This window comes from Adiantum capillus-veneris, chromosome 26, assembly GCF_014529385.1.
Source record: "Adiantum capillus-veneris isolate H3 chromosome 26, ASM1452938v2, whole genome shotgun sequence".
Taxonomy (NCBI): Eukaryota; Viridiplantae; Streptophyta; class Polypodiopsida; order Polypodiales; family Pteridaceae; genus Adiantum; species Adiantum capillus-veneris.
In genome coordinates this window covers 116,306,719-116,450,897 of record NC_140956.1, presented here as the reverse complement: position 1 = coordinate 116,450,897, position 144,179 = coordinate 116,306,719, and the positions used below count along the sequence as shown (strand labels likewise).

The 144,179-nt window shown below is 42.1% G+C and overlaps 1 protein-coding gene across 6 annotated transcripts; it reads left to right on the top strand.

Annotated features, from left to right (window-relative positions):
* The first annotated feature begins 38,276 nt into the window (after nucleotides 1-38,276).
* On the top strand, nucleotides 38,277-89,316 carry LOC147424040 (chaperone protein dnaJ GFA2, mitochondrial-like). 6 transcript variants are annotated; one of them, XR_015186554.1, is made up of 20 exons: nucleotides 38,277-38,384; nucleotides 38,712-38,899; nucleotides 84,144-84,207; nucleotides 84,303-84,386; nucleotides 84,476-84,561; nucleotides 84,664-84,747; nucleotides 84,827-84,865; nucleotides 85,056-85,166; nucleotides 86,601-86,651; nucleotides 86,728-86,809; nucleotides 86,890-86,954; nucleotides 87,033-87,107; nucleotides 87,225-87,297; nucleotides 87,375-87,466; nucleotides 87,570-87,641; nucleotides 87,720-87,776; nucleotides 87,886-87,934; nucleotides 88,510-88,573; nucleotides 88,656-88,803; nucleotides 88,897-89,316. XR_015186554.1 is itself a non-coding variant. In XM_086501223.1 (20 exons), the coding sequence occupies exons 2-19, from the start codon at nucleotides 38,798-38,800 to the stop codon at nucleotides 88,744-88,746; spliced, it is 1,341 nt and encodes a 446-aa protein (XP_086357349.1). In that variant the 5' UTR covers nucleotides 38,277-38,384; nucleotides 38,712-38,797; the 3' UTR covers nucleotides 88,747-88,770; nucleotides 88,867-89,316. The 6 variants fall into 6 exon arrangements, 5 of the variants coding, with proteins under 5 accessions (XP_086357349.1, XP_086357348.1, XP_086357347.1 ...); XM_086501223.1 differs by having other exon boundaries at nucleotides 88,656-88,770; nucleotides 88,867-89,316; XM_086501222.1 differs by having other exon boundaries at nucleotides 88,656-88,770; nucleotides 88,856-89,316.
* The last annotated feature ends 54,863 nt before the right edge of the window (nucleotides 89,317-144,179 follow it).

The window sequence follows — 144,179 nt, the reverse complement described above, 5'->3', positions numbered from 1 at the left end:
GAAGGGCATTGCTCTTTTTTCTTCCACTTCCATGTCGTGTATTTTTAAAATACACTGCTTTTGCTTGATAGTGTGAGCGCTCCATCCCTTAGCTGCTCCAAATGCCTAATGAACCATAAGTGTCGAGGAAAAAGCACTATGTGCAAAAAGAATGTGCTGAAAAAAATCAAACTTTAGTTTCGCATACATATGTATTTTGATTGAAAATATCAAATGTGCAACACACCATGTAATGTGTTATGTGTGTCTCCCCCCAATCATCCACCATTTGTGTTGTAAAACTATTGATTACAAACTTTAGGGTGGATCTCTCATCATCGGTTAGCTTTGCCTTTTTGAGAAGACGAAAAATATCATCAGTAGACTGCCACACACGAGCACGCTTAATTCCTAGGGTTGCTTCATTACCTTTGTAGGTGGTAATGTCACACACCTTTTTCCACAACTGAAACTCATTGGGACTTTGGGAGTCTGAATAGTTTAAAGGAAATGTCTAGCTTTACTACCACCCATACAAACTTTATTAGGGTGATCTTGTGTAATTCCAGACGCCTTCTTGTCTTTTGTAGCTCAACTGCACCCACATGTAGACCAATGCTCGATAGAATAGATTTTATTTCTTGTATACACTCTTCTCTTCTTTCTGCAGGCTCCATATTCCAAGCGTAATTAATATGGAGCATAACCAACTCGTCAAGAATTCGTAGACGGGCATGAAGGGTGCACACATGCACATTTTCAGTGGTATTGAAAGAATAGGATCCTAATTTGGATCATCCATGTTTCGATTAGGAGGTACTTGCTGGTCACAACTGAGGATACCTTGAAACCATTGTTGTAGTGCTTTACCCACTGCTTGTGTAGTGGGTACACCTTTTGCAGAGTTGACTGTAACTTTGCCTCCCTTACCCTTACCACCTTTCAACTTGCTGGCCTTTGCACCCTTGCCATCAGTTCCCATTGAGACTTTACTGTGGCAGCAATAAATGCATGGAAAGAGGGTCATTGCACCTTGCTTGCACCCTAACATACACTTGAGTGTTTTCAAGTCTCCTGCCAAATGCCACTCGACTTGAAACGTTCCCAGACCTGAAACATGCAATCTCTATCCTTCTTGCTGTTGTCAAATGACATCAACGATTGCTGTGTGATTGAAATACCATTTGAGAGTCTCATGTGTCTCATGTGGGAGATGAAAAGCTACCAGTCACCAAATATTTTTCTCTGACTGAACACCTAAACAAGTGTTTCCCTTCTCATAGGCATTTAGCTCCACATCAACACCCACTAAGGCTCTGCTCATCAACGTAACACTTATCCTTTCGAGCCGTTGACCTTTAACAACTTGGCACTCATCAAGTTTCATAACAAATATCACTTTCCCATCACACTCTTCTTGTGCCAACCCATAAAATCTTATCATTGACTCTTGGAGCTTCAACAAGTCAACATACACATTGTTGAACTCGTTGTAGCGGAATACTTTGTTGTCATCTAATGGCATGTCATCCTTCACATAGTGAAATCCACCCAACAAGCTTGCAACATCATTATTGGCGCACTTTTTTGCAACGCCGACATTGTAAGGCGTTGATAGAAACCGAAACAAACCTTTTGTCCGATGACTGAGTGTGATACTTTTATACAAAGCTTCATAGGCCTTGAAACTTATTCCTGCGTTGTCACACACCTCCATCATCTCTTGAGGCGACACAATGTCCTTTAGCTCACTGAAATACTTCTGCAGCAAAACATTAGCAGTGGCAGCATTGGATGGATCATCTAGTAGCTCAAGCAACTCCTTTGGCTTGATGATATGCTATAGTAGAACACGTCCGGTTGTTTGAGATCTGTATCAATTCCCATCATCATTCGAGCCAAGTTTCTGCATATTGAATTACCATGACACAAACCTATAGAACATATAGGAAATCAGAATCTTGCATCAGTATTCTTACCGAGTTTGACGGACACGTATCTTTCAAGCTCCACCACTTGAGGATAGCAAGGACATCGCTTGTCTCTTGCGCTTATGAATGTGGTAGCCGAGGGGAATGTGTGTGAAATGATCGATTCGTCGACGCATATTGCGTGAAGTATGTTGTAGTTGAACATAATTGTCTAGTCGACGCTCCTGCTCTTTTTTTTGTTGCTGTACTTTTTCATTGAGATTCGCCATCTCATCGTTAAGTTGCTTCATCTTCTTGTTGGCTTCCTCTCTAACTTGCTATGGATCTTTCGCAAACTTCTCTTGTAGTGATGAATAGGCAGCCGAGAGATGTTTACTTGCTTCCCTTTCATTGACAAAAGTTGAATACAATCTCCAGCAGTAGCCAAACAGTCCGCCTCTTCCATCTCCAATAAAACGCAGAAGCTCACTGACATTATGAAAGGGTAGTGGTGCATTAGTCGTTGGATCACCTGGATAAATGTGGCCATCAACACCTAAGTTGATTGCCTTACACCCAATGCTTCTAGCTGATCTGCAACATTGGGATTCGATGTGCCAAGTCGCACAGTAGCATACTCTTGCTCCAAATCAGTGTTTAATCGATATCGTTTTGGCCTATTAGTAATGTCTTACAATGGAGGGAGATTGAATGACATGTTTGTTAGCTAATCAAGAAAAATAGTGAGAGAATGTGTAATGGTGACTGCTGCAAGTAGGAAAATATGGCTATGGAGGGAAAAAGTGGAAGGTACTCATAGATAGTAGAGAAGGATTATGTTGTGGAGGGAAGAAAGAGAGGGAGTGTAGCTCAATCTCTTTTGAATTCAAAATATTGATCATGAGGGATTTATAGAGAGAAATGCAGCTGCACACAGAGGTAATGGAGTCCTCCATTGCTCTCACCTGAAGCTAGAATGGGAGGAGAGAGAGCCACAGAGAGAGAGAGAGAGAGAGAGAGAGAGAGAGAAAGACATAAAGGAAGAGAGTGAGAGAGGGAGTAGATCTGCAGCCTTGGAGGATCTGCACTTTCTGTCAGATGTAGGCAGCATAGAATGTCCTCTTCATGATTAGGAGGTGGAAGTGACAAGAGAGAAAAGGGGGGTAAAGAGAAAGATTTGGCTCACGTTTTAGAGAGAGAATATGCAAAATCTGCTTTTTGGGAAGGGGGGGGCTTAAAGTGCTTCTTTTAATGAGAACTAAGTGAGAGAGAGTGTTTTATATGTTAGAGAGAGAGGAGAGAGATGGGGAAAGACATTTTAAAATTCAGTTACCCACCTCTCTTTTGTGTTAAAGTAGCCTATTTTCAAAATACAAAGTATACAAATGGTATTTTTAAAAATCTCAGCATAGGCCTTTTTGCCCTCTCTTTTAGGCTTGGTCAAACTTGACTTAAGCTTTAAGCATTTCCTTAAACTACCAAATAAAGAGGCCCTCCTATACCCCATTCCCTTCCTAATGAGTGTAACAAGAGTGTAACCACATTATTCTCTACAATCGTCGCACTGATACACGTCTCAATTGCCAAAAGTATATGGAACCTGTAACCAAAGACTACCTATAAACTGTATGCAATAGACTCAAGATCAAAATATTCGTTGATAAAAAAACCGTGCATAGCATAAGTCTACATGTAGCCACTGCGAGCATACACAAGTCTCACTCTTACGAGAGTGGATACAAGTACACCAATCCATTTCCAAAAACAACAATATGCGCGTTAATGTGGGAGAAAAGTTGACAACAACAAGCAAGAATCACCGTCTTAATCCAATGACTGTAAATGCATCAAAAGAGTGTATGGCAATCATGCAAAAACTATGGCTAGAAATCTAGAGAAAATCAGAGAGAGTCTCCCCTACAAATTGAGCAAAATATCAACGCAAATCTCAACCATAAACCGCATCCAAGATGCCAAAGTGGGAGTAAACCTCGACCACTATAGTCTCCAAAAGAGGACTACCATAAACCATAACACTACTCAATGCCAATGAGTCCACAATGTGACATACAATGGCAATCCACAACATACATCAATGAAGTGTTTACACATAAACAAGCATCAAAAAAGTTGCAATTTGAAAAACTGATCAATGCAAAAATCAATGCTCTCAAGAGAGCTCAGTGGCACTCAAAAGCGCTCACCAAAATACATGTACCATTAGGGCCATGCACCATAACCATATGTATATCCATCCACAAAGACCATGAATTAAAGAACACAATCGATGCCACAGTGTCCTATGAAAACCTGTGAGAGAAGATCTAGATGTGTGCTAATGCTAGCAACTTTGCCTTGGGTAGAAATGAATATTTGTCAGCCAAATCTAATGGCTTCTTCTTTATCCAAATCTACCAAAAGCCTAAAACCTCAAGCTCTGTACAAGCTGAGTTTCATTTCAACTTCAAAATTTATGCACTCAACTTTAAGCACCTACCGTGCTTCCAAAAGTGCATCAAACTCGCACACTACGCAAAAAAAAGAACTTGAAATTTCTTGCATACAATCAATCTAAGCTAAATATCAGCAAAACAGTGACAAAATGTACAAAAATTGTATTTTTGCAAAGTTGTAGACCACATCAAAGCGGAGGGGAACCATGGGCAAATTTTTTAGATATGTATTCTACAAGGAGAAAAATGGTATGGAAAATAGTGCTACTACACACACAGCTTTCAGGGCAACACCTTGACCTACACACAATCTTCCACACTCTCTTCTGAGCTTTCACAAGAGCATACATCACTCTCAAGTGAGATCTCCCATTGTGTTTTTACAAAGCTTCCAAGATTTCTTGATCTCTCCCATCTCCAAGAGTGAGCAAGCTACTACCTCAAATCTCTTGATACTGCCATGCTCTTCGCATCGCCATGCACTTTGATACTAGTTGAAGAGTGCATGAATGCGGAGAGACGGAGAGAGAGAGAGAGAGAGAGAGAGAGAGAGAATTGGATGTGGACGGAGCAACTCACCATAATATGTGTGAGAGAGCCCCTTATTCTTCTATATAGTAAATAATAAGGTGTGTACAAGTGATGGGCGATCGGACGCCTTTGGCATTTTCGACGGAGGTAAGAGGCCACCACCTTTACCCCAACAACAAAACCATAGCCAAAAGCCACAAACATTATACACGCACAAGAGCAGTGAAAATTTAACCACAACCATCTACTATATAGACCAAGCATGAACTAATCACCATAATCAAGAACCAACAAGAACCAAAAGCCATGAACCTAAACCACGCACCATGCACACTATCCATACAGAAAACCAAAATTTACCCGTGCATGTTCTTGAGTCGTTTCTCACCGTACACGCACAAGAGTAGTGAAATTTTAACCGCAACCATCTACTGTATAAATCAAGATGCATGCTCTCATGAGCCATTGCTCATCAAAGCTACAAAACCATAGCCAACAGCCACCAACCACCATACATGTACAAGAAGAATGGAAATTTAACCACAACCATTTACTATACAAACCAAGCATGAACTAATCACCATAATCAAGAATCAATAATCATCAAAGTACAAAATCATAGCCAAAAGTCGCCCACCACCATACACGCACAAAGAGCAATGAAAATTTAACCACAACCATTTACTATATAAACTAAGCATGAACTAGTCACCATAATCAAGAACCAATAAGAAGCAAGAGCCATCAACCTAAATCACATACCATGCACATCAACCATACAACAAACCAAAATTTATATGTTCATGTTCTTGATTGTTCACCATACACGCACAAGAGTAGTGAACATTTAACCACAACCATTCACTTTATAAATCAAGATGCATGTTCATGAGATTTTGCTCATCAAAGCTACAAAAACCATAGCCCATAGCCACCAACCATTATACACGTACAATAGCAATGAAAATTTAACCACAATCATCTACTATACAAACCAAGCATGAACTAATCACCATAATCAAGAACCAAGAGCCATTAATCTAAATCACGCACCATGCACACCATCCATACAAAAAACCAATATTTATTTGTGTATGTTCTTGAGTCATTGCTCACCATACATGCACAAGAGCAATGAAAATTTACCTGCAACCATCTACTATATAAACCAAGCTACAAACCAGTACCAAGCATGAACCATAACCATAGCCAAAAGTCATCAATCACCATACACACACAAGAGCAATGAAAATTTAACCACAACCATCAACCAAACATGAAATAATCACCATGATCATGAATGGAAATTCATAAACCATAACCATAACTAAGACCATAAGCCAATCTACACATAATAAGAGCCCTGTAGTATCGACCGTCTTCGTCTCCATAGAGGGTACCAATTTTCCGTTTTCCATCTTGTGCTTTGTACAGAAAAATACTTGGAAGATATGCGTAGAGTTCTGTAAGTTGATCCTTGTACAACATTTCTATCTCATTGTCGATGTATTTTCCGTGCCTCATGTAAATCGATCCCAGACAGTCTTCCATGAAATCTAGATGTGGGTGTAGTACATTCTTTGTTGTTTCAACTTCCACATATTGAGATGTCCGAGTTTCTTCTATATCTTTCTTTGTCTTGATGTACAAATTCCGATTGACATCCTCATAGCATGGCAATCCTTTGTACTGGCCAATCAGATAGATCCAAATTTGCTCTCTTGTAATTTCTGTGGATGTACTTGAAGCTTCTTCCTGACTGGTCCGATTCCTTTGAGACGCCATTTCTTTCTTCTTGACTCCCTTGTTGTATCTGTTCGATGATAGCTCTAATTGCTTGCCTCAATGCTAATAAAAATTATTAGCATCCTTGTGTCGGTTTTTTTCGCTTGAGGTCCTTCAGCTTTTGTGGATGTCTTAATCTCTGAGTTTTCTGAATTGGGCTTTGCTTGCGCTGCTTGAGCTTCTTAGCTCCCTTGCTTGCCAAGACTGATACTGACTTGTCTGGCTGCTTGCTTTGCCTAGAGCTTTTTAGCAGGCCTTGATCTATTGGAAGCACTGTGATAAGTTATGCAACTTACCACTATACTGCAACGACTGCTCCCTTTGTAGCGATTCTTGAGTCGAGCTAACTTGTGTTCACTTTAGCACACAATCTGCAAAATTCTCTTTAGATGGCAAACTTTTTCACAATGAATGCAAAAATTCTTGATGTACCTTTGACGACCACACTTGTTCCATGGGCTTGGAAGTGACTTTCAAGTTCGCTTTTAGCTGAACTAAACTTAAGCTAGCACACGAGAATTATGCACAAGTCGCAATGATTTGCTAGCAAAAATCTTGTGTTAAAGTTCTCCAAAACTTGCGACTGTTGTTGCAAAATCAAGAGTCCATGTGTATGGTCTTACTGCTACCAGATTTGTGTATGGACGCTCAAATTTTACACTAGGTCGTAGTTAACTTTTACACCTTTCCGCGGGTGACCAATGGTTTTCCCAAAAGATAATTTCAATCTGCTAACTTAGTAGTCTTCAAAAATCGTGACCGTTTTCTCACAATTCTTTCGAACTGTCGGTTTTAGACACCCCTGACTTCCGGATGCATTTCGAGGCCTTAAACGATGTTTTTTTCAAAGTTGAACTAAATGATTGCCGTTGGCATGCATTTAGACTAAATGATTGCCGTTGGCTTGCATTTAGTTCAAGTTCTGCTCTAAGATCTGTAGTGTCACTCTCAAGCTACGTTTTGATATAAAAAAATTTCCAATCCGATACCGTTTGTGAAAGCTATGGCCAAAACAGCGAATTGCAGTTTAGAATGGTCAAAATGAATTTAAATTCAATTTTGAAAGAAGATTTAGGATCTCTGTGACACTATGAACACTCTTGTATGGTCAAAATTACAATTGGACCCTAAAACTGGCCTGGAGACATCCTGTGCGTAGGATGTCTATATGCTCAGAATTTAACAAAACTTGGTCCAGAGACTCCCCTTAAGTCCAGCAACACAATGGTATGCTCAGAATTTCATTTGGACCTAAAAATGGCCTTGAGACATCCTACGCGTAGGATGTCTTTTTGCTCAGAATGACTTGAAATTTTCACCCCAGCTTCTCCTTGATGTGCTGATCACAGTGGTGTGCTCATAGGTTGGTTTAGAGTCCTAAATCAAGCTGGAGACATCCTACGCGTAGGATGTCTAACTGCTCAGATTTTGTCCAAACTTGATCCCAAGATTCTCCTAGTGCTTAGTAACCCAATGGTATGCTCATAATTGAATTTGGATGCCAATAGGTCAAGATTTGGGCTACATAAGCTTCTAGTGCACTCTAAGAATAGGATGTCTGACAATTCTTGTCTTTGCTTGGTAAATAGGCCAAACAAGGTCCAAATTCACTTTTGAAAAAAGTTCTGGAATCCTTGAGACACTTAGAACCTCCCTATATGGCCAAAGTAGAATTTTGACCACTTTATGACCCTGGAGACATCCTACACGTAGGATGTCTTTTTGCTATGTTTCAGCTCAAACTTGCACTATAGCTTCCCCTTGATGTGCTAAACTCACAACTATTTTTACTTTTTTATTCTGACAGCTATAGGTTGGTCAAATGATCAAGAATCTGTTCCAAAAGCCTGATGTCTATTCTGATGAATTCCCAAGTCAAAACAACTCCAAATTGGACCAAATTTGCCTAGGAGGCTTATCTAAGCCTATATGACAGCATGGTATGGTCACAGTAGAATTTTGGTCTCAAAATCATGCAAGAGACATCCTACGCGTAGGATGTCTTTTTGCTCAGAATGAACCCAAACTTGGACCAAAGATTCCTCTAGTCTTCAGCAACCCACTGGTATGCTCGGATTTGAGTTTGGATGTCAAAAGACCCCAAAACTAGCTATTCTTGCCTTTTTCAGTAAAAAATGCTAAAGTCTGTTCAATCTTCACTTTCACTGACCCAAATGAGATGAAATTTATCACATGCACTCAATACAATATTTAGAACATGCATATGGAGTCATCCTATGGTTTGGTCTCAAAATTAGGCCTTGGACACAATTTGGGTAGGATGTCTGGCAATTCTTGTCTTTTGGCTTAAATCTGTCAAAATTTGGTCAAATTTCCACTTTCCAGGTGAAAATAGGGTAGAACCTACCTTCTAAACACAATGGTAACCTCAGATTTTCAAAAAAAGTGCCCAGATCACCCTGTGGACATCCTACGCATAGGATGTCTACTGCTGATTTTTTCAGACCGAAGTGTCCCTGATGCTTCCTTATGCTCTCAGCAAGTACAAGTATGCTTCACAATTGCAAAAACATGCAAAAATCACTCAATTTAAGCCTTTTCTGAAATTTTAAGTTTTCTGCCTCCGCCTTTTGGCTTTTGGTTAACAAAAATAGGGAAAAACACCCAAGTCAATATGTTACTAGGGTAAAACCTACTCTCTGAACCCACTGGTAACCTCAGTTTTCCCAAATTCCCTGCCAAAAGTACCTTGGAGACATCCTACGCGTAGGATGTCTACTGTCTTAAAATGCAAATTTTTTTCTGGCAGTAGTATTCCCTATGCTCTGTAGAGCTCTCAGCAATAATCACAAAAACTTTTGGACTTCAAATCAGCTTTCAAACACAATTTACCGTCTTTACTACTTAACGTTTTCCACTCCTCTGATGAGCCTAACAGCAAATAAGACATGCATAAAGTACTCTAGATCAGCAATCAAGATATTCTACTTACCCTACTTCTACTCATCAATGTGAGATGGTGATTTTGATGTCTTGGTTGCTTCCTGGCCCACACGGACTCTCAAGTCAACCTACCACCACATCTACCACTCCAACTCCTACTCTCTACACCCTAACCTACTACTACCTAATACTACCTAAGATCAAGGATCTAGGCCAGGCACACGCTCTATAGACTCCTCCTAAGACCTAGAGAGTCCACCACCCTCTGATCCTATCTAAATGTAAAATAGTACTCTGGCAAGCCAGAGGGACCTCTATCCTCAAGGACTATTCTCGATCACCTACTTAGGGCCCTCGTCCCCGGCAACGGCACCAATGTTGGACGGATATGCCGTGACGGACGTCAGCATAGCGAGAACTCACCTAACATATAATTGTCAACTGAGGACGGAGCTCGACCCGTAGGCGCGTGGAAGCAAGCAAAGGGTGTCAACCTCTACTCGACCGACTAATGACTACTTCTTACAGAGATATCAAATCTACATGCCATCGGTTCTGTGAATGTGAGAGTCTCCTATGATACTACCGCAAGCCAAAAGCCCATTAGACGTTCTCGAAACTTGAGGGATATCCTATCAACACCAATAGGCCACTCTCCCTAAGGTCCGTGACCAAAAAACCTACCCAATACCCTCCGTGCAGAAAACACGTAGGATGTCTGGCCGGTTTTTGCAGGTCGACGTTTTCAAAAACTAAAGTGCCTAATGTGTAGCTTCTACTCGCTCTGATCGCGTGGATATGCTGAAATGCAAAAACAGACAACATTTACTCACCAAAACTCCAAAAGTAGCTCGTCGGTGAATCTGCCAAAACACAGACGAACGCGCGTGATGTAAGCATCAATGCGTAGCTCTCCTCGTGGGCAACACACTGCTTCTCTCCGTTTGTGATTCCGACCACCGTAGCTTCTGTAGCACACACACACACACTCTCTCACTCTCTCGCAGTCTCCCAACTACACAGAAGATCAGATTATTAGAAGTCCCTTTACAAAGCTTTAGGTTTTGGCTTATATACTAAGCCTTAGAAAACCTAATGTCCGACCAAAATGACCTGATTTGTCCCTAGGCTTCTATAGAGCTTAATTACAACACCATGAGCTGGCTTTGCCCATCCAACAAGCATCTATGGCCTAAATACGATTGCCGACTTAAAATATGAAGTTCCTGTAAACATTACAAAAGTGGTCGTAATGGCTCAAAATGATAATAATGGGATATTCGATGATGTCCATGAGCTTGTATCTTCACATTACAACATCCATCTTCGTCTTCATCACTTCATCGGCATCTTTATTTGGAATCTTTAGAGAATCTTTGAGGAAGCATTGTTGAAAGGTTGACCTGTCAACACTTTTTCTCTCGCTCTCTCTCTCTCTCTCTCTCTCTCTCTCTCTCTCTCTCTCTCTCCCCCCAATACACACACACGTAGAAAAAGAATCAATTTGATCAAGCCCATAGTTTCATTTTGCATAGTGCATGCTCATCTCATCTCTCTCTCTCTCTCTCTCTCTCTCTCTCTCTCTCTCTCTCTCTCTCTCTCCAATACACATATAGTGAAGGAGAGATGTGTCGATCATACCACAATTTCCATTCCACATGCATTGGCATCTCATTGTGAATGTGAAGAGGAAGATTCTCCTACCCTTTTCATGAGTTTTTGTTTTGCTTTACAAGCATGGCTATAAGTCCCTTTGAATCCATTTTCATGGCACTCTATTTACAAACACTGATGCTTTTTGCGAGTGAGACCATTGTTTAGGTTGGGTGTTGACGAGTCTTCCTTTTGCAAATTCAGTATGCTCCTTCCAAATGAGTTTCATGAACAAGATTTCTCCCTTGCCGACACCCTCAACTACGCTTGGCATCCCCTCAATGCAGTCCAATGTTTGCTTCTCCTCTTGAGTCTCTTTTTTGAGGGCGACATTGCCCTAAAGCAATTCTTTTGAAGACGTGTGTCTTCCCTCTTTCTCTTATGACCCTCCCTTTTTGATACCCTCATTTGATTACATGCCACAAGATTCCTTTTTGATGCCATCATTCTAAATCAAGGGCCCAAAAGCCCTCCCCATCCTCCACCCTTGATCCCTTTTACTTTTGGGTGTGTCGTACAGAGAAGAGGCAAGTGTACCCTTTTTCTTCATGTCCATCTGGCGAGCGATGCAACTTGGCACTTCATGATCATTAATGCTACCAGCATATTTTGTGCCAATCAACACCAAGACAAGAGAAGGTGGGCAAGGGTGACCCCTAGGACAAAAGTACATGCAAGGGTAGTGTGACTAGGCAAGCAAGCTCACATTGGCCTTTGTGTCTACCGTGGTTTGTGGTGACAATAATAAGAATATTTTTTTTATGGGTCCATGTTAAGACACAAAAATAGCCTTCTTGTTCATTTGAGGAGGGCTTATTTGGATGGTCTACATAACTCAACGAGAATAACACAATTATGATTGAGAACTTGTTGAGCATTAGATTTTCTTAGAGCCGGTACCTCCTCCAAAAGGACTTTACATTATAATTCTCTCAAAGAGAGCTTTAATTACAATACTATCTTGTGCTCTTGAGGAGATTTCCTTGAACCAAGAAGATGATGAGCTTCATGATTTGATGGTGTAACCCTCCTTCCTAAGACTTGATAATTAAGACTTTCTAAATTAGGATAGACTCTTCTGAAGGTTAAACTCATCCTTGGACTTTTAGAACTTCACCTCCTGTGCAAAACCTTAGCACAGTGCTGTTGGGGTATAAAGCCCAATGTGGTCGCCCAGGTAAGTGGGCGGGCCGCCAGGTATGTACACATATTCTTTTGTAAAAACCTAATAAGAACTCACTATGCTCTACACATTACAGTAAAGCAAGTTCACCATATCGTCGTGATCTTCTTCTCGCACTCTCTCTCGCGTCGCACTTCCGCTCGTACTCCTTCAACTGGTATCAGAGCTCAGATCGAGGCTCGGGGCAGCACTACAGGAGGCTAGAGTCACTAGCTCAGATTGGAGTGAAATTCGACAGGCGAAGACACGGCCCCAAATCCTGTGGGAAAATCCGAAGGACTTGGTGTGCTCAGAATTTCATTTTGAGGTCATCTCGGTTACCATTCGGCTTCGAGAAAGGTCTGCGCAGGCCATTTTCGACTACGTGGTCTCGACGGGTGCAGATCCGACTCTGCAAATTTGGGGTTTTCGGCCTACGACTGCAGGTGGTGAGGATATCGACACTCCCAGAGTGTTGATTTGTGGCTGTCTACACATCGAAGGACGGCTCACAGTTCTTGGAGGCGTGTCACATACGACACGGGCGCATCTACACACAGACTGTAGGCGACATCCACTAGTTCATCAGGTAGCTTGTGTTTGCTGCTTGATATTCCAGATTTCATCCTGACATTGCAGGTACTTCCACATGGGATGTATTGTCAGAGATGATGTATGTCTGTTGAGGGTTTGCTGGTTGTGAGTCACGCAGCAAACAACCGCCGCAGCGGTTACAGCATACAGTGGGAAATTTGTGGATGTATGACTTTGTGGGAAGTCTATGTACTGTCAGATTTACTGCAGCCTTTGTTGAGGGTCGAGTGAGGTTTTATTGAGCTGGGGGATTCTCGAATATTGAGATCCTTTCGGTGATACAGGTCTTGGAGCGATCCCTCGAGCACCCTTAGATAGGCAGCTAGGATGTATTGACTGTGAGTTAGACAGTTGGGATTGCATCTTTGCTTTACTGTCGTTGAGGCATTGTCGCAGTCTATGCTTACAGGACAGTGACAGGACAGTCAGAGACAGTACATGTGCAGGACAGGTTTACCCACAGCTTACAGTGTCAGAGAGACAGTGGTTTTTTGAGCTGTTTTTTAGTCTGTTTTTTAGTACACCAGAGCCATTTTACAAAGGAGACTCTGCCGAAATTTATGCAGAATCTGAAGCTTTCTTGGTTCATTTGACAGGTTGATATTGGTTCAGAGGTCAGTTTACAGGGAAAACTCTGCCGAATTTTTCCCAGGAAAGTAAACTACTGTGAAGCGTAGCTATGGCGTAGCTATGGCTAGATCACAGGACACTGCTCTTTACAATATCAAGAATCTGGATGGAACCAATTTCCCATTGTGGAAGCAACAGATTTGGCACGTGTTGGTACAAAAGAAGCAGATAAAACCTATAAAGCTCAAGGGGATAAAACCAAAAGATATGGACGAAGATGAATGGAGCGAAATGGATGAATTGGCACTTTCTACCATTATGCTGACTTTGGAAGAAAGCGTTTGCTTCAATGTAGCAGACGAGATGTCGGCTTATCAAGCATGGTTAAAGCTGAGTGATCTTTATGAGAAGCAGAGTGCACCTTCATAGGTATACTCGCTTAAGAAGCTTGTTGACTTGAAGATGAAAGAAGGGACACCTATGTCCAATCATCTGAATGAATTCAACACAATCTATAGTCAGTTGTCAGCTCAAGGTGTCAAGTTTGATGAACCTATTAGAGCTATGTTCCTGTTGATCACATTGCCGGAAAGTTGGGACACTTTTCGCACAGCTTTGAGTAATTTTGCACCTCCAGATGGTTTGAACATAGCAGGTGTAGAAGGAAGTCTGCTTACTGAAGAAACCAATAGAAAGACAATGGACAAAGGCAAAGGAACAACCTTAGTTGTCAAGGAAAGGACCAAAGAAAAGTACAAAGGTGGAAAGAGGAATCAGTCTCGTAGCAAGTCCCGCAGTGCTAAAGGCAAGAGTGACATAGAATGCTACCATTGTGGCAAGAAGGGTCACATGAAAAGAGACTGCAGAGAATGGAAAGCAGAAAAAGGCAAAGAGAAAGTTGAAGACCATGGTGAGAAGAACAAGTCCTCGGTGAAGATTCAAGAAATAAATGTGACAAACACTGTTGCAGAGGATGACAGTCTAGTGTCAGGAGACATCTACTTCTTGAAGAATACAATGGACTCAGCTCTTCTTACAGCATCTGATGGAAATGCACTGAGTGACTGGATTATAGACTCAGGGGCATCACTTCATGTGTCTCCAAACAAGGAGTGGTTTACTTCTTATGTGACCACTAAAGATCATGTTCGGCTAGGCAATGGGCAGACATGTGAGATCTTAGGTGTTGGAGATGTTCAATTGAAGTTTCAGAATGGCTCTTCTTTCACGCTGAAGAATGTGAGACATGTTCTCGCAATTACAAAGAGCTTGATCATCACAAGTTTACTTGATGATGCTGGCTACGTCACCACTTTTGGACAGAACATGTGGAAGATATCCAAGGGTTCTATGACAGTAGCACATGGAGTAAAGTCTGGAGGACTTTACATGATTTATGTATCAAATGTCTCTAAAAATGTAATCAATGTAACCGAGCAGCCGAACGTTTCTTTGTGGCATAGCCGGTTAGGACATATGTCCAAGAAGGGAATGGAAATCTTGTCTCGTTCTGGTTATTTGCCTGGCTTTTCATTTAATGATTTTGAATTCTGTGAAAATTGTCTGTATGGTAAGCAAACACAGCAGCCACATAAGCATAGAAGCAGTAGAAGAGATACACAGTTGGAACTTGTTCATAGTGATTTGTGTGGACCTATGCCTAACCTATCTCTAGAGGGAGCTTCTTACTTTATGACATTTATAGATGATTACTCGAGGAAAGTATGGGTTTACTTTCTCAAGCACAAGGATGAAGCGTTTAGTGTTTTCAAAACGTTTGTGACACTTGTGGAGAATCAGAGTGGCAAGAAGCTTAAATGCTTACGCAATGACAATGGTGGAGAGTATGTTTCAAAGGCCTTTCAGGACTTTTGTGAGTCAAAAGGTATAAAACGTGAACTTACTGGCTGAGCCTGAGCCACCTATTGTGCGTAGATCTAGAAGTGTCATGCGACCTCCTGATAGGTTTGTTCCATCTATGAACTATGTCATGTTGACTGATTGCAATGAGCCTTCATGTTACAAGGAAGCAGTGCAAATGAAGGACTCCGAGAATTGGCAATTGGCCATGCAGTCAGAGATGACAGCTCTGCATAAAAACAAGACATGGAAGCTAGTTAAATTACCACAAGGCAAAAAGGCTCTACCTTGTAAATGGGTTTACAGGTATAAGATCACCGCTCATGATAGTCAGCCAAAGTACAAAGCAAGGCTTGTTGCCAAGGGCTTTAAGCAAGAACAAGGCATTGACTTTGATGAAGTCTTCTCTCCGGTGGTCAAGATGACTACATTGTGATGCTTTCTTGCATTGGTTGCCATATTAGATTTGGTGTTTCACCAAATGGATGTCAAGACAGCGTTCTTGCATGGTGATTTAGATGTGGAAATTTACATGCAGCAGCCAGAAGGGTTTGTTGAGAAAGGCAAGGAAGATTGGGTATGCCAGTTGTTAAAGAGTCTTTATGGCTTAAAACAATCACCGAGGGCCTAGTACCATAAATTCCACAAGTTTATGCTTTCTCAAGGCTACAAACGTAGTGAGTTCGATCACTGTCTTTATACAAAGAAGGCTAAGGATGGTAGTTGGCTAATCCTTATTTTGTATGTGGATGACATGTTGATTGCTGGCAAGCACTTGGAAGAAATTTCAGCTTTGAAGTCAAAGATGGCAAAATCGTTTGACATGAAAGACATGGGTGAGGCCAGTCATATACTTGGTATGTGCATTGAGAGAGACAGATCAAAGAAGTTGATTTGGTTATCTCAAACAGAGTATATTGACAAGGTTTTGCAACGTTTCAATATGGAGAAGGGAAAGGCACTGAGTGTTTCATTGCCACCATATGTGAAACTTAGCAAACAAGATTGTCCCGTGTCTGAGGAAGAACAAACTGAAATGGATAAGATTCCATATGCGTCTGCAGTGGGTAGTTTGATGTATGCAATGATTGCTACTCGCCCAGACATTGCATTTGCAGTGGGAGTAGTAAGTCGATACATGTCAAACCCAGGCAAGAAACATTGGAAGGCAGTGAAAGGAATATTGAGATACCTGAAAGCTACAAAGAGTATGCGTATATGCTATGGGAGTCAGGAGCTAAGTGTAAAGGGTTTTACAGACTCAGATTATGCAGGTGACTTAGACAACCGAAGGTCTACGTCAGGGTATGTCTTTACATTGGCTGGTGGAGCAGTATCATGGCGTTCTAGATTACAAGATTGTGTTACTCAGTCTACTACAGAGGCTGAATATGTTGCAACATCAGAGGCATGCAAAGAATCAATTTGGCTTAATCGACTAGTAAGAGATTTGGGAATCAAAGAAGAGATGCCTGTGTTATATTGTGATAGTCAAAGTGCTATACAATTGGCTCGCAATCCAGTTTATCACTCAAAGACAAAGCATGTGGATGTGAAGTATCATTTCATCAGGGAAATGCTCGAGGATAAGCAACTTCAGCTTGTCAAAGTTCACACCACAGAAAATCCTGCTGATCTACTTACAAAAGGACTTCCCTCAGAGAGCTTTGCGCATTTTCGCAAGCAGTTAGGTGTAGGGTAGTACATCACTTCTCTACATCTCTTGTATATTAGCTTGTATAGTAGCTTCTCTCACACTTAAAGTACCACATTGGACTTTAAGTGGGAGGTTGTTGGGGTATAAAGCCCAATGTGGTCGCCCAGGTAAGTGGGCGGGCCGCCAGGTATGTACACATATTCTTTTGTAAAAACCTAATAAGAACTCACTATGCTCTACACATTACAGTAGAGCGAGTTCACCATATCGTCGTGCTCTTCTTCTCGCACTCTCTCTCGCGTCGCACTTCCGCTCGTACTCCTTCAAGTGCTTTGGAGGTACCACGAGCTAGTCTCAAAACCTACTAAATTTACACCAAGTGGTGAATTTTAACTTTACCCTAAATATTTTTAGACTGCATACTTGGAGTCTAATGAGTAATTTTTATTACTTGCAATTAACATAGCTAATTTATATTTTTAGACGCTTATAATTGCTCTAGGTAATCTTCTTTACCTTTGATCAAGTCTTCTCGTGATAATTCATCCATCCTTGGTATGTACCTTTGATCGAGATAACTAACCAACACTTGTCCTTGCTCTTTTATAAACTTTTCTCCTTTGGTCCCAAGTCTTTGACCAAGTTAGGCCTATAAGCACTTTAATCAATTCCTCCTATTCTTTTCGATTTTCCCCATACTTAAGTGGCCAAATTAAGATGGAAAATACTTTTAGAAGGTTAAAAGTTAGTTTTCATGACAGGAAAAACCCTTTACTAGACCATCCTACAAGTGGCTAGCCACCACTATCATTAATTTGGTTTTGGTAACATTAACTGAGGACAACTATATTTCAACCATGGGATTTGCAATGGGATTAATATTTTGAAAAATTGTTTATGGAATTATTTGGTATATTTTATGGACATTGCAATGTTGAATCGAATTGTGGAATATGATTACTTGAATTGGTGTTGTATTAGTAAATTCTTCCATGTTGAATTGAAGTGTGGAATATGATCACTTGAATTGGTGTTGTGTTAGTAGATTAGTGAATGGTGTATTTATAGACATTCCATGCTGAATTGAAGTGTAGAATACGATCACTTGAATTGGTGTTGTGTTAGTAGATCAATGAATGGTACATGCAAGAAAATTATGCAATGATCATTGATGGAATAAAGTTGCCACTATTGGACATTGGGGCGATGCACAATGATTTATAGTTTATTAAATTCATAGTCAAGTTATGGGTATTTTCATTGTTAAAGAGCTCTTTATGAGCGGTGTTTATTTTATGCCCATGTGAGCGGTTGTGATCGTTTTATGAGCATTGCTTCTTTCTATAAGTAATGCATGCAAAAGAAAATTGATTACTCTTGCATATGAGAGATTACAACCATTGCTTGTCTCCCCTCTCTCTCTCTTTCTCTCTCGCTCTCTCTTTCTTGCTATCTAACTACTACCACACTCACATCCCATCATGCTTTATGAAAATCTCTATCAATATCTTGCTATTATTTCATTATTTTATACTCATATTATTAAGAAATCCACCATAGCCTCCACATGCAACAAACAGTAGTTGTTAAGGTTGCCCTATACTCAGCCTGACAAGCAGAAGTGACCACTATATGCCACTTCTTGCTTTAGCCAAGATATGAATGAGCTACCAAGCATGAAACAAAAACCACTACAAGATTGCGTCATGAACATTTGGCTTCACAATGCATATATCAAGAAACCAACATCCTACTAGTAGACTCTAGCATCATAAATAACGAAGTTTCAAATATATCTCCATATAAGTAGCAATAGGCTTGCAATCTTCAAGGTTGAATCTATGCAGATATGTCTCAACGTACTTTATCTCACACAAAAAATACATCCATTAACATAAATAAATTTTATGCCCAAAAAATGATGAAAAACTCCCAAATTTGACATCTCAAAAGAGTCATCTAAATTAGCTTTAAAATCAGCAATATGTCCCTTGTTTATTCTAGTGAGCAACATGTCATCAACATGTTGCTCACATAGAGTGCAATGATCATAAATACATCATCCACATGCTTGGCATACAAAGCACTTTTAGTTGGACTATTTTGAAAACCATGTACAACCAAGTAAGCATGAATCTTTTCAAGCTTCCTTCAATACATACAAAGTCTTCTTAAGCTGACACACCTTGTTTTCTTGCTTGTCTTGAATGAAACCACAAGGTCACATTACATATACTTTCTCATGAAATTCACCATTCCAAAACCTAGTCTTTATGTCCAACTAAAGTACATTCCAACCATTATGAGCTACCGATGCACAAATGCTATGAAGGGTAATCATACAACAAGTGTGAGCAAAAGTCTCATCAAAATCAATGGCCTTCTCTTGTGCATACTCTCTTGCCACAAGTCTAGCCTTATAATGATCAACACTACCATTGTTACCATACTATGGTAGTTTTTGGGGTAAAGGCGAACTGCCTTTGCCGGGGGTCGGACGTCCCAAGTACAGGGGAGTACCATTTTTCTACCTCCCACTTAAAGACAAATGTGCAAATAAGTGGGTCCTACTAGCTAAACTACTAGATTGGACTCTCTCAACCTATGTTTGTTGGCTCACTCAATCAATCTACATGCAACCATATCAACTCTAATAATAGGCGAGCATGTGTATCCATGCATTGCAAATCTCACAAACACCTCTGTATTTCTTCACTACCCAACTGTGGTTCTAAAGCTCAAATGTCTCCAAGCTCTACCACAGTCCCCACACTGCCCACTGATTCTCTGTAGGATCTAATTCAAGGCAAGATTCCAAGCTTGATCTTGGGAGGCCTGCACATGGGGGGAGCTCTCAGCTCTATCTATCTCCTCCAATCTACCTTCTCCTTGCTGGATTGTGGTCAAGCTTGATCATCAAGCTGCCATAGCTGCCGCCATAGCCAAGGAGCTCACTGTGAGACTGCATGTGCATCTAATACCTGTTGAAGAGCCCATGTGTGCATGGTACGGTGCAAGAGAGGGAAGAGGAGAAGAGAGTAATGTGTTCTAAATTAATAAAATGGCTGATCTCTATCCATGCAAGCATAATCATGATGAGGAATGTAGCAACCGGTTACAAAAATGGGTGCTCTTTTTAGTGTCATAATTTTCAGCCATACATAACGTTTGTACTTGTCATCTTTCACAATTGATACAAAATCTTCCAATCCTTTCTTAACCATACATGCTACCCCTCCTTGTCCTCTTCGTTGCTTGAAATTCAAGGTGCTAAACAACTCACAATGTGGTGTGATGTGGAAAGTTGGATCCTCGTCTAACAACCAACAAGGAGAAGTGTCACCTGTAGAAGACATGTAAGCAGGAGGAATGCTAAAGGTAAACGTGACATCACCGTCACTGGCATATGAAGCCACCACTCTATCATTTGTCAAAACCTTATCTACATCACACATAGATCTCCATCGCTACCTTATACGTCTAAAACAACAACGCTTAATGTGCCCTGTGTGACCACAATGCCAAAATCAAATATATCATCAACTACGAGACCACCATCTCACACGAGTCATGATTGTTGACTTTGAATTGTCATACATATCTGCAAACATAAGTGAATTCAAGAAACTATGGTGAGAAATCTTGAGAGAAAACTCGTAGAGTCTCCCCTATAAACTGAGCAAAAAACTCAAGAAACATCTCAACCATAGACCATGCCCAATTGGCAACAAAGTGGGAGATCACTCGACCACTACACAAAATGAAATTCATGATCAAACGAATTAAAAACCGATGCTCACATATGCATAGAACTAGCTCCACAATTAGCTATCTCTAGATATACAATCTGGGACAAATGACTCAATCAAGCGTAAAGTGCACAATCATATATGCATGTAGTGAGAAAACACGCTCAAAATGCATCCCACAAGAAAACTGCCTACTACAAAGATCTTCAAAAAACCTATGACTACTTGTAATCTATAGCCACACAAGCATATGCAACTCTCACTCGTGCAAGGAAGCTGACGAAACCTGTCAAAGTAGGAGTCACGCTCAACCATTAAACCATCAAAGAGTAAAAATACATATACGCAAAAAACATGGCAAGAATCTTAAAAAAATATGACAGTTTTCCCTGAAAATTGAGTAAAAATGCAAAAAATCTCACCAGAACTGCATGAAATCAGACACTGAGTGTCTTATAAATAGATTTAAAAATGGTATACATGCACTTCCAAAAGCGTGGCAAATTGGCTCACTCCTGAACGAGTGGCTCTATGGACAATTGCATGTGTTTGAAAGACCTTGTAAACCTGTGAACCTGCTACCTACGAGCTCTACCTAGCTCAAGTTGTATGCGCATATGCATACAAAGCATAATTTCATAAAATTGTGCTAAAACCACTCTCTGGAATGCCCCACATAGTCATACATGAGCACTACATGTGCCATACAGTCTGCACTGGAAGGAATGTGCAACATGTGAGGAAATCGCCTTGGAACTGGCACACTATCTTGTCGGTCGGAAAGCACGTTGATCAAAAACTAGACGCAAAGTACAATCAACCGCATGTGGTCATAAACGTCGTCCAAGGGCCGAATTTCTCACAGGAAATCCGCTTCAAAATGGTTCGTCGGAGCCGTATGTGTCGTAAGCTAGAAATGGAGAACCGTCGAAGCTGAAACGTTGACCGAGGGAGGGGTTCACCCAATGTGCCTCTTACCCCGGTGGGACACGACAAAGGTGTCCAACCGTCCATCACTTGTAAACACCTTATTCATTCCTGTATAAAAGAATAAGAGGCTCTCTCACACGTTGTGTTGAGTTGCTTCACCCACATATGATACCATTTGTGAGTACGTGTAGTGTGGATGCGTGTATGTGTGGTGCGGTGTGAGAGAGGGAAGAGGAGAAGACGTGTGATGTGTGGGTGGAAATCAGGTAGACATGTTGCCAAGTTTCCCCAGTTGTGTATGCTAATAGCATATTCCAAACTTTGGAAGCTTCTATGCAATATGCCCTAAAGTGAGATTGAATGCAGCCTAAGTGCTGCTAGCTAACATGTGCTCTTGTTGACACACAAATATCAAAGCAAAAGAGAATCAACCTTGTCGAGCTTTCATAAAGAACTGACCTTGTCGAATCGTATGTCTTGTGGAGAATCCTTAGATCGCCCAATATTGAGAGAGATAACTTAGGAATCTTAGCTATCCAGCTTCATCTAGCTGTCAAACTCTTCTTGACTGAAGCAACCTTGGCTTGTCAAGTTGGCATTGTAAAAAAATCCGCAAGATGAATAAGTTACAAACAGTCTACCTTAAACTACACTTACTTACTGACTTGCTGGAATCACCCCGTGATGTGGTAGTTTGTGTTAAATTCAGCTCATAGCTTTGCTTTTAAACATATTTTTTTTGGCATAGTCATACTAGAAAGAGTTAAAAGAAAATTAACCTCACTGATTGTCAACCTTGTTGAGTAGGATACCATACTAGAACCATTAAAATACCTACAATAATTGCATAGACAAAGCGTACCTAAGTTACTGTTGACATGCACCCATTGCCAATCACTCTTGAAAATTGATCAAATCTGGCTTGCCAACAATGGGTTGATCATGACCGCATCGATTTTGAAAAAACTTGCCTAGGAGCCATACCCTAGAAAATTCAAAACTCCAAACTAGAAAGAAAGATGCATGTCGGCTTCGCGAACTGCGATAAATGATCACCCTCACCGAGTATCTTTGCCTTACAAGTCACATGCCATACCTGACTTGCCGTTACTGCCAGGCAACTTTGCCTACATGCATCAACTATGATTAATCAAATGAGAAAAAAGTAAAAGAAGTCACCTTGTTCAAGGTTGAAGAGCGTCATAGAAGCCCGCCTTGGTCTTGTCAGTCTTCCCTATCTTGTAGTCCATATGGCCCAATTCAAGGAAAATTTTCCGTTGAGCAATGATATATGGAGTCATGCCCAACCACTATTTGGAATGCCCCACATAGTCATACATGAGCACTACATGTGCCGCATAGTCTTCACTAAAAGGAATGTGCAACCTGTGAGGAAATTGCCTTGAAATTGGCCCACTATCTTGTCGATTGAAAAGCACGTCGATTGAAAACTAGACACAAAGTGCAATCGACCGCCTGTGGTCATAAACATCGTGCAAGGGCCAAACTGCTCATAGAAAAACTGCTTTCGATTGGTCTATCGGAGCCGTATGTGTCATAAGCTACGAATGGAGAACCATCAAAGCTGAAACACCGATAGGGGGGGGGGGGGGGGGGGGGGGGGGGGGGGGGGGTCACTGAGGGGACTCTATGGAGTTGAGACAATCCGGATGTGGTCTAGAGGAGAGCAAATTCCACTCTTGCTCGATCTATCTCCAAGTAAATTGAAGACCGGTAAATGCAGTGTGCCTCTTACCCCGACGGGACACAACAAAGGCGTCCAACCGCCCATCACTTATACACACCTTAGTCTTTACTAGATAGAAGAATAAGGGGGTCTGTCACACATTGTGTGGATGAAAGGTGGTGGTAATGCGTGTGCTAGTCTCCACCCAATCGTGCTATCTTATAGCCTCCCCCTAGCGTACACACTCTCCGGCCGTGTCGGTGGCCTTGCCCATAGGACCCATGTCCTTACATTACCCCCCCCCTTGGAGAAAAGTGCGGAGACATTCTCCCATGTAGAACCTTCTTCAGGTCTATCTAGCCATTTTACCAACACCTGTCGTCTGACATGGTAAGCTCATGACAATCCAATATCTTTTCGGGCTCATGAGGAATGATTGGCGATGTGATAAGGTCAACCAACACACCTGTGTTGATGACATTATCATTCTGTCTTAGCTGTTTTCGTAAACGGCTACCATGAAAAACTGGATGAACTCGTGACTGCTCTGGAAGAGCTAACTTATAGGCCACTTGACCTATACGTTTGAGAATGGTAAACGGTCCACAATAGCGTGGTGAAAGTTTGGCAACTTTTCCCATCTTCAGACTTTCTGAATGCTCCGAAACTTTGAGGAAAACCTTGTCTCCTTCTTCGAAAGTAGCAAGACAACGATGCTCATCTGCGTACTTCTTATATCGATCTTGATCTTGCTTAACATTTTGTCGAGAAATTCAAAGCATGTCAAAATGGTCTTGGAGAAAATACTTCGCTTGCTATATCTTCTCCTTAACCAAACGGGTGATCGACGTTGAAATCCATACAAAAGCATAAATGGACTAAACCCTGTAGTCACATGCTTTGAACTATTATAAGCAAATTCCAATATAGGTAAGTAGTCTTCCCAATTGGTTTGCTTCTTGCTAACGTACGCTCGTAGCATATCCTCTAGCACTTGGTCAACTCTTTCTGTTTGACCATCCGTTTCTAGATGATCAGCCGTACGTAGATTAAGTTTAGTTTCCAACTTTTGGAACACAGATCTCCAAACGTGATTATCGAACTTTTGATCTCTGTCACTAATGATACTAGCTGGAAGACCGTAGAGTTTATATATATGCTCTACAAATAGCCATGCTAATTTCGGTGTCTTAACCGCAGTCTTAGTGCGAATGAATCGACCCATCTTTGTGAGACGGTCTACAGTTACCCAAATGGCATCATGGCCACGATTTGTAGTAGGTAGTCCTACTACTCTCCCACTTACCTTGTGGAATCTCTAAAGGATGTAAAAGGCCACCTAACTTATTAATTTGGCAATTTTGACAGTTTAGTACGTACTCTTGAACATGATGTAAGCCCGGCCAATAAAATTGCCATCGAACTAAGGCATACGTCTTACGAATACCTGGATGACTAGCACTTGGACTATCATGACACTCAAATAAGATTTGGTGCCTAGTGTTGGAGTCCTTTGGCACACATACTCTACCTTTGTGGAGTAAGTAGCCATCATCAATGGAAAAATCTTCCATCGCTTAAGCTCTTCCTGAGTAGGGGTGGAGCTCTATGTGTTGGAGTTTCTATCTGTGTGTGTAGAGACATGTTGATCTGGTTGTTCAGACATGTGAGTGTGAGGGATCCCTTTTTAAAACTGCACTCCACACTTTAGCATATGATTGATCGTGTGCACACTTGCCACGTAATGACTCCAAAAATCCACTCTTTAGTTCCGTGAAAGCAAGTGAATTAATCTGAGGCATCCAACTTAGTGCATCTGCTACTACATTATATTGCCCCTTGCAATATCGTAGCTTACAATCATAACCTTGAAGGATTTTTGCCCATCTAGCTTTACGGCCCTTCAAGTCTGTTGACTAGTAAACCATTTCATACTCTTATGGTCAAAAACCACTTCAAACTCGGCACCATGTAAATAGTGTCGCCACTTTCGTAAAGCGTGAATTATGGCATAGAGCTCTCACTCATAAACATAATAATTATGTTGAGCTCTATCTAACTTTTTACTTTAAAGGCTATAGGTCTTCCCTCCTGGAGAAGTACCGCACCGATGGATTTATCACTAGCATCAGTCTCTACCACAAACGGCTTAAGTGGGTCGATGATTGCAGTGACTATAGCTACCTTGATCTGTTTGAAACTGCGTTTTTGGGCGTCTTCCCAAGAAAAGGTCTTACCTTTTGCTTTAAGTTGATCCGTCATAGGAACAATGATTTTGGCATAGTCACGGATATACTGTCGATAAAATCCAGCCATGCCTAAAAATATTTGAAGCTCCTCAACCGTGTTGGGATGTGGCCATCGAAGAATGGCAGCGACCTTGTCAGTGTCCATCTTGATGCCAGAATAAGAGATCACATGACCGAGGTAATGTATCTCTGTTTTAAAGAAATCGCACTTGCTTTGCTTAGCATAAGCTTGTAGCTGTTCAAACACATAAGTGTTCTATGTGTTCATCTTCAGTCTTACTGTAAATGAGAATGTCATCAAGGAAAACCACAACAAATTTTCCAAGATAGGGACGTAAGACACTAACCATGAGTGTCATAAATGTAGCTGGAGCACTGGTTAGACCAAAAGGCATAACCAAAAATTCAAAATGCCCGAACCTTGTTCTTAAGGCAGTTTTCGAGATATCTTGCAGTAGGATACGTACCTGGTGGTATCCTAAACAAAGATCTATCTTTGTATAGTATCTTGCTCCGTGGACTTGATCAAACAACTCATCCACTCGAAGCAGAGGATAATTGTTCTTGATGGTTATCGCATTTAATCGAAGCAGAGGATAATTGTTCTTGATGGTTATCGCATTTAATCAAAGCAGAGGATAATTGTTCTTGATGGTTATCGCATTTAATCCGCGATAATCTACGCACATGCGCATAGTACCATCTTTATTTTTTACCAACAAAATTGGTGATGCCCAAGGCGAAGTGCTAGGTCTAATGAAACCATGAGCGAGGTAGTCGGCCAACTGACTCTCAACCTCCTTGGCTTCTTTAGCACTCATACGATAAGGTGGTTTACTCACCGGCGGTTTAGTGCCTGGCAGACATCTATGTCATGCTGCACATCACGTGTAGGGGGTAAACCCAGTGGTAAATTACTTGAGAACACATCACTATACTCCGTAAGTAAGTGAGTCAGTGTTTGCCGTGCAAAAGGAGAAAGTAAACTAGAGTTATGATGGGATGGAGAATCTTGTAATTCCTGTAATGTTTGTTTTACAATAGTTGCACGTTGCTCTATAGAATTAAAATTGAGAGCACTTTGCTCGTTAGATTTGTTAACACTTTGTTTATCAGTAGAATTCATTGCATTTTGCATACCATTACTAGGATTCACCGCACTTTGCTCTTGAGAATTCACAAGACTTAGAGACAAGCAGTAACATAAAAAGACTTCATCTATTAAATCTGCTTTCTGCAAAATAAAAAGCTCGGTTGTACATATAAGAGGTGCATATGGTATATTTTTCTCACCAAGAAAAAGCACATGTTTACCATTAGCCATAAAGGATAAGGAGTTGTGTTCATAACTAGTGTGCAATGTGTTTCCTAAACCATGCAGTCACTCCCGTCGTAAAACTATATTAGCACGGTCCATGTTCATAACTTGGAAGTCAAGGGTCATCGTATGATCTTGAACAATAAGCTCAACCCTTTGAACTACGTGTCCCATACTTCTTTATCATTCTCAGACATCTGCTCCACCACATACTTGTGAGAGCAGGGAGTATGTGTAAGCTTCAATTTCTTGACTAGCTTATAGTTCAAGAAGTTATGAGTTGCACCATCATCCACTAAAATACGAACACGTTGTCCGTTAATAGTGCCATGCATGTGAATCAAATCATGGGGGCCAAAGGTGGGCTGCCACATTGAAGCAGACACACAACACTTGTGCTTTTCTTCCATATGAAGAACCTCTACAACACAATATTTAGGAGATGAATTTAATGTGAGGCGTTGCACTGTGTGCATGGCCTTTTCTTTGCCTTGCAAAAAAGGACAATCTGTCTTGTTATGTTGGTTTGAAAGACATTTAAAACACAAATTGTGTTTCTTTGTGTTTTATATGCTCCACGATTTGCGTTGTATGCAACCTCACCTTGCAAGAATTTGAGCGCTTCACTTATCGTTCGTTGTAAGAACACCTTTGTTGATTCTTCACAAACATCCGTCGTTTTTGTGAAGGCTTTTGTTCACTTTGAAGCTACCTCCTTGAGGAAAAATAATTTTTGGAGGAAAACTTGCCTTCCTCCAAGAAGTGAAAAGGAAGGGTGAAGCTACTTCCTTGAAGTTTGAAGCTTTCCCTTTCCTTCTAGTTTTCCTTTCAACACAAGTAGGCTATCTTTCCTTGTTATACACAACAAGGGTCAATAACTCGATGGTAAAGTGTTGGTCTCTTATCCTCATGGGATGGGTTCAACCCTCCTTCATGCAAGGGCTAAGTAGGCCTTCCTACGAATGCAGCCAACGGCACTAATGAAATCCTTCGGAGTCTCGGTGCCGTCGAGTTGTCGGTCGAGTTTGCCTTGGTCATGCGCTGTGGAGGGCATAGATGGGGCCACTGCGGTCAGCTGTCGTTGTCTGTCCACGTGCTATGCACGGGAAAGCGTTCTTGTCTTCTTTTCGTTGTCTACGGAACGTAAGAGAGAAGCATAGCATTGCACGCACATGCAACCCGCTTTTTGCCTACTCCCAAAAACAGCTCGGATACCATTGAAAGGGCGGTGGTAATGTGTGTGCTAGTCTCCACCCAACCGTGCTATCTTATAGCCTCCCCCTAGCGTACACACTGTCCGGCCATGCCGGTGGCCTTGCCCATAGGACCCATGTCCTTACAGTTGAGTTGCTTCACCTACATATAATATCAGTTGTGAGTGCGCGTAGTGTAGGTGCATGTGTGTGTGATGCGGTGCACGAGAGGAAAGAGGAGAAGACGTGTAATGTGTGGGTGAAAATCGGGCAATTTCGTATGCTAGTAGCACATTCCCAACTTTGGAAGCTTTTACACAATATGTCCTAAAGTGAAGCCTTGCTTCACATAAGTTCATCAAAAAGATAAGACAGATTGCAACATAAGTGCTCATAGCTAACATGTGCTCCTGTTGACACACAAATATCAAAGCAAAAGAGAATCGACCTTGTTAAGCTATCATAAAGAACCGACCTTGTCAAATCTATGTCTTATGGAGAATCCTTAGATCGCCCACTATTGAGAGAGATATGCTTGTCAAGTTGGCATTGTAAAAAATTATGCAAGATAAATAAGTTACAAACAGTATTACCGACTTGTTGGAATCACCGCGTGATGTGGTACTCTGTGTTAAATTCAGCTCATAGCTTTGATTTTCAAAATTTTGTTTTCTGGCATAGTCATACTAGATAGAGTTAAAAGCAGATTAACCTCATTGATTGTCGGCCTTGTTGAGTAGGATACCATACTAGAACCATTAAAATACCTTACAGTAATTGCATAGACAAAGTGTACATGAGTTTCTCAATACTGTTGACATGCACCCATTGCCAATCACTCTTGAAAATTGATGAAAACTGGCTTGCCGACAATGGGTTGATCATGACCGCATCAAGTTTGGAAAACTTGCCTAGAAAATCCAAAACTCCAAACTAGAAAGAAAGATGCATGTCGTCTTTGTGAATTGCAATAAATGATCGGCCTCACCGAATACCTTTGTCTTACAAGTCACACGCCATACTTGACTTGCCTTTACTACTAGGCAACTTTGCCTACATGCATCTGCTATGATTAATCAACAGAGAAAAAAGTACAAGAAGTCACCTTGTTCAAGGTTGAAGAGCGTCATAAAGGCCCGCATTGGTCTTGTGAGTCTTCCCTATCTTTTAGTCCTTATGGCCCGATTCAAGGGAAATTTTCCATTGAGCAATGATATATAGAGTCGTGCCCCCGCAACCATGTCAATTTTTGTAGAAAGCTGATAAAAATGCGGTCCAAGGTTGCTCGTAGCCAAGGCCCTAGATCAAAGATGAAACTGATAAGGTAGTCATTCTCTTAGAGTTCTCTACATGGTCCCGATGTCTGAATCGCAACCTCGAGGATAGTTTCATGACCATAATTATTGTCTTTCCACCATATGTCAAGTAGTTGTTTTGTAAAAAATACAGAAGCTTGACACTACCATCGATCCTTTCCATGGATTGCTAAGTCTGTCAATGTCTTGCATGGCTTTAAAAAATAATCTTGCAGCAGTTTTTCGCTTGCCTTGCATGCTTGGATTGCCAAGTCAGTCAATGTCTTGCACGGCTTTTGAAAATAATCTTACAGCAGCGAGCCTTGGTTTGCAGAACCTTGACCCTGAACCACACAATCCCAAAGGCTTTAACCTTTTTAATTTGTTGCAATTCAGAGCCTGAAAATTTGTTCATGTCGAGACTGCGAAGCTTCAAGGACTTTGCACCGATTGAACTGTTGATGCTTACCAAATCAGAAAAATTTTGCTTCTCTTGGCCGTGGGCTGCAGCCTGTAGTTGGGTAGGTTGCTCAACTTAGGGCGCCCACTTGAGTGTAAAAGAAGAAAAAATGAAAAAAAATCTCATGTAGTGATGGCGGTTTTGTAGTGTCGAGAGAGAAGAAATCGTTCGCGCTGTCCTGCTCAAGGCTCCGCGATTGCCAATATAGAGAAGAAAGCAGTAGAGAGCAAGGGGGTACTTCCCCTTGGAACCGAAACCACCACCATCAGCATTGGTCGCCATGGCACCTCCTTCCATCCAAGAGAACCTTCTTGCAGACTCCACTCCTCGAAGCTCTCCAACTCTCCACAATTGCATGTTTCATGCATTCCTTGGGCTGTAGCCGCTTCCACTCATCTCCTTCCTCCTTCCTGCAGAGAGCAAGAGAGAGAGAGAGAGAGAGATAGATAGTTCTATTATTGTCCTCGGAGGTCAAATATGACCTATGGGACCAAATGAACATGTCACGTGGTGTGAGTGGAGGTCATAAGTGACTCCCGATGCTCAAAAATGGCTGAAATGAGTGTCGCAATAGAGAGTCCACATCGTGGTTGGGACAGGAAGGTATGTAGGGAGAGCTCATGGCTAAATATATGGGGAAAAGAGGACCTAATGTGGTCAAAAGCTGAGCACTCAAGTAGTGTGTGGTACTCACTCTCTCGAACTTGACGAGGGCATAAGGTGCAAAGTCGATGAGACTCCTCGCCAGTGCCCCAACATCCTGTCTTGCAACGTAGAGAATTGTTGGAATTAGGGTTGTAGAGAAACACACACAGCTTGGAGAAGACGAAGGAAGCTCAAGGCACACAATAGAGAGTGTATAACTTAATGTGCAATGGAAAGATGGATAGCCCTAGAGTGATGGGCGTATATACAATGCTCGGTGGAAAAAACCTCCTAAAGAGGGAAAAAATGCCCCGACTGTCCTAGTGTGTTCACACACATCACTACCATATGTATATGGTAACAAATCCCCCCTGGAGTGATGCGGTGAACGAGACCTGGCACGTGAGTAAAGGGAAGTGCCATGCCCTAAGGACATGATCAGTCCACAAAGGGGAGTAAGCCCAAAGCTTTGCGAAAGCTTCAAGCTTCTCACGAGACAATGCCTTTGTGAAAAGATCTGCAAGGTTGTCCTATGTTGGCACATAAGCCAAGCTGATCTCTCCTGTTGAGAGCCTCTCCCTGACATAGTGGTAATGCACTATGCTTTGTGCGAGCATGAAAAATTGGGTTCCTCACAAACTGCCAATGCGCTCTGACTGTCAGTGTAGATAGTGTTGGCAGTGTCCTGTCCAACACCCAAATCAGCCATAAGGCATCTGAGCCATACACACTCAACCGTAGCTGTGAAGACTGCCCTGTACTCAGCCTCACAACTCGAAGTGGCCACAATAGGTTGCTTCTTGCTCAACCATGATATACATGAACTGCCAAGCATGAAACAAAAACCACTTGTTGAGACTCTCGTGTCAAAACAACCAGCCCAATCTGAGTCCGAAAAAGCATGTAAGTCTGGCGGCAATGATCCCCCCTTGGGATAAAACAAGCCAAGATGTAAAGTGCCACTAAGGTAGCGGAAAATCCTCTTGACAGCCTGCCAATGCTTAGACCCTGGGCTATGCATAAATCTGTTGACATGTGAGACTGCAAACTGAATATCCGGCCTCATGTTGCATATATAAATGCGGCAACCAATAGCAGTTTGATAAAGAGTGACATCAGCAGGATCGCCAGCATCATGTAGACTCAACTTCAAACCTGTTTCCATGGGAGTGGCAATAGGTTTGCAATCCTCAAGTCCAAACTTACATAGCAATGTCTCTATGTAACTTTTCTGACACAAGGCAATACCACCATCACATTGCTTAAACTGTATACCCAAGTAATGATGCAACAATCCCAAATCTTTCATCTTGAAAGTAGCATTCAAATCAGCCTTAAATTCAGCAATATGTCTCTTATTTGGTCCAGTGATCAGCAAATCATCAACATAAAGAACCATAATGAGAAGTACATCACCCTCACACTTTACATACAATGTGCTTTCTGTTGGACTGTTACGAAAGCCTTGTTTGACCAAATGAGTGTCAGCTTTCTCATACCAAGCAGGAGGAGATTGCTTCAACCCATACAAAGCCTTGTTACATTTGCACACTTTGTCCTCTTGTCCTTTTATGACAAAACCGCGAGACTGCGTTACATAAACTTCCTCAAATATGTCACCATTCAAGAAAGCAATAACAATGTCTGATTGATGTACATCCCAACCAAATGAGCTGCCAATGCACATAGAAAACGCACAGTAGTCATACGACAAGTGGGAGCAAAAGTCTCTTCATAATCTATGCCTTTTTGTTGTGCATAACCCTTTGCAACAAGTCCAGCCTTATGGCGATCAATCTCACCATCCGGCTTGCGTTTCAACTTGTAAACCCACTTCGTACCAATGGCCTTTTTGCCAGGAGGCAAATCACATAAAGTCCATGTGTCATTTCTATGAGTGCATCATATTCTGATTGCATGGCAGCCATCCAATTTTCTGAATTCTGTGCTTCATAAATACAGAGGCTTCTCAACATCATGTAAGCTAGACACAGCCAAAGCATAACAATCTGATGCATAAGATGCATGGTGAGAGCATGAACGAGTACGACTAGACAAAGGTGCATCCAATTTACTGTCAGGCAAAGTGTGCACCAACCATTTTGGCATACCTCTAGCCTACTCATTCTCAGCCCTTTCCTCATCAAGTACATCATGTACATCTGCATCAGTAATAGGCTGATCTAGAACATTTTCAGAAACCCCCATAGGCTGTACATTTGCCTCATTGGAACTTACATTCATATTTCCACCACTAAAAAGAGGCAATAGAGTGTCATAAATGTCCTGTGAGCTTACATTACTGTCTCTAGTACATGACAGCAAGGGCTGAATAGAATCTTTCACAAACACGACATCCCGAATAGCCCTTGAATCTGCAACAGCATTTGCAAAATTTTGTCCACACTTGTCATACAAAGTGAGCTTATACAGCCCACGGTACAAAAGGCTAGATGCAACAATTTCATCACCAAAACTGAGATCATGAACTGTACATCTGTCATCCACAAATTTGACTACAAGTCCAAGTCTAGCAAGTGCGGATACAGACAAGAGATTCTTCTTGATCCCAGGTACATAAAGTACATCAACAAGTGTGAAAGAACTGCCATTAGCAGCAGTAAGCACAATCTTTCCAACTCCGTGAACTGGATAAGAGGCATTTTTGGCACAAGTGACTGAATTCCCATGAGGGACAAACTCGAGAGAGATAAACAATTCACGATGTAAGGTAATGTGCTTTGTAGCACCACTATCGAAATACCACACATGTGAATCTGCAGCAACTGACAAGCATGTATCATGGACAGTAGGATTGTAAATGCACTCAACGCTAAAAGCCCATTGTGCATCAACATCAGCATTACAGTCTCCTTTCACAGAAGACTCAACAATGGCTGCATTTGTAGTGGAACCAGCATTTGCAGTGGAACCACCCTTTTTCTTCTTAGCCTATTTGGCCTTTAACTTAGGACACGACTTGATCAAGTTATCATTAGCTTTACAATAATGGCAATGCATCTTCTTTTTGCCCTTATCACCAGAATTTCCAGACGAATTGCTGCCAGTAGAAGCATTAGGAACAGAATTTTTTCCACTCGCAGCAGAACCATAAGAATTGGCTGCATTACTGTTACCACCCTTTCTTTGAGAAGCAATAAAAGCCTGTTCAATTGCATGCTGCCTAGTCCTGTTTTTTCTGGAAAGTGACTCTTGCAACAGCAATGTGCATAATGCATCAAACTTGACAACTTCTGGATTTCCTTGGGTCATAAGTCTCCAAGTACTAGCAAAAGTATAGTAAGAATCTGGTAAGGCATCAAGAACAGTCTGCACAAGGGAACTGTCTAAAATGACTTCTCCTTCAGAAATAAGTTGCTCATTGATATCCTTGACACTAGCAAGGAAAGTGTCCATATGATCTTCCTCCTGCATAATCTTCGACTCCAGCTCTTTACGCAGCAAAGCAATTTTAGCCTCATTGCGGCTTGCATAAAGACCTGCTAGAATATCCCAAGCCTGTTTTGCAGATTTTGTTGAACGGATGTGAGAAACAATGGTGCGCTTCACAGACAACGCAATCAATGCATGAGCCTGCGCATCCTTAACATCCCAACGAGCTTGTTCTACCGTAGGCAAAACAACTCTAACAGCAGCAATCCTTGCAGCAAGACATGCAACATCCTCAACATCGCCTACATCCTCAGAACTAGGACATACATCAATGCCCTGCACAATGTTCCAAACGCCCTTTGACACAAGAACATGTTGTATCATATAAGCCCACATAGGGTAGTTGTCCCCATCCAACCTGTCCTCAACAACAAACATCTTGAACACATCTGTGTTGTTGTTGTCAGCCATGGTAAATGCTGCACCTGATGTGAAAACTGTCTGAAAATAGGAGAAATGGAGCGGGAACAACACGTGCTATATAGCCCAAACCGTAGAGGACTATAAGGCACCTGTTATGCACAAAACGGCACTGACAAAAATTATGCACAAAATGATCTGTGCAGTACTGCCTGTAGTGGAAACGGAGGCCGAAATGAGCCCAAATCAAAAATCTGAGCAGACCGAGCTCTACGAGCTCACCCGAAGTAATTGTCGACCTGCAAACGCTCGCCAAAGCTCACTGAAATCGAAGAAAGTGAGCAAGCATGTACTGGAGCAGCTTGCGACTAAGCCCGAGAGGACACAACCTGCTCTGATACCAATTGTTGGAATTAGGGTTGCAGAGAAACACACACAGCTTGGAGAAGACGAAGGAATCTCAAGGCACACAATAGAGAGTGTATAACTTAGTGTGTAATGGAAAGATGGATAGCCCTAGAGTGATGGGCGTATATACAATGTTCGGGGGAGAAAACCTCCTAAAGAGGGAAAAAATGCCCCGGCGGTCCTAGTGTGTTCACACACATCACTACCACATGTATATGGTAACAAGAATGGGAGCTAAGACAAATGGAGGGAATGGTGCGGATTGCATTCAAATGGGAGCTAAGACAAATGGAGGCAATGGTGCAGATTGCACTCAATGGGATGGGCTCAAGGATGTAGGGATGGGTTCAGTTACCGCGTTTAGAGAAGAAGAGAGATTTGTAGTTTGGGGCAATGTGTGTGGTGTAATGGTTGAAGCAAGAACCTCCAGATTTCTCCCAAGCCGTGATACATCTCCTTCTTCCTTCCTGAGAGAGAGAGAGAGAGAGAGAGAGAGAGAGAGAGAGAGAGAGAGAGAGAGAGAGAGAGAGAGTAGATCCATGCCTCCTCTCTGTTGTCTCTCCCCTGAGCTCTGATACCAATAAGAGATTGGAGACTAGCACATACGAATCACCACCCAACTATGCCCTATATAGGCCCTTGGCCATGCTATTAATAGGACCCCCTTTACTGCATGTCTGTCCTGGCCCTTGGCCTTCTCGGTCTTACCTTAGGCCTGACATTGTTGTTTGTGGGCTGGCCCGCCCCGACTTAATTTGGTGATTTCTCACATACATGAACATGAGGCAATATGTCATAATAATCAATATCTAATTCTCCTAAATGATTTTCTCATATTAAACTGATCATTTAATGTGGGGAAGGCCAGGGGAGAAAAAGCTAGAATATTGGTTAAGCTAGTAGACCGGCCACAGTAGGGATCCAAAGGAGGGAAAATAGGGATCCAAAGGGGGGGCCATTTGCAAAAGAGCCATGTGCAACAATGGGCTAAAAAGACCCTAAGGTTCGGCCCATTAAGACTTCCAAAATGCTAAGGTTCCAAAATTCAAAGGTTGTGTCCAAAGGTCAACCCTAGGGAAAATTGGATGCTTTGTGTGTGCCCTAAAAGTCTTTGCACATCCCTACATGGGAGGGGGCGAGCCCTAAAGGTAGGGGATGAGAGAGAAAGCCACACACACACACACAGGCTCCCTTTACACAAAGGGAATGAGGGACACATGTCAGCTCCCTAGGCCAGATGCCCAGAAGGTGTGCCCAATTCCTATTGAAAGACCCTTGAAGTGGACCAATGATAATTAAGCTAGAGTAAATCTAGTTTAATTAGTTTAAAAACATTTAATAAAAGAAACCAATGAGAATTAAGTCTCCTAGAAGACTATTGGGCAGTCTCCCAAGGGGTCCAATGAGCATTCAGGAGCCCAATGGCTTGCCTGATTCCTATTGGCCAGGAGGCAAAGGGGTCCAATGAGAGTTTAGTTTAATTATTTAATTACCTAAAGCTCTCACAAAAGGGGAAAGGGGGACACATGTCAGAAGGCTATCACTTATGCTGCTTAACACCCATTGGCTTGACTTGGGGAGGTCCAATGAGGCAAAAGCCAGACCAATTTAGCAGGAAGGGCTTGCCCAAGAGAGAGAGGGGGCTGATTTTTGCTTGGCATTGACACACACACACTCACATTTGACCATGTGTGAAGAAAGAATACTCTATCTCCTCCCAAGCTTTAATGGAGAGCTCATCACCTACTCCAAGCTTGTGAGATAGAAGCCTACATCAACACTCTCTTGGCATGTGGATGCAAATCCAACCAAGAGCCAAGCTTCAATGCATGCTCATCTTCTCTACCAAGCTAATTACTAAGCTAAGCTATGCTAATATGAGTGATTATGTGAGGAGATGTACATCTTTCTCGTAAGATACTCCTTCTTCCTCTCAATCTACTCTCATACCCTGCTAGCTCTCACCATCTTCGAAGGTGTGTGAGGTCTTGGGTCTGAGAACGGGGATAATTCAAGTTGTGTTTGTTAAGTGTTTTGCTTAGTGCATGAAGTTTCCATCTTCATTGCACTAGCTAGTCTTGAAGGAACACAAAGAATTGTATTGTACAATGTCTCTCTTGGTGGGAGAAACCATAATACAAAGCCTTTTGGAGGGGGGACCGGCTCCATGCAAATCCGGTCCTCAAATGTTGTCAATAGCTTAATTTCTCTCTCTTTTGAAAGTATTGTTGATGCTATCTAACTAGGTGTTATGCTTTTTGTTGCTCTCTCCACCCAAGCACTCTTGTAATTGTCATTAGGAATCTATTCTAATGAAATGCCCACTATGTTCATGCTAATTTCCGCTACACATAAGTTATTAGGCCATTAAATGTTACACAATATGGGTCAAGGGATGCTACCGAGAGACGCATTTGAGGCATGAAAATCCCCCCAGAGACTTCTAAACACTTTGGCATTAAACGCGTGAGGCTCGCAGACCCTCCATGCATCTCTCATTTGAGGTGACGGTGGTCTTGGGGTAGAGTTCCCTTAGAGTCTTAGGCTCAACCTTTTAACACATATTGCTTGTGCTTGATGTGGATTATCACTCTTTCTAAAGATTTATGTGTGGGTCCAATTAATGCACAATGAATTTCTATGTTTGCTTCGCATTGTCGCCATTGCTTGTTCTTGAAAGAAACTGCTTTCCATGCCTTGATGATGATAGAAAGTGCACCTACTATATTCAAAATGACCCACTCCATCTTCACTAAATTCACACTCTCTCTCTCTCTCTCTCTCTCTCTCTCTCTCTCTCTCTCTTCTAGGCCTATTATAGTGTGAGCTCTCTCTCACACTCCAAGCCAAAGATCTACTGCAACACACATGAGAAACTGTACACAATTAAACTGAAACTAAAAGGAGAGATAGAGAAAGAAGAGGGCCGGAAGGAGTCTTGAGCCAAGATACACTAGCCCCAAAGACGACACCCCTTTTGGTATTTCTTTATAGGGAAAATTACCAAAATACCCCTCTAATTTGAGGAAATTCCCAAAATACCCTTGTATCTACTTTGGTTGGATTGTTCAAGATTTTCTAAACGTCATTCGTTTTTGACAATTGAGATCCATTTTTGAGTGCTCAACATGTAATTTGTCACCAGTTACCATTGCAAAACAGGCATTTATGTCTAAAACTAATGAAGCAATTCATCTCCAAAGCCTACATAACCAACTCAAATTGTAGTTTTAGCATCTTGTACGATAGATAATCACTCTTCTTGTAAAGACCTACAAAAAATTTTATTTTTGGAGAAATTTACTCTCACAACCAGAGATATTTTGGGAATTTTGGAAAATTGAAGGGCATTTTGGGAATTTATGACAAAATAGCGGGGGTATTTTGGGAATTGTTGAAATTTGAGGGGTTTTTTGGGAATTTCCTCAAATTAGAGGGTAATTTTCCCTTCTTTATAATTACTTTGCAATGGTCCCCTCCTCTCTCTCTCTCTCTCTCTCTCTCTCTCACACACACATTACGCCGCCGAGAAGTTCAATTAGGAGGTTGCTCTGCGCCCCTCCTTCGTCGTCCTCTGAAGTGAGTAGCTCTACGTCCATCTCTCTCTCTCTCTCTCTCTCTCTCTCTCTCTCTCTCTCTCTCGCCTCCCCCCGCCCCCCTTCCTTCCCCCAGTTACACACAATCACACCCTCACACACTACAGAGTAGCAATGACCACAGTAGCATTGATGCATGCTGTAGTGTACATTGAATCTTTATATAGAGACTTCAAACCGCTATGCAGACACATAGCTTACATATAGCCCAGTGTTGAAAAATAATGTTGGGTCATGTATCTCAACTCGCATGCACACTCGAAATTTTCTGTTTATGCTTTAATTGCTGGTGCTACTGGTTGTCACATAGGGATCGACGTACATTTCAACAGGACCAGTGGAAACACTGCTGAGACAAAAGGAAGACGCCCAGAGTTAATCCATATTATTACGTTCATGGGCAGAGCTGCCCTTTTGCATAAGTACTACTTCCATTTGCACAATCTCCAGAATCTTGGACGAGATCACATTTGTCGACGGCCTTACAGAATCTTCCCTGTATGTATAAATCTTACGGAGCTGTTTTATATTGAAATGTTTGGTGTACTAGTCCATATGTTGTGTGCTATGTCAACGTGTGGCACACAATGCCGGTGATATGGATCAAATCATGTCTTTTGTTTACAATCGCTCAAACTGTTCTTAGTGGGTGTGAGATACACTAATCGGGTGTTTAAAAAATAATGAGCCAGCAATGCTTAAGGCATCTAACGCTAGGTTTTTTGAAGCTGTTGTTGACCTAAGAAGACAAAAAAGGCTTTATAAGTCCCCTTTTTAGAGATGTTGATTGCATAACTTGGCATGATGTTTTTTAGCCAAGGTTGGGCCGACTGGTTTTAGGTAGAGGCTATTGGGAAACATGTATGTGCTCTGATTGGTATCAGGCGGAAGCCAATTGGAAACATCTTTGTGTTCTACTTAGAATTGGGCACTGCATGATGCGGACAAATAGAGTGTACAATATATGATCTACCTCAATCCAGGGACTGACTCAACTCAATCGAAGATTATTGCTACGGCAACTCTTGGTAGGAAGCACCTTAGGGGCTGATTTGATATAGCAAATCACAATCTGACTCGATGTGGGCTTCATATATCCCCACCAAAGGGGGGGAGGGATCTAAAGCTGATTTTCACAGCTGATGTGAGCAGGATTTATGACTGAATGTTGGGTGCAAAAATGCAGAACTGGCGCGGGGATCTGGACTATATTGAAGAGTTATTGTGGGAGCGGATGAAAGTAGCAGTAGGACGCGTCCAATAGCTACAAGAGAGGGCAAGAGGAAGATGTCAAAGTTGACGATTGGAAGTGTAGAGCAATGGGGAGAAGACACGAGAGAGAGAAAGAGAGAGAGAAAGAGATACTGGTGAACCAACCAACCTTGGCAATGGATTGATACAATGTACAATGGGGGCAAGGGGTCACATATATACCCACCTTAGTAAATTGCCCTACCCAGACTTTGACAAATAAGTAAAATAAATACCTAAAAGCCAAAATAAATAATGGGATCACTTTGGGCAGTTCACTTGAGATGCCAAAACTCTTAACACCCTCTCTGTAGCTCATAGCGGGCATAAATAGTGAGACCAAGTCGATGAAGAAGCTACCATGGACACCCTAGAAGCGGCCGACTGTCACAAACGGATGACATGTCAAAGACCTGAAGAAGGGAGCCAACTTGCAGATGTGGGACAAGGGGCCTAAACCCTAAGTGAAGTGGCAGAGCAGCAGGAAATAAAGCGGAATCCACACATACACAGGAAAAGCTGGCGGAGCAATTGATGACGTGGCATTGCGTTGGCATGATGATGTGGCAGGCTGTACGGATTTCCGCGTTTTGCGTTGGCTGATGACGTGGCAGGCTGTACGGATTTTCGTGATTTACGCTTGCAGTTTTTTGGCTATGCTTTTGAACCAGATGCTTTTGAGTTTGAACTCTTTTTACTGTAAACTGCTTTTGGGACCTAGGGCCTTTAAATACGAGGTTAGGGCTCATTCTCTGGCATGCTTCCTGGAGAAGGTGTAGAGTCTGGAGTACCGGCTTGTACTGTGTTGATGCAATATAAAGAAATATCGAAAGAGGCACCAACGTTTGGGGCCAATACTCGCTGGGGTGGAATTCTGCCACTCTGTGTTGCGTGTTGTCTCTCTCTCTCTCTCTCTCTCTCTCTCTCTCTTTCAGTTCAGTTGTTATTGAAGTGTTAAAGGTCTGTTTAGTCTGCTCTTTTCTATTGGCACGTGGTGCCCGTCTTGTGACAGTGGTATCAGAACATCAGGCGTGTGCTTTTCTGAAAGCATACCGGTCCTACAAAAGAGCAGATAGAGCTATTGGAATTTTTTGAGGTATCTTCGCCCTCCAACCTGGACTTATCAGCCACTCCCACCCTTACTTCATCGCGCATCGGGCGCACTCCCGTTTGCACCGCTCGTGTCTACAGGGCATAAGCCAATTAAGATCACTTGAAAGAGAAGGATCCAAATTTGTTTCAAGTCACTGTTTTTCTCAGAAGTAGTGCCATGCAGATGTTGATGTCTACAACTACCAAGCAGCATACTCCAAGTACTTGGCAAGCTTTCAAGAAATTTTTTAAAACCCGAAGTTCCTTCGGAGTGCAACTTCTGGCAGAGTGGGGTATCCTGAAATGCTTGCCATGGAAACCCTAGCAGATTATAACTTGAAATTTCTCGACATCTCTCAGTAGATGTCTCTTCACGAGCAGATGACCTTGGAGGTCCAGTGCGATTGCTATCTTGGGACTACGATCGCCGTCAAAGAAACATTGTTTGTCCAAGAGCTGATGGACCATGTTGTGCTCGGCTACGACCTCATGGAAAGAACCTAACCCTAATTTTTGGTGTATGTTTCTGGATGGAAAGTCAACCGACTTTTCGAGCTCGACTGATGTCGAGATTGTTTTTTTATATTTAAAAAAGTTTGAAATCTGTTTGAGAACTTGTTTGGTGAACCTATTTGGAATTTGTTTGAAATGGATGGTATTTGTTTTGAACCTGTCTTGGTGCCGATTGAATTGTTTGACTCTGATTTTAATACTGGTTTCAATGTTTGGTGATGTTACTCCCGGGTGGAGTAGTGAGAAATTATGTTTGAGAATGCTTGTTCATACTCATGGCTTGGACCCTTGTGGTTATTTGCGGGGGGAGTATTGAATGATTGAAAAGTGCTGTTTTTTTTACTCATGGCCAGCACCCTTGTGGTTATTTACGAGGGGAGTATTGTTGTTGTGACTCCCTGCCCGGACCTGGATGGTTATGCGGGAGGAGTATTAAGAAGTCTAAGTAGTGGTTACTCTCAGCACCTCCAAACGACGCAGGCTGCTGTCTGGGGGGCGTTTGGTTGTAAAAGGCCTCTATATCTCCCGGCCCGGACCTTTTTAGGTTATGCGGGAGGAGTGATGAGGGAGTCGTTGAATATCTCTCGGCTCGGACCTTGTTAGGTTATGCGGGAGGAGTGTACATTGGCGACTTTATGTTTCTATGTCTTGTAACATGCATATGTGAGCATTTGTGTTACATTGTGATGTGCCAATTACTGAATATTCCTAATTGGATGAGATTGCCTGCGTATGTAATTTTAGTGCATCAAGTCACCCGTGGAAGATCAGTACGGTCTGGGCGTGATGGCTAATTTTACTACGCCGGAATATCAAGAGTTCCGATCTGGACAAAAGGAGAAGCTAACTCCTTGATTGAAAGAGCTGAAAGGAGAAGCTAACTCCTTCATCAAAAGAGCCGAAAGGAGAAGCTAACTCCTTAACAAAAAGAGCAAACTGAATGTCCCTCGGAATGACCCTCGATTTTTGTTTTGAGCTAACTTGAGTTGTTTTGCAGATATGCTGTAATCGTGGACGATTACTCTCTTTCAAGAAGGGGAGATGTCACAAACTGATGACGTGTCAAAGACCTGAAGAAGGGAGCCAACTTGTAGATGTGGGCCGAGGGGCCTAAACCCTAAGTGAAGTGGTAGAGCAGCAGGAAACAAAGCGGGATCCACACACACAGAGGAAAAGCTGGCGGAGCAATTAATGATGTGGCAGATTTTCGAAAATTGCGTTGGCATGATGACGTGGCAGGCTGTACGGATTTTCGTGTTTTGCGTTGGTTGATGACGTGGCAGGCTGTACGGATTTGCGTGATTTACGCTGGCAGTTTTTTGGCTTTGCTTTTGAACCAGATGCTTTTGAGTTTGAAGGCTTTTTACTGTAAACTGCTTTTGGGGCCTAGGGCCTTTAAATATGAGGTTAGGGCTCATTCTCTGGCATGCTTCCTGGAGAAGGTGCAGAGTTTGGAGTACCGGCTTGTACTGTGTTGATGCAATATAAAGAAATACCGAAAGGGCCGCCAAGGTTTGGGGCCAATACTCTCTGAGGTGGAATTCCGCCACTCCGTGTCGTGTGTCGTCTCTCTCTCTCTCTCTCTCTTTCAGTTCAGTTGTTATTGAAGTGTTAAAAGTCTGTTCAGTCTGCTCTTTTCTATTGGCACGTGGTGCCCGTCTTGTGACACCAACTACTAGGTACACCTCGGTTTTGCTACCCTCAACTCTTTACCTTAGAAGAATGCCATCTTGAGCATTGGTTGCCATTAGAAAATTGAATTGTAGATACGTCCAAGGATCCCCATTCGTGAACTGTGAACACATCACGTCCAAATACTCTTAGATGATGAACGATGAACTTTGAAACACATCCTGTCCATAATCCAACCAACAACAATGGATTGATGCACTCATCCATAGTGTTTTAGATACGTGTGATTGGTTCCCTGCCAGATGCATGTGCATTGAACTCCGACCCACTGGTTTAAACACGAATAACGTGAACTCTTGTCACGTGACACATCCAACCCTATGTGTTCGTGGACAAGCTACAACATGACCAGGGTTCAGTTCAGTCAAGTCAGTCTAGAATAGGAAGTGATCTGGCACTTTTGTGAGTCTGACCGTGCATGTCCAGACACCTAGATTAGATGCATATCCTCCGGTTGCACACAGGTTGATCATCAGCATTCCCATCAGAATCGATCAGAATCCATCAGGGGAATTTTCTAGTGCGTTAAAGCTATTTTCCCTATTTTTGACATTTTTCACCTATTTATTAAGTGACTTTTGTTGGGAACTAGGTAGCGCAATTTGACTAAGTAAATATGTAAGCAACCTAGCACTAGCACTATCTGGTAGAAGAAGGAGAGCAACAGGCACCCAGTGCAGTAGGCCCTTTGGAGAACCTTCTCAGCAAGAACAACCCCCCCATAGCCTGGCGTTTTCAGCAACAAACTCCAGCGTTTTTCAGCCCCTGCACTTGTCGATTCTGCAGCAGTAATTCAGCCCTTAGATCCAGCAAACCAGCGCTTAGAAGAGCAGTATGATGAGCGTTTTTAGGAACATCAGAGCAGTGTTTTTGACAGCCCTAATCAGCGTTCTCAAACAGACCTAATCAGAATTTCCAAACAGCAGTAAAACAACGTTTTCAGCAGCGCTTAAGAGGGCAGCAGGTGTCGTTTTTCAGCCCCTGCACTTGTCGATTCTGCAGCAGTAATTCAGCCCTTAGATCCAGCAAACCAGCGCTTAGAAGAGCAGTATGATGAGCGTTTTTAGGAACATCAGAGCAGTGTTTTTGACAGCCCTAATCAGCGTTCTCAAACAGACCTAATCAGAATTTCCAAACAGCAGTAAAACAACGTTTTCAGCAGCGCTTAAGAGGGCAGCAGGTGTCGTTTTTGAAGTAGCAGAAACTCAGCAAGAAACAGCAGCAAGAAACAGCAGCAAGATCAGCGTTTTCTTTTAGCACCATGGACAGCAGAAGATAGAGATTCAGATCGTCATTGTCGTCGCCGTCTCCCGGCAAGCAGCATGTTCGTGGAGCTTCAACGTTTGCTCGTAGGCTAGATCACCATTGCCCGACGGACTTTTGAAAATGCATAGCTAAATGATGTAGCTTAGAGAACTCCGTGAAGCCCTCACCTCCAAACGCCACATCGAATTGTTGGATAAAGGCCAAGACTTTGTTTGTAGCACCAAAGGTGTCATCGTAGGTAAGGAAAGAGATGTTCTTTCCTCCCTCTTTGAACTTTTTGAGTTTAGACAACCTTTTCCAAGTGGCATAGGATTTCCTATGGCCTCTTCTTTTGGGTGGTTTGAGAGTTGTACCATCACTTTCTTCAGAAGAGGAAGAGTATGAGGAGGATGTACTTCTCCAACGCGATTTGCAAGCGAAAGAACCCCTCAAGAACCTCAAGAACCCAAGATTCTCACGAATCAAGGACCTCAAGAACCTCAAGACCCTCAAGAACCCAAGTTCCTCGCGAGCTTCAGACCCCAAGATCATAGTGCATGGTTGTCACCCGAAGCGGCATGGATACTTCGCATTCAGGTGATGAGCATGAGAGAGGCGACCAAGGATTTTCCCCACTAGGAGATTTTTCCAACCCTCCCCCGTCGCCATCTATGCCAGACCCTATGGAGGCAATGATGAAGCAAATGATGGCCATGATGGATAGACAGGAAGACAAGCGCCTTGCTTTAGAACGCGAGCGCGACGCAAGAAAAGAAAGAAAAGAACTAAGGAAGGAAGAAGTGGCAGCAAGAAACGCAGCATCGGAGGCCGATCGTGCCGCTCATAGATTGGCTACGGAGATCGAGCGTGAAGCTCGACGAGAGCTACGCACTCAAGAATTGCTTGCCCAAGTTCTCGCCTCGAAGACCGAACCACCCAAAGATCATGGGAGTTCCTCTCGCGGTGCAATCCACGATGCGGATTCGAACAACCCAGTCACTGAAAAAGTGACTTTCAGTAAGTATGATGGTAAGATGGATGCTACGGTGATTCATTCTTGGTTGCATCAATTTAATGCTTATTTTGCGACAACTAAGAAAATAGGAAATAGCAAAGTTTTGACGGCAGCTATGTACCTTGCCGGTGATGCCATAAATTGGTACCATGCATGGCAAGAGGCACAACTAGCCGCGCACCTAGAGGTAGCCGACGATTTCACGCCCCCCTCTTTTAGTTGGGTTGATTTCCAAGACAAGCTCAAGGCGCGGTTTATGCCACCTCAGTACCTTGCACGCTTGAAAGAGGATTGACGTAATCTCAAGCAACATTGTATGCCAGTCATGTCTTTTTCTAACCGTGTTTTGTAGCTAGGCACTCAACTACGCAAGTCGAATGATAAGCGCAAAGAGGCTTTTCTCTTTGGGTTAGACGAATACATCAAGTTTGATGTTGAAGTCTTTGACCCCGCGGATCTCAACAAGGCGGTAGCAATCGCTCTCGCCCAAGAGATGAAGCACAACAAGGGAAAGCCTAAGGAGAACAAGTCTTCTCAAGGGACATCTCAGAATTCTCAGAACACACAGAATGGTAAGAACGGTAAGAACGGTAATTCTTCTAGCCCTTCTTCCTCTAATTCCTTGGAAAAGAACTCTAACAATGAATCTAAGGGTAAAGCTAAAGCACCTGCAAAACCTAAGCTAACCCCTGATAAAAAAGCTTCTCGAGGAATTATAGGAGGATACATCACGACGGAAGAACAAGTGATTTATGCTAAAGAAGGTAGATGTTTTCAATGTTACATTAAGGGTCACATTAAGAAAAACTGTCCTAAGACAGTCTCACCTAAAGAACCAAAGACACCCGCAACTACCACAAACTCTGTCACAACACAACCTGCATCTTCTCATGACTCTGACACACACATTGATGAATCTCTCATGAAGTGTTATGGTCATGTAAAAGGACAGCGTTTTGTCGTATTGTTTGATCCAGACAGTATGCATGATGTGATTAGTCCCCCTCTTGTTGAGAGAGCCCGCCTAGAGGTTAGTCAGAAATCTCCTCTCGAGGTTTTTGGCTTCGCTCCTGGTATGGACTCTCTTATCACGAAGGAGTGCCTTGATGTGATGTTTACCGTTCAACAAGCTTCTTTTCGTAGGAAATTTCTTGTGTCTCCTCTCTCAGGATGTGATATGATTTTAGACATTAAATGGTTTCGTGAACTAGATCCTGACATTAAATTTAGTGCTAACACGATCACTTTACATTCCGATACTGATTCCCTCCTCATCATTCGTGCTGAGGAGGGCTTGCATTCTTTGCCTCTCATCTCGCATGTACAGGTAAAGCGTGAATTATGACGAGGAGCACAAGCGGCATTCATTTATGTTGCTCCAGTTTCCCAAAGCATTCAGGCTCCAGGTAAGTATTCGGAGTTGTTTACAAAATTTAAACATCTCTTTTTGCAGGATGATCTTCCACCTCGTCTCCCACCAGAGCGGCCGGAGGACCACCGCATTGAGCTTATGGAGGGAGCGCAGCCGGTCAGTAAGGCTCCCTATCGTTTGAACAAGTCACAAGAGGAAGAGTTAGAGAGATAACTCACTGAGTTGGTGGCTAGAGGATTCATACGTCCTAGTGTAAGTCCTTTTGCGGCTCCTATTTTGTTCGTTCGCAAGAAGGATGGTTCGTCTCGTTTGTGTGTTGATTACAGGGCATTAAACAAGATGACCGTCAAGAACAAGTTTCCGATGCCTCGCATTGAGTATATCCTCGACAGGCTCAATGGGGCAAAGGTTTTCAACAAGGTCGATCTCAAAAGTGGATACCATCAGGCACGGGTATTCAAAGGCGACATTTTCAAGACTGCCTTTCGCACCGAGCGAGGGCAATGGGAGTATATTGTTATGCCTTTTGGATTGACAGGAGCCGTGGGTACGTTCAATCGTCTCATGGTAGGTCGTTTCGGCGACATGGTAGGTGTATGTGTGTTCATCTTTTTAGATGATATTCTCATTTTTTCTGCATCGTGGGAACAACATGAAAGGGATGTTGAAAGGGTATTAACTCGTTTGGATGAGTGTCAGTTGTACATTGCAGCTAAGAAGTCTGAATTTTTTCTTACTGAAGTCACTTATCTGGGTTATATCATTTCTGCAGAAGGCGTCAAGCAAGACCCCGCGAAGGTGAAACAGGTTCGTAATTGGGATTTGCCCAAAACTGCATATGATGTGCGTTCTTTTCTTGGTTTATGTCAAGCATATAGTTCGCACATAGAGAATTTTGCACGCATTGCTGCACCTATGATTGATGTTTTGAAAGGGGTAAAGACTCGCCGTCAGCGCGTAGACTTGCCCGAGGCAGCCATTGAGGCTTTCGCAGCTCTCAAGGTTGCGGTGACAGAAGCACCGGGTCTTATCCTTGCCTCTTGGGATGATCCCTTTGAAATATGGACGGATGCGAGCAATGTCGCCATAGACGCTGTGCTCCAACAGCATGGTCGCCCAATAGCTTTCCTTAGCCGGAAGCTCAATAGTGCGGAAAAGAATTATTCAGTTTATGATAAAGAACTTTTGTCTATCATTCACTCTCTTAAGCATTGGAAGCATTTTTTGTATGGTAGAGAGTTTACAGTGCGCACGGATCATCAAGCCCTCAAGTGGCTACAGTCTATGCCTAGTGCACAGTGGAGTGATCGCCAAGCGTGGTGGTCACAATTTTTTGAGCAATTTGACGGTTTGATTGAGTATGTGCCTGGAAAAGCTAACCCTGTTGCAGATGCGTTGAGTCGCAAAGGACAGATTTTGGCTTTAGTCAAGAACCACATTTTCTATACAGAGGGAGTCTTTTGACAGCATGAAGAATCAGTACGCAGATTCGGAGTTTGGTAAGTATTGGTTGCAGGCTCTTGCTTCCCAAGGGCCCAACAACTATCTCATTCGTGATGGATTGTTATTTTTTCGTCAGCGTCTATGTGTGTTGCCCTCTTAGGCCAGCCATATTGCATGATGCACATGACTCTCACGGGTGGGCATAGGGGTATGAACACCACATTGGAAAAGATTGAACGATTTTTCTATTGGCCTAAAATGCGAAAAGATGTGTTTAGTTATGTCACACATTGCACTATATGTCAAAAAGTAAAAGCTCCTCGGGGTAAGCAGCAAGGCCTCTTGCTTCCGCTGCCTATTCCCGAGGGACCTTTTCAGGATATCTCTATGGATTTTGTGACTAACTTACCACCAAGTCAGCATTCAAGGAACACTCAATGTTTAACTATTGTTGATCATTTCAGCAAATTTTGCATGTTGATTCCTTGTAAGACCACAGTTACTGCACAAGATGTTGCACGATTGTTCGTAAAGCATTGGTACCCCCTCTGTGGTTTGCCAAAGTCCATTGTTTCAGATAGGGATGTTAAGTTTACGTCTAACTTTTGGCGTGCACTTTTTGAAAATTTTGGCACAAAGTTGAATTTTTCATCTGCTTTTCATCTACAGTCAGATGGTCAAACGGAAATTTATAATCAGTTGGCTTTTGATGCGTTGAAGTCTTATGTTCATGATCAGCAGTTTCAATGGGAGCTCTATCTCCCATTGGTACATGCTATTCTCAATGATTCATTCTCTTCTGCTATTGGTCGAACTCCGTATGAGGCAGCTTTTGGCCGCCGATTCCAGTCACTGACTCGATCGGTCAGTCAAATGCTTGATGCCAATGCTGAAAGTCAGTCATTGGATGAGATTTCTGAGAGTGTGAAGCTTCGGCTAAGCAAGGCTCAGGAATCTTATTCTCGACAGGCTAACAAGTATCGTGAGGAGGTATCGATCAAGGAAGGAGATTGGGTGTATCTACGGATTATGAAACAACGTCTTAAGCAAGTTGGAAAGAAATGTCCTAAGTTATCTTTTCGTATGTATGGTCCATTTCCAACCATCAAAAAGATTAACGAGGTTTCAATGAAAATTAAAATTGCCTAACTCATGGTCAATGCACAACGTTTTCCATGTTTCTTGGTTGAAAGTGTTTCAGGGAACACCTCCAAAGGATGTTTCGGAAGAAGAAGAACCGTCGATCATCGATGAAGTAGAAGTCATGGAGCCGGAGCAAGTCTTGTTGCATCGGTTTCGCCATGGTTCGAAGAAACAAGTACGACAATATTTTTTGAAGTTCAAAGATCGAGGAACCCATGAAGCGGTGTGGGTAGACGAAGAGTTCTTCAAGGATTATCCAGAGTTGTTGGCAGACTACAAGGAAGCCATGTAGCTCGGTACCAGTACCTCACTTTAAAACGAAGGGGATGTCACGTGACACATCCCAACCTTATGTGTCCGTGGACAAGCTACACCATAGCAAGGTTTCCGTCAAGTCCAGTCAAGTTAGATTAGAAGTGATCTTGCACTTTTGTGAGTCTATTCATAGACCGTGCATGCCCAGTCACTCAGTGTAGATGCATATCCTCTGGTTGCACACTGCATAAGCATAAGCATAAGCATTTCCATCAGATTCCATCAGAGTCAGTTTGGGGATTTTTCAAATGACTTTATCCCATTTGTCCCTATTTTTGACATTTTTCACTTATTTATTAAGTGACTTTTGTTGGGTACTCAGTAGGGCAAATTGGGTAAGTTAATATATAAGCAAACCCCAGTTAGCACAAATTGGTAGATGAGCCAAGGAGCACAACAGGCTACCAAGCAACAGGTGTTCCCTCCCTCTCTCAGCAAGACCCTCTCTAACCTTGGCGAGGCCACTTCCCTTCCACCCGCAGCCATCAGCGTTTTGCTTCTTGCATACTTGGTTCTTCCATCCCTAGCACCCATCGCCATCCCTCTCATGCTATTGGTATTTTTCCAACCACTACCAAAGGCAGCGATCCCAGCCTCTCACTAACGCTAGCAAAACAAGTCATCAGCGTTTTTGATTAGCATTGGGACCCTTTCCAAGACCAGAGATTTCAGCATTGTAGGACCCTCTGTGGCAGCATTTTTCAGCCCTAATCTTCTTGCTGTGGTAGCTTTTTCTCAGCCAAAGAGTCTCTCCAAAAACGCAGCCTAAAGGTGCAGGTAATCCAACGTTTTTCTTGCAGTCATTTGCAGCCATAAACACCGCAAGGAACAGTCCATTTACAGCCCCGAAAACAGTCCATTTTCAGCCCGAAACAATCCAAGAAATTTAGCATATAGAAGATTCACAGTTTCAGCCCAAGTCGTCGTCGTCATCGGCATAGTCCCATTGCATCAGTCCATTGCATACGCATTGTACACCTTTGTGCAATCAAGTAGACCACTCTCGCCGACAAGAGTGGGGCCTTCGGAGGAGGGTTTTACAACCTCTCGGTGTCGTATTTCTTCTCTCTCCTTCTCTCAGTCTCATTCACTTGCACGCACAACATCCACTCACTTTGTTCGTGACCACAACACTCTACAAGACGGAAAGCTCTCTCTTTCCCTAAGAACTAAAAGGAACCTTGAGCAATAAAGATCACTAATCTTGAGAAAATACAACATTCATTCCGTTGCACCTTACAACTTCCATCGCAAAGCTCCTTGCTTCCGGGGCAAAAAGGTCACCGAAACTGCCAAAACAGCCCAAAACAGACTGCTTTTAGGTCAAAACAAGTGATTACAGGTTATAACTGCAACATGCAGGTGTACCAGATCACATGTATTGATGTTTTGTGTGAGGATTTGAGTGAAAAGCTGAGTACAAGTAATTTGAATTGCATATTCAGCTGAAAATTCAGATTTTGATTGTTTCGTGTAAAGAAACTATGGTCTGTTGTATGCAAAGTCTTGTGGTTGCTCCTATTTGCTGAAAGTTTCAGCCTATTACATCTATCTTGTTTACAGACTTGTGGTTGAGTTAAGATGGTTGCTACCTCTTCCGCATCTGATACTAAAAGTTTAATGGAAATCAAACGGTTGATGGTCAAGATTTCGACCTTTGGCAAGAAAGCATGCAAGGTATCCTTTTCTTAAAGAATTGTGAAGATGCATTGGAAGAGAATAAGCACAAGGGTTGTCTCACTTAGAGTGGGCCAGGTTGAATAAGAAGGCCATGGCCTACATCAAAATGGCTATCAATGATGACATTTTGACGGACATCAAGCGTTTGGACACTGCTTATGCTATATGGCAAAAGCTAAGGTCTAATTATGAGAACACGCCTGTGAACCAGGTGCATTTGATGCGAAAGTTGATGAATATGCAGCTTGATGACTCGAAGTCAGCTTCTGAGCGCATTTGAGTGCTTTTACAAGTGTGTTTAGTCAGTTGCAGGACAGTGGGCTTCAGCAATTTGATGATATGTTGAAAGCTATTTTCTTGCTTATGACATTGCCAGATACTTGGGAGACATTGGTTGTCTCCTTGAGTAACAGTCCCAACCTCACGTATGACTTTGTGAGAGGGTCTATTCTCAATGAAGAGATTAGACGCAAGTTTAGTGGGGAAGGTGACAGTTCTGCCTACAATGCAAAAGGTAGAAATCAAACGTGTGATGCGGGTAACAGGACTCAAAATAGAAGTAAGAGCAAGACAAAGGATAAGGATGTCACTTGCTATCAATGTGGCAAAAAGGGTCACAAGAAACCCTATTGTTGGAGGTATTTCAAGAAAGAGCAGGATAGGAAGAAGGAAGCGCAAGAGAAGAAGAAGAAAGATGAGAAGAAAGCAGGAAAATCAGCAGGTGATTCCTCTAAGGATGCTGAAAATGCAAACGTATCCTCTAGTGTGGTCATTGAGGAGTTGTTAGACGTTGAGGAAATCTTGGTTGCGGCTTCATGCCCCTCAGATTTGGTGATAGCTAATGCAGAAGACATGCTTATCTCAAAGAAAGATGTCATTGATGCATTGCTAAGTGCTAATGATGGCCTATCCCAATCTTGGATAGTAGATTTTGGTGCTTCTTTCCATGTGACTCCATCTATGGAGTGTTTTGCTACATATGCTGCACGCAATTATGGCAAGGTGTACCTTGATAATAATTTTGCTTGCAATATTGAGGAAATGGGTACCATGCGCTTGGCTCTTAACAATGGTCAAGAGCTTTTATTGAATGATGTCAGGTTTGTACCAAACATTAAGAAAAGTTTGCTATCAGTTGGCCAGTTAGATGCACATGGTTTTACTTTCATCTTTGCTCGGGGTTCATGGAAGTTGCTTAAGGGCTCTATGCTTGTTGCAAAAGTGTCTAAAAGAGGTACTTTGTACTATCTTTGATGCAAAGCTTTGCCTGGCAAATTTCTTGCTGTTGCTGAAGTTGCTTCACATACGGAAGGGTGGCATAAGAAACTTGGCCGTATGAGCTAAAAGGGTAATGATGTGATTTCCTCTTTGAAGAGGGTTGATATAAAAGGCAAAAACTTGGATTTTTGTAATGATTCTTTTTATGGAAAGCAAAATAGATCTTTTTATTACTCTCGTGTCTCTCGCAAAGCTACTACACTTGATCTTATTCACTCCGATGTATGCAGTATGCCTGTTACATCTTTTGGTGTTGCATTGTATTTTGGATCATTTATCAATGATTGTACTAGGAAAGGATGGGTGCATTTGTTGATGTCACATGACACATCCAACCCTATGTGTTCGTGGACACAGCATGACCAGGGCTTAGTTCAGTCAAGTCAGTCTAGAATAGGAAGTGATTTGGCACTTTTGTGAGTCTGTCCGCAGACCGTGCATGACCAGATACGTAGAGTAGATGCATATCCTCCGGTTGCACACAACATGATCATCAGCATTTCCATCAGAATCGATCAGGGAAATTTTCAAGTACATTAAAACCTATTTTTGACATTTTTCACTTATTATTTTTAAGTGACTTTTGTTAGGAACTATGTAGGGCAATTTTGCTAAGATAATATATAAGCAAACCAAAGCTAGCACTTTCTGGCAGAAGAGGCAACAGGAGCATTGCTCAACAGGCAACTTCTCAAGCAAGACCAACCAAGGACCTTGCGTTTTCTCTCATGAGCGAAGCCTGTGTTTTCAGCCTAAACACACCAGCGATTTCAGCCTAACTCCATCAGCGTTTTCAGCCTGGACTCACTGGCGTTTTCAGCAAAGAACTCCAGCGTCATTCAGCCCCTGCCCTTAGCGTTTGCAGCAGCGTTTTCAGCCATGGACAACCAGCAAATTCAGCCTATGATCAGCGTTTTTGTAGCAGTATGAACCAGCATTTTTAAGGGACAGCATTTCAGCGTTTTCATATCCAGCAGGTGCAGCGTTTTTGAACCAGCCAAGACAGCGTTTTTGCACCTGCATCACATAGCGTTTTTGACTAGGAAAGGCAGCGTTTTGCAGTGGCAAGGGCAGCGTTTGCAGCAGTAGAATTCAGCAGACAAGGAGCAGTCTAGAAGATAGCAGATTCAACGGTCGTCACCGTCATCTACAGAGTTAGATCCACCTTGCATCCAAGTCTCACGACTTGCATCCGCATCTTGTACTAGATCGTGCAATCAATAGCATAGACCACTCTCGCCATCGAGAGTGGGGCCCTTGGAGGAGGGTTTTACAACATCCTTGGTGTCGTATTCTCTTCTCACTATCTCTCAGTCTCAGCACCTTCACTCACAGTGTCTATTCACTTTGTTTGTGATCACTTGAACTCTCTCATTAAAGCACTAAAGGCTCTCCCTTCCCTAAGTAAAAGGAACCCTTGAGCACAGTTCGGAGCACTCGTCTTGAGCAAAGTTCAACATTCACTTCCGCTGCACCTTACATTGCTATCAGAGCTTTGGCAGTGTTCTGTATTACTCAAGGAAAGAACCACAAGAACCACAAAATTCTTTTTGCTTGTTGTGGTCGCACGTAACCCAAGACCACTTGGGCGTATCGATTCCTAATTGTGTTTTTGAAGAGTGACAAGAAACCCAAGAAAGAAGGGCTTGTCCAGCCTCCCCTTGTGCCTCTTTTCAGTCATTGAGAATGGACTGTGCACTTAGTAGCTGGCCAATCGACGTGAGGTGGGAAAAAGCAACCTTGGTGTGAGCGCAAGGCCGCCAAGTGGCGCGACTGCAGAAAAGAGCAGAACTCGATTGAAGAGAAGATCCTTCCCTAACACAAATTGCAAGCGAAAGAAGAACCTGTCACAAAGTGATGACGTGGCTATTGACAACAAAAACCCTAAAAATCTTGCAAACCCTAATTTTTGCCAAAAACCCTAATTTTTGAAAACCCTAACACTAACTGTTGGCTGAAACCCTAAGTGGCTGGAAACCCTAAAAGCTGGCGCCAGTGCCACGTGGCAGCAGTGTACGGAGATCCCGGAATTTGCGGAAGCTGGAAAAAAAAGCAAGCGACGTTTTTTTTGGCATGCTTTTGGCTACGCAAGGGAGATTGAGAGAGAGAGAGAGAATTTGCTTTATTTTATTTTTTCTTGCTCTCTTGAGAGAGAGAGAGATTGCTTTTGAACTGAAAGCTTTTGGGCTCTGCTTTTGGGCATCCCTTGTAATCTTTATATTCGCGGTGAGGGCCTCACTTCTGAGAGCATTTGGATGCAGAGTCTGAGAGTGAAACCCTAACCGCTCTTTGTACTTTGACATTGATTTAATACATAAAGAAATACCGAAAGGGGCGCCAATCTTTGGGGCCAATATCTCTAGGCAGGGAACTCTGCCGGGCCGGTGCAAATCTATTGTGATCTGTGAATTGTTTTGAAGTGGTTATTTGGTGCTGTCGCGATTGATTTTTGACTTGGTGTCCAAGTCTGTTACAATGGTATTAGAGCACGGCCGATTTCTCTTCTACGGAAATCCGATCCCCAATTTTTTTTTCTGCGGCACCTATGGCTTCACGCAAGGATCAATCGACTCCCTCTGCATGTGGAGATGCGGACAGGGATCACAACGAAGATTCCGGCAGAGAGTATGGCCCGCCTCGGCCTACTTAGGCGGAGCAAAGAGGAATGAAGCGTCGTCAATTGATCGACGATGCAACAAAGATGACGCTCAGTTTTGCGAAGGATCCGAAATTGGCAAAATATATGAGCGAGACTTCTTTTCAAGAAGTGCATGCGCAGTGGTAGAAAACCACTACACCACCCCTGAAGCCCGCTCTCAAGAAACCTTCTCATCACAAACAGTATTCAGAGAAGGAATTAAGAGGTGGTTGATGCACGGATTGCTCAGCTTTTTGACGTGCAAAAGAAAGCCAAAAAGCACGGCAAAAAGTAGAAGAAAGGCACTAGTTAGTGATTAATGCAAAGAAAAGTGAATTTTTCCTACCAGAGATACACTTTTTGGGACACATTGTCTCAGCAGCAGCAGGAGTGTAAATGGACCCGGCCAAGATAGAGACTATCCGTGATTGGCCCGATTTAAAGAATCTCCATGAAGTTAGAAGCTTCTTGGGACTGTGTTCGTACTACAGGCGGTTCATACGAAAGTTTGCAAAGGTTGCTTCCCCTTTGCATATCTTGACACAAAAAGCAGTCCCTTTCTCGTGGGGATCCACAGAGGTGACTGCCTTTCAAACATTGAAAGAGAAATTGACTACAGGACCAGTTTTGACTTTCTCGGACTTGCAAAAGTCATTTGAAGTATATTGTGATGCTTGTGGTCGTAGTCTGGGTGCGGTCTTGATGCAAGAAGGCCATGTCATTGCTTGTGAGAGCCGATTGTTCTTAAGGCTGGAGATGACAACTCAGATTTATGAGAAAGAGCTTTTGGCGGTTAATTTATGCTCTTACTCAGTGGCGGCATTACCTACTCGGAGCGGATTTTACTGTCGTTACAGACCATTAGAGTTTGCGCTCCTTGTCACAGAAGCAACTCTCGGAAAAGCAGATGCGGTAGGCGAACATCTTGTCACAGTTTCACTTCCAGATTGTCCATGTGCAGGGACAAAAGAATGTGGTGGCAGATGCTTTGTCTCGGAAGCCGTTGGTTCCGGCTATTTCCGCGATACATCATAGGAGGTTTGAGGATATGGTCGATTAATATGCCACATATACAGATTTTGCAGATATTTTCACACGAATACGGGATGGGGAGACAGCAGCAGGATACTCCATTCGGGAAGGCTACTTGATGAGAAAGACTATGTTGTGGGTTACACAGCCGTTGAGGAAAAAGGTTATGACTGAATGCCATTGTCCACCTTTTACGGGTCACCGCGGCATTGCTACCACCATGAAGGGGGTAGAGAGATACTTCTTTTGGCCGAGACTCAAAAAGGATGTGGAAGAGTTTGTGCGCAGTTGCTTAGTATGCCAGAAGGTCAAGTTTGACAGGCATAAGGCACAGGGATTGTTATAGCCTTTATCCATACCCACTCGCCCCTGGGAAAGTATTGCAATGGATTTCATTTTTGATCTCCCGAGAACACAGAGTGGTCACGATGGTATCTGGACTGTTATTGACAGATTTAGCAAACAGGCTCATTTCATTCCAGTGAAGAAAACAGTCAAGCTTGATTACTTAGCGAGACTGTTTGTGGCCCAGATCTTCAGATTACATGGCATGCCGGAGACGATTGTCTCCGACAGAGACCCAGATTTACGAGTTTGTTTTGGAAGGCAATTTGGGAGAACATTGGCACGCGGTTGCAATTCTCGTCATCGTTCCACCGGCAGACTGATGGGCAATCTGAGATTGCAAATTCAGTGGTTCTAGATTTATTGAAGTCTTATATCTCAGATCAGAAGACTCAATGGGAAAAGTACTTACCTTTGGTGGAATTTGCCTACAATAACACGATACACTCTTTGACGGGAAAGGCGCCATTTGAGATTGTTGAAGGTGCTGCGAAGGTTCCACCCTTCCTAAGCACGGAAGATAAGATCCTTGAAGCGGATGAATATACGCGAGATTTGGATACGGCTTTTGCCAAGGTTCGCGAGACTTTGTAGAAGTCTCAAGAATGATAGAAAAAGGCAGCGGATCACCATCGTCGGGATTTGAAATTGAAGGAGGATGATTGGGTGCTCTTACATTTTGAGAAGGCACGTCTAAGAAAGAAAAATGGAAAGGAGAGTCTTTTTCCAAAGCTTAGTATGCGATACTATGGACCTTTCCAGATCACTAAAAAGATAAATGATGTCTCCTTCCGATTGAAACTGCCAGATACTTGGAGGATTCACAATGCATTCCATGTGAGTCTCTTGAAACCTTTTAAGGGTGATGTGCCTGATGATGGGGAGCCTGATGAGCAACCCGAATTGGAAGAAAACAAGGAGATCCTTGTTCCTGAACAGATTTTGGCACATAAGGATACGAAGAATAAAGGTAAAATCCGAAGGCGGTTTTTGGTTAAGTGCAAGAACTATCCTGCATTGGATGCGAAGTGGATGGAGGAGGAGGACCTAGCAAATACTCCTCAGATTGTGAAACTTTACCTCGATGCTTTTGGTTTAGCATAGTCTACTCCAAATGGAACCCAGAATTCAGCTTGGCCGGAGATCTGGCGTAGTGGGATGCACAAGAGGGGAGTCACTCCGCTCCTTTGTCAACAGATGCCTTGATTTAGATACTAGAGTCACTGATGTCTCTTTGAGCTTCAGGGATACTGGAAGCTGACAGTATTCTGCTGTATGACTTTATGAAATGGAATTCCTTATTATGATACTGATTTGTTCTTGACTTCTTTTAAGTGCAGGAATTGATAGACGAAATGACTGCAGCATTTTGGTTTGATTGATCTCGAATAGACATGGTTGCAATAGGGGTTAGTCAATCGGACATCGATGAGGTCCCGATTGGATCTAGATGCAACTGCTAGCTACATTGCCGATAAATCATGATCTAAGATCCGAATGAATGTTGAATGTCATGTGATGTCTCGTGATGTCCTGCGATGTCGTGTGATGTGACTATCGATTCGTACATGTGCTAGATGTGTGTTCCTAGTATGTAGGTACTAACAGTCAGTGTCTGCTAAGACGGTTTATGGATTTTGTCGGTTTTGCAGGCGTAAAATCGCGGTCGATTACGATGCTTTCAAGAGGGGGGTATGTCACAAAGTGATGACGTGGCTATCGAGAGCAAAAACCCTAATTTCTGTCAAAAACCCTAAAAATCATGCAAACCCTAATTTCTACCAAAAACCCTAATTTCTGAAAACCCTAACCCTAACTGCTGGCTAAAACCCTAAGTGGCTGGAAACCCTAAAAGCTGGTGCCAGTGCCACGTGGCAACAGTGTATAGATATCCCAGAATTTGCGGAAGTGGAAAAAAAAGCAAGCGATGTTTTTTGGGCATGCTTTTGGCTACGCAAGGGAGGAGATTAAGAGAGAGAGAATTTGCTTTATTTTATTTTTGCTTGCTCTCTTGTGAGAGAGAGAGACTGCTTTTGAACTGAAAGCTTTTGGGCATCCCTTGTAATCTTTATATTCGCGGTGAGGGTCTCACTTCTCAGAGCATCTGGACGCAGAGTCTGAGAGTGAAACCCTAACCGCTCTTTGTACTTCAACATTGATATAATACATAAAGAAATACCGAAAGGGGTGCCAGTCTTTGGGGCCAATATCTCTAGGCACGGAACTCCGCCGGGCCAATGCAAATCTATTGTGATCTGTGAATTGTTTTGAAGTGGTTATTTGGTGCTGTCGCGATTGATTCTTGACTTGGAGTGTCCAAGTCTGTTATAGAACCTCAAGAACCTCAAGACCCTCAAGAACCTCAAGAACTCAAGACCATAGTAATAGGGAATGGCCATTTTCAGGTCCCCGTTCCCATCCCAATTTCTTGTTCCGAATCCCCGTTACGTGTTTCAAACGTGAGTATTCGAAACAGGGAATGGCATTTCATGCATGTTGCCGTTCCCTGTTCCCCGTTCCGATTTCCTGTTCCTGGTAACTATGCTCAAGACCCCCAAGAACCCAAGAACCCAAGTTCCTTGAGAACTTAAGAACCAAGATCACAGTGTATGGTCATCACCCGAAGCGGAATGGATACTTCGCATGGAGGTGGTGAGCATGGGAGTGGCGAAGAAGAGTTTTTCCCACCAGGAGGTTTTCTTGATCCTCCCCCTTCCCCATCTACACCACGGATTGTACCAAATCCTATGGAGGCTTTGGTAAAGACAATGCTAGACATGATCGCACAACAAGAAGCGAATCGCTTGGCGGCCGAAGAAAGACAGGCAGAGCGTGCGGCACAGAGTGAACGACGCATGCAAGAGTTGGTCCGCCATGTTCTCGCCTTGAAGTCCGAGCCAACCAAAGATATTGGTAGTTCATCAAGTGGCGCAAGCCGAGATTCGGACTCCAACAACCCAGTCACAGAGAAGATCCAGTTCAGTAAGTATGATGGTAAAATGGATGCTACAGTTATTCATTCTTGGTTGCATCAATTTAATGCTTATTTTGTGACAACTAAGAAGACAGGAAATAGCAAGGTTTTGACGACAGCTATGTACCTTGCCGGTGATGCCATTAATTGGTACCACGCATGGCAAGAGGCACAGTTAGCCGCGCACCTAGAGGAAGCCGACGAATTCACGCCCCTTTCCTTCAATTGGGCCGATTTCCAAGACAAGCTCAAGGCACAGTTTATGCCACCTCACTACCTTGCACGATTGAAGGACGATTGACGCGGTCTCAAGCAAAATGGTATGCCAGTTATGACTTTCTCTAATCGTGTTTTGCAGCTCGACACTCAATTACGCAAATCGGATGCGGAGCACAAGGAGGCATTCCTTTATGGATTAAACGAGTATATCAAGTATGATGTCGAGGTGCTCGATCCAATCGATCTCAACAAGGCGGTAGCGATTGCTCTCGTCCAGGAGATGAAGCATAAGGGAAAGCTTAAGGAAAACAAGACTTCCACAAGTACCCCTCAGACTTCTCAAAACCCACGGAACCCTCAGAACGGTAAGAATGGTAAGAACGGTAACTCTTCTAACTAATCTTCCAATAGTCTCTCACAAAAGAATTCTCAAAATGAACCTAAGGGTAAAGCTAGACAATTGTTAAACCTAGCTCACTCCAGATGAAAAGGTAGCACAAGGAATTTTAGGAGGATACATCACGTTGGAAGAGCAAAGCACTTATTCTAAGGAAGGTCGTCGTTTTCATTGTTACATTAAGGGTCACATAAAAAGAACATGTCCTAAGCTTGACTCTAATGAATCTAAAGAATCCACAGAACCCACTTCCTCTGTCAATGCAATAAATGAGAACACGAGTGTGCCCCAAGTTTCTCATGACCCTCCCATTGATGAGTCTCTCATTAAATGTTATGGTCATATGACGGGGCAGCGTTTTGTCATATTGTTTTACCCAGGCAGTATGCATGATGTGATTAGTCCCTCTCTTGTTGAGAGAGCCCGCCTAGAGGTTATTCAGAAATCTCCTCTTGAGGTCTCTGGAGTCTGGCTTTGCTCCCGGTATGGACTCTCTCATCACGAAGGAGTGCCTTGATGTGTTGTTTATAGTTCAACAAGCTGCTTTCCGTAGAAAATTTTTAGTCTCTCCTCTCTTAGGATGTGATATGATTTTGCGCATTCGATGGTTTCGTCAGCATAACCCTCTCATTGATTGGGTACGTTCACTTTCAGTGCCAAAAGTGACTCTCCCATTGTCATTCGTGGAGAGCAAGTTGTTCATTCTTCCTCTCTCATTTTCTAATGTGCAAGCAAAGAATGCAAGGATTCGAGTGACGGAGACTCTCTCAGTCTCGTCTTCTCCCAAGCATGACACACATGATTTGCATGATGATAAGCATGATGATTTGAATGATAATGATGAGCATGATGATTTGCATGATCATTATGTGATTCCTCACGAGCATGATGGTTTGCATGAAGATGATGTGATTGTTCACAAGGATGATGTGTTAGTTGATACTTTCTTTAGTGAAGCTAACCTCATTGTAGAGACGATCAATCATGACGCACCGATCTTGGCTCTCGAGTCGAGGTCCTAAGAACCCCCTCAAGAAGAACCGATCTTGGCTCTCGAGCTTAGGTCCAAAGAACCCTCAGGAAGTATTATGTGTTCAAGTGATTAGTCAGCACGCATTGTACGAGTGTTTCATTCGTGATCGTTTCCTGTATTTTAGTCAGCGTCTTTATGTGATCCCTTTTCCTAGGCATGAAATATTGTACGTTGAGCACGTTTCACTCATGGATGAGTACGGATGTATGCGGATTTCTCAAGAAAAGATGAATTGTTTGCATTCAAGGAAGTCACATTCCATGTCTCTTCCTTGGCATGACACATTCGCAGCAAGAGCACAAGAACGTATGAGCACCTAGCATGGGCATTTCCGTTGTGAATTGCCACAGTTGATTGATTTAGATCAGAAGAGAAAGATTCGATCTCATTGTTTGCGTGTGTGTGGTGAACGGTATGGCACTCCGTCTCTTTGTTCATCTACATTGCATGCAGAGTCTTTAGAAAAGACGAGTTTTTCCAGTCACTTTACATGGAATAGGTATGTTCATGTTTTTGTGTTGGAAGTGGTTTCAGGAATTTTCAGCCTCGGAGATTCTTGAAGAAGGTGGACCTACGTCCATAGACAAAGTTGAAGCATTGAAGGAGCTACAGAAGCCTTTGTCGCTTCCAGCGCGGCCCAAAGAAGCAAGCGTTGTAGACCTTTATGAATTTCAAGTATCGTACGACCCACGCATCAGAGTGGGCCGGCGAAGAGTCCTTCCCAAGATTCCAGACCCTATTGGCGATCTCCCTCGACGCCATACAGTTCGGTACCAGTACCTCACTTAGAAAAGGAGGGGACATCACGTGACACATCCAACCCTCAGTGTCCGTGGACAAGCTACAGCATGACCAGGGTTCAGTTCAGTCAAGTCAGTCTAGAATGGGAACTTTTGTGAGTCTGTTCGCAGACCGTGCATGACCTGACATGTAGAGTAGATGCATATCCTCCGGTTGCACACAGCATGACCATTAGCATTTCCATCAGAATCCATCAGGGGAATTTTCCAATGCATTAGAACCTATTTTCCCTATTTTTGACATTTTTCACTTATTATGTTTAAGTGACTTTTGTTGGGAACTAGGTAGGGCAATTTTGCTAAGATAATATATAAGCAAACCAAAGCTAGCACTTTTTGGCAGAAGAGGCAAGAGGAGCATTGCTCAACAGGCAACTTCTCAAGCAAGACCAACGAAGCACCTGGCGTTTTCTCTCATGAGCGGAGCCGGCGTTTTCAGCCTATTAACAACGTAACCGTGAAATGTTTCAAGGGTGAAACGTTTCACCTTGGAACGCGGCGTTTCACCACGAAACGTTTCAGTCCAAAATTAGAGCACAGTGAAACGTGAGACCGAGACGTCCGTTTAACGACTTTCAAACTAACACTATGGTAACTTCTTGTTAGTGAAACGGCTTGTGTTTCACTTGGTGAGCGAAAAGTTTCAAGGCCCAAAACGTTTCACTAGTTCCGACTTGTCGAAACGCGTTTCATGGTGACGCTGCAGCCTAAACATACCTGCCATTTCAGCCTAACCCAAACCCCATCAGCGTTTTCAGCCTGGACTCACTGGCGTTTTCAGCAAAGAACTCCAGCGCCATTCAGCCCCTGCCCTTAGCGTTTGCAGCAACGATTTCAGGCATGGACGACCAGCAAATTCAGCCTATGATCAACATTTTTGTAGCAGCATGAACCAGCGTTTTTAGGGACAGCATTTCAGTGTTTTCATATCCAGCAGGTGCAGCGTTTTTGAACCAGCCAAGACAGAGTTTTTGCACCTGCATTACATAGCGTTTTTGAGCAGCAAAGGCAGCGTTTTGCAGCTGCAAGGGCGGCGTTTGCAACAATAAAATTCAGCAGACAAGGAGCAGTCCAAAAGATAGTAGATTCAGCCGTCGTCGTCGTTCTCGTCTTCACCGTCGTCTACAGAGTTAGATCCACCTTGCATCCTGGTCTCACGACTTGCATCAGCATCTTGTACCAGATTGTATAATCAATAGCATAGACCACTCTCGCCATCGAGAGTGGGGCCGTTGGAGGAGGATTTTACAATATCCCGGTATCGTATTCTCTTCTCTCTCTATCTCTCAGTCTCATCACCTTCACGCACAGTGTCTATTCACTTTGTTTGTGATCACTTGCACTCTCTCATTAAAGCACGGAAGGCTCTCCCTTCCCTAAGTAAAAGGAACCCTTGAGCACAATTCAGAGCACTCATCTTGAGCAAAGTTCAACATTCACTTCCGCTGCACTTTACAATTGAAAAGTAAGAGTGAGACTTTTAATGCTTTTAAGAAGTTTCATGCTTTTGTCACTACTCAAAAGAGTGCTAAGCTTAAATGTCTCATGTCCGATAATGGAGGAAAATATGTATCTACTAAATTTCAGCGTTTTTGTGATGACAATGGGATCAAAAGGGAGTTGACAGCCCCTTATAATTCGTCTTCTAATGATGTGGCTGAGAGGTACAACCGTACCTTATGTGAGAGAGTGCGTTGCATGTTGTCCACCGCTAATCTTTCCCATAGTTTTGGGGAGAGGCATTAAAAACTGCAGTTGCAATCGCGCTCCTAGTAGTACGCTGAAAAATGACATTCCAGAGGAGGTTTGGTCTAGCAAACTTGCCTCTTATGATCATTTGGGAGTATTTGGCTGCGAAACTTTTGTTCATGTACGCAATGACTTGAGAACAAAGCTTGATATGAAGTCCATTAAGGGGTCTTCCTAGGTTATGGAGAAGAAGGTGAAATGGGCTATAAAGTGTGGTTACCGGTAATTCGCAACTAAGATGTAGTGTTCAATGAGGCAAAATTGCTTAAGAATGCTACAAAATCTGATTTTGACAAGAAAGCAATCAGATTTCAACCTCTCGTGCCACCCATTGATGTTGAATAAGAGCCTCATGATGCATTACCGCAAGCTGAAATTGATAATCAACCGGTTAACCTTAAGCTAGAAGAGGTAGGACATGATATTGATGCTCCTAATGAGGATGGACAGCCACCTGAATCGGTTGAACATGATTTTCAGCAGCATGATAGAGCTGAAAATGAGTTGCCTCATGATATAGAACCGTTGCCTGAGAAAGTAGATCATTGCGTACGCAGGTCAACTCGTTTGAGAAGGCAACCTCAGAGATTTAATTCCTGTTTGCATCATGTAATGTTGTCAGATGAGGGTGAACCTCTTACTTATAAAGAGGCTAAGTCATGTGAGTCAAGCAGTAAGTGGGAACTTGCAATGCAAGAGGAAATGAAATCCTTGTATGCAAGTGATACTTGGGATCTTGTACCATTGCTTAAACGAAGAAAGGCTCTTCCTAACAAATGGGTGTACAAGATTAAGATCGTGGATGAAAAACCCAAGTACAAGGTAAGATTGGTTGCAAAAAAATATGCGCAGAAAGAAGGAATTGCAAGAAATATTTTCTCCTGTTGTAAAGCTTACAATGCTACGTGTGCTTTTTGCTCTCATTGCGGTGCTTGATTTGAAATTGAATCAAATGTATGTAAAGACAGCGTTTTTGCATGGTGATATTGAGAGGACATACACATGAAACAACCTGAGGGTCCTACACGCGAGGAACTAGTGTGCAAACGGAAAAGGGCTCTGTATGGTTTGAGACAATCATCACGGCAGTGGTGTAAGAAGTTTGACACTTTTATGTTGTCTCAAGGCTTTAAACGCATCCATGCAGATCATTGTTTGTATACGAAAAGGGATGAAGATGGTAGTCCCATCATACTTGTTCTCTATGTTGATGGATCTTCTCTTCACCCGAGTTCTACTCCTTTCTGCGGGCGCACCCCTTGGCGGCCTTGCGCTCACACCAAGGTTGCTTTTTCCCACCTCACGTCGATTGGCCGGCCGCTAAGTGCACGCTCCGCTCTCAATGAGTGAAAAGAGACATAAGGGGAGGTTGGACAAGCCCTTCTTTCTTGGGATTCCTGTCACTCTTCAACAAAACACGATTGGCAATCGCCATGCCCAAGTAAACTTGGGTTCGTGCGATCACAACAAGCTAAAAAAAATCTTGTGGTTCTTTCCTTGAGTAATGTAGAACACTTCCAAAGCTCTGATACCAATGTAAGGTGCAGCGGAATGAATGTTGTATTTTCTCAAGATTAGTGATCTTTATTGCTCAAGGTTCCTTTTAGTTCTTAGGGAAAGAGAGAGCTTTCCGTCTTGTAGAGTGCTGTGGTCACGAACAAAGTGAGTGGATGTTGTGCGTGCAAGTGAATGAGACTGAGAGAAGGAGAGAGAAGAGATACGACAACGAGAGGTTGTAAAACCCTCCTCCGAAGGCCCCACTCTCGTCGGCGAGAGTGGTCTACTTGATTGCACAAAGGTGTACAATGCGTATGCAATGGACTGATGCAATGGGACTATGCCGATGACGACGACGACTTGGGCTGAAACTGTGAATCTTCTATATGCTGAATTTCTTGGACTGTTTCGGGCTGAAAATGGACTGTTCCTTGCGGTGTTTATGGCTGCAAATGACTGCAAGAAAAACGCTGGATTACCTGCACCTGTAGGGTGCGTTTTTGGAGAGACTCTTTGGCTGAGAAAACGCTGCCACAGCAGGAAGATTAGGGCTGAAAAACGCTGCCACAGAGGGTCCTACAATGCTGAAATCGCTGGTCTTGGAAAGGGTCCCAATGCTAATAAAAAACGCTGATGACTTGTCCTGCTAGCGTTAGTGAGAGGCTGGGATCGCTGCCTTTGGTAGTGGTTGGAAAAACGCCAATAGCATGAGAGGGATGGCGATGGGTGCTAGGGATGGAAGGACCAAGTATGCAAGAAGCAAAACGCTGATGGCTGCGGGTGGAAGGGAAGTGGCCTCGCCAAGGTTAGAGAGGGTCTTGCTGAGAGAGGGAGGGAACACCTGTTGCTTGGTAGCCTGCTATGCTCCTTGGCTCATCTGCCAATTTGTGCTAACTTGGGTTTGCTTATATATTAACTTACCCAATTTGCCCTACTGAGTACCCAACAAAAGTCACTTAATAAATAAGTGAAAAATGTCAAAAATAGGGACAAATGGGATAAAGTTATTTGAAAAATCCCCAAACTGACTTTGATGGAATCTGATGGAAATGCTTATGCTTATGCAGTGTGCAACCAGAGGATATGCATCTACACTGAGTGACTGGGCATGCACGGTCTACGAATAGACTCACAAAAGTGCGAGATCACTTCTAATCTAACTTGACTCGACTTGACGGAAACCCTGCTATGGTGTAGCTTGTCCACGGACACATAGGGTTGGGATGTGTCACGTGACAGAAGTGAAAACCGTCGTGGGAAAGCAATGTATCTTGCTGTCCAGCAGCCTGTGCAGGTTCTGTTTCGGACATAGTCACATGGGGACGTGACGGGTCTCGGGGACGGGGACGTGGCACAAGGTAAACCCGTGGGGCGGTAGGCGTTCGCTTTCACCCGAAATTCTTTACTTTAGACACACATAGAGACAACGTGCAAAGGAAACTTGTGACTGGAATTAACACTTGAATACACACACGGGTCGGAAGCTAGAATGCCCCGAGCAGACGCCGACAACTTGTAGGCCCCAAAATTGGCGCCCCTCTCGGTATTTCTTTATACTTTTGAGAGGGTAAATTACAAGGTAGAGTCTTGGGAATCCTTTACCTGTATCCTGCTAGATACTACCTGATTTGGCCAAATTTCGGCAGCATAACAGTCCCAAAACTTGCGCGAAATCAATTCCCCTGCTGAATCTCACTTGCACTGGCGTAAATCCTCTGATTGTTGTTTAAAAACAGTAAATTCAGGCTGCTGTATTTACTGGTTTTTGCCCTGTTTCTAGCCCTAAACAGTCCCCGAACCGTTCTTTGCCAGTGACATGGGAGGGAAAGAAAGCACTCCATAGCTCTTAACCTGTGACAAAAACCAAATGAAGCCTCCTCCCAGCTTAAAATTCAGCGCCCATTTTTCTGCATGAGGTAAGTTCGTGAAAAATTGCCACTTGGCGCATTTACAAGCATTTTCCCGTTCGGGTTTGCCGCCTAGAAATCTCCCAACTGAGCCCGCCTAAAAATCTCCCAACTGGTTGCTCAGTTGACCTCGCGGCAGAGTTGTAAAATGCTTCCCTAGTCATACCGGAGGTAATGACGCGAACACATTTCACGGCCCAAAATAGCAGTCCCCTAAATTTTAGGAAATGATTCCGTTTGGCTCCCTATGGTCATCTGAACATCCATCCTCATTGGGACCGCATCCAAAAGTGCAATGTGGCCCAACTATCGGATATTTTCTGCTGTCTGGTAATCCCACCTTGACTTTATGCCTTTATTGAGTTCACTTCCTAGTATCCACCAACTTGCTAAGTGCGACGGGAGGACCTACATGATCTTGCTCTGAGCCTAGACATCCTCTTACTATACGAATTCCAGTGCCGACCACTTCCCGTCTGTGGGTGAAACTACCGTTCACATTGGCGATACAATGTCCGACCGTTTGCTACTTTAAAAAGAGGGTCTCGAAAATAAAACAAAACCCATTGGAAAGAAACCAACAACTAAAGTTAGCAGTTGCCACGTCCCTGTGACATAGTTAACATCTGCCACGTCCTCGTGACATACCCCCCTCTTGAAATCGCAAACGTCCTCGATTGCATACTGTCACAAACGGGAGCGCATAACAATATAAAATATACTCGGATAAATAGAATTTATCACTTAATACTGAAGCCAAAGGATATAGAGAGAAATAAATAGAGAGAGAGAGAGAGTGAGAAGATTGACACAGTACTGGGGACCAGAAGATGGGCTGGTCCCCCCCCTTAAAGAGAATCCTTTATTAGGGAGAATCTTTTTACAAGCACAAGAACCGGAGAAAACCCCTCCGTTCTAAATCTCTGACTCGATGGTCGTTCCTTCCCATAAGGGAAATCCGAGAGACGTTCTCTCAATCCTTTTTCCGTTTGTACTCGGAGTCGAGACTCCACAGACAATTTCCGAATTCCGTTCCCGGAATTCCCAAGCGTAGACCGAAGCCTTCTCGCTTCTCCTTCGCGATGAAGTACCTGCAAACACACACGCAAACACGCGACAACAATTCGTATGGCGAATCCACAATAGATACTTGTCGCTCTTTCACAGGAAAAGCGACTTCCGTGCTATGTAGTCTCGCGATCTCTTGCGTTATCTGGTGGCAGAGTCTTCTCTTACTGACGTTGGTAATCTTCTTTCAGTGAGGGCATGTGGTGCTTTTATAGCTCCTTGGCCACGACACGAATAGCTGCTCGTGTAGAGATCGCGGTCGTGTGTTTTTTTTTTCTTCATTTTTTTTTTTGTTCTACCCGAAATAGGGAGAGAGAATTCGTTGGCTGGTTTTGTTGCTTTATTTTCTAAGTGGCTGCCCACTTATTAAGTGGACGGCCGATATATTTTAAAATTGGTCCGAACCTGCCAAAAAACTCAATAAAACCTTATAAGTTTAAAACAATGCTTTTCACAACACTTCCCAGGTGTCCCTGGATGCAACCACATGCACAAATGCAATGCAGACATAGATTCCTCGTGGGAAAGCATTTGCTCTTCCCGGAAAACTCGTTAAAATTTCCCTCTTTTTAAGAAAAGCTTATGAGAACCCATCTTTATTCTTGTGCTTGTGTCTCTACGCGTATTCCTCTTTCCAGTTCGGATTTCCTCTCGACTATGGATATCCCCTTTCTGATGCACCTATCACCCACCTTGTGACGCATCAGGAATACCCATCACCTAGTCCTTTCCTACCGAACTTACGGTACAATCCCCTTCACGATGCTCTGTCACCCATCCTATGACGCATCAGAGATGTCCGTTCTCGGATGGTCGGATACTTCTTCTCGATGCTCCCTGTCACCCATCCGATGTGACGCATCAGAAGTACCCGTTCTTGGTGGCCTTACAGATATTCCCGTTCACAGTGCCCCCGTCATTACTTGCAATGACGCACTAGGAATACTCTGTACTCGGATGTCTCTAGTGAGAAAACTCACTTAAAATTCCAATAATTCATTTAGAATTATTTTTCCTGTTGTTCCAAGCGAGAAAACGCTCTCACTTATAAATCCAATAATTCATTTAGAATTATTTTTCTGTCAGATAAAGCCAATTTAGCAACACATACCATAAATACACGCCACTGATGATCTTGTGCTATTAACACTCTTTTATCATCGCATGTATCCGCAAGAAAGGTCGTAACACATAGATACAAATGACTTAATGAGACTTTCATACTTTTGTCATTTCCATCTATTACACTGAATTCATATGTACATTTGATGAACTAGCTCTATCATTACCCCTCCTTTGCACACGTTGGGTTGGGGCATACGTAGGTTGTAACCCAAAGGCTTGAAGGTAAAGCTGCAATACATTTGGTGACTTTGACAGTTCATGCTCTTCCATCCACTTTGCATCCATAGGCGGATAGTTCTTGAACTTCACCAAATAGCGTCTTGCAACTTGTCCTTTAACTTTTCTGTCCTTATGTGCCAAAACTTGCTCAGGTACCAGGATCTCATCAAGTTCCTCAACTTCTGGCTGATCCTCGTCTGGCATATCTTCAGGCACATCACCCACGAAGGGTCTTAGAAGACTCACGCGAAACGCATTATGAATCTTCCATGCATCAGGCAATTTCAGCATGTAAGCCACATTGCTGATCTTGTCAAGCACTTGAAAAGGCCCATAGTAACGTATGTTGAGCTTAGGAAACAGCCGTTCCTTGCCCTTCATCTTCTTTAATCTTACCTTTTCGAACCTTAATAGAACCCAATCACTAGGTGATAACAGCAATTCACGACGGTGACGATTAGCAGCCTTTTTTTGTTTTGCTCGAGTCTTCTCCAAGGCAACTTTAATTATCTTGTGCACTTCATCCATGTTCTCAACATATCGATCTGCCTCAAAGATCTTGTCCTTTGTATGCAAAATGGGAGGAACCTTTTTTCCGCCTTCAACAATCTCAAAAGGTGCTTTGCCAGTAGACGAATGCACCGTATTATTGTACGCATACTCAAGCATAGGCAAATACTATTCCCACTTGCCCTTATTATCTGAGACATAACATTTGAGCAGATCTAAGACAGTAGAATTAGCCTCTTCTGACTGTCCATCAGTTTGTGGATGAAACGAAGAAGAGAACTTGAGCATAGTGCCCATGTTCTCAAACAATCCTCTCCAGAACAAACTGGTCATGCGAGGATCACGATCACTGATAATCGATTGTGACATACCATGATACTTAAATGAACAAGCGTGCCATCTGATTAGATTTTATCTTCTTGACAGGGATAAAATGGGCCTACTTGCTGAACCTGCAGATAATGGTCCATATACCATCATTCCCTGTTGGCGTTCTTGGAAGATCAAAGATAAAGTCCATAGCAATGCTTTCCCATGGCTTATCCAGAATCGGTAGTGGTTGTAACAACCCTCTCTCCTCAAGGTAGGCCAATAGAAGAATGTCTCCACCGCTTTAACTGTCGCATCAATACCAGGATGCCCTGCATACGGTGGGACATGACTCTCTTCCATGACCTTATGTCACAGTGGCCTAGTGACACAAAGTCTGCCATGCATCATCATAAAACCATCTTTGAGGAGGTAGTGCTCGTGATGTTGCCCCTCTTGTAACTGTTCAAAGATCCTTGCAAAATCTTCATCAGCAGTATACTGCTCCTTCATGTCATCTAGCTCATGATGATAAGGAATTGACACAGCTGAAATTTGTGGCTTTCTTGATAACGCATCAGCCACAACATTCTTCTTGCCTTCCACATGCATAATCTGAAAGTGGAACATGGAAAGAATGTTTGCCCATCGCATATGCTTTTCGGATAACTTTGACTGTGTCAAGAAGTATCGCAAGGTCTGATGATCTGTTTGGACAACGAAATCAGCACCTAAGAGGTAGTGCTTCCAGCTAGAAAGCGCATGAATCACGGCCAAGAGCTCTTTCTCATAGACTTGCATAGTCTTCTCTGGCCCTTGCAAAATTCGGCTTTCATAAGCTACTACCTGTCCGTCTTGCATTAGCACTGCTCCGATGCTACTGCCACACGCGTCACACTGGACCACAAATGACTTCCTGAGATTTGGCAAAACAATTATTGGATCTGAAGTCAACTTTTCCTTTAAGAGACTAAAAGCTGAAATCTCTTTTTGGGTCCATCTGAAAGTGACCTCTTTCTTTTGCAAAGCGTGAAGAGGCGATGCTATCTCTGCAATATTTTTGATAAACCTTCTGAGTAGGAACACAATCCCAAGAAGCTTCTGACATCGTGCACAGCCTTCAAGTCTGGCCATGTCTTAATAGGCGACCTTTGCGGGATCCATTCTGACGCCATCCTTTGAGACTATGTGGCCAAGAAAGTGGATCTCTTCCAGGAAGAATTCACTTTTCTTAGGATTGACAAGTAGCCTGTGACTGCGCAACTCTTCGAACACAATGGTTAAGTGACGTCTATGCTCCTCTTCATTCTTCGAATAGACTGTCATGTCATCAAAGAACGTCCCAACAAACTGTTGATGCGAGCGGAAAATCCGGTCCATCATTTTGTTGAATGTGGCAGGAGCATTTGTTAGCCCAAACGGCATCACTAGAAACTCATAAAGACCAAATGTCGTTCTAAACGTAGTCTTGTGCACATCCTCTGGCCTTATACGAATTTGATGGTACCCACTCTTAAGGTCTATCCTGCTGAAAATTGCAGCACCCTCTAAACGATTGAGAATATCATCAATTCGAGGAATAGGAAACCTATTCTTGATGGTATTCTTATTCAACGCACGGTAATCAATACACATGCGCCATGAGCCATCCTTCTTCTGCTCTAGGAGCACTGGGGAGCAAAAGGGTGAAGAACTAGGCTGAATCAGCCCCTTCTATAATAACTCCTCAACCTGGCCCATAATCTCTTTCTGCTGCGCCGCGCTAACCCTGTAGGGAGGTCTATTTGGTGGGCTACACCCTGGCACCAAATCTATCCGATGGTCCTCAAGTCTCTCTGGTGGCAATTGCGACGGTAATGAGTCAGAAAAACAGTCACTAAACTTTTGCAAAAATGCTGACCTTTCTTTATCTAACACAGATAAATTTGACTGATCACTATCTGAGACATCACGTGCAAAAATCAAAGTACATAGAAAGATGATTCTTTATTACAAAAGTGATAGCAGAAGCAGATACAGTAGGGACCGACTCTCCTTTAAGCTTTACATCCAAGATGTGAGTTTTGCCCCTATGGTGTACAGTGATCTTTTTGTTGTAGGCATCCAAGACTCCATGCACTCGGAACATCCACAGGATCCCCAACAAGGCGTCACATCCTTCCAGAGGCATGATGTAGAACTCTTCTGTGTCCACATATGACTCGATATGCATACGCAGCTTTCCAATAATGGGAGTAACACACTCTGAGTGGCTAGGACATGCCAACCTTGCCTGTGCTGTGTACCCCATCTCTTCCTCTCTGATGCCCAGCTTCATAGCTAACTCTGGTGAGATAAAGTTGGCTTTGGCACCTGGATCAGAGAAGATGAGTGCCGTCTGATCCCTAATTTTACCCCATGTCCTGCATAACTCACTGGCATCTGTATTGGGCTTGTCACCCACCATGTTTGGCACTAAACCTGCCGTGGGTTTACGCTTCTTGCCTTTCTGGTTTTCTTTATCATCTGAGTCAGCTGGTCTTTTCCTTTGTGGACAATTGGTAGCAAAGTGACCAGGCTGCTCGCATATAAAGCATTTGTTTTCAGCCATTAGGACCTTCTTTTCCTCGAGCGACTTGCACACAAAATGCTTCTTTTTCTGTTTCTTTGCCTGCGCTCGAGAAGTCCCAGCTGAATCCTTGTCTTTGGTGGCCTTTTCCGACCCTCGTGATGCATCAGGAGCCGTTTTGACAAAGGGCTTCTTCGCTGAATTTTTCTTTTGCTGCCCTCCTTTGTTGTTGCTCGGAAATCCATTGTCCTCTCCTTTCAACAAGGCAAGACCAGTGTTCGCAACTTCCATTAACTGATTGAGGGTAGCCACTCTGTTCTTGGTACAGTAATCGCGAAGCCCTTTAGGCAGCCCACAACAATACTTCTCTATCTGCTCTGTCAATGGCACAAATCTGTAGGATGTCACTGAGCGTAACGCTTTAGAAAACCTTCTATTGTACTTCAACAAGCTCTTGCATGAAGCTGAAGTAAAGCTGGTGCCAATCTATCATGACGTCGGCTTCAAATTCATTTGACAGCCAAGCAGATGCAAACATTTGCTTGAAGTAAACCCAAGTGGCGGGTGCGTGTCCTTGCATTAACAATGTCGTCCACCAAGTAAGCGCATTGTCCTTTAAAGTGGCAGCTTTCCTGACCTTCGAGGCCTCTCTAAAATTCCCTCCTGCATAAGCTGTATCAAACTGCTGGAGGAAAGTGAGAGCCTTTGTCTTATCCTCGAAACCACTGAACGTACTGAACTTTACAGCTGCATCACCTTCTTTGTAAGCTTTCGACTTCTCCAGTTCCCCCAAGTTGTCATAAGGAATGGTCTGCAACATGGGCACTGTAGTAGGCATGATCGACACATCTTGGCAATTCACATTCTGCGTCAGAGGTGCAATATCTAGCTGCTGTCCAGAAAAACCAGCCACGCCAAAATGACCTTGTGGCACCCCAAACTGGCTGTGGTTGCTCTGAAAACCTTGCTGCATGCCGATACTTCCATACATAGGGTTTGGCATCATGCCTTGCATACCCCCAAACACTGTTCCTGGCATGTACGACTGACTTCTAGGCGCATAACCAGCCATACTTTGGAACATTGATCCACCCACGAAATACCCAAGATGTACCGTGGGTGGTGGAAAAACTAGGTGGATTGCTGGTATGCAGTTTCCTGTCCATTCAAGACAACATGCGGGCTCTGAAAGGTGACGGGCTGAAGTGGCATAGCCTATGGAACAGGCGCTCTAGCCACCTCTTCAAGCACAGGAGGAACCTGTTTTGGAGCCCCTGACTCCGCAACATGCGAGTGTTCCCTTTCTTGATGAGTCGCATTAAGTACTTGCGCTCTAGCCACCTCTTCAAGCACAGGAGGAACCTGTTTTGGAGCCCCTGACTCCGCAACAAGCTCCGTACACGGTGTAGGTTGCCTATTTTACTGTTGCACCGGTGGCGCTTGCAAGAACTCCATAAACCTTGGATTTTGCACCAAAGACATTCACCGCGGCAACTAACTGAGTCCTGAATGCATCATCCTCAAGTTGCCCAGTCATAAAGCCCTGTACTACTGGAGGGACATTCACATTGATAGAAGGTGCAGACTGACGTGGCCGTGAGCTCTTGCCAATCTCAATAGCCATAGGGATCTCCTGCCTGTCCTTCGAAGAGGAACCCTCTTCCATAATGCCCTTCCCTTTGTCGGCCATAGTGTAATCCCGCGTTCCTGCACTCTGTGTCTTTACCCAAAACAACCGAGGCTCACTCTTTGAGGAAAAAGTGATTGATGTCCCGGCAATGGAACCTTGAAACCGGCCCGTGGGGCGGTAGGCGTTGGCTTTCACCCGGAATTCTTTACTTTAGACACATACACAGAGAACGTGCAAAGGAAACCTGTGACGGGAATTAACACTTGAATACACACACGGCTCGGAAGCTAGAATGCCCCGAGCAGGCGCCGACAACTTGTAGGCCCCAAAATTGGCGCCCCTTTCGGTATTTCTTTATACTTTGAGAGGGTAAATTACAAGGTAGAGTCCTGGGAATCCTTTACCTGTATCCCGCTAGATACTATCTGATTTGGCCAAATTTCGGCAACATAACAGCCCCAAAACTTGCGCGAAATCAATTCCCCTGCTGGATCTCACTTGCACTGGCGTAAACCCTCTGATTCCTGCCCAAAACCAGTAAATTCAGGTCACCGTATTTATTGGTTTTTGCCTTGTTTCCAGCCCTAACAGTCCCCGAAGTGTTCTCTGCCAGTGGGGCACTATTCCCAAAGGTTCCGGCGTCCGTATGGCTGAAAAACAGTCAATTTTCTGCACATACACAGCGCTGAATTTGCACCTGTACGGCGAGGTTATGACCCTCACTAGTGCTTGCTTTGGAGTAGCAGCTAGCTACCCCTGTTCTTGCTCAAAGAGGCTCTTGCCTCAGCATAAAAGCATGAACCCACACAGCTGTACATCAGTCAAATGAAGAGCCCTCTTGTGGGGCATCACATAACTGCACGTAGGGGGGAGAGAGAGTAGTGTGTAGCGTGCAGGGCATCACTCCTAGCACCACACTGAACATGGGAGGGAAAGAAAGCACTCCATAGCTCTTAACCTGTGACAAAAACCAAATGAAGCCTCCTCCCAGCTTAAAATTCAGCGCCCATTTTTCTGCATGAGGCAAGTTCATGAAAAATTACCACTCGGCGCATTTACAAGCATTTTCCCGTTTTGGGTTTGCCGCCTAAAAATCTCCCGACTGGTTGCTCAGTTGACTTCGCGGCAGAGTTGTAAAATGTTCCCCTAGTCATATCGGAGGTAATGACGCGAACACATTTCACGGCCCAAAATAGCAGTTCCCTAAATTTTAGGAAATGATTCCGTTGGGCTCCTTGTGGTCATCTGACCATCTATCCTCATTGGGACAGCATCCAAAAGTGCAATGTGGCCCAACTCTCGGATATTTTCTGCTGGTAATCCCACCTTGACTTTATGCCTTTATTGAGTTAACTTCCTAGTATCCACCAACTTGCTAAGTGCGACGGGGGACCTACATGGTCTTGCTCTGAGCCTAGACATCCTCTTACTAAACGAATTCCAGTGCCGACCACTTCTCGTCTGCGGGTGAAACTACCGTTCACATTGGCCATACAATATCAGACCGTTTGCTACTTCAAAAAGAGGGTCTCAAAAATAAAACAAAACCCATTGGAAAGAAACCAACAACTAAAGTTAGTAGTTGCCACGTCCTCGTGACATAGTTAACAGCTGCCACGTCCTGGTGTGACAGGGACCCCGTTTGATGTGGCCCCAAGTGACATAAAGGATTAAAATAAAATAGGACCCGGAACTGATGACCTCGGAGATTTTTGAAAATTGCGCTAACAGTGCTGACTTCGTAGGCTATACAGATTTTTGCGTTTTGCTTTGACTGTTGACATGGCAGTCGCTGACAGCTTTTTGGCTTTGCTTTTGGACCATAAGTTTTTGAGTTTTGAAGGCTTTTTACTGTAACTGCTTTTTAGGCCAAGGGCCTTTAAATATGAGGTTAGGGCTCATTCCCTGGCATGCTTCCTGGAGAAGGTGCAGAGTCTGGAGTACCGGCTTGTACTGTGTTGATGCAATATAAAGAAATACCGAAAGGGGGCCAGGGTTTGGGGCCAATACTCTTTGGGATGGAATTCAGCCACTCCGTGTTGCGTGTCGTCTCTCTCTCTCTCTCTCCCTCTCTCTCTCTCAGTTCTGTTTTTATTGAAGTGCGAAAAGTCTGTTTATTGTGTTCTTTTCTATTGGCACGTGGTGCCCGTCTTGTGACAGTCCCTACCAAAAAGGGCCACGTCCCGAGGTCCCGTGTTTCTATGGTTTCGGACCCTAGGGCTCTGATACCAATTGAAATTGCAAAGCAGAGGCTACCGAGAGATGTGCAAGGTGGAAGAGTGCAGGTTTGCGCTGGATGGAGCCAGGCGTGAGTGCAGGAAGCCTGTAGCGCTGCAGATCAAAAACACACAGAGAGAGAGAGAGAGAGAGAGAGAGAGAGAGAGAGAGAGAGAGAGAGAGAGAGAGAGAGAGAGAGAGAGAGTACGATTTGGGGAAACCCACATCAATGGTTTTTGTGGCGTCCCACTTTTATTATAAGTGATTTTAAAAAATGTGTCCAGGTTCACATTTGTCTAGGTTCAATGTGAACCTGGACAAAGTATACAAACGTACATAAAGGGGTCATTTAGGGCCTTTAACCCAAGGTTGCATCCGTACGTACATATCGTACCTTTCCGTACGGTACGGTACGGTATGTACAATACGGTTCAGTACGGTCAACGGGCTTTAATTTTGGCGAAAATCCAACATTCAATGGCGGACAAATAACGCGAGCCGGTTTAGGCCTTTTGTGTGGGTTTGAACTTTGGAGAGCAAATTGCCAAAGTTACTTTACCTTACGATTTCCAAAGAGCAAGTTTCTGCAAAGAACTTCATAGATAGTTACACAAAGACTTCTACCTGAAACTTTCCTGCGTAGAAAGGTAAGCTCCACTCTCGTATGCTCCTTCCACTCTTTGTTCCTACGTTGCGCGCACTCCTCGCGAACCCCCTCCCTCTATTCCTCATGTGTTTTTTACTAAAATATGGGTTTTTTACAAATGTACGTACTTGTTACGTACCTGAAGGGTGGTTCAGTACAGTAGTACGTTCCGTACGTATCTAAAACATGCCGTACACTACGTCCCTTTCCACCTTGCTCTAACCGCGGTTCTTTTCTTCTTTTGAGAAGAAGAAGTAGAAGTAGGTTGTTTATGGAGAGACTTCTGCTTGGCATGATAGGTGCTTTGTTCCATCTTCCTGGAGTACCCTTGTCATGTATACCATCAGCTATGCGAGCTGATTCCATAAGCATCTGCAAGTTACCTCGAGGGTAAAGCTTCATAGCCTTTTGCAAGGTTTGATTGCAATCCTGCTTCAAACTTGCACATCTTCTCCGTATCTTCAATCTTCTTGAATGGGCCGACTTTCAAGAGAGCGTCCCAAAACCTATTCACATAGCGTGGAACAATTTCGTTCTCTGAATGTGAGAGTTGATCCCATTCTTTCTTTACTCCTTCCTCATAGTCTGGAGGAAGGAATTGTGCACAGAACTCCTTGAAAGTAGTCCAATCTTGGGGCTTGCGGTTTTCTAGGATCAGGGTCAACCACCAACTACTGGCGGTGCCTTTCAGGTACATGCTGACATGACGAAGCTTGGACCTTTCCTTAAAGTTCCCTTTTGCAAATGCAACTTCAAATTGGCGGATGAAAGCCAAAGCTTTGTCATTATTAGGCCGTCCGTTGTAGGTGTCAAATTTTACATCTTTGTCACTTGACTTCAATGTTTTCTGCTTTTGGTGCTTCTTCTTATGATGCTCCTTCTTTCTATGCTTTAGACTCCTTGTGGACAAGAGTCCTTTCCCTTGACTGCACTTCCTGTTGCGGCGGATCGTCAAGGAACATGTCCTCTCGAGCGACTATATCATCCAGATCCTTAATGAAAAACTACTGAGGAGAATTAGGAGGATCTTGCTCTTGAACCTTTGGATTAAACCTCACATGACGTTCTGGAGGCTTCTTCTGTCTCTCGTGCATGCAGGAGGTTCCAATTAAAGAATCTTTCTTTGGTTCTTGTGTCTTTGGGTTCTGCGAGATTTCTCCCGACCCCATCGGCACTTTCTCCTTCCCTTTCTCAAGGGTATGGAGAATATCTGGACTTCTGGATGGGAGAGAGCTTTTTACAACTCTGCCATCTGTTGTTAAAGGATAGTGAACTCTATCTCACGTCCTTACATTTCTGCAGTCTGCCAAGAGTTGTCAATCCCTTAAGAAAGAGAGAGATGATACCTTGCTCTGATACCAGTGTCACAAAAATATAGAAGCGTAAACTGACTTTTTAATTGCATGTCAAATACTCAAGAGAATTTGAGAGAGAGAGAGAGAGAGAGAGAGAGAGAGAGAGAGAGAGAGAGAGAGAGAGAGAGAGAGAGAGAGCTTGACACTTCATTGGGGACCAAAAGATGGGCTGGTCCCCCCCCCCCCCCCCCCCCCCCATAAAGAGAATATCTTTATTACTAAGGGAGAATCTTTACAAGCACAGGAACGGGGCAAAAGCCAGTCCTCTATTCTTTCTTTGCTCCTTTTCTGATTCTGAGTGAGAGATTGAGAAAACTACTCTCTGACTATGAGAGGATTTTCCCTCTGCTGTGAGATTTTGGGAAGCTCTCATACTTGAGAGTATCTTCCACAGAATTCCACGGAAGCTCTAAAAAATGAGAGTCTACCTTCCGCTAACTGTGTCCCTTTATGCATAATCATTCCTGCAATGGAGAAACATGCAAAATGCACGCACATATGCTCGCTGTAATTTTCTGCACATAACCTTAAAAAATGTTACCTGAGCACGTTCCAATGCCGAAATAGAGACCTTTTTCGCGATGGAATTGCACCAAACTTTGTGTACGCGTAGTGTAGGTAGAGAAGAACTAAATTCTATGAGTACTTGCTGAAATTCACCCTAATAGAGGCGATTAGGGACTAAAAACAGAGAATTTGCAGTAGCTAGGCGTGAGAGAAAGAGAGTTTCCTTCTACTTTTGGCGATGAATCTTCCCCCACAACAGCTTATGATCGAGGGAAACCTTGTTCTTGGTGATGGGAGCTCCAGGACCCCACATACACCACAAGGGCTGATTCTCAAGCTTCAACGGAGAGCTATGGTGCGTAGAGCACGCTCACTTTAGGGTGGGTAGGTGCGCTGCCAATCCTGAAGAGTGGGAGGGGGTCCTCCTATATAGTCAGTCAGAAGAGGGGGCGCAAGAGGATGAGGGAGGGTGAGAGTGAGAGAGTCACTTTGCATTGGTAAGTGCGCCAAGTGGCACACTTAATAACTTGAAAACCATTCAACTTTCACATTTAAACGTTCTTAGGCTAATAATGAAATGTGCAAATTAACTCACAACTCCACACATGGATGCTACTAAGGCAAACGTTAGCTGCTCCACGGCACAATGCCGTACTGGCACTGCTCTGACATTACCTGTTCGCACTTGTCCGGCGATTTGGTCTGGCACAAACAATCAAAATTAGTTTAACTGTCTTATCTTAATGCCTTAAAATAATCAAGGCCTTAGAATTAATGTTCTAAGGACCCCATCTCATTTTTGTGCTCGCACTGACGCGGGTAATTTTCTGAGCGTGAAACTGAGGCTACTATCTACCCCTTATTGAAGACCTGATTTCCCAATCACTAAGGCTTCAGGGTATTTTCTGCTAGGGTCTCCTTGAGGTGCTCCGGCCCAAGTTTGGGCGTACCTGAGCCCTAGAACTGCTAGTTCTATTCTAATGTGCACACAACTAATTAGATAACTATTTCCTCGTAAATAAATTAATTATTTACCAAGTCTGACATTGTTACAGCTGCAGCTTACGGTAGCTTCCTTAGTGCAGATTGTTTAGTCTGGCTTTCCTTGATTTGTAGGAGTTTACGGCATAGATTGCTACATCTAGCCTTCCTAGAGTTTTACACTGCTCATATATATAGGGCCAGGGGGATACACATTTCATTACACATGTGATCATTGTATTAAGGGTCTCTTGCTCTGGTAGTCAGTGGGGGGGCTGATCGCCCCCTTTCCCCATCTCTGGCGTTTGTGTCTACTGTCTCTATCTCGTATCCCCTCTCACGCTTCCGCACACGCGAACTCTCACAAAGATGCCCCCCCCCCCCCCCCCCCCCCCCCCCCCCCCCCCCCTTCCTTGTGGAGATTTTGTATTAATAAAATGATACATTCTTACAAGCACATGAACCGAGGAAAGGACAATCTTTTTGCCATCTTGAAGTTTTAACATTGAACCACTAACTCTAGAATAGATGACCCCTTTGTGATCTTTTGAGAATGCACTTTGATTCCATATATGCCTGTGCATTTTTTGTACTGTTCTTAGAGAACATGGATTCTCTTTTATGCATATTATTCATGAAGACTTCAATTAACTAATTGTTGAAATTCAACTACCTGTGCTCGTTTTAATAGGAGTAAGCCTCTCCTTGAATCTACCCTCTTCTTGAGAAGATTTCTTTCTTGAAGAGGACCTCCAAAAAGCTCATACTAGGGGCTGTAAACTGTTTGGACAGCCAATCTATTTGCCGAAAAAGGCAAAATTCAGCGGTCTTTTGTAACAGACTTGGACACTATCACAAGACGGGCACCTCGTGCCAACGGAAAAGAACAGACTTTTAGCACTTCAATAACGACTGAACTGAAAGAGAGAGAGCACACGTGACACAGAGTGGCAGAATTCCACCCTAGGGAGTATTGCTCATGCTCCATAGCTGCCCTTCTTTCTTCAGCCGCTATGTGTTGAACTTCGCGTGCTTGCTCACGCTTAAGCTCCTTAGCTGCCCTTTGTTCTTCACAGTCTCTATCTATGGCGGCGCGTTGAACCTCTTGTTGTAGCATCATCTCCATCATCGACTTGACCAAAGTCTCCATAGGGCTTGGTGCAATCCTCCTGGTATAGAGACTTATTCTCCTCCAACTCCACTCTCATCACCTTCACGCAAAGTATCCATTCCGCTTCTGGTGATGATCATGCACTGAGTACTTTGGTTCTTGAAGTACTTGGGTACTTGGGTACTTGGGGTTCTTGGTACTTGGTGCGGCTTGCAATCTGCGTTTGAGAAGGCTTTTCTCTTACCCAAGCTCAACTCCTCCTTGTGGGTGCACCCTTGGCGGCCTTGCGCTCACACCAAGGACCAAAACAAAAGAGAGAATGGAAATTGTGAGAGAAAGTGCTCTGTGTGTGTGTGTGTGTGTGCGTGTGTGAGAGAGAGAGAGAGAGAGAGAGAGAGAGAGAGAGAGAGGGGGGGGGGGACGGGGTCCCAAACCCCCCTCTCTATTGCTAGAGAGGTATTTGCTTTAGATTGCACAAAATTTGGTGCAATGGTTCTAAATGCTGAGATGCTTGACGATGACGGTGACGACGACGATGACGGTGACCACGACGAGGCTAATGGGCTGAAATCTGGAAACGCTAGTGATGCTTGAGGGCTGAAAACTGAATCGCTGGTCTTAGGTTGAAATTTGCACTTGCTGTGACGACGGCGACGACGATGGCTGGGCTGTGCAATCAGAAGGTATGTAGCCACTCTAAGTGCGTGGACATGCACGTCCTGCGTAGAGGCTCACAAGGTTGCAAGAACACTTCCGAGGCTGTCCTAAACCCTAGAAGTAGGAGTTACAGCTTGTCCACATGCACATAGGGTTAGATGTGCACGTGACAACCAGAGCTCATGCAGCCTTGGGTAGACTTGAGAGGATGTGTTCGCAGGTTTAGTTTTAGGAACCTCGAACCAAAGTTTGGCTTTTTGATACTTTCGTGACCTCAACTATGATGTATGGGGTGCAGATTTGGGGCCTCTCAGTTGTTTGTCACGACAGAGCTGGCAGCACTAATGGATGGAAAGGGATGGAGAGGCCCTTGGTATCTATGATGTTCGGGATAATTAGAGCCAAGGCCTCAGCACCTCATGAGATTATTAGTAGAGCAGAGGTGATCGAGGCACTTACTAGATAAGTCTCTTTTATACATAGCTTGAGGGACCTTCCCAGAAACAGATATGCCCGGCTTGCTAGTCTTCTTGGCAGTTGGCCTCTCGGGGAGACACGGCCTGCTGGTATGGAAGATGACTTCTTGGTTCCAGATGCATGGTTTTAGCATGGACAGACTGCCTCCCTTTCAGTACTCTTTGGAGGCCCCCTCTCTCAGTGTGACACGGACAAAAATTACTGGACTTATCCTCCAAGACTTAATTCAAATGGACACCAGGAGGACTTGGATAGAGCCTACTCAGGAGTCGGGCACGGAGATGGCTTTTACAGAGAACATTTTCTCCAACTCACGACAGATGGCTTTGTAGTCTAGCCTAGCTATATGGATACACATTTATCATATGGGGTGCGGTGTGCTATTGGCCAAATACGCACATCCTCACACCAGCTTGAGATTGAGACTGACAGATATAAAGGAGTTCTGGCTGAGGCCAGGGTATGTCGCATATGCCATAGGGAGCCACAGACAAATCTACATTACATATGTCATTGCTCCGCATACTATGAGATTTGCGGGCAATTCTATTGCTTATTCAGGGAAAGTTTTGGACCACTTTCCAGAGTTATGGGATACCAGTGTAAGGTGCAGCGGAAGTGAATGTTGAACTTTCATCAAGATGAGTGCTCCGAACTGTGCTCAAGGGTTTCTTTTACTTACGGAAAGGAGAGCCTTCCGTTCCTTTAGTGAGAGAGTGCAAGTGATCACAAACAAAGTGGATAAACACTGTGAATGAAGGTGCATGAGATTGAGAGATAGAGAGAGAAGAATACGACACCAGAATGTTGTCAAACCCTCCTCCGAAGGCCCCATTCTCTATGGCGAGAGCGGTCTACTATTGATTGCACAAATTTCTACGATGCTTTGGACTTGCCGACGATGTCGACGACGATACGAGAACTTATGAAGCTGGGTCAAAACCATGCCTCCATTGTCGAAAGTGGGCTTGAACTGCTCGGATGGTCAAGGGGCTCATCGCGATGACCTTGGACGCCATCTCGGAGGTCTTGAACTCTATCTGATAGTAGCAGTGTCCGAGGAACTGAACATCCAAGATCTTGCCCACCTCTGCGAGAAGGTAGACCTGGAGAAGATCACGCAGCTCTCCTCTGCTGGGTCTAGTGTCGAGAATCTTGCAGATGACAAAAGTCGCCTGCAGGCGTTCCACCTCTGCGGCTAGGCTTGCTTGCTCTGTCGGTGAGAGAGCAAGTCGAATGGTGGGCTCAACGGGGTCGGGCGAGGGGACTTCATCGGAGTCCCTCTGTGGCGGAGCTTGAGCCTCCATCTGTGTGTGCTGCTGTGAAGAAAGGGTGGAGAAGCGTCGACAAACGGAAGACCTCCTGCTGGAATGAGCACGTCGAGGGTGCTGTCAAGGCCCGACAAGCAGGAATGGAGAGGCGAAAGACTAGAGGCAGTGTGCAGGCAGGCGGGGCAGTGGGCAGGGCAGCGGCGTGGGACGGACGGGCAGCGGGCAGGGCGCGCATGGAACGGGAGGGGAGCAGGGGGCGATGGCGAGCAGGGGGCGGGGGGGGGGAGAAAAGCAGCAGCGAGCACCGTCAAAGAGACAAAATACTTCAGCAACACGTCTCCAAACTCTTTCAACTGTATAACCATTCTTTAGCAAGCCATAGTCAGATTCACAGTTTTTTAAGATGTGGGATTTTTTTGACAGCATTTTGGTGTTATGGATTTACTATGTTTTGGGTGGAACGTTTCTCCTGTTTCTTTAGAATGTGAGTTGCGGAGAATCAAGCTATCATGTTCGACAAATATGGGGATTTCCACATTTACAAGGTGTTTTTCACAATTGAATCTTCATATGACTTCTGTTCTGGTCGTCTATGCAACAACTATTGAGGTTTTTTACAATGTCTCGTGATAATTGTCAGGAAGGACATCAATGGAAACACCAAAACTCCAAGACATGCAGACACGCATCAATAACATTTTTTGTCGTGAGTTCCATGCTACAGGTGGTAAAAGCGTGATGCTTATATAGTGGCTTTTTTGTGTGTGCAGACCAGTTCATATGGCCTAATCTTTGGCTGAATGTACTGAAAAGGTATCAATTGCGCTCGGGATTACTATGAAATCCTTGGTCTTAGCAGGGGAGCTACACAATCAGAAATTAAAAAGGCCTATTATGCGGTATTTTCACTTCCTATTTAGACATGTGCATTGTGCAATATGTCATTGGTATCACTATTTTGCTGACATGCTGCATTTGTTTCGATTGAATTGTATGCTCAGTTGGCCAAATTGCATCACCCAGATATGAACAAAGGAGACACGGATTCTGAAAAGAGATTTCAGGAGATACAAAAGGCATATGAGGTACTGAAGTTTTGAAAATGATGCAATAAAAGTTGTAAGGTAAACTCTAATTTTTGTGCTGCATCATTTGATGCTGCAGGTTTTGAAAGATGATGAAAAGAGAGCAATTTATGATCAGGTACATGCTTGTGCTTACGTTTTCTTCCAAGTATTCATAAGTGGAATAGTCCATTCCCTTGTTTCTTTAGTTGACTGGTATTATATTGAATGAAGAAAGAGGAAATTTATGCAGAGTGTAGCGATTTCTACAATGACATAGTAATCCTTGCAAGCCTTCTCAATGGAGTATCTAATTTTTTTTCTTATAGGTTGGACCAGATGCCTATGAACAAGCAGGTTCAGGTGGTGGTGGGGGACCAGGATACGATGATGGTGGCTTTGGCTTCCCATTTTCTGATCTCAATGAGATGTGGGGTCAGGTATGTTGAAAAACTGTGTGTATCTGTCATACGGGAAGTGCACAACTATATCAAAATGCTGAATTTGAAATCGGAGCTTGATAGAGAAAGACACCACAATGGGGACAAAAGATGGGTTGATCCCCCCATAAAGATACTTTTTGATTGATAAGGGGAAACTGCTGTTTTATTGTTTTGCGTGAAACATGTCCTTATATTGGTTATCATTCTGCCAAGTTGGCCACATCAACCCCCTACCATGAGGGAAAACTGTTCTCTGAAATAAGTGACAAAGATTATATTATTGGCTACATCATAGTGGGAGGAGGAAGAGCTACAGAGGTGCTGTGTAATGGTAGTAAACACCATGCTCCTTGGTGAAGAAAGGTGCTGGCCTCCATAGACGAGGGAATGTGTGGTGACATCTCTCAGACCTGTCTGAGATGCTATTATACCGTCCTCTTGAGTGTGTGGATCAGCTCAAGCGAAAAGATTTAACTTTCACTGCTGGTGGCCCAGGTTGACCCTTGAAAATGTGGAAACAACGAGCCCTCCATATTTGCTAGAGACCAAGGCTGCTGTCAGCTCTCATCGAAGATCTTGTTCCATGTTGCTATCAAGGAATCAGGCATGGGGGACTGCTGAGGCCGCCTGCCTGTAGCGTGATAGCCTGACTGTAGTCCTCCTCCTCATAGCCAAGTGCTGGACCAGAGCATTGGGTCCATCACTCAAAGAATTGTGAGCCAGACCTGTTGTGCCTGTGGGCAGTTGCTTAAGCAGTGTGGCTGAATGTCCATCGGATTGCCCACATCCAAGGCAAACGGAGGGATGCCCACTTTAGGCAAGCTAAACGTCACAGCTGCAGCGCTGCTCCCTTGTGAGATCAGTTACCACTGTGGCAGAGTAATCTTGTGAGACTGGTTGAGCAGAGTTGTGTCTGGAAGTCCAGGAGGAAGGCCTTGCTGGGTTGTCACTGGTATGGCTTCTTGTGACTTGTATAGCTGTCAAGATGTGACGGCCAAGTCCTGCAGTGTACTGGATGGAAGAAAGGATCCCAACGATGGTCTGCAGGCGGGTTGGGGTGGGGGTGTGGGGGGGATGTCATGTCGTAGGTACTTATGCATTGTCATGTTTGTAGTGGATAACAGAACTGCGGCCGCATGCCTTAGCCTTGGTCTTAATATTTGTGAGGCCTGTGTAGGGTATCATACTGAGTATGGTATATTCTATTGGTGCTCCAGAAATATGTGCTTATCAGTGGATATTTGTGCAATGTCATGTTTCTCTTTGGACTGAAAGCAGTTCACATGCCTGAGTTATATATTCAACCTTTGTGAGGCCTGCCTAGGTGTCTTACAATAAACAGATGAAAAAAAGTTGTCAAGTGTCTCAGTGTCAAGGTTTTCTATTCTTATTTTTGATGTTTTGCTAAGAATGTTAATGTTATTTTTACAGTTTGCAAAGGGTAATTTCGATTTTGAAACATCAGAAAATGTGGAAGTACCGGTAAGCTTTTATTGCTCTAATTACTGATTTTAACAAGGCAAACAATAATTTTAAGCATATGTATCTACTCCTGCAGTTTCAACTTTCATTTATGGAGTCTGTGAAAGGCTGTACGAAGACAATACAGTTCAATGCGAGCATACGATGCAGTAGTTGCAGTATGTGGTGGAAACTTCAGAGTTTTCACTTGCTGTGTTTTTTTGCCAAAATATTAAAGCTTTGCCTTGTGGATCTGCAGAGGGTATTGGTTTTCCTCCTGGTGCAAAGCCTCAAGTTTGCAAAGCATGCAAGGGTCGTGGTTCGGTGAGTTGTGACAACCGCATTACTTACATTCGAACGAATTTTAATAACAATTTCATTGGATTTGCCTTTGTTTTTCAGACATCTTTCAATAGAGGTTTCCTTTCTATCGAAACAACATGTTCAACATGTGGGGGTGATGGTAGAGTTGTGAAGGTATTATTCAATCTTTTTGTTGTCGAAAGTCCTCCATTGTCTGTAATGAAGGTGTTGCTTATTTATTTCTTGATTTCAACTGAAGACCAGCTTTATCAGCCTCTTTTTCCTGTATAGGAAAACTGTAAACCTTGCAAGGGTGCAGGAACAGTCCCAAAGCTTAAAGAAGTGGAGGTGGATTTCCGCCCCGGTAGGAGCAATATTAAAAGTTACCAGCACTTCCGATCTGGACTTTGTGCAGAAGTTGAGTGTTACCTGTTCTTTCAGGTGTGAAAAATGGTGAGGTTATAAGATTAACTGGTGAAGGTGGAGCTGGCCCCCGTGGACATGCACCAGGGGATCTATTTGTGAAACTAGAGGTAAAATATGGGATGTGTGATAGGCCTCGAGATATCAAAGCATCTTGAAGGGTCATAAATTTTAATGGCTGTGTGCGCGTGCGTGTGGTGCATGTGTGTTCAGGTCCTGCCAGATCCTGTTTTCCGGCGACAAGGATTAGATATCCATGTGGATTCATCAATAAGTTTCACTCAGGTATTACTGTGGTTGGTTACAAGTTTTGTCTGGTGAGAGGTATCCATTTCGTGCTAAAATCAATTGTCTTGTCTCTAGGCTATACTTGGAGGAACTGTTCAAGTTCCTACTTTGACAGGGCATGCAGTGCTGAAGGTGAGTTTCTTCTTTAATGTTTCATGTGACCTTTCTTGGAGACATAGGTCTACCATTTGAACACCTTCATCACATGGAAAATGGCCTGACATTGTATTCTTGATTGTAGGTTCTACCAGGAACACAACCAGGCCAAAAGCTTTGTCTAAGGGGGAAAGGTTTGTGGTTTCTTATGGTAATTTATGAAGATGGTTGTAAGATATATGTTGAGATCATGGACGATTTATACGTCTCCTGCAACGACAATCACGTAAAATATAAGACACTATTCTCTTATATTTTCAATATTTTGTGGCTATGGATCGTATGAGAATATTTCATGTCCATCAGCCCCTCCCAGTCAGAGTGAATTTTGTACCAGGAGTCACAGCTTTAGGTCAAGAGGATCTGTATGTGCGGGCAGGGTTTGCAACTTGCGGTGTAAGACTGGGCTGATGGACTTAAATAATGAGTGATTTGACTTTCATGTAGTTCCTCAAGCACCAACAAATTTGTCATGTTCTCTTTTGTATAGCTATAGAAATGTATAGCTTAACCAGGGTAAACAACAAGTTCTCATATACCCATCAAGGTGAGCTGGCAACAAATAATGTTGCCAATCGGCTTAGTGATGAAACATGTGTTGCTCCTCATTTTCTAGGTCATGGACAGTAGGAATGAGTGTTGTAGAGCTTTCTTTACTTTGATTGTGGAGCAATTAGATTTTGCTATTTATATTATTTCTGGGTTGCAGGAATTAAGCCTCCACATAAAGTTCCAGGTAATCAGGTTGTCAACATTCGCATAGAGATGCCAATGTAAGCACAAATATCTTTTCTGAATAGTATTATGTTCATCCGAAAACAATCTCTTACATACGCATCCATGCATGTGAACCAGGAATCTCACTCGACGGCAACGGCTAATCATTGAAGAGCTTGCGAAAGAGGAGAGTGAAGTTGAAACCCCAGCTGCAGCTGCTACGGGTTAGCCTAGTTTGCGTTGATGGACGGATGTGCGTATGGAGAGAAGGGGTATCTTCTGTATTGTGAGTATTTCTGAGTTCATGTTGCAAAAAGCCCTGATTGTTATCTTTGTAGATACATACCAGGATCATGTAGCTCAATACTGAACAATCTAGGCGGTGACATCAGCCGAGTATCTCTGGCAAATGATTTGGTTTGGAGAGCTGTGCATTGTTCGGAGGATTAAAAATTTGGGGGTTTAGTGTGCCAAGCTAAAGCTTCTTTCAATCCCTTTTGAAAGAGCGCACATTTTTGAGGATGTCAACTGCATTTTTTAGAGTCTTTATATTATACAGGCTTATTACAGTCTTCAGGAGACCGCCGAAGAGACAATTTTCGGCAAGAGTCACTTAGAAAATCCATCTTTTCTTTGCAGCAAGAAGCCATTTTTTGCTCTTAATTTGAATGATATCTAGGTGCCACACGCTATGAAGCAATGAGGAATACCAAAGTTTTTTATATATTGTATTTGACAATCATTGTAAGCCTCCTTTAGTCACACATTATTTTGATTCAGATTCTGGCGTCTTCTTTTATCCTTATGCCTCTTTTTTGGAAAATTCTGTATGCGATCTTAAGCATAAAGCTGAAGGTGTTGCTTGCAATCTTGATAATGACCTCCTTGCTTGAGTAAAGAAACCTGTTGCTGCACGTTTGTGGTTGGCGTAGCTGCTAATTTGCTTGGTGGTATTACCAGAGGCCTCTATTTAGACAAGTTTAAAAGCTTACTTTTGCTTTCATCTTCTCTGGTTGTACTAATTGCCATGCGAAGGTGACTTCCTCTTGATTTTTTGTGTGGAGAAGATAAATGGGCATGTTTTTGCAGCCTTCTCATGTGTCTCACATGCAGTTGTCCAAGTTGGCTCTCATTGTATGGGAATTGTGCTGAGAAATGACATTCTATAACATGGTTGGAAACTTGCAATGTTGTGGGCTTGAGAGTTCAAAGGCAATCAAAAGGCAATTGCACATCATTGTCAAAATAGCTGGGTCAAATTCTTGGCATTTATGAAAGCTATTCTTTGTTTTGCTGGAGGGGGTTTCAATAACGATTGTGGAAATGCTACAAAATTGTGTATGGCGGAGTACTCGGAACAAAAAAAACCATTTTCTTGGCCATGTATGATAAGGGCAAACTAGGCATACAACCAGGACTTGTGTCAAAGTCTAGGGTATCCGCCGGGATTTATAGCCCATTTTTTGACCTTGAGTCTCAAGCCCGTGTAATTACAATCAAGAATTTTTGTTTTTAACCGGGAAGTTTACACTACAAACCCGGATATGTGAGCATTGGTGAATTTTGAGCCAATCGGAAGTCTGGTAAAAAAGGGGTTGCTGATTTGTACTCTTCATTAGTGTTTGCTCACTCTTTGTTTCAGCACCAAACACAAACATCATGACATCAAGTATGATTATTGTTTACGATACTTCCCGCTATCAAAAGACCCAAGTACTAGGGCACACCACCATAAGGTAGAAATTTGACAGACAGATAATACTAGTAGGGGGTACCCGTTTCGTAAAAAGCAAACATCAAAGAAGTGCGTAGAGGTCGAATGCCGAAGTAGAATCTCTCTCTCTCTCTCTCTCTCTCACACACACACACACACACACACACACACACACACACACACACACACACACACCTCCAATTCATGTGACATTTTCCTCTCTATCATGCTTGTGTCGAATGACAACTTCAAGGTGAAGGCATAGCTGATCTGAGAGAGAGAGAGAGAGAGAGAGAGAGAGAGAGAGAGAGAGAGAGAGAGAGATGTGGCTGCCCATTCTTGGAGGTTGGAGTGCCACAGTAGCCTAAATAAAGGGAAAATAGAGATTCCCTCTATAGATGCTCTGTGTGTGTGTGTGTGTGGCATGGAAAGGGTTGTGGAGTACATGACAAAGATGGGTCAAAACCTCTCACATTGAGGTTACGAGCTCGTTGACCCATCTACGACGGGTCTCGCTTGCTCTTACCAAGGGGACAATCTTATATAGTATCTCAAGCTCTCTCATGAGCACACAAAGAAACACTCCTACTATATCTCTCTCATGTCTCTATTCTCTATACAAATGGAACATTAGTAGATAGCCATTAAAAAAATACCTTGGTTTAATTGACGGTCATAAACCCCAAAACGGTGAGATCCTCTGTCACAAACTAAAGAAGATACCAGGTAGAACTAAAAGGGAAATGAAAAAGTGGTTCGCATTTTGAGTCTTCAAGGTCTCTCTCTCTCTCTCTCTCTCTCTCTCTCTCTCTCTCCCCTATTGTTTGATTTATTTTTATTTGTACAATGCTATAAACTATAAGGTATGAATGATTTGATTGAAGAAACTTGGAAGGGAGGATATGTGGACGGACGCTTCTAATCATCGACAAAATATCTTGCCTTGTCTTTTGGACCACATCCCTCATGGAAATGCTAATTTTTAATCATGGAATCAAATGTAATTATAACACTTGATCTCTCCTCACATTATCTTATGAATTAGCAACAACAGTGCTTGAAAGAAACTTTCATTTAAAACCTTGGACAGACCTACCGAAGCTTCCAAGAGTGCTTGAAAGAAACTTTCTTTTAAAACCTTGAAAGACCTACTGAAGCTCCCATAAGTGTAAAGGTAAATTACTACTATATCACATATTGCCTCATCTTTGGTCCACATTCTTCATGGAAAGATTTATTATATTCCTAGTCATGGAATCAATTTATGACCATACCTCTCGACCTCTCCACAACATATTTTGCGTTAGCAACTATGCTTGACAAAAAAACCTCAAAAATTATGTGAGCTAATGGCAGCACCAAGCAAACACAATGTAGGAGTGAGAAGAAGAGAGAGAGAAAGATCGGCATGAAAAAAAAATTTTCTTCTAAGAACTTCAAAGACCTACAGAAGCTCCCATAATGTTAGAGGTAAATTGCTATTATATCATATGTTGCCCTATCTTTTGGTCCACATCCCTCATGGAAAGAATCATTTTATTTCTAGTCATGACAACCTTAGAATAGTCACCCATCTTGAATAATACTAATTGAGCTATTATAAAATTGTCACCCTTATGATCTCTTCACATTTTGCAAGCCAACCTCGCAATCATCAGCCCCTGCCTATTCGTTACTCTCTCTTCCAATGCCACATGGTATGCGTGAATATCCTTCCCCATAATAGAGAAGTATAGATACAATTGCTTTTTGAGAGAGAGAGAGAGAGAGAGAGAGAGAGAGAGAGAGAGAGAGAGAACTTCTCTCCATACAGACTCAAAAAGTCATTTACATTTATGGCCCATGCTATGCCAATTGCAAGTGGTTCAAGAGCAATATGTTCCTGACTACAAATAAAGAGAGAGATAAAATTTTAGCTCTATTTCTCGAACATTAAATGCTACAATTTTTAAAGGAAATTGTACAGTTTTGACGATTAACTGAGATGCAAGCATATTTGCAATAAATGCATTCCTAGAGACAACATTCTAATAATGAAGATTATGATGGTGCTTTTGTGAATGCACCATAGGTGGACATGACAACCTAAGCATTTTCAAGGCATTGCTAAGCAAAATTTGTTCTCTAAAAGCCTCAACTACAATCGTATCATCAATTAATTTGAGCATGTTAGGTATTCACATATGCCGTGTGCCTTCAATATGCAAGCATATGTGATTCATTTTGAGAGAAGCATCTGATTTGTATCATATGAAAATTTTGCCTTGTACATGCTACTATGTACCTTGAATGAGCACGCTCTCTGAGGCCAATGGAATAGGTGGGCAACCAAGCCAACTAGAGGCAATGGGGGCCATGAAGGACGCTCATGATGGGGGATGGGAAGCACAGGGTCTGGTGTTGCCAAGGATATACGGCGCCAGTGATAGTGCCACGGGCTATGATTAGGAAAAAAAAGGGGCATATGGCAAGGAGCTCAATCTATCGGAAAATATGGGCACGCAAGGGGCAAGCAAAGCGAGGTGGATAGCAACATGATGATCCAAAGCCCCAATGGTGCGCGCGCGCGCGCACACACACACACACACACACACACACACACACACACACACACACACACACACACACACACACGGAGAGAGAGAGAGAGAGAGAGAGAGAGAGAGAGAGAGAGAGAGAGAGAGAGAGAGAGAGAGAGAGAGAGAGAGAGAGAGAGACCTTGGTGCAGGTTGTCAGCTATTTCTCTTCGCCTCTCAATGCCTCCTCAATATAGCCTATAGAGGCTCCTCTTCTCAGGAAATGACTCTCTCTCTCTCTCTCTCTCTCTCTCGTGCCTCTTCACCTCCAGTAGCCCCACTGTGTCGCTTTGCCTCAACCTCCCACCTGATGAATCTTCACCTTCCTATCTCCCATAGACCAGCCTCCCGATGTTCACCACACTTCTTGTTGAGCCATGTGGTGTCCTTGAATGTTGGTCTCCTTAATAGAGTAGAAAGATGATTCTTTTTATTGAATGATGGTATCGCACTGCATACGCTTGCGAATTTAGCCTCGTAGTCCATTTAGGCTTTTGGAGGCGTTAATAACACATCTTTCTCTCTCTCTATCTCTGTGTGTGTGCATGGTTGTAATTTTGGTCTCAATGAGTACAAAACTTTTCATGTTAGTGTTGAAGCACTGGCTTGTGTTGTGGAGATATATAACTAACTAAAAATTAGTTGATACCACAAATTATTTGATATCTTTTGTAAACACATATGATTGTTAGATTATAGGCAAGCATAGTGAATCCAAAAACCATGCGTCCAAAGGCACTCTCGCATTCAGCCATGGTCCATTCCCACAATACTAAATGTGAAGTATATAACATGCACATATCCATTTACTCAACTTGCAACATACAATGTGACTCATGAGAGAGAGAGAGAGAGAGAGAGAGAGAGAGAGAGAGAGAGAGAGAGAGAGATGGATTTTATTATTGTCCTCGGAGGTCAAATATGACCTATGGGACCAAAGTTGCATGTGATGTAGTATGTGTATGGCTGATGAGTGACTCTCGATGCTCCAAAATTTTGGTGATGAGAGTCGCAATGGAGAGCCCACACTGTGGCTGGGAGAGGAAAGTGTGTAGGTCTAAGTCATGGCTGAAAATGTGAGAGAAGCAAGTTCGGATGTGACCAAAAGCTGAGCACTCTAGTAGTGTGTGGTACTCAGACTCTTGAACTTGCAGTGAGCATAATGTGCACAGTCGATTTGACTCTTCTCCATTGCTCCAACGCCTTGTCTCGCATCAAAGGAAATGGGAGCTAAACCGAATGGCTACGATAGTGCGTATCGCCGACAAGGGGATAGGCTCAAGCATGTAAGTGTGAGTACGGTTTCCTCTTTCAACGAAGAGTATGGTTTTGTGGTTGGAGGCAATATGACTGGTGTAATGTATGAAGCGTGACCCACCGGATTTCTCCCAAGCCATAATACATTGGCGTTGTAGAAAAGGTTCATTTACTTGGGAGTCAATTGAAGCATCATGTAGCAAGTGTAATGCATCCCATCTCCTAAACCACTTCTGTATGTCTTGCATCCATCCCGTGCTCAAGATCTTGCTTTTATGCGTCTTTTGAACATTTTTGCTTGCTTCCCATGCAAGTGTAGGAAGCCGATGTGAGGGGTTTTGACGCATCTTTATTATGTACTCCACAACCCTTTCCATGCCCATAACCTCAATTGGAAGAGATCCCGACTCAAGAAGTAGGAGCATATATGGTGTTTGTGTCTTAACTTGGAGAAAGTTTGTAAGAAAACGCTGCTGGACATTCTCAAACTCTTTCCAAGTAGACTTTGTGATGCTCACGCCCCACACTTCAACTCCATAAAGAAGAACTGGTGTCACCAATGCATCAAAAAGATGCTTTTTGAGAACCCAACACTTGATGTTTCCCGAATTACACACGTTCTCAAATACATAATATGCTCTCTTTCCCGCTTCCAAACGACGTATAGCACATTCATGCCACTTGTGATTGGACGGACACTCAAGGCCAAGGTACTTAATGCTCTCAATAACTTCAAGCGTCTCATTGTTGTACACAATGCATGGCTTCTCCTTATGGTTGGTTTTCACAAGCATAACCTTTGTTTTGGATTCATTCACAATCAAACATAACCTTTGTTTTGGATTCATTCACAATCACCCCACTGTTCCAATTGATCGTGCATAGACCAAAGAGAGTTAGTGACAACGGACATCCTTGTTTAACTCCAGTAGTGCTTACAAAAATTTCTGAAATTTCTCTTTCCATGCGCAATTGATAGATCACCTTCTCATAGATTCGAGAAACCGCAGGCTTAAATTCACTTGGCACTTGGATTTCTTCCATTCTTCTCCACAAATTGTTACGTGGAATCATATCAAAGGCTTTCTTAAAGTCCACAAAACGACAATACAATCGCTTGCCTTTCAATTGACTTTCCTCCATGAGAACACAAAGAGTGAGAAGATGATCAATGGTGCTACGACATCGGACAAAAACCCGCTTGTCCTTTTGCATGCTTGTCATTCTCTTCAGCGTAATCACTCAATTTCATCTCCATTATGCACCCAAACAAATTTGCCATAAGAGACCCAATCATTATAGTATGGTAGTTGTTAACATTCTTTACATCCCCTCCTTTATGCAAAGGCTTAACCCAATTAGTACTCCAATCATAAGGCATACCATGTTGAAGTGCAAGGTTGAACATATCACACATCCACTCATGGGTAAAATCTCCCATTCATTTGATCATCTTTGGCTTGATACCTTGAAGATCTCCCGTTTTGCGAGTGGCCAACTTTTCAAGCCCACCACATGCAAAAGAGAGCATCCATGAGAGTGAACCATAAAATGGTAAATTTTTAGCATTTTCTTGCTCATATAATTGCCTACAATGTGTGTGCTTATCCACAAGACTCAAATTTCCAAAATTCTCAACTCGCTTGCCCCTCAAGTTTCTTGCTCATATAATTGCCTACAATGTGTGTGCATATCCACAAGACTCGAATTTCCAAAATTCTCAACCCGCTTGCCCCTCAAGTTTCTCCAAAATCTTCCACATGTATGTGCCTTTTCTTGGACTTGTATAAGTTGTTTCTTTACTTCCCATTTTCTTCTCTTCTTTTGAATCAATGCCTTGTATGTATGCAAATGACTTTCATAGTTGTCTTTGTCCATAGTTGAATCAAGCTTTATCAAGGACTTTCGAGCATCTTAACATTCTTTATCAAACCACCTTTTGTGTGATCTATCTTTGTTGATACCATGGAGATGCTCTATGACAAAGCATTCTTCGGTACAAGAACAAATAACTTTCTTAAAAGCTTCCCATTTACTTACCAATGGTGCATCATATTGAAGCTTTGTTATCCATAACTCTTGCTCAACCATTTCAATGTACATTGGTGTCCGTTTGAAATCCATACATAGTAATAATTTCTCTTTCCTTTGGGTGAGATTATTATGCTTAGTTGCTTGTCCACATGAAAGGTCAATACATAAGGTGCGATGGTCGGATTTTGGAGTCCATTGGCCAAACATAAAACTCTTTATGCGATACATGATGGCTTTGGAGAGTAGCATATAGTTAATCACATTGTCTCCATTATGTCTCCTACATATAAATCCATTGGTTCCACTCCACAAAGATACACCATTGGCAACAATGAGCATACCCATGCTATTACACGTGTAAAAGTAACTTTCCATAGTAATCCGGCTCTTTCTCATCCATTGAAGTACGATTATACAAGTGAACTTCACTCCCTTGAAATGTATGGCATATCAAATTGTTGAGTATCATATTGCAATGTTCTTGTGCGAGCATTCATATGCCCAAATACAATAATATCACCTTCTCCTTTGAAATAAGCAACGAGCTCCTTATCTTTCTAGATGTACAAAAATAAGTAAAGTGTATGCAGGGGGCGGTTAGACAGAGCAAGCCTCTAAAAAATGAGGAGCTCCTTATTATTTGTAGATGTAAAAAGATAAGGAAAGTTATGTAGTGGGTGGTCTTAATATATACACTTTCCTTATCTTTCTACATCTACAAAAAATAAGGAGCTCCTCATTTTTTAAAGGCTTGCTCCACCCACACATCACTCTCTTCTCTTCCCTCTCCCACACCGCACCGCGCACACACATATCCATGCACATGCACTCATCAAGTGAGGCAACATTGCTAGCTACCTTTTGGCTCATGTTTCTCAATTGAGGTGATTTATGATGAGCATTTATAGGGATCATTTTGACCTCTCTTTCCATTGCTGACAGTATTGCACAAGCAATTTTTTCATCTTGTGCTCGTTTTTTGACAATGCATATTTCTATAACAGAGGCCTTTTTGTAATTCTTACATCAAGCGGAGTCACCACCATGGTTGACAAGTTACAATAATGTTGTTTTTCACATGATGTCTGTTGCAAACAAACTGGATGGGGACAACCACTCATTTTTGACATACATGATGTAATGTATGCCATAACATGTCCTTGGTGCAAAGGATTGTGCAGGGTTATATTGTAAGACTAGGCTTTGTAGATACAAGTTTCATGGCTGATGGTGCAAGTTTTGCTATTTTTACTGCTAGAGTTGTTTTCCTTACTACTAAGAAAGCACATTGGGATGCGCATGCTCATGCATTTTTTGTCATTTTCATTAAGCATTCCACTACACACATTCACTTAGCACAAACACCAAATATTCATGGGATAGGTTAGGTTCTTTGCAGATACAAATGTGGCAAAAGTTGTTCACCTATGTAAGGAGTTGGAATCAAGGTTATGAACAAGGAGGATGATATGGACGTGTTTCTTACAAGGATTAGAGATTTCAATGAGTAGTTGATTATGATTGGTGAGATCATTCCTAACAATAGTCTTGTGCAGATAATTCTTATCAGATTTTTTCTTATACCTTTCGGCATGTGATAGATAATGCTTTGAGAGATTCTTATCAGTTTTTTTCTTCTACCTTTCGGCATGTGATAGAGAATAAACCCAATGATGTAAAGTTTGAAGTCCTTGTCTCTATAATGTTGCAAGACATAAGAAAGCTAAAAGATTCAGCATGCACAATTTTTTATTGGAAGATTTTTTTGATGCAAAATATTGGTTGCTTTGTTGCCCCCTCTTGAGGTACGATCTAGATATCTATGTGAAGGCTCAATTTTGGGCAAAGTGTAGTGCTCTAAGTTTCTTGAGGATAATTCTGTGCGGGCTACTCGCAAATTGTAGCTTGTCCATACTACATTTGTGGTCCGATGTATACCATATTTTGGGAAAAATTTGCACTTCATGAATTTAATGAAGGTTATTTCAAGCATGAATGGATGGATCCTCTTAAGGCAATGTCTTATGTGTTTATGTGTTTCAAGAATTTTTTGATTATAGACAAAAAAGTTTCTGGTTATAGGTTATACTAAGGGTACTCCCCCTTCTAATTTATGGGGGAGGGGAGTATATGTTTAATGAATTTAATTCATTTTGCTAGGTTGTGGGATAAAACTCCAAATGTAAAGTGTTGGATACCCTTCAACAAAATGAAAATTTTGAGAGGAAAGACATATCATGGTGGATATGGCATAATCTATGGTTAAAAGGCATGCAATTTGGCTTGGATTGTCATGTATATTGTATATGTACTAAACAAGTCCACTAAAGTATTATAGTCTTTCACAAAATTTAACTTTTGGTTTACTTAAATAATTTTCTCTCACTAAAACTGTCACTCTAGTAGGAAAAAAGAAGAGTGGAAGGACCAAGGTTAAGATTATGGCAGAAAGGTATACCACATGACCTTATGGTTCCAAAAGATTGATGCTACCTTCACAAGTGTGTAGGGAATTGTGTAAGGGTTCCTATGCATACTACATTAGAGAGAGAAAACACATGTCAAAGGACAATGAGGTATGCAAGGAAGTGCACTCATGGCTAAGTGCCAAAAGATGAATGCCACTTTATAAGAGCATAGAAAATTCTCATAAGATCTCATAAGAATTTTACAAGACTCAAAATAGAAAAACACGGCTTATGGTGGGTAGAAACGAGATGCAAAGTAAGTAGAAGGGCATGTGGATAGGCCTGAGGGAGTTAACATTCATATGCTTGTTTAAAAACCCTAGAAAAGGCTAAATCTCCTTGTTTATACTCCAATTCTTTGGACTCTACCACTTTCTCCTCCCACAAAAATTCAAAGTTATTATTTTTGAAAAGGGAGAAAAAAGTAGTCTTCATTAAATTGGGCATAACTCTACCTCCTCGCTCATGCACTACTTGCCTACATTGGGACAATGCCACCTTATAGCTTTTCACATGCAATATTTTGAAGATCCCGAGTTGCCAATATTGTCCTTGAAGATATTGTCATGGTTTATGGGATACACTCCCCTTTAAATCAATGCAAACAAGGCCTTGCTACTTGAGATAGCTATAGCACTTAGAATATTTGGGTATGCTGCAAGATTCAATGAGTCTAGAGCGGGATACTTTCTCTACTACTCTAGCTATGCCAGTAAAGTTGAGGAGACAAATGTCAACCTCCTTGGGGGCTATAGAAGAAGAAACTTTTTGTGATACAAGGGTGACATGCCAAGTGATACCAAAAGAATAAAAAACTAATGTAAAATCGACAATATTTTACGCAAAGATATATATTTTGAACCTGGATCTTTTTAGAAAGAGGTACAAAGTTTCAAAGGGAATCATAAGGCTCCATCTTAAGGTCCTTTTGTGGTTGAGCAACATGGTTGTTGGTTGAGTGATCTCATCCTTTGTAATTGCCTCCTATAGAACCAATTGAATAATTCTTTTAGTGCATTGCTTCTTCTTTGCTCCCTCCCTTTCTCGTACATCTGAAAAATGGAGTCCTCACTTGATAGTGAGTTCTTTCCATTCCTTGAGTATTCCATGTTGCAAGGGGTCCTTGTTTTGCAAAATATGGTCCATGCAGGTAGAGATATGCTAAAAAAATAAATAAATATTATGCAATGTGGAAAACTATCTAAACTTTAAGAAGTAATAGAACACCCACCAAGTAATATGTGATGTCTTTTTCCCTCCAAGCATACGTGATAGTAGTTATTCAAAAGCTTTATTGCCTTCTTCTTGAATTCATCTACATAAGTAGTTGAGCTAACTTGTTGTCTCAAGACTTCTAAAAAATTATCGAGCTTCTTCCATATTTCCATTTTGTTGGCTACATCTTGTCTACTTTTGGATTTTGTAGTTATGACACAAAGATCCTTCCAACTATTCCACATAGCGCCAACTTGTTTACTGTCAATGGTTGCTCAAAATTCTTCTAGCTTTTGCTCCTTCGATTGAAACATCTTGCAAAACATCATCTGTCCCTTTAAAAAGAGTAGGATCTTTTTTTAGATGCACTTGACCACCATGGAAACCCATTCGAGAGAGGAAAGCTTCATGTTTTTCTATGCACTCATCTGCAAGTGTACTTGAATTAATAGAATATGCATAACCAAGATGTAGTCAAAGCGATTTGTCCAAGATTCTAATCTCTGCATGCATTGAACATATATATACATTTTTCAATCTATTGCTAGAATTGAATCCCGAATCATAAAAGACGATGAAATTCACATTATTCGATGGTGGTTTCCCAACCTCATGTTCTGTAAGCCATCTTCTTGTTCCAATTATTTCCATGCAATACAAACATGGATACTTGGTATTGGCACCTCCACATACACCAAACATGCACTTCAGTGCCTTAAGGTCATCACTCAAGTGCCATTCTACAATGAAGTCACCCATGCCATCTACATGGAGTTGTTCACTTGTATTTTGGTTCTATATTACAGAAGGGATGCCGGTTTTGCAAAAAGAGCCACTTTAATGTATCATGGTTCTCTACTGGTATTGGAGCTACTCCAATCCACCATAGTTTCATTTTTGATTGATTTTTGTGACGTGGGAATCTAGCTTACCTTGGCTATATTTCAATGCTCTATTCATTAGGGATACAGATACTCTTTCCTCTTTTTGACATTTTTAAATTTGAGCATCACCCAATTTCATAGCAAATATACATTTTCCTTCACAATTTACTTCTCGCATTTTATAGTATCTCACCATGGTAGATTGGACTTTTTTAATACTCATCCAAATGTTAATAAAAACATTGTACTCAAAGGAAGATTTCTTCTTCTATTTTTTGTAAGGCATCGTTCCCTCAATATGATAGTATTCTCCAAAATGTTTGGGTATTTTTTCATTTAGCAGGGTCCTCACTTTCCCAACATTGTGAGGCTTAGGCAACCCAAAAGCTTTAATCTTGTAATACTTAAGGACCTATGACAAGTTTTAGAGATGCATCTATACCCCCTTCTACTCACTCCCATTGTGTCACAAACTTCTTGCATTTGGGAAGGTTGGACCAATAAACCCATATCTTTTAGTAAACTTTGAAATATCAATTTCTTCTTTCGATTTTTGGGAAGTTTCAAAAGTTTCAAAATGTCACTCTTGTTCATTACCTCATTCAAGAATCTCACCCTTTCCTGAGCATTAGACATATCAAATCCTAAGAGTCTGGTCACATATTTTCTAGTAATTTTTAACCTTTTTTTTCTTTTTCTAGATTCTTCTAACAAGTTTATTACATCTCTCATTTGTTTCACTCGTGCTCTTAATCCTATTGGAGTTTCTTTTAAGGTTTTCATCTGATGATTTTCTTGTTTTAGAGAGGCTATTTGTTTTTTTCAACTTCTAAAATTCTTGTTGCATTCAAAGACAAAGAAGTTTGGAGATATTGAATGTAATGTCCATGATTACTGTGTAACTGAGATAGCCTAGAGCTATATCCTAGTAAGCCATCAATCCCATCTCCAACAAATCTCATCAAATCATGGGGTGTGTGAAAAGATGGATACCTTCTAGTGTTGGGATCCGGTGGATACAAGCTCCCATCTATCCATAGGTCAATGTGCTTCTTCTCCTTGTTGTGAAGTTGTTGTGCTTCATTGTATCACTCATCGTAGGTAGTGAAGAGCACACACTAGAAGGTATAATGGAGATAATGATAGTAGTAGATCTATTAGCATTAGAAGAGGAGAGAAAGCCCGTGAAAGTGATTAGAGCTCTCTAAAAGGTCATAGGTGAGCAAGAGAGAAAAAGGAGGGATTGAATCATTCAAAGTGGAAAACAACTATTTGCTGCTAAGTCATTGAATGAGAACAAAGTTGCAAGGTGAGCTGCAAAGGAATAGTATGAAAATGATATCTTTTTGAATGTTTAGAGATACCTACCCAGATACGCTTTAAATAGCCTAGATACATTTTAAATAGCATAGATATGTACCTAGATATACTTTAAATAGTATAAAAATGATATCTTTTTGAAGATTTAGAGATATGTATCTAGATACGCTTTAAATAGCCTAGATATTCATTTAAATAACTAAAAATGGCCAAATTTGGAACCATTTTGACCCTCATTTTTTTTGCTAATTAGCAAGTTAACCAATTCCTTACACAAAGTTTCAAGGTGAGCTGCAAAGGAATAGTATGAAAATGAGATCTTTTTGAATGTTTAGAGATACCTACCCAGATACGCTTTAAATAGCCTAGATACACTTTAAATAGCATAGATATGTACCTAGATATACTTTAAATAGTATAAAAATGATATCTTTTTGAAGATTTAGAGATATGTATCTAGATACGCTTTAAATAGCATAGATATTCATTTAAATAACTAAAATGGCCAAATTTGGAACCATTTTGACCCTCAAATTTTTTGCTAATTAGCAAGTTAACCATTTTTGAGTCGTTTTTGGCCCTGATATGATGTGTGAAGCTCCACCATAGGTCCATTTTTAAACATGTGTTGGATCTAGGAATAAGTGAAAAATTACTCAATACAATACGGGGTAGATAAGACTCGGTCATGACGGTCTTGTAGCATAGCTCTTTGCACACAGAATAGGTGGTGGCACGTGCATATTGATTGCAAGAAAGTAAGTTGACACATGCATGGATGCGCGTCATACTCCATGCCACTAAGATCTCACCCACCGACAGTCCAAAGGCAATCTATCAATCTACAATCAAACAGATAATCAATACAATTCTACTGATCAACCAATAAGAAATTGAAATAAACAAAAAGTGAAAATAGAACTTACTTGAGAAGTGCATCTACACTAGCATTGCTCCAACCAATTTTGCTTGCAAGTTGAGGACTTTCAATGATACTTGGAGCACTGAGTATTATGCACCATCATAAAGAAGTGTTTTAGCACTCAATACTAACCTATCCTCCATTGCTTATGCATGTGTAGTGCATGGTCTACACTTCTCATCGTACATGTTGTCTTCACGTGCCAACAACTCATCAACCATGTCAAGCATGTGCTCATCCTCAAACTCAAAGTGACCTTGAGAGACATGTGGAGGAGCTATTGAAGTAGAGCTAGTCCCAGAATCACTCAGTGCTATGCCTTCATTGGCCGATACATGCCGTTGTTTTTCATTTTTGAGTGTCCTCCCGCCTCCACCGATAACAAATCAATGGGGAGCATAATCAAACTAGGATGGAAAGGTGCTCCCATTAACTTGAGTGCTTTTTTCAGGGATCCAAATCCCTTCGTTCTCCATATGCTCCAAAATAATGCACTGCTTGCGCATTTGCACTTGGCACAAGGGCAAATGAGTTTATCCTTGAGCCATCGCTTATGCTCCAAACTGTTTGCAGGGCCACGTCCATCCCAATCACCTTGCACATACGTGAAAGAGAGTTGCATTAATTCTCAGGGGTTCACTCAAAAATATGTAAATAGCACATGATTTCAATAGAAGTGGTTAATTTGTCTTACGAGTTACATACAATATACATACATGACATGAGGGTGTTCTCAATTAAATAAGTGAAAGTTTTGGTACATAAGGGGTATTTTTATTGAGAAAAGTGGTACATCAGGGGTCTCTATATACCTCAAAAACTATAGAATATTTTTTTTATAAAGCACGTGATTTCAGTAGAAGGGGTTAATTTCTCTTGCGAACTACACACAATATACATACATGAAGGTGTTCTCAATTAAATAAGTGAAAGTTTTGGTGCATAAGGGGTCTTTTATTGAGAAAAGTGGTACATCAAGGATCATTATATACCTCAAAAATATAGAATAAGGTTTTTATAAATACCTCTTGAACGCATGTGCTATACAAGATCTCTATATAGTGATCCCCCCCCTTTGAGTATTAATTCAACATTTTTCAAAGATACATTTTGCCTAAAAAATGAATAGTAAGTAAGTTAGAGTAAAGTTAAACTATGATGAGTAAAAGTTAAGACTCAAATATTAATTTTAAAATAATTGATAAGTGTAAAAAGCAAAATAAATGTAAAAAATTAAAAAGGTGTCACATTGAGTAGTGATTGAATAGTGGTTAGGTCGAGAGCCTCAGGTTATTTTTTGAATGTTTTAAAATTGTATGTTTTATTAATATGCACGGTATCATCAGCAGAAAGAGGCACGGTAATAATTGACACACACACATACACACACATACACACACACATACACGCGCGTGTGCACACACATAAACACATACAGTTACACAAGCATGCGCATGCACATACAATCAAATTTCGATGGAGAGCTTGGAAGAGGAGAGGGTGGACCACAAGAGGGCTCTACATAAGAGGACCGCAAGAAGGCTCTCAACTGTAAGAGGTAAGCTCCTACACAATCCCCCCCCCCCCCCCCCCCCCCCCCCCCCCCACCCCCCCAATTGTCTTAAACACACACACATTAGAAAAGACAGAGAGAAAGATTTCATACCTCTTGCATGTTTGTTGAAGGTACTTGCTTGGTTGTAATCACTTTGCTTGTGTGCTTGCTTGATTGTTGTAGGTGTGTGATTAGTTTGTAGGTGCTTACTTGGTTGTGAACACTTTGCTTGCTTATTGTAGGCATGTGATTAGGGAGAGAGGGAGATAGAGAAAAGAAATGCAAGCTAAGCTTTTTTGAAGCCTACACATTTATTGAAGCAGTGATCATGGCTTGTTAACAGGCCAAGTTTAATGCTAAATGTATGCTAGATGCAGCTTTAAGGGGCCATAACTTATGTTGCTTATGCAAAAAGTCGGTATATTTGAAGTGATTAAAAATGGAAGTTTATGGGCTAGAATTGTAGTGCTCAAGGTGCTCTACAAGCTTGTCTTTATGGTTCATCAATCGGAGCTACGATGAAGAAGTTATGTCAGTTTGAAGTTTGAGTTGATTGCAAAACTATATCGGATTGGGAAACTGCAGATGAGGGATCAGGGAGGAAGTGAATGTATGGGCTTGAAGTGCTCGACTTGTGGAGAAAGTTGGTCTTTTCAAATTTACAATCAGAGGTCTGGTTGTCGAGATATTGTTAGTTTAAGTTCCATCGGGGGCCACTTCCGTATCACGTGGGTTGCCTCGATCATTGCTCCATCTGGGAGTTTTGAGCTTCAACCAAGTTTTGGAATGCAGTAGAATAAGTGGTCGAGGAGAATCTTGTCCAGAATGTCATCACTTGCAATGCATTGGTAGCTGGGTATGCTCGATAGGCAAAAATGGAGCTCAACACTGCTTTGGTCAACATTTAAGGAAGCTCGGTAATGTTTAAATGTGGTGCCGTTACAAAAGCACATAAAGTTCTTGATGAGATTCCGGTTCAAAATGTCGTTAGATATTCCCAAAAATGATAGTGACAAAGGAGATCTGGGCTATTTTCATCTAGTGCAAAGGAAAGAAAAATTGTCTGAAGGTTGTGCTTAGCAGCTCCTTGGTTGATGTGCATGCTAAATGCGGAGCTAGGCAGTGCTCTCGTCATTATGCATGCCAAATGTGGTGCCCTTTGAGGGCTGGCCACCCAAGAGGCTATGGTTGCCCGTGAGCCCAATGGTAAAATGGCCACCCAAAGCCATCAATGCCGCCCAAAGCCAATTGAAAGAAGGGGTAAATGAGTGTGAATAGGAGGGGAAGAAGAAAGTAAGCATCGTGCAGGTGCAGCGGCACTAGGAAGTGAAGAAGGAAGCCGGGGAAGATCTCTCTCTCACCCTCAGTCTCGATTGAAGAAAGCAAAGGTCAATAAGCTCGGCAAGGAACCAAGGGCATAAAGGAGTGAGGAGGACGCTGAAAAAGCAAGTTGGCTATCTCATTCTCTTGACTTTGGTGGATAAGGAAGTAATAAGAGCATGTTAGCATGAGGATAAAAAGCGAAGGGAAGGGGTGTTTATGGCAAGAGCAGCAGTAAGGCAAGAAGGAGAGTAACCTCTCTCTACCGTATTTGGGATACAAGGGCATCGTGTATGGAATTTTTGCCAGATACTTCCTTCCTAATTAGCTTAGTATCTTCCTAATTAGCTTCAAAAAGCTCTAATAGCAGGCATAAATGGAAAAATTGCAGTCTTAGTCAAATTAGGGAGCATTAAACTCTCTTAACTCTATCAGTGTTGTTAATGGCAAACATTTGTGATTGAATTCCACTTCAACTAATCATTAGCAGCTTAAAGCATTCAAGTTGTCAATTTAGACATTTAAGGTGTCGTCTTCTTTGTGTCGTGCATCTTGTCTCTCTTATTTCCCAGAGTGACTATCCCCGACATCTTTGGTGAACCCAACGTGAAACTGAGCCGGGGTGGGAAAATTTTGCAGAGAAAGATGACTACACCGCAAGAGGTGGCGATTTAGCAAATGATGCAGCAATTTGTTGCCTACATGCAACAACAATAGACTGCACAATAGCAATTTAATTTACATGAGCGAATATAAAAAGCTTGACAAGCACTAACAAAAAAATTGCAGCGATTCAAAGGTCAAGATATTTTAAAATTTTGCCAAGTTATGAGCAATTCATGGAGGATACTGGGATTGATGATTATGAAGCAGTTGAGGGTTTTCACTTGATTGTCGTGCTAGAGCTTAGGGCTTGAATTGGGGAGACACAGGTTGCACAAGGACCAAACTGGCAGAATTTTAAAAAGGCATTACAGGAGGAGTATTTCCTTGAAGATTCTCAAAGGGTAACTAAGCAAAGATTTGTGAAGTGGATCCAACAAACAAAAAGACTTATCTGCACAAGAACTGCTACGAGAATTTGAAAAGAAATTTGAGCAGCTAACTATAGGAGAGCAACAATCATTGAAACCAGAACGAGTAGAGTTATTTGTCTAAGCTACTGACCCATGTCTCCAAAAGAGCTTGGTGCATCTACTTGAGGATTCAAGAAGTGAATTGGCTTAATATACAATTGGAATCTGGTTTTTGAAGCAGTCAATATGATTGTAAATCAACATATATACGGGTTGTAGGTATACAATAATGCAGATGATGAAGGTGCAAGAACTAAAGGAGATTTGTGGCCTTATGCTTTGACGACTATAGAAGCAGGCAAGGTGACTCATGGAAAATGTTTGCGGGTCGTCGCGACATACGTCCATAGCATAGCCTTCAGGCATCAACATAAATATCAATACCAGGGAAGCGACTCGGATGAGGCATGGAAACTCACTAGGGCGTCAATCCTAATGAAGTGAACTCGAAGAGATGCAACTACTAACTCTACAAGAAAATCAAACTCACTAAAGCCAAGTAATCTGCCTATGTCCTTCTACACAGGTCTACAGTCATCACGCCTGTTTACCATGCAAATCATATCAGATTCGCACGAAACTTGAAGGGAAGCTACAGGGGACTATCAGGAGCATATCTTATCACTGTCACAGCGTTCTGGATGGGTACACGGATCGCGATCGTTCATCCCAAAGTACGCAACAACATAAAATACGCATATAAACACTCAAAACAGCGATTTCATGCCACAACGGTTGCGTTTGATACCTACACCGAATCTTGAATGCTTACACTTGATGAAAGAGCAGAGTAAGAAGAACACAATGCAATAAACAAAACTGAATTTGGATTACCTTCGCCATAATAGCGATGATTACAAGTTGGAGCCAAGAGGTCGCTCTCTGTGCATACAACAATAGTCACTTATCTTCAAAAAAAATCCCCCTTTCCCACTAACCTTAGTGTGTTATATATGTAGGGATTTCTAAAGTGGCCGGCGGCCAACTTCTCATGGACCTTTACATACATCATTGGAAAAATTACATCTTTGACTTAGACTTGCCATTGACGATTGACATTAGGCTTTTACTGGGTTTGATGTATTAAACATCGGAAAAATAATGTGACCACATCAAAACTTTGGCCGGCTGACCCAACAGGCGCCTTGGCTAGGCGGGCATTTGTATGTTGTTATCACCTCCAAACAGAAAATCATGTCAAGTTGCACTAGGGAAACTACAAGATGGGCATATTTGGTAGATTCACTTTCAGTATATGCATTTATTGCCATGTCTCTAGCTAATGAAGCCATAGTAGAAGAGGAGAACAAAAGAGATGGATATTGCAGAACATCAAAAGAGCAACCAGGTCTAGCAGTAAGCAAGATGAGGGGCATGTTCCCAAACCTTCTCCTAAAGTGGTTATGGAAGAGGCATCAAAAGATAAGAAGCAAGGTAAGCCCAAGGGACCGTCCTATAAGCTGAAATCTAACATTGAGTTGGTGAGAGATCTAAAGAAGGTCTTTGAAGAGCTCATTCTCAATAGCAAAGTGGAGCTCACATTGGACGACATCTTGGGAATTGCAAGTGTGAGTTTCATGAGGAGATTATAGACATTTTTAAGAGGAAATCCCAAATACCAAGTGAGGAAGAATCTGATGCAGTTAAAAGCCAAATGATCCATCACATTGAGTCAATTTTGGATGCTTATAAAGAGGCATTTGAAGATGAAAAGTCAAAGGAAGTGGTGGTTTCAAATCCCATTATATATGAGGTAAGGCATGCTCATTTTATAGCCTACGTGATTATCAATTGCCAAAGATACGTAAAGAGTTTAAAGAACACAAGTTTTCATAGGATTTTATCGGGGTGCCACTATAAAGCGGGACTATGGTGGTATGGAGGTGGGAAAGCTCTTGCAAAGAGAGACTTTCTCTCCGGGGATTTTGGGATTAACATAAGCTGAATGAGCTAACTAAATGGGAAAAGCAATATGTGTTAGGTATTCAAAGTGAATTGCAGGGATGGGATGTGCTTGAACGAGATGATATGATTTCAGGGATCTTTGAAGAGGTCTCTTATGTGGATACTCTGTCAGAGCTAGAAGAGATCATGCAATACAGGTTACAAAGTGGAACTGATATAGTTAAAGTGCATTCAATGGACATGTACGAAGAACTGGATTTATATGAAGCACTTACACATATAAAGGAGGATTTGGGTGAACCAGTTGAAGTCCAGGTAGAGACAAAATATAAATCTGTTGCAAAGAAGGTGAGGCCAGTGGCTACACCTTTGCCACAAGAAAGTGATGGAGTAATGGAGAAAGGTTCTTGCCTATTCTGAGAGATCCAAAGAACATTGGGCATAAGTTCACCGAAGAGACATTGAAGCAGCTGAAGGTTGGAGATAATGATTTCCTTACCAAAGAGGAGATCAAATGCTTTTGAAGGATGCTTGGAAAACATGGTAAAGCCTTTGCTTTTGATCCAAGTGAGATTGGATGTGTAGATCCAAATGTTGTTTCTCCTATGGTTATATTTACTGTTCCTCATATGCCATGGAGTTTACAGCCTATTCTGGTACCCAAAGCTCACTTTCAAAAGATCATTGATTTGTTAATGAGAAGATAAGGATGGGCATTTTGGAACCATCATGCACACCATACTCTAATCGGTGGTTTACTGTTCCATACAAGAATGGTACCCTAAGGTTCATTCAGGATATGTGCCCAGTCAATAAGGTAACAATCCACAATGTGGGTACAGGTCTAATAGTGGATGAGTTTGCTGAAGCTTTTGCAAGAAGATCCATCTACTCTATGGGTAATCTTTACTCAAAATATGATCAGTTTTAGCTTGCTTTGGAGAGTAGGGATCTTACTACAATGCATACACCTCTTGGGTTGGTAAGGATGTGCACTCTACCACAGGGTGCTACTAAATCTGTAGCTTATATGACGAATGGTATGGATAAGGTGCTACGGGATTTTATTCTTCATGTTACTATGTCTTTCATCGATGATTTTCTGATCAAGGGATGTGAAGAAGGGTTCAAAGGTGAGGTAAAGATCAGAGGGGTGCCGATAGTTTGTTGCCCAACATATTGCTGATTGTGATGCCATTTTATCTAGGCTTTGAAGAAGTTAACTTGACACTTTCAGGGCCAAAATCAATTTTTGGTGCTAAAGAGGTGTTAATTGTGGGGCATATGTGTGGCCCAGATGGAAGATGACCAAGTCTGGCTAAAGTTGAAGCTATACAGAAGATAAAAGAAACATACACATCGGTTATTGAAGCTGGAGGTTTTTGGGTGCATGTGTATTTTATTGTATTTGGTTGCCGCACTTTGCTCATGTTGCAGAGGTGATTTATCAATTGCTAAGGAAGGGTAAAAGGTTTGTATGGGAAGAAGCTCCATCAGAAAACTAAAAACGATGCTTCTTGCTCCTACCTTGAGAAAGGTTGATTATAAATGTGGAAGGCTAGTGATTTTAACTATTGACACTAGCCCGTGTATCGGGTGGGCTATAGGTCAAGATGATGAAGATGGTCACAGGTATGCAGTCCGGTTCGGAGCAAAAGTGCTTAATGCTCATCAAAGAGGTTAACCACAGGTTAAGAAAGAACTTTGGGGTGTTGCTACTGCCCTGAGGTTCGACAAAGATTATTTCATTGGTGTTTCAGTTGTGGTATAGATAGATTGTTTACCATTGATAGGGATGATTGAAAACTATACTACTTTGGGCATTGCAATGTTGCGATTGTTGGGAATCATGACAACTGGCCGGACATCCCACTTACTACTAATCCGTCTACTAACTTAACCATATATATACTTATTCTTTAATAAAAAAGACAATAAGGAGCTACAACAGGATAACGTTGTTGTGCACTCCACCCAATAGTAAGTCTCTCTCTCTCTCTCTCAGCTCTCACACTTGCACTCGCACATGCTTCTCATGGCACCTTCAAATGGTATCGAAGCAAGGTTTGTGCTTGCCGTTTTTGTGTATTCATGCGTGTGCGCATTTTCAAAAGTGCAAACAGGTTTTTGATTTTGGCATCAACAAATTCAACATTCCAAATTTACCCCCTTTCAAAGTTGTTCGTGTAGTCGAAAGATTCATCCGAGCTACGCTTCAGGAGTTGTATTTTTCAACTCCACTTTTGCTACATGTACAGGTACAGGTACAAGACACAGGTGCAGATTGTTCAGAGACTATTTTGGGATTGTATATAGCCGTTTTATGGCTATTATGTGCTATTGAGATGGCGTTTATGGGCTGATTAGGAGCACTTTTTGGCATCAACATTGTCTCGGGTTTTTCAAGCATCCATCTCCTCACAAGTTCTTGCATACATACAAGACATCCGAGTTTCTCACAGGTTGCAATGTTTTGCATCAACACAGTTTTTAGTGGGAGTACTTGATGCGTATGTGCATTGTTTTGACACTTTTGATAGTGCTTGAGCTCTTTTGAGAGCGGTTTTACTCCCCAAAGGGATTTGTTCAGTACTTGCACATTTTGTTTGGTGCCTGTTTGAGTGTGTATACTACACCTTGCAGTATTGTTGACAGTGGATGTATGTTGAGTTGCGGAAACTACAACATGTACCTTTTGTGGAGCCGATTTGGCTTGTTTCTAATAGTCTCGACCGTTTCTAAAACTCGATTTGGAGGCCCTTTCTGAGACTTGGCTGCTTTCTTGTCTGCATAACCTTTTGTGAGGATTGATAGCATGAGGTTTTCTTGAGCTGGGGGATTCTCAAATGTTGAGACCCTTTCGATGATACAGGTTGCTGGAGTACCCCTTTTTGTGGCCTCACCGTAGGACATGTATAGAGAGGCATAGGTGCATTTAACACCGTGTTGGTAGTCTTGGGTCAACTTTTGACTTTTTATGCACAGTTAGTGGTTGATGCGCCTATCTTATGCTCTAAGAGCATTACTTTTGTTGCGTTACTGATCTCTTGTGACATTTTTGGATTGAGATTTTGTCAATTTTTTTGAGGAAAATCTGCCGAGTTTTCCCCAGAATTACTAGTGTTTATTGCCATATTATCTTTAGCTTGCAGCCATGTCATCTAGCAATGAAAAGGATATTTACAATATCCAAAAATTTGATGGAAAAATTTTGTTATCGGGAAAGAGCAGATTCAAGATGTTCTATAATGGAATTGGCCTATTAACTTGAGAGTAGCGGAAATTAATAGAGTACTTTTGAGAAATTGCTTTGTGAGAATAGCAAGTGAACATAATAGAAGATAACAACATAGGCATAACAATTAGTAACTTGGCATGAACAATACTTTTGCAAGAGAGAGAATTTAGAGAACATGACAACAGTTGAGGACGGGATTTATGTGGAGCCGGTCCCCCCTTCAATAGGCATTTGTATTATAATTTTTCCCATTAAGAGAGACTTGTAACAAAACAATCTTTGTGTTCCTTGTGACCTAGGTGATGCAATGAAGATGGAAAGCTTCATGCATCACAAGCATAACATAAACTTGAAGAAAGCTTTAACTATCCCAGGCCTCAGTCCCAAGACCTCAAACACCTTCAAAGGTGGAGAGAGCTAGCAAGGAATGAGGGTAGGGAAGAGGAAGAAGAAACATTTCATAAGAGAAAGAATTAGTTCCTCACTTATCATACTCTCTTGTTAGCATACATAATAGCATGAAGATGGAGAAGATGGCAAGCTTAAGCATTGAAGCATGGCTCTTGGTTGGATTTGCACTCCATAGCCAAGAGTGTTGGTGTAGGCTCTCAACCTCTACTTGCTTGGAGAAGGAGAGGGATCTCTTGCACTTTGCATATTGCATAATGAGAGTGTGTGTGGGAGAGTATACCCCCTAAGAAACCCCCTAGCTTGCTTTGGTCGACCCCCCCTTGTAGCTCATGCTTGAAGCTCATTGGACCCCTCCAAGCCTAGCCAATCACAAGGAGGAGGCATTACAAGTAACAAGGGTAGCCTTGGGACAAGTGTCCCCCTTTCCCCTTTGAGAGAGAGGACTTGATAAATGCAAAGACAATTAATTAATTCTCCTAAATTATCGTTGGACCCCTTGGGTGGCCAACCAATAGGCTTCAGGCACACCATGAGGGAAACATGAGGAGGAACTTGACAAGTGTCCCCTTTGCTTTTTTTAAACCAAGCATGACTTGTGTGTGTGTGTGTGTGTGTGTGTGTGTGTGTTCTCTCTCATCCCCCTCTTGTAGGGCTTGCCGCCTCCTTGTAGGGATTGGATTTGACCTTTTGACACCTCAAGCCCCTCATGCATAGGTTCAGTTCCCACCACAAGCTTGGCCCTTAAGCACTTCAAGCTTGGATTGGGTTCTCACCTCAAGTACAATCCTAGCATCTCAAGCATGTCAAGAACCTCAAGCATCTCAATCATCAAGCACCTCAAGCACCTCAATCTTGGGCCGGGTTCCCACCTCAAGCTCAGCCCTAGCTTACCTAAGGTCAAAGGACTTTTACTCTAACTATTGGAGGTCTTCAATGAAGCTAACCCTAAGGTCTTATGCTCCATTGGTTAGCTTTTCTCTTTGATAGACCATCTCTCATTTGGGCTCCTTTACTATTGGCCCCATGTTGAGATAGATCTATAAGCACATGTCTATATGTTAACCTTTGTTCCCGTTTATTCTCCCACATTATGTGATCGATTTAATATGAGAAAATCATTTGGGTTGGTTAGATATTAGATTTTATGACATTAACTCTCTCTTGAAATCATAGTCGTCCTCTCGACTATGAGGTAGTAGAGATAAAGCCTTAGTCATTAGTCAATCTTACTTAGTGGGTAGAGGATCCCTTTTTACCCTACGACATCTTTCCAAGATCACAAACATGATTCTAAGCATGCATAATATTTTAATTTGTGCACAATTAAAAAGAGAACTAGTCTTATAAGACAAAAACATGGGTCATTTAAAAGAAACCTGTACATTTGCTTACTCTAATGTAGCATTGTAAGCATTGACAAGGTTCATACTATCCTTAAGCTGTATTCCCTACATCCATCTAGAATCTTCAAAAGGATAATTTTTGAGCTTAATATGATACCGTCGGATAATCTTACCATGTCATAGTACCTTACCTAGGGTCTTCATGCCGAAGGATAGCTTCGGGTTGTAGCACCTCTTCTTGGTCTTCAACTTTGGGAGGGTCTTCAATAATTGGTTCACTTGGTGGCTCTCCTTTGTAGGGCTTAAGTAGGTTCACATGAAAGGCATTGTGTATGAGCCAATGGTTAGGCAACTTGAGTTGGTAAGCCGTCTCATTAATGGGCTTCAAGATTTGGAAAGGACCATAGTATCTTTTTGCTAGCTTAGCATAATACTTTTGATGGCCCGTAGGATTTTTGCCTGTGGTTTGCCTTAATCAAGCCTTAGGAAACTTAAGCAAGACCCAATCATTTTCTTTAAATGTTAAGGTCCTTCTGTGCTTGTCAGCAACAAATTTTTGCCTTTGTTGAGATATGGATATAGCCTCCTTAATCTTTTGAAAAGATTCTTGTAGGTCACGGCCATACTCATCGGCGGCAAAGATCTTCCCATGTACTTTGAGTAGCAAGGGACTTTTAGGTCTTCCCTAAATGATCTCTAAAGGTGCTTTTCCTGTAGAAGTATGTATAGTATTATTGTATGCATACTCTACAAGAGGTAAGTACTTTTCCCATTGTGAGTGTTGATCTACTTTGGTAACATAAGTCTTGAGTAGATTGAGTATCATAAGATTGGCTATCTCACTTTGGCCATCCGTTTTTGGGTGATAGGTCAAAGAGCAATTCAATCTTCAATCTTGTTCCTAGATTTTCAAAGAGACCTTTCCAAACATTACTAGTCATTCTAGGATCTCTATCTGACATGATGGATGTTGGTAATCCATGGTGTTTGAAAATCTGTGATATGAAGAGAGTTGCCATTTGGTGTGCCTTAATAGTCTTTTTGGCAGGAATAAAGTGTGCTTGCCTAAACATGTTGACAATAGGTCTGTCTCTTTCTCTCTCTCTCTCTCTCTCTCTCTCTCCCTCCCTCTCTCTCTCTCTCTCTCTCTCTCTCTCTCTCTCTCTCTCTCTCTCTCTCTCCCTCCCTCCCTCTCTCTCTCTCTCTCTCTCTCTCTGCTCTCTCTCTGCTCTCGCACTTGCACTCACACATGCTTTCAGTGGCACCTTCAGTGATGGATAGCCTTTATTAAGTCTCTTAACCCAGAGTTTTTTCACATTGCAGGTAGAGATAACCCTGTAGCAGATATGTTGTCAAGGACTAGATATGAAGATAAAGAGGAAATGCTTAGCTTACCACTAGTGATGATGTGGGTTTAAAGTTCTATACCTCTTCTCATTTTCATGCAAGCTATGGTACTCATGCTCGTGTTTTTGAAGTCTTTTCTAGAAGAGATGTATGATGAAGAATGGATTTGATAGGCTGTTACCTCAACACTCATACCAGGCAAGAGGGATGGAGTGATCAAGAGTACAAGAGGATCAAGAAAAAAACTTATAGCTACTTTTTAAAGAATGGTCATTTGTGGAAGCAACCGAAGCATTCAAGAGGGGTACCACAACTAGTTGTTTGTGATAGCAACTCAACAGCAAGTGATTGAAGAGTTTCATGAAAGCTTATGGACTGAACACATAGGGGTATGGGCAACTTTTGTCAAAATCAAGGATCGCTATTGATGAAGGGAATGTACAAAGATTTTGCTCAATTTGTGGAAACTTGCTTAGTATGCCAGCAGCATTCTAGTGTACGGCATCGAGATGAATTACACTTACTTATCCACTTGCTATCCATTAGTGGGTAGTAGATTTGATTACAATGCCAGTGGGTGTTTGGAAAATGAGGTATATTGTTCTTGCTAGAGAAGACCTCACTAATTAGGTTGAAGGAAGAGCTTTGCGTACAAAGGCTACAAGTGCACTATGCAAATTTTGCTTGAAGATGTAATTTCCAGATATGGCTGTGTTGGCAAAATCATTGCTGACAGAGTAGAGCTGGATGCAGATGAAACCAGTGAAAGGGCGGTGGTAATGTGTGTGCTAGTCTCTACCCAACCGTGCTATCTTATAGCCTCCCCCTGCGTACACACTGTCCGGCCGTGCCGGTGGCCTTGCCCGTAGGACCCATGTCCTTACAGTTCAGAAGCCAGTTTTAAAGAGAAGACTATGCCGAAATTTTTCAGTGAGTTCTTTGCTCGTTTGGCATCAAATTGGCTCTTACTATGGCATACAATCTAGAGGGTAATGGAAAAAGTGAAAGAGGGCATACACCTATTGTTAAGGCTTTAGCAAAGGCATGCCGATGACATATTGGTGATTGGACTAATATGCTACCTTTTGCTTTATGGACTGATCGCACTACACATAATTCAGTTACAGGTTATATGCCATTTGAATTGATGCATGGATAGAAACCCATTAGGCCAACAGAGGAGGCAGTTAGTCTTGGACTATAATGCCATGGGAAGTGGATGTGTCTACAAAAGATTTGCTTGCTTTACATATTCACCAACTTGAGAGGTGTCAAGAAGATATTGAGCAGGCCAAAGAAAAGCTCAAGGAGGCAAGGTTGAAGAATAAAGCAACGTTTGATGAGAAGCATAGACTACGTCCATATGCTATCAAAGATGGAGATTGGGTACTTGTTTATGACAGTAGCTTGGAAAACCAATACTCTGCTATGTGAAAGATGATCAAGCGGTGGTTTGGACCATATGTTGTACTTCATTTTTATGACAATGCAACATAGAAGTTATGTGAGCTCGATGGCACTGAGCTTAAAGTGACTATTGCAGGGAAAAGAATCAAACTATTGAAGAAAAAAGAAGATGAGTTTAATTTTGGGGATCAAATCTTAGATCAACATCCAAGGGATGACAATGATATGTATGCATTGAACAATGTGTCTGATGAATCTTTTGATGATGCAAATTAAAAGGAAAGATGGTTGGTACATGTCGGAGGATGTTCGGGTTTAGAGGGGGTGGATGTCGTGCCGCTCCACTTCCATGATGGGAAAAAGAGCCAAGGAATGCAAGTTAAGCTTCTTTGAAGCCTATATGTTTATTGAGCGACGACCAAGGCTTGTTAACATGCCAAGTTTAATGTTAAATGTATGCCAAATGCGACTTTAAGGGGCCACAACTTATGTTTTTTATGCTAAAAGTGGGTATGTCTGAGGTTAATAAAAATGGAAGTTTATGGGCTAGAACTGTAGTGCTCAAGGTGCTCTACAGGCTTGTCTTTACAATTCGTCAATTGGAGCTACAGTGAGGAAGTTATGTCAGTTTGAAGTTTGAGTCGATTGTAGATCTGTACCGGATTGAGCAACTGCAGATGAGGGATTAGGGAGGAAGTGAATGCATGGGCTTGAAGTGCTCGACTTGTGGAGCAAGTCGGTTTTTTCAAATCGGCAATCAGAGTTCTAATTGTTGAGATATTGTCAGTTTAAGTTCCACCGAGGGCTAGTTCCGTACCACTTTGGTTGCCTCGATCATTGTTCCATCTGGGAGTTTTGAGCTTCATCCAGGTTTTGGAATGCGGTAGAATAAGTGCTTGAGGAGAATCTTGTCCAAAATGTCATCACTTGTAGTGCACTGGTAGCTGGGTATGCTCTGTAAGCAAAAATGGAGCTCAACACTGCTTTGGTCAACATTTATGGAAGCTTGGTAATGTTTTGGCTAATGTGTATACCAAATGTGGTGCTGTTACAAAAGCACATAAAGTTGTTGATGAGATTCTGATTCAAAATGTCATTAGATATGCCCAAAAATGGCTGCAACTGTGGGCTTCTGCCGCACATATCGAAGCAAGGGACTTTCCTAACACTGTGTGCGAGCCACAGATGGCTCCAAGCACGCAACTATCCTAAACTTGTAAGCTCAAAGATGACAATGGTGTGTCACTCACCACTCTATGTTTGCTGTTGTGGAGAATTCCTCACCGCGAAGAAGAGGGAGCCACCGCTGCGCCATGCTCAAATGCCTTGCCGCTGTCGTGCCGCTGCAATGCTCTCTCTCTCTCTCTCTCTCTCTCTCTCTCTCTCTCTCTCTCTCTCTCTCTCTCTCTCTCTCTCTCTCTCAAGCACGCACACACACACACACACACACATACTAGTACACAAAGGAGACGGAGAAGGAGATGGAGCAAGAGCACTCTTCTTGCATTGCACAAATGAGAGAATGACCTATTTTAGGTTTAGATTGACTTTTATATGGACTTTCCCGTTCACATTTGGACGCCCACACTTAGCCAATCTTACCCAAACATTATAGTTTCCAGTTTTAGAGTGCGTCTCTCATTGGCCATCACTCTTAATCATTCCTACCTGACCGACAAGCCCCACCAATAACATATTACACTACTAGCGGGTCCGACAAGCCCGGCCCATGGCTACATAAAAGGTGGTCGGTTGGTGGTAACATGCCCCCTTCCTGATGTAGATTTCGCCCTCAGAAGCTAGTGAGAGAAAGCCCCTTTTGTCCATGTTGTAGAGCATTTGGATTTGAATCTACAAGGAAAAGTCACTGTTTTATGCAAGCGGAAGGATATGGCAATAAATCATGAGAGGAATGTAACTTACATGTGTATATGAGTAAAATGCAAGATTTATGAAATGCGAGACTGCCATTAAGGACAAATAAATTGCACTTTGATGAAATCAATTAATAAAGAGTTTTGAGCTTATGGGTGAGTTTATCAATTAGTTAGATATGACTAAGGTTAAAACAACTACTCTAGTACTAGCTAAGCTAAGAAGATTATCTAAATGCAAGATTCCCTAATTGTGATTTTCAGCTTTGATTAGCCAACTAGCTCTTACAACTCCAAACAAAAGCTTGAAATTTTAGCTATAAGCTTGATGGAAGTCTTTTAAATGTCATTAAAAAAAAAAAAAACTTTGGTTCACAATCATTTGATGTGTGTGCTTATTTTGTATGTTCGGGGCTTTTTGCTTTTCAAGGAAAAGCACCCACACTGGGAACCTCTAGGGCTCTAGTACCATAGACAATACATGTGAGTGAAGTACCAAATCAAGCCAGGATTTCTCTTCCAGTGTAAGATTTTTCATTTGTGGCACTTGTGTTTTTTGCCTCCATTTCCTTAGTGTCTTTTGTTGTTTAAGTGAGCAAGATTCTCTATGCCTAAAACATTCCTAAGGTCTCAAACACTCAGATAATTTTATCAACTAGGACTAGTGGTCAAGTAAATGAGTTACCTAAAGTCACTTCTCCTAATCTCAAGCCTCATCTACAAGATTAAACTCTAATTCAATCAACCACAATCAGCAATTATACATATTCACTAGCATGAATCATAGAAAGTAGTACACTTGGAGGTATGGAGTTTCTCATTTCGTTGAAGCAGATTTCCTCAGCCAGGTAGATGGAAATCCATATAAGTCCTACATAACAATATCAAACAACAAGGCACTATACCTCTAGGAGGCATGTCACTGTGAAAAAATTAAAACTCCTAGAAAACAAACTCAAAACACGATCCAGACCCCTAACCTACCTATCTGTCATCCCTTTTAGAATTAAGGAAAGAGGATATTATATAAACTGGGTGGCATCCCTAAGGCTAGGCCTCTATCCTCATCATCTAGATAAACAAAAATCATTTTTCGTGATGCCATGGTCTTCCTTAGCCTCTATATTTCTTCTTCATCATCCTCTTGCGAAAGCATGCTAATCAAGAACCTCGATATGCATGGATACTCATCTTGTGCAAAAGAATAAGCATGTGCCATTCGCTATTGGGTAGGGATCACTAGTTATCCATAGACGTATCAGCCATTCTAACTCCTCAAAATTTCTCTCACGTGCAAGTATCTCTACCAAATCCCATTCACAAGAAAGTATAGGTTAGCAGATGTGAAACACTTGAGAAAAATAAAAAGGGTACCTTTCATAAAAAATAGAAGCGCATGCCTCTGGTGAACTAGCCATCTTTGAGAATACAGATATATTTGGTTAGGTCTTTAAAACATAAAAGTTGTTTTTGTGTGCTGCTTGATGTGACATGGTGAATTTGGACTTATGTGTAGGATCTGATAGGTGCTCTCTTGTTGCTAGTCGCTCTTGCTCTTTTACTATTTGTTTTTTTTTTTGTTTGCTAGGACTAGTGTAAGGCTATGTATATACAGTCCCTCAATTGTAGAGTTCAGATGCCAAGGAAGAAAATTTAAGAGGATGGGGATCCAAAATATTGACGTGAGTGAGGACTTCACCCTTCCTTGGGTAGGTCATACTGTTTGAAATGTGTTCGTCACCCTTTGAAACCAATTGTTCGAGTTGGTAATAGGTGAGTATTTTTGCCAGTAGTTTTCTATTACCTTAGGTGCCTCATGAAATTGCAAGGGTGGTATGGTACTCTCCTAGGATGGAACTTGAAGTGGTTCATCAGGTGATTGTTGAACACTGGGAGGTGTGGATTCCTTTGTAGCTTCATGGAGGTCCACTATTGTAGGTGGATGCTATGGAGAAGCTTTTACCTCTATGGATGCATTACATGAGGATCTGGAAGCTTCATGGGACTCCCCCCTTCTTGAGCTAGGTGGAATAATTTGGTTTTGCCTTGGAACTCAAACTAGATTTGGAATAGGTGTGTAGCATTCTGTGATCTTTCCCTTTCCACAGTCTACCATTAGCTTTGGAGTTACACTGATTGACTCACATGGTTTTGTAGGTGATAGGGAAAGAGACATTTTACATTTAGATACCCAAATTTGGTCATTTCCATCATAGTAGCCTTGGGCTTCTAATAGTCGTTTTGGAATCCATCATGATTTGGTCTTGACTCTCCTAGAGTGCGCTCTTGGTTTTCCATGAGAAGTTTTTCTTGAAATGGATGGAAGGGTTGAGGTATCTGGAAGTAAGGCCTTGGGGACCCATTGATATGTACTCTTAGGTCGTGCAGGTTGAGTACTTTCAATATTACTGCTTGCTGCAATTACAAGTGTTGAAGTGCTAGGTTCATGGGCAGCTGACAAGGACGAGTTAACCACTTTGGTTTGTGAATCTTGGCTATCATGCAATTTCGCTGTAGCGTAGGTAACTGCTTTAATGATAGGGGTAAGATTCGGTGGCTGCATCGTGACACTACCAGTACCCCAATCAATAGTGCATTTGGTTGCCAACATCCACGTGTGTCCAAGGTTTATGTCGCCCTCCATAGTTCTAGCAGGCATGACCAAAAAGTCTTGAGCTACAACCCCATTGTCATACTGACAGAAGTGTGCCAGATACCAAAAATTGTGGGTTTTTTCTTATTGACAACCTTGACTTGGATAACATTCTCAGATAGAGATGGCTTTCCTAACTCACACCACATGCACCCCATATAATAACAGATTATACTTAGCACAAGGCATTAAATAGTACTTTTCCATAGGCGCTGTTTAGCTCAATAGGGTATGGTAGAGGTGTATCAGAGTCCAACTAATCCTCATCGGTCTCAACATGGAATGCATGTGTAGCTCCAAGATTAGCCTCTTGTTGGTGTCTTATGCGTTGTTGTCGCTCCTTAGCCTCAACTTGAGCTTGTATCTTCTTCAATTCGGTTTGTGCCTTGGCTGTCGTTTTTTGACGGATGGCACGTAGTTCCTCTTGGCTTAAAGGATCATAGTATCTTTTAAATTTTCTCCCATTGAGGAATCCAATGGTTTCAACTCCATCAAGAGTCTCCGCACGAATGGTCCCTTGTGGGGTGATTTTAGAAACTCTGTATGATCCTTTTTCCACATATTTCAATTTTTTCTTTTCGTTACACACTTTACACATAAGGACTTTATCACCAACATTGATATCCTTGTTCTTTAGATGACGGTCAAACCATTTCTTCCTCCTATGTTTCTCCAGAAGTGTGTTTTGCACAGCCAATTGCCTTTCTTCATCTAACCTTTCAAGGATATATAAGCGCTCAACCAGGTCTCACCACAACGGTAAAATCAAACTCAAGGAGAAATACCAACCATCATGTAATTATTCCCATGGAACAAGGTTTATTTACTAGATACAACAAGGCTTGATGATCCACATAGAAAACAAACTTGCTGGCAAGAAGGTAGTAGAAAAATTTCTTCACTGCGTAAATCATAGCTAAACCTTCTCACTCCGTAGTGGTGTAGTTTCTCTCGGCATCATTCAATTGACGACTTGCAAAGCTAATGGGGTAGTCCAATTTATGTTCTCCCGGTTGAGCTAGAACACACCCAATAGCAAAGTTTGATGCATCAATATGCACATGGACAATTGTATTCCAATTGGGCACTCATAAAATGGGAGTGCTTGTCAAGGTCAAAAAATGGCACGTTGGGACTAAAATTTCTACTTCCCTAGTCATTATAAGGCCTTTCACTTCCTCTATAAATAGGAACCCACATATAGACCTTTTCAGTTGTAGATTTGAGGAAGATCATCGAGTGCAACTTTTGATCAAAGAATGCCTGCTATGTGAACATTAGTAGGTTTTTGATAAGTTCTTGTTTGGCGTGTGTTGGTGGATAAACTCTCTTATTTGTTTATTGGTCCTAGGTAGCATCGGATTACTCTCATTCTAATTAGCTTTGATGTGAGGTATGGCTAGGAGCTAGGAGGTTCATCAAAGAGGGCCTGCAAGGAGGAATCAAAGTGAGGTTCATGTTTAGGGAGACCATGGGGTGGGGGATGGAATGCAAGGAGGAGGGTTGTGGGTGAGGTCCAACCCCTCAGAATATTGGTGCGCTAGGTGCCCTAGAAATGTGTGAGGTTGGGAGATAAACAAAGCATGAAATGCCATATAGGCATATACTATCATTTGCAGAAGCATTTAACGCATCTAGATGTCTTTGCATACCCTCCATAGACTCTAAAATAAGTACAATATCATCAGGAGTGTAGCAATGGAGGTATCATGTACCTAAAATCTATGACTCTATATCCCTTGCAATCTCAATATAGTTAGAACTCTCATTAGTCTACACTATCCAAAAAATGTTTATGACAAAACCATGACAACTTTCTACCTTCCTAGTCCCACAATAATTAGAGCTAAGCCTCAAAGCATATTGCGGAAATAGGAGCCTCAAAAACATGAGAATAAAGCACATGGACACCCACTCATGTGCAGCGTGGGCTGCTAGGCACCCCAGAATCTTGCAAAAACAGTCATGGGTATTAAACCTGAGTTGGCATGCTTGCTTGGGATCTCACTCTAGCTAGCTTTGTTGTGAGGTATGGCTAGGAGCTAGGAGGTTCATGAAAGAGTTCCTGCATTTGGAATGGAAGTGAGGTTCATGTTTAGGGAGATCATGGGTTGGGGAGATAGAATGCAAGGAGGAGGATGTGGGCAAGGTGCCAACCCCTCAACAGATTGGGCTGCTAGACGCCCTAAAGACATGATATAGGGCGTTATCTGACAATAACCTAGAACATTCACTCTACCAAATTGTAGATTCATTATAGCAATGATCTCAAGTTCATTGTAATGCCTTTCTCTACCTCTATGGCACATATAGACCTTTTACGTTGTAGATTCTAGGAAGATCATCGAACAAAAAATTTGATCCAAAGAGTACTTTGCTATGTGAACATCAATAGGTTTTTGCTATGTTCTTGTTTGGCATGAGTTGGATTACTATCCTTGGTTTACTATCTATAACAAACTATCTATATGCCATGTTTATCAATATATTTTTGAGTTCAATATTCAAATTATTTTCTCTTTTTGGCACTCCTCCAGAAGACATGGCTCCCACAAAAGCAAACAAAGCTATTCCCTTGGCGAGAGGTAAAAAACAATGGGAGCTTTAGTTGAAATATTGAACAATGGAGAAGCTATTGGTTGAGGAAAAATTACAAAGGTATCAAGCTATTGGTAGAGGAAAAATTACAAAGGTATCAAATCTTGATGTTCTACATGGTTCAAGAATGCTTAGTGGATGTTATGGTGTATGTGTGGTTCAAAGTTATAGCATCACCTCAATCCAATGGATGAAGAGACAAAAACTTTGCATTGTGTTGTGAATACCATAGTTGCTTGGCCCAAAAACGGAATGGTAGTATTTTAATTTTTGATCCACTTACTTAGTTTTGAATCTCTGATATATTTTATATTTTGATTTGGTTACTTTCTTATCATTAATTTAAGAAAATAATCGATGACATTGTGGACAAGAGGTTGCATCGACAAAGACTCCAATGGATATGCCATCACAATTACATCTAGGTAAAAAGAGTGAGACGACGGTTTTGGGCACTAGTGTCGGACCTATCAGTACATATGATCAAAAGGGAAAGAGTAAAAAAGACAAAGCTGCTAAAGAACACATCCCAGGTGAATCAATAACATCCAAAGTAGAGAGAGAATAATCTAAAGAAGAGCTTCATGATGAAGAGCTTGAAGCATACATTGAAGAGGGAGATAATAGGCTGGTAAAGAGTTCCTCATAAATAGGGACGCTACCCTTCATCTGGACATGCTATCGAAGCATCTCATGAAATTAAAAGTAAGTTATCCTCTAGAACATGTACTGGGTCACCTAGTTATATATTTATTCTGCCATATATCTTGAAATGCTCTCTAGCAAGATGAGCAAGAACAACATTTTCCTTAGGTGCCGCTTTGTAGTATCTTGAAACTGGAGAAGGCAGGACAAGTCACTTGGGATCTCAAGAAATTGCAGCCTCTCACCAAGGTATTCTTGATAGAGGGGTACTTTGAAGCAAAGGGTTCATTCATTTGTTCTATTGATGCTCGTAGTCATCCAATAGTACTAGTGAGCAACAAGATTATAGAGCAATGGGATGAATCATGGAACCTTACTACTAATGAAGACTTTGACCATGAAATTGCAAATACATGCTGGAATGATTTGAGTGAGAAGATGCTCTACACTTGGAATAGAAATCATCACCTTGCATCTTGGATGGGAGTGTTGCAGAGATGTGAGTTTCTCTTAGCTTCAAAATGGTTTAACAAGTTTTTAATCAATATAATGTATCAAAAACACTTGTGTAAAACTTTGACTTATCAAAAGGATGCTTCAATGCATCCTAGAGTTTGAGTAGAACTTGTGAAGGTGGATGACGATAATGAGACATATATGTTGAGCACTATGATGTGCATCAATAGGTAAGTTTAACCACCATCAGCCATTCTAAACTTCTCCTAAAATGTAGAAATTTTGTGATATGTGTTTTGATGTGGTTTGCAAGTTAATTGATTTTGCATATGTCACCCTTCATACATTGACATGCTTTGGATGGTGCATGCAATGGGCTTAGCTTTGAAAGACTCCTTGGTTAAGAAGAAAATTTCACAGTTTAAAAATAGATGCAATCAAATATTGAAAAGAAAGTTGAAAAGAAATCCTGGTATAACATCCTAGTGAAAGTGATGTCATAGTTTCTAAATTCAATGAGTGTACGTTAATATGTAATCTTCATTTTCTCAATGTGTGCATCTCATAGGTTGCAATGGATTACATGACAAGTATGCTATAGCCTTGAAACAAATAAAGATTGAAAAGGACACTCTGCTACCTTTAGAGTTTCAACGACGCTATAAGAAGGCTTTTTTTGAAGTAGACGGTTCGAGTAGAAGGAGGAAAAAGTAGACACTCGCTATTGTGGATTCCAATCTGGGAGATGCTTGGTGGAGGTAAGGAAGAGTATTATGGAGCACTACTCTATTTTGATTATCTAATCAGGACCTCGCGGACTATTGAATGGACTAATTGGCACAAGTGGATTGTTGAGGATAGATTGTATGTGTTGGCATGTGCCCAAGCTCCTTACCCACCTTTGAGCTTGGTGAGATAAAGACGTACAACTTAGCGCATAAACCAACCATTGCTCAAATCTTTTCAAAGAAATTTCAGAGGTAAATCTACTAGATTTGAAGGTTTTCAAATTAGCATTCATGATGAAGGTGCTAGATAGAGGAGGTAGAGAAAGGTGTATGAATCAAGCTTGACCTGGAGCCTGGAGGGAGGCAATTACATTGATGAGTTTCTAGGCAAAGACGTTAGGAAATGGCATAGGTGCTGAGGGTAGAGGAAGAGAGGAAGTAAGTAGAGGTAGCCATTACTCGAGGAAGAGAGGAAGTAAGTACATGTAGCCATTACTCTTTGTGCCCCTCCCCCACCCCCACACCTTCAGAGTTATGGAAGGTGTTTTTGTAGAAACATTTCCGAAGTGAACAGGTTTAGGAAAATTGACTCTTATCTCTTATTTTACATACAATGTCTTTTGGCACTCACAAGGGTTCTTCTTCTTCATCAAGGTCCACAACCATTATGATCCAAAATCTCCTAAGTGTGGAGATAGGAACACAACCACCCAACCAACAACATTGAAAACCATGATCATGGCATACTTGGTATTATTACAAGAGACCGTAAACAAACAAGGTGAAGGCTTACGAGCACTTGCAATGGAGAATGGCACACTAAGGGTACATGTGGTTGAGAATGAGAATCTCAAGAGGACAATTGAGATGCAAACAACACGTTTGATGCAACTTGAAGAGGAAGTCAAGGAATGTAAACGCTCTCTTGTGGACTTAATGTTTTAAAGGAGCGGATGAGTAAAGTAGAGCATGACCATGTATTGAAAGAGGAGAAATTTGACACCATGAGGCAGGATGTATGCCACATGAAAAATGTATGCATAAACAAGTCTTGGGCTGATGTATGTGGTAGCAATGCGGTTTCTAATTCCTCAGCCATGCAAGCTATGGTTCAAACAAAGAATGTTGAGAATGTGGATGTGGAGGAATTGAAGGAACGGGAGCGATGTTCCAAGAACATTGTTATTCGTGGAATTCCCAAAGAGAAGGTAGAGACACCTCCTTCTCTTTCCATTGCTATTGAAGATTTCTTCAAAACCCACTTTGGCATGTCTGGAGTTATGTTCTATGGAGCACATAGAGTGGGGAAGCAAGGACCTCCTCGCTCGAGAGAACGGCCAATTGTATGCTCCATGCCGGATGAGACCAAGCGGAAGATTATCCTTGATAATAGTTGGATCTATTTGAAGGATACAAAATGTTTTGTATATGAAGATCGCACTATTAAGCAACAAAATATGCGTTGCCAGGCGTATGAGGAAAAGGATAAGAAAAACAAGGAGATCTCTCACGAAGAAAATGTGTCCAAGGAGGAGGCAAGTCCCTCGAGCAAATAGGGATGCGTGACCTATGAGACCGAGTTACAATTGAAAATACGCTTTTGGAACTGTAATGGATACACATGGAATGCGGGGGTATACATTGATGAACTGACAAGCAAAGCCGATGTTGTACTTCTTGTTGAAACTTGGGAGCATGATACACAAAGGATTAATGGAATGGAGGATTACAATGTACATTGATTGATGTGGCCAATCTCTAGTGGGAGCTTTGACTATGTCCACTTGTCGATTGTTTGGCGTTTGACATTGCAGGTGCAGGAGATGTTTTATTATTATTGCCCAGTTGTGCATCCTATATGCTATGACATGTGCACTATGTTCCTCAGCTGAGACAAAGTTTGATCTCAGTGAGACATAGTGCTCTAGTGAGACACAAGAAGTGTTTTCAAAGTCTATGCAGGCAGAGGTAGAGTGGGTCTGCTCCCTACAGACACATGCATAGATGATGGACATGGAGTTCTTTGATATGCTCATGCTAGAGGTTGATGAGTTGATGCCAGGATGCATGGTTCCACCTATGGGTGAGAGGGACGTAGCATCCCACTGTCGAAGTTAGATTATTTACTTGGGACCCCCTCCACTCTTGACAAATGGTCATCTGGAGATATGAAAGTGTTCTATTATATAAGAGCATGCTACAGTTCAAGTCTTGTCCAATTTGGTTGTCCATACACGATGGGTAGTCTTGATGATCAGTGCATGCAGATAGCGAAAGGGAGGCTAGGACAACCAAGTTTGTGAAAATTTTGCCAAGATTTGGGTGTCTCATGTATGGCCTACTAGTGTCGAGGCCTGACCTAGCAACTGCAATGGGAGCATTTTCAGTAGAGATTGTTAGTCGTACGGTGACTGACACTAGCATGATGCATCGTGGAGCTTTGCAGACCATACAAAGTTGTTTGCGGGATTTACATGTATTCTCTAGCATGGATGCACATGATCGCCTATCACTAGAGCTAATACGATTGCATGTAGATCAATTGAGCGAGAGAATGGACATAGGTTGAGAGAGTCTCTCACATGTTTTCTTGTACATAGTAGTAGTTTTGCTAGTAGCACTCACTTATCGCGCGCATCACCTTTAAGTGGGAGTTTGTTGGGGTAAACACTGTCAGGAGTTTTTTGGAGCAAGGGATTTCACATATGTACATACATGCATGGTGCATCGGATAAAGGATTGCCCATTTTCCAAAGCCAGGTGGTTACGTGGGGCCCACATGTGTACATGTAGGACAACATGTACATAGTGCATCGATTTTCATCGTCACCAATATCAGTGTGTTTTTTCTATAATAATGAGGAGTTGGTAGCACATAAAACTTCTCGAGGAAGGTATCTGTGGGCCGACGACATGAGGTAAGCAGGTGTGTCAGGTGGCATCTAGTGGCGTCAGGAGGTCGAATGGGGTCAATACTTGCACGTGGATAAGTACGGACACAACGTGGGTGATTTCTTGTGATAATCATGCAAAAAGGTCATCATGAGGACTATATTTGGGGACCAATTCACATGGTTGCGAGACGCATTATTGGAAAAAGTTGAGTGCTAGGTGTGTGCGGAGGATGCAGTAGGGTGATAACTATGCACTGCGAGGCCAATTTTTGGCTTGTTCGGGGTCATTTGAGGTCAACTAAAATGCCAAGGGCTCCCAACTAATAAATCTAAGTGTGGGAACTGAAAAAATAGAGAGAAGACCAGAAAAAATGTAGAGAGAAGAGGAGGAACAGCCGCAACTGTGTTTTTGCTGTTGTTGGAGCCTGTTTTGGCCATAAAGTGCTCATCCGCGGTTGGATTTGAGCACTTTGACATTGTAGACTGGGGTTTTGGGCCGTTTCGGACGCGATGGCACTGTCCATTTTTCCAAATTACTCACTGTTTTTTTTCTATTTTGGCTGTGTAAGTTTCTCCTATGAGCGAAGCTTCTGCTCCAATTGTGATTGTATCTGGCATACTTTACCCATATTGTGTGAGCTATTTGCCCCATTGGTGTTGGCCCAAGCTCAATTATATCTAAACATTAGAAATTATCCTCTTTTGATATGAGTTTTTGGGTGTGTGTGTGTGTGTCTCTCTGTGTGGAGTGGGTAAATGGATAGTCTTGCAATAGACTATCTCTCTAGATGGGCAGAGGCTATAGCAGTAAAACAGTTCACTGCAAAGGATGTGGCAAAATTTGTTTACGATGAAATATGTTGTAAGTTTGGGGTACCACTACAACTACTTTCAGATAAGGGGCTAGGATCTAGAGCTAAACTGCTAGACTTTTTATGCACGAAGATGAAGATTAGGCATCAGCATACCACTCCTTATTACCCACAGTGTAATGGCTTAAATGAAAGATTCAATGGTGAGTTGGTACAAATTCTTTCGAAAGTGACAGAGCACCAAGGAAAGAATTGGGATTTGGAATTGCCTAGTGTATTATGGGCTTACCGTATTTCGGTAAAGACAGGTACAGGGTTTACTCCATTTCATCTAGTATATGGAAAGGAAGCACTATTTCCTGTGGAGGTAGAGTTGCCTGCAGTAAAGATGTTAGAGAAGCTACTTGAGCCGCCTAGTGATGCATTCAAAGAGAGGCTCTTACAGTAACAAGAGGTTCAACTGGATAGGATGAGTGCATTGGAACATTATGGGCAGATGCAGGATAAGGCTTTAGCAAAGATAAATGGAAAGGTAAAAAGTAAGGGTATCAAGAAGCATGACTTGGTTTTGTGCTACAACAATAAGCTGGACAACACCTCCCAAAAGAAGTTTCAAATTAAGTGGGAAGGCCCTTTCAAGGTAGTGGAGTGTTTTGCAAATGATACATATCAGTTGGCTAACCTGGATGGGATTTTACATAAGTCAAGGGTAAATGGATTGCGTCTTAAATTATATCATGCCAGGTTAATGATGGTGGAGCAAGATGAGTTTTCTGCAGAACAAGTAAAGTCTGTGAGCAATGTGGAGACTTGTGATGCGGCGAGTCTCATATCTCTTTTTGCTGCAGCTGATCATGAATGATCTAGCAGGCTAGGGGATGGGCAAATTATCTCAGTAGTTTTTTGGAGCAAGGGATTGCACATATGTACATACATGCATGGTGCATTGAATATAAAGGATTGCCCATTTTCCAAAGCCAGGTGGTTACGTGGGGCCCACATGTGTACAGGTAGGACATCATGTACATAGTGCATCGATTTTCATCGTTACCAATATCAGTGTGTTTTTTCTATAATAATGAGGAGTTGGTAGCACATAAAACTTCTCAAGGAAGATATCCACGGGCCGACGACATGAGGTAAGTAGGTGTGTCAGATGGCATCTAGTAGCATGAGGAGGTCGAATGGGGTCAATACTTGCATGTGGATAAGTACGGACACAACGTGGGTGATTTCTTGTGATAATCATGCAAAAAGATCATCATGAGGACTATATTTGGGGACCACTTCAGGTAGTTGCGAGACGCATTATTGAAAAAAGTTGAGTGCTAGGTGTGGGGAGGATGCATCAGGGTGACAACTATGCACTGCGAGGCCAGCTGTTCGTGGTCCGTTTGAGGTCAACTAAAAGGCCAAGGGTGCCCAACTAATAAAGCTAATTGTGGGAACTAAAAAACCAGAGAGAAGACCAGAAAAAACGTGGAGAGAAGAGGAGGAACAGCAGCAACTGTGTTTTTGCTGTTGTTGGAGCCTGTTTTGGCCATAAAGTGCTCATCCGCGGTTGGATTTGAGCACTTTGACATTGTAGACTGGGGTTTTGGGCCGTTTCGGACGCGATGGCACTGTCCATTTTTCCAAATTACTCACTGTTTTTTTTCTATTTTGGCTGTGTAAGTTTCTTCTATGAGCGAAGCTTCTGCTCCAATTTGTGATTGTATCTGGCATACTTTACCCATATTGTGTGAGCTATTTGTCCCATTGGTGTTGGACCAAGCTCAATTGTATCTAAACATAAGAAATTCTCCTTTTTTGAGCTGAGTTTTTGGGTGTGTGTGTATGTGTGTCTCTCTGTGTGGAGTGGGTAAATGGATAGTCTCTCTCCTCTCACTCCATCGGTGTGTTCCTTGTCTCGGCCAGGTGGGTTGTATAAGCCGAGTGGTGCCCCATAGTGTGTGTGTGTATCATCCCAAGAGTGTGTGTCGGGTCATTATAGAGGCGTTGTGTGTGTTTCCATCCCACTCACAACCGTGTTACGTCTCTGCACGCGTCAGGGTGGTCGGCTGCACGCTCAATGTACATCTTTCCTTATTCTTTATATACCAAAAGAATAAGGAGCTCCTCACACATTCTAGAGGTTTTCTCCACCCACACAACACACGTCTTCTCATCTTCCCGCTCCTGCACCGCACACACATGCATCCACACTACGTACACTCACATGGCGTGCTAGTACAAATGTAATTTATTCTAGTGAATCCTTGTTTACGCTTCCACTATAACATTAGCCACATTCTGGAGGTTTGATCCACCCACACAACACACGTCTTCTCATTTTCTTGCACCGCGCCACACACATGCATCCGCACTATGCACACTCACATAGCGTTCCAGTACAATGGAATCCATTCCACTGAATCCTTGTTTATGCTTCCACTATAGCATTAGCCACTCTATTTAGAAAGATTTGAGGCTTGTATGTTTGCTAGTGATCATTGTATATGTATACACGGTGGGCACTTTACATCAATGGCTCTATGCACAAGGTGCAACCAATACGTATAACGCTTTTTGTGGGTAGCAAGTAGGCATGGACTAGCTATCTAGCACCTAATTCATGGGACGACATGAATAGACTAAGGGAGCCTCAAAGCACAGGATCTCTTGTCTGAACACTCAAGAAAATCTTGTACGACTACCATCTTTGGGGTGTTAGATATCTTTTGCTTCTATTCATAGAGAGATACGATGTTTTCCAGATCCATTTGTGGATAAGATTTCAACATGCAAAAGGATATGCATCATTGATTGTGGCTATAGTAAAGGTTTTTCCAGGGGTATGACCCATCTAATGCCAAATCACTCTATGAGTGTGGATGGTCATTGATTGGACTCCTCACAATTGTACTTTCAAGGCAAGAAGTCCTCAATCTGCTAAAGGGTAATGGATAAGTTCAATTGCAAGGCTTATCAGTTAATATGTAGAATCTAACCAAGGGTTTTAGAATTGTAAACTTTAACCAAGGGGTTTGGATTGCCAATGCAACACCCAGGGTTACCAGTTCAATATTTCTTAATTCTCACTAACCTTTCATTTAGTGTTTCACACGTCAAAGTCACACTAAGTCTTTTAGGGTGGATTTTTCATAATGTACCTTCCAAATTGTACCTTTTAGGTTTGGATAGTGCACTTAATTCCGTGTAAGTGTATGCTATTTTCCACCTCCAGGTAAGTCTATGGATGTATAAGCTAGAATGCTTTCATCGATTTTCCTCTTCATATGACAAGGTCATGGAGGAGCAAAGAATTTTGGGAGTGAAGTATACAATATACACTTCTGCACCCTACAATTATGGACCTACATGGTAGGGGTTTGTTTGACACATGTTGTCACAATGGATACAACATGGTCTAGGAACTCATGGAGTTCGATTTAGCCAGTGTCAAAGCAAGAGTTATGAAGGTCCCTTTCACTCATGTTGTTAAGTGGTTATAGTTACCTCCACACACAAGTACATCTTATACTTGAAGAATGTCATTTTATTGAACATTCTTATATGAGACATATTCCACATGTGGATAATACGAGTCTTTGGACTCACACTAGCCCCTATTTTTTGATTATGTGTTGCAAAAAAGTCCCTAGGTGCTGGTCAATCCATTTATAAAACCATTTTGAGCACGTCTTATCAAGAACAATTTTAGTGGCCATAAATTTTTATATACCTCTTGTTAAGGTCACAAGTTTGGTTAAACAACTCTAATAATGATTGGTTGTTTAAACATGTAATACAATTAATGAACATGTTTCATTTGGTACCTAGATGTGATTTCTTTTCACATTCTATTATGGTCCAAATATGTTAGCATGGCTTTCACGTGGAAAGTATTTAGTTCTTTCTCTCTTGGTTGTGAGCATAATGGTAGCCATAAGCATTGGCAAGTATGGTAATGGATATGCAGGTTTGGATCCGTTTTTCCTAAATGCACCTACTAGGTGTTATGGGCCCTAGTGTTTAGCAAAGGCAAATTTACAACGACATGCAAATTCATGAGATTGCTAGCTTTAAAAGCATTTTGCATTATATGTGTAGTATTCTACAAGTGGGAAGTCCTCAACTTGACCTCACCATCCCCCAATGCATCGGCCGCATCGGCGCTTGCGTGTCGGGGTCCCCACCCACTCATGGTTACATTGCATGGTGCCTCCATGTGAGGTGGCCATGCTCAATCATTCATATGTATCTTGAGGAGGAGTACTCCCATTAGGAAGAGAATGGGATCTAGGAGGGCCTCTTGATTTGGTAGTTTAAGGGAGTCAAAGCTCTAGTATCAAGAAAGAAATCAAATGACAACTTTTGAATTTAAATAGGCAAAATGACTAGTTTATTTGAATTCAAATTTTCCCCCCAAAAAAAATTCAAAATCTAGCGGGCAAAACTGTATCATGTAGCATATCTACGGAAAGAGCTCAGCGTGTAGATTACAGATCTACAATCTTCAAATCGAAGATCATATCTAGTAGCTATGGAAGGCCGAAAATCATAAAGTTTTCGCTCCCCTTTTTTGGGGAAAAAGTGCATCCTTTGACCATTCTTACACCTCTCTTACATACCCACCATTCTTGCACACATGGCATGCACCTATTTGTCAAAATGTTAATCACCTCCATAATCTCATGGCAAATAAAGAGGCCCTCCTAGACCTCATCCTCTTCCTAATGCTGGTAGCTCCCATTACTGAGAGGAAGGGCCTCAACTCACCTCAACCTGTCAATGCCAAGCCAAGTGGTGAGCGTGAGGAAACATGGGTTAGGACTATCCTTGATTGTTCTCCTCAAATCAGGCCCATTGGGACACGACGGGTCGCCAAGCCCCTATAGAGACAAGATCAATCTGCACAAGTCATCCCCCTGTGGGCTAAGGCCAACCGAGCCCCAATATATCCCCCCCCCCCCCCCCCCCCCCCCCCCCAAGAAAATCTTGTCCTCAAGAGTAGCATTTTTAGGGTTGTCTCTCCGTGGTTATGCTCTAAAGAGTGAACACCTATCCATGCCTAGAGTGTAAAACACTGCTTTTAGGTGGTCTTACCATAATGGAAGTTTATTTTATTCCCCATAACAATCATGCTTCAACTTGAAATAAAAGGGTATAGTGGTGGGTACCAAGTGTCTCGTAACTTGGCACCTTAAATACGTTACTTAGGGAGAATTTACATGGTGGCATAGATCACCTATCACATTGATCCATGAGACGAAACTTCCCAAATATTACGTTGAGCTACTTTGACAATGCACCACCTGTATTTTGGGTGTGAGAATGAAATCGCATCAATTCCCACTTGCTTTTTTGTAAGCTAATGAAGTGTTGTCTAGTTGATACATCCTGAAATGGCAAGGAATGCCCACTTTGATAAAAAGCTTGATGGAAGTGGTGACAAAAATGCAGACAGTTTGATTTTGTTTGAATTACCTAAAAGGTTTTCCATTATTCACACTCCATGGTGGAGAACTAAGGTACTCTTTGAAGTAGAGCCTTTGGGCCTGATTGTTGAGCTATGCCTGAAACTGAAAAATGATTTGGCCCTTGAACCTTTCCTTCTTGAAGCACTCACTTGGGTGTCCTAGTAGACCTTGAGTCTTGAGGAGGTTTATCTACCTTTTAAGTAAGGTATGTTGAAGTTTTCTAGATTATTGAATGTTGGTTGTCGTCCTCTTATACCAGATAGATAACTATGCTAAGAACTAGTCCCACTGATCCTTTTAAGCTTGGTCATATGTCTAAGGACTCTTGTGAAATTTCGTGTTCAAGTTGAGGCTTGAAACCTTGAGGGCAAGAAAATGAAGAAGGTAATTGGAAAAGAGAAAGATGGCTAGTCTCACTTGATTCTAAATACACACTCAATGGAGCCTTATATGCTCAAATCTGGTTGTATGCTCTTGAATAACTTCAACTCATTTCTCATTGAACTCAAATCTGTGGCTTGCCAAAACCAAGGTTGTGAATCACTTATCTGAAATCTTTAGGTCGTTTCTTGGTAAGTTAAGTTTGATTCCCAAAAGGGTCTCTACTCTTTGTTGAAAATTTGCTTGTGAAAGGATGGATCCTCTTTAATCCGGATGCAATTTTCTACCTCATGTCTTTGCCTATCATGATTTATGTTTAAACTCAATGTAGGTGGAAAATGAGCCTCCCCTAAATGAGTTTGTACCTCATGTGTTTTACCTTGACTGATTGACTAAATATCCCTCCAACAATGAATTACTTAGGACCAAGCTATCAAGCTATCCTAGAATAGACTCAATGAAGAGGTGGAGGATCATCCATATCCTCTATAGTATATCATGGTCACTATAATATTCTTCATGGTGTAAACATGGTGATTGCTGCTCACTTCCTCCTTATCTTCCCCTTGTCTTCATCTTCTTCTTCGGAGTTTGCAAGGTTGACTTGTCCCTTCTTCTAGAATTGGTTACTACCGTTGCTACTACCTTTCCTTTGAAACTTGGATGGTGTTTTTGTTGCAATGCATACAACATTTGTTTTGTAGCAATCTTGGGATAGTGTCCTGACTTGCCACACTAGTAACACTTCTTTTTATTGGATGAACTAGATAAAGATGCCATTGATGCTGCTAAGGAAAATGCAACTAAAGCTCTTCCATGTGCACTTGATTTTTTCAATTTCTTTCTCTCTTCCTAATGTAAAGGAATGGCAACATGCTAGAACGATGGTGTAGGGTCCTTCTCTTCGTAAAATGTGATAATGTGATCAAGTGATGAAGGGAAAGCACACAAGAGAACATTTACTTTATCTTCCTTAGGTACCTCACAATTTTTGTAATGTGATTTCAATGATGATACTCATTAGTCTATCAACGAGAGTGGAGATATCCTCCCCTTGAAGCATAATTAATTTATACCAAATTTTCTTGAGGCTAATTTTGCTTTGCATGGTTTGGGGTGTGGTCTTTGTACCAAAAATTTTCTCTATTATATCCCATTCTTGGATTGCTATAGTGCATGTATCAATGAAATGTACATACTTGTCATGAAATGTAGTGATATTGTAACTATACCTAAGGCTTGCTCATCTTTGACTTGAGCTTATGTACTTATTACCTTAGTTTGAGTGCCTTCACTTGTGGGTGGATCATTTGGTGACCTTGGTTTGACTGTGAACCATAAACCCTATTCCATTAGGTGCCTTTGTAGCTTTGTATGTGACATGTGAAATCCTTTTCCACTAAAATTTACAACTCATTTCCCCCCCGTTGTGCAAAGAGGGTCCTAACACTTGGAGGTTTTCCACGGTCAGTATCTACCTCTTTACAAGGGCATAACTACTAAGTCATCCCCACAAATGAAGATCAATACATACATTGCAAAAATTTGTGCTAGGATGGCAAAATCTTTTATCTTCAAAAATGAAGATCAATACATAATCACAAAAGGTTTTGCTAGGATGCAAACACTTTTGACGTTTTAGGTAAAAATAAGGGAGAGAGAAGTAGGATTTTACTTTGAAAAGGGTTGGTCCTTTGGATTTCGTCCTTTGGCTTCTCTGTCGGATGCAAAATATTAATTTTTGTTGATGTGTAGAAATATCCTACAATGGCATTGGTACCGTCTATTGGTGGGATTGCCTTTGATGTTGCAAGTGTACATGTGGGAATCCTTTCTTCTAAGGATAGCACCAAAACCTTAGTGAGCAACTCCTCTTGATAGGAATTAGGACTCAAGTGCTTAGCCTTCAAAAGTTAAACCCACTGGATTGTTCCCTTGTTGGCCCTGACAGAGAGGTATACATTCAATTGGAAATTGCTTGACATCTGGGTATAAGCTTGTTGGAGGATACGCCGCGATGGACGTCAGCATAGCGAGAACTCACCTAACATATAATGTCAATTGAGGACGGAGCTCGACCCGCAGGCGCGTGGAATCAAGCAAAGGGTGTCAACCTCTACTCGACCGACTAATGACTACTTCCTACAGAGATATCAAATCTACATGCCATTGGTTCTGTGAATGTGAGAGTTTCCTATGATGCTATCGCAAGCCAAAAGCCCATCAAACGATCTCGAAACTTCATGAAACTCAAGGGAAGTCCTACACACACTGGAAGGCCGCTATCTCTAAGGTCTCTGACCACAAATCCTAACCCAATACCCTCCGTGCAGAAAACACATAGTATGTCTGGTCGGATTTTATAGGTCACTGTTTCTAAAATTTAACATACCTTATGTGTAGCTCTACTCGCTCTAATCACGTGGATATGCTGAAATGCAAAAACGGACAACGTTTACTCACCGAAACTCCAAAAGTAGCTCGCGGGTGAATCTGCTAGAACACAGACGAACGCGCGTGATGTAAGCATCAACGTGTAGCTCTCCTTGTGGGCAACACGTTGCAGCTCTCCGTTTGCGATTTTGACCACCGTAGCTCTTGTAGCACACACACACACTCTGTCACTCTCTCGCAGTCTCCCAGTCAACACAGAAGATAAGATTATTAGAAGTCGCCTTACAAAGATTTAGGTTTTGGTTTATATACTAAACCTTAGAAAACCTTATGTCTGGCCAAAATGACCTGATTTGTCTCTGGGCTCCTATAGAGCTTAATTACAACACCGTGAGCTGGCTTTGCTCATCCAACAAGCATCTGTGGCCAAAATACAATTGCCAACTTAAAATATGAAGTTACTGTAAACATTACAAAAGTGACCGTAATGGCTCAAAATGATAATAATGGGATATTCGATGATGTCCATGAGCTTGTATCTTCACATTACAACATCCATCTTCATCTTCATCTTCATCACTTCATCAGCATCTTCATATGGAATCTTTAGAGAATCTTTGAGGAATCTTCATGGAATCTTTGTGGAAGCATTGTTGAAAGGTTGGCCCTGTCAACACTCTCCCCCTCTGAATTCTTGTCGTCCCCAACAAGACCCTATGTTTGTAGTGGCCTTGACGAGTGCTTCATGTTTTGGTGTTGGTTGAAGCTTTTGTTGTTGCAGTTGCTTCTACTAGATGCTTTGTATGTTGTAGAGTTACCTTTTTCTTGTACATGTAGTGTAGTTGAAGCCATAGCTCTCCCGCTCCGATTGGTTGTTGTATCGTGAATAGGTTGAGTGAGGTTTGTTGTTGTAGCAAGTATTTATCTTGGTAGCTCTGTATTGTTTGTTCTTTGGGTGTCATCTTGCATGTGTACCTGTAAACTTGAAGCCTTTTTGAATTTTTTCTTGGCCGCTCCCCTTTGACTTTCTAGTTGATGAGCATGTAGTTGTTTGGGGATGTCGTTGGTCTGCTTTTTTGTGTTTATATAAAAAATAAAATAGTAAAAATAAAAAGTGGCGTATATTACAAAATGAAGGTCTTGGATACCTGGAGAGGACTAAAGGGAAAAACCTAGTGGGAAAAAAATGCCTTTAGTCACAATTATATGTGAGGCTATATGTACTTATGTTTTGATGTAATTGAGTTTTGTTAAGTTAAAGTACTTATGGCAGTATGGCTACTATTATTGACTGGATATACATTGGATAAGTGTTAGTAGCTTGAAGTCAGAGTCGTTGTTGTTGAGCAAATGCTTATGAAACCTGTTACCGCTTCATCATCGTCATTTTGTTGTGTAAGTGCATGGGTGGAACACAAATCGTGTCAAATGCAAATGTCCAATGATGGGAAATTATATATGCTTGCACAGATAGATGCATGGGAAACAATATGTTGTGCGAGAAGAGATTGAATGGGTGCTTCCAGGAGTGAACATAGCTATAGAAGCAAAAATATATTTGACTTCAAGAGCTGCCGTTACTCACAAGAAGGGCTGTTGATGCTCGAGGTTTTTTCACTCTCCTCACTGTGTACATGTGCGTGAGTGTTTTGTGGATTACTCTGCCTCTCCACCAAATAAAATTGTTAGACTTTGACTCTTCTACTCACCTATCCAGCATGAGCGACTCAATTTTACAATATGCTCAACTCTTCCAGCTTGAGCTATAATCTAAATATCTAGACTCAGAGTCCACAAAAAATATTAAGACATGAAGCTTGGGTCTGACGCTTGCTCATTTAGTGGCTCAGCTGCCCGACTCTTGAATCTTATGCCATGATTTTTATGGCGACTTGAATTACTCTCAGGAACTTTCGACCAAGAATAGGTTTTGAAATTCAAAACTCCCATCCTCGAAGAGAGGATTTGTAAAGGACCATACTGGCAATATTGGTTTCTTTTGCCATTCCTGGGTGACCTTGGTTGTCAAAATTTATTTTTGTTGTTGTTGGTCCCTTGGTTGAGAAGATTGACTCGCTCCATTCTCCGTAACACTTTGTCTATCATGTCTTCACATTTCTTGAGAGCTAGAGATGGCTTCAATCTTCTTCGGTATGTGTTGTTCTTTTGGCACCCATTTGTATCTGCATCGTGTGATTAGCGTGTTTTTGCCGATATCCTTTGCCTTGACTCTGACATTGTCCTTGATTTTTTCTTCCGTGAAATTGCAATTATTTTCAACCTGAAGTTGTCTCATTGAAGAATGTTTACCTGACATCTTTGGTAGCTTGATTCTTCAATTTCCTTGATAGTAAGCTTGTGCTTGAAGAATTGTAGATGGCACTTCCCATGATGTTTTGATGTCATATTGAGATGTACAAGAGTGCCATTTTTGGGATAATTTATCGATGAAGTCCTATGTTGGTATGAAGGCCAGTTGGATTTGAAATTTCCTGCGTACCTTTGGTGAGCCTTGTTGGTTGGTCTCCTTTGGGGATATAAATATGAGCTTTGTTGCTTTTGGGGACGCTTTTTGAAACCTTTATCCACCGCATAAGCCTAGGTCTGTGGTTTTGGTAACCAAAGTTTCTTTTGACCCTCATAATAGCCTTGCTTTGCTAAGTTGTAGGGGGAGGCTATCCATCCCATGTGTTTACCTTTCGTCAATTGGCTAGGATCATTTACCCATATTGGGTCCTTGACCTTTATTTCTTCAGCTTTAATGTAGACCTTTGAAAACCTTCGTCGACGGTGATCTCGCAGTGTAGGATATTTTGGTTGAAAGACTTTCTTTGGAGACTGCCTTTGATGTGGAAGCATGTTGACGGTTGATGTAGAAGATTTTTCTTGAACCTGAATGGGTTTGGATGAAGACTTTGATTGCAGAGGATGTGTTTGTTGGTAGGTCATTTGTGGGCTTATTTTGGATTTGCCTTTGTCAGCAGCCAATAATCTTGGAGCGGTAGTAGGTTGGCTTTCTTGAGAGCTAGTCGTGATGACCATCATTGAAGATTCAAATTCTTCTTCAAGTGTTTTCGCCCATAACTTGGACAAAATCAAATGTGTACTCATTTTGAAAGAATCCACTACTAGGAATTTGTCTTTAACTATCTTTGACCGTAGTTTAAGGGTAGCTTTTGCAATCCCCAAACTTGTGACCTTAACTCCATTTGATAGGGATACATGTACCAGAATTTCATACAATTCTGGCTTATCTAGAAGTAACCACAACCCATAAGACATGACATTAGTCGTGGCAGTGCAATCTATCTCTGTTGTAAAATTGAATTTCAGTTTCTCATGCACATCCAACGAGAATTTAATCTTCTTGTTGGCTGCCAAGTAACTGATGTCTTCTTTGAGTTTGGTACTTGTCTTGGACTTTTGTGCCTTGGAAGCTTTTTCATCCTCTTGTATGTTGAACTTCTTTGTCATTTGACTGGTTGTAGCATGTCCCAAGTGCTTACTATCTTCTGATCTATAGCTTTGGGGAAGGTCTATAGCCTGAGCTGCTTGTTGGTCTTCATTGCTAGTTTCTGATTGTGACACCTTGATTCTTGATTTCAGAAGCTCTCTGTCACTATTTACTTCTTCTAGCACTTGAAGGTCATTCAATGGTGACTTTTCTTCTTGGAAATCTTTTGGAGCTTGTGTAGCAGGATGTTGAGGTTGACTCTCTTCTTCTGATGCAACGATCGCCGTGGCCTTTGGTTCCATTTCCATGGGTTTTTGTAGAGTCTCTTCTCGAAAATATTCATTCGTATCCTGCATTGCTTGTCCTTGGTAGTAAATTTTGGAGTCGGTCATTTCCCTTTCTTCTGTGGGCTCTAAAACTTCAGACACATCTTCTTTTAGCTTCTTTTGCTCTTTGATTTTCTTCAATCATCCTTGTAGAGTCTTCAGTAGAGGAATTCTCTTGTAGAATTTCAGCTTCATCTATTGATTCAACTTGCATGTCTTTGTCTCGTGAGGTGACACTAAGTTTTGTCGTTACCTCTTCCACCTCTTCTTGGGTGTGCTTACCATCTTCAGAATCTTGGCTTCTTTTGCTCTTTGACCCTGAATTGCGAGCTTCATCTTCATCACCTTATGGATGCTTTGACGTGTCCTCACTGAGGTTCTTTAATCTATCTTGAATCAACTGCTTGAATTGATCTTTTTTGAAAGCCTGATTCTCTATGATAATGTCGTTGACACCCATGACTTCAAGAAATTGTGTCTTGAGCCTATCTTTTGTACTATGCGACAAGACCTGCTTCTTTTCTGGAGATCTCGTTGGGGATTCTTGCTTCCGTTCCCTTGTTGTCACTATCTGAACTTTGCTTTTGGCTTGTTGCCTCTTCTTTTCCATGTAGAGCTTTGCTGGGCAGTCCTTCACTAAATGACCAATGGCACATTGGTTGCAATATGTCACTATCTCACATGTGCACCCTTTGGACGAGGCAGCTCTCCATAATACTGCTGATAATGGTTTCTTGTGGTATCTAGATATAGATATGACCTCTTCTTTGCATGCATGAACCTATAGATTACGACTGACTTAGGTGTATCATTGGCTTCGTCTCTTTATCCACCATCGTCTTGTCCTTGAGAAGCTGAAAATAACTTCCATTATTTCTTGCATACAAGATCAAATCACTATCCATGCTTTCTAGCAGTCGTAATGCTAATTCTTCCATCAACATATGGTCTTTGACGTGGGGCTTTTGCATAGCCTTAGGGCTCTGTTTCCGAGTTGATTTTGGTGAGGTTTGCACCGAGGGTGAAGATCGGACCAAATCTTTGTTTTCTGTTTCCCTGGACGGTGCTTTTGGACGGGGTCCAAATATGTGACTTACAGGTTGCCCACAAATGCTAAACTCATCCATATTTTTCACATCGGCTATTTCATAGTGCCTACTGTATTTATCGACCACAATGACATCTTGACCTGACCTTCTACATTTGGCATTGTGAATTTCTGGTGGTCTCTCCTCCGGCTCGGCATCTTCCAATGCTTCTTGAAATTCCACTTGGGCTCCTGAAAAGGACACTTCTTGTAAAACTCGACTTCTTAATCCCACTCTTGAAGAGATAGGGTCTCTTTGTTGAGTTTGAACTCCCCCCATCCGAGAGGGTTCCATATCTGATGTTGGCATCTATTTAATGCCTGATGATATGACTTCTTGTGCTTTGTTAAGTAGCTCTTGAGACCGAGCTAGTTCTTTTTGAAGTTGTGCTATCTTCATAGCTGGTACTTTCGGTGTATTCCCTGTTTGTGCAATTTGGTGTGTTTGTGCTTTGTCTTGTGCTGGTGCAATGTACGAGACTTGTGCCGTGTCTTTCCATGTGGTGTCTTGTGTTGTGCCTTGTTGTGTGTCATGTGGTGTGTCACTCATTTGTGCAATGACAGCTGTAGCTGTTAACTCTTCTAGCTGCGTATCAAGAGGTAAAGCCATGACTAGATGATAAACATTACCACCTTCAGATTTGTAGTCTTCCCCTCTTGATCCAAATATTCAGCTGCAAAATATTGGTTACTCTCTGCAGGAACTTCATGATTTGTGGTAGCTTTGTAGTAGCGACCGTCCTCATCTATATAGAGGGTACCAATTTGCCGTTTCCCATCTTGAGCTTTGTATAGAAAAATACTTGGAGGATATGCGTAGAGTTCTGTAAGTTGATCCTTGTACAACATTTCTATCTCATTGTTGACGTATTTTTCGTGCCTCATGTAAATTGATCCCAGATAGTCTTCCATGAAATCTGGATGTGGGTGTAGTACATTCTTTGCTATTTCAACTTCCACATGTTGAGATGTTCGAGTTTCCTATGTATCTTTCTTTGTCTTGATGTAAAAATTCCGATTGACATCCTCATAGCATGGCAATCCTTTGTAGTGCCAATCAGATAGATCCAAATTTGCTCTCTTGTGATTCCTATGGATGTACTTGAAGCTTCATCTAGGCTGGTCTGATTCCTTTGAGATGCCATTGCTTTCATCTTGACTCCCTTGTTGTACCTGTTCAATGATAGTTCTAATTGCTTGCCTCAATACTAATAAAAATTATTAGCACCCTTGTGTCAGTCTTTTTTGCTTGAGGTCCTTCAGCTTTTGTGGATGCCTTAATCTCTGAGTTTTATGAGTTGGGCTTTGCCTGCACTGCTTGAACTTCTTAGCTCCCTTGCTTTCCAAGGCTAATACTGACTTGTCTGGCTGCTTGCTTTGCCTAGAGATTTTTAGCAGGGCTCAATCTATTGGAAGCACTGTGATAAGTTATGCAACTTACCACTATACTGCAATGACTGCTCCCTTAGTAGCGATTCTTGAGTCGAGCTAACCTGTGTTCACTTTAGCACACAATCTGAAAAATTCTATTTAGTTGGCAACCTTTTTCACAATGAATGCAAAAATTCTTGATGTGCCTTTGACGACCACACTTGTTCCGTGGGCTTGGAAGTGACTTTCAAGTTCACTTTTAGTTGAACTAAACTTAAGCTAGCACAAGAGAATTATGCACAAGTTACAGTGATTTGCTAGCAAAAATCTTGTGTTAAAGTTCTCCAAAACTTGCGACTGTTGTTGCAAAATCAAGAGTCCTTGTGTATGGTCTTACTGCTACCAGATTTGTGTACGGACTCTCAAATTTTACACTAGGCCGTAGTTAACTTTTACACCTTCCCACGGGTGACCAACGGTTTCCCAAAAGATAATTTCAATCTGTTAACTTAGCAGTCTCTGATGGTCAATTAGA

Bases quoted from the DNA above. Each gene is read 5' to 3' on its own strand.
- LOC147424040 (XM_086501223.1), top strand. From the start codon at position 38,798: ATGGGCAGAGCTGCCCTTTTGCATAAGTACTACTTCCATTTGCACAAT. The intron at 87,642-87,719 runs GTATTACTGTGG...TCTTGTCTCTAG, and splicing joins CATCAATAAGTTTCACTCAG to GCTATACTTGGAGGAACTGT. The intron at 87,777-87,885 runs GTGAGTTTCTTC...TCTTGATTGTAG, and splicing joins CAGGGCATGCAGTGCTGAAG to GTTCTACCAGGAACACAACC.